Below are 144,179 nucleotides of genomic sequence, written 5' to 3'. Positions count from 1 at the left end.
GGGCCTTCAACATTTTCAAAGAACTATGACCTAAAAAATAGCATTAAAACATCGATCAAAATATTAGGAAACTTTAATCTGGAAAGGTTTAGTGTAACTGACTGTCAAGCATATTTGCCTCTGATTCATGCAATAGTTTGGCTCTTGAATACCTTATATTGAAGGCTTGAATCCCAGAATGGTGCTACTGGGAAGTAGCAAAACATTTAGGAGGTGAGGGACTAGTGGAAAGAAGTTAAGTCATTGTAGCATCCCCATGAAGGAGATACTTGGACCCTGACATTTTCCCGTTTTTCTTTTTCAATTCCCAGCAGCCATGAGTTGAACACACTTTTTCTGTCATGTGCTCTCACCATGATGAGCTGTGCTGATACAGGCCAGAAGCAATGAAGTCAAGCAACCATGGACTGAAACCATGGGCCAAAATAAACCTTTTCTTTTATCAGGTTGATTATCTCAGGCATTTAGGGCAACATTAGCAATCTAAAAAGCACAACTATATTTGTATAGCTGTGCAAATCATTTAATTTGGTCCTAGAGGACACTATGTGTTTACCAAATCATATTTTACAACAATGGTTTGTTTACATTTCATTTACCTACAAAATGAAAATTGCTGGCCTTAACCTGAGAAATGCAGATTCACCTAGGTATTTTAAGGTACTCTGAGATCATTGATGGAGAAACATGTACTTTTCTTTTCTTATTTCTTCCGCTTATTGAAACTCATAGACATTTCCTTGAGTTCTCACCCCCCCAATGAGTCTACAAAGTTTATGAGAAAGGCTATGTATAAAGCCCCCTTGAGGAATGATCAATACCTTCTCCTGCTTCCCCCAGGCTCTAGGTTTGGATGGGCAGAACCCTGGTGATAAACTTCAGTCCACAGGCTTTTAGCCAGAATTCCTCTGAATGAACTCATCAGGTGTTCAATGTGGATTCCTGATTTGCATAGGAGCATGATCTAGACTCTTTTAAGAGCCTTCTTATTGGTGTCCTACAAGGTCTGGCTCTTGATAAGGAGTTGGTCTGCATGCTCCCAGTTTGCTAAACAAAACCAAAACAATATTAAGGTTTCAACCACTTCTACACTATGGTGATGCAAGAATAGAAACTGGGCTGAATAGAGAACCAGACAATATTCCTTCTTCATCAGCTAAGATTCAGTGTTATGATGTTCTGACTTGTCAGGCTCTTTCCTTGAGTGCCGACCAAAACATGCACTTTGATAGACATTACACTGGTGGATGAAAGTCTGTTTCCATTAAAAAAAAACTAGAGCCAAGGCTTCTAAGGACATTTTTTATAATTCTCAAATCATTCTGGGTGATGACACCAAGAGACCAATAAGTGTATAGCTTCCTCAGTTAATAATTTCTAAGGCAAAATTTGCTTGAATTTACAAATTGTTGTAATTTCTCTTTCTTAGAAACCCACAGTGTTATCCCTTTTGTTATAGTTTGGGATATGCTATTTCTGGCTAGCCTGCTGATTGCCTCTTTCCTTGCTGCCAGAAAACTTCTGGTACTGCTCTGGCATTCCATGCATGGACTGCTGCCTCCTCTGATTCTTGCTACCCTCCTTCTGTCCTGCCTTCTTCTTCATCTCCCCAGAAGTGATTGATCATTGACCTGTCCTGGAGTTTCCAAGGTAGTTTTAGAGTCTGACTACTATGACAGAAAGCTACCAACCATAAAGATAAAAAGGTGATAAACAGCTAAGTAAGTGTTCCCAAATACAAGCCACCTGCCTAAGTACAACCATGTTGCCTGAAGGTAGAAAAAAAGGAAATTGCTCTAATGATTTTGTGAGTTAAGCATTTGCATTAGATGTAGAAACACTTTTGACATTTCCTTCCCCTCCAAGAATATTAAGTAAATGGGCCCAAAGACATTTTTGTGTTTTGTTTACACAAAAAATGAGCATGCTCGTTTATTTCCAAATGTGTTGAGTATAACATTTATACATTGTGAAAAGGTTATATCAGTTCATACTATTCCCTGATTTGAAAATGAAACTTTTACATTGCATAATTTTTAACCTAACTGCACATCTTGAATTATTTCTAGCATTATTTCTTCAATCAACTTACTTCTGATAATTTTGATAATGATATTTTTAGTGTTTATGAGCCTCCTCCAGAGAATTGTTTCCTAATTAGGGTAATTCAGACCCTAAAAAACACTCCTTCTAGGGTTTAGATGAAAGTAAATCATATACATCTAGCACCTGCTTATTCTGAAACATTTTAAAATAAAACACTACACAGACAACACAACATATTCTGACAACATCAGATAATTAAATTTAAATTCTGGAACAGTAGCTATTTGAAGTTTAAAAACTTTAGTGTCACCATAGGCACCTTCAGGTTATTCTCAGATCAGTAACTATTACCGACTATTATTGAAGTATGAGTGATTATCAGTTTTAGCTCATTTATAAACAGTATTTATTCTACTTCAAAGAGATAAATGGACAAACTTTGTTCCTTAAATTGAAATTATAAAAATTCATTAAAAACAAAATGATATTTCTAGGGAGGACTTAATAATGAACAATGGTTTTGATAATAAAAATAACAATGGTAATGGACAATTACCAGATCATCTATGTTCTTATTGGTGGTATATCTTAATAAGTAAGGTACAGAATATAATGCAAGAGTATAATGCCTTACAAAACACATACCTTTTAATAATTAACTCTTGCCTACTCTATCCTTCTGGAAGTACCATTTTGTCCTGTTTTCTAGGACCTCATACTCTCCTGGTTTTTCTTTTAGATTTCTGGCTACTACTGTCGAATCTTCACTATGATTACGTATTGTCAATTGTCTGGGTTCTTTCTAACCAGAGACCTCTTCACTCATTGACTATTTTATCCATTTTTGAGTGTTCTGTTGCCTTTACACAACTGCCAAATCAAGTTCCCATCACAATATAGGACTGACTACCATGCTCTATTCGTCTTATTACTGAATCCAAGCAACTCAAGCCCAACATGTCCCAAAGCAACCACTCCTGTGCTTGCATTTGCAGTGATTAAAGCACTGAGATAGGAAATATATTTAATTATTTCCCCTCTTTCATCCACCCCAACAAAAATTTCTAAAACCTACTTGTTTTAATTCCTGAACATCATGATGTAAGTACCCATTCTCTCCCTCCTTTTTTCTCAAAGATTCCCTTGTATTCCAGGCAACCATCTTCTCTCCGCAAACTTTCCACACTGTCCTCTTAAGTGAGCTTCCTGCATCCAGTTTTACCTCTCAAAATTATAATCCTAGTAATCTCTCTAAAAGGGAATGTCCTTCTGTGGTCCCCATTCTTGAATTTTTTTTTAACCACCTAAGGATGCAGTCCTTAAACACAAGGCCCATGGGGATCTTACTGTGTCCAATTTCCCTAGCTCTGAGTATCATCCCTTCCTATTTTGTTCCCTAGTGCCCATCTGCAATGCTACTTTTATGTATGTTTTATCTCAGGGTTTTGCATATACTTGTTCCTATGAAACTGCTAACCACCCACAAGCCCCTTTATTCCTTCATCTGATTAATTTTTCAACTAGAGCTTAGACATTATTGCTTCTAGAAGCTTCGTTTATGTTTTAACAGAATCCTGTGCATCTATAGCAGAGGTTCTTATTATTTCATCACTGCAGAATATTACCTTCAAGAGAGACAGGAACCATATTCATGATGTTTATTATACTCTATTCCACCACAATGTCTTACATATGTGCCTTACATATAATATATATTTAAAATGTGCTATTGCGGTCAGGCAGATGGATGTAGGAGAAGAGTGGTAGGAGGCCAACTTGGACAAAGATAGTATGGGACCCTATCAGAGAAACAAATTAAAGCAAAATGACTGAGGGTGTGACTCAACTGGAAAAGTGCTTGCCTAGCATACTTGAGGCCCTGAGTTCAATACCCAGTACCACAAAAATAAATTATCTTAATTAAATGTCCTTTTTGAGTTGAATGGTTTAAGAATAACTTTATAAAACCTGCCACATGCTTGATAATAGTGGTCAGAATTATACAGAACATATAATAGCAACAAAAGATAGTTCTGTCTAAATAAGACTAAATTTACAAGTAAATGATAAATATAATACTACTCAATGTAAAGTATGTGCTAAGTAGGGTACTCAATTTTTATAGTCTTAATAAATCTTCACACTGACACATTAAATGTGAAAGTATATTTTTATTGCATTAAAAAGACAATGAAGCACTAACCTACTTGAAACACACAAGAATTGTTCTTTACATACATCTACAACACACTCTAATGCATGATTTTTATTTAAAAATACTGAAATATGTGTGAAGAAGAGAAAGCAGCCCAGGAAATTTTTTAATTTGAAAGAAAAATTTTCAAGGAAATCTCAGTTTCCAAAATTTTAAGTTATCCATTTGAGTACTGGAAAATATATTGCAAAGGAGGGAACCAAACTTCAGAGAACATAAATTCAATAGCTAAAGTAGTGAGAATTAAAAAATTCCTCAAGTTTTGTTTACCTCAGGTGATACTGATGAGGTTGTCTCTCAGTCTCTATGGTGTAGAAATTACATATTTGCTCTAAAATAAACAGAGCTCACATTTATTGTATGTACTGAGGGAAATGGATGACCTCAAAATCTTAGTAATAAAGTTAAAAATGGTAGTGAATACAGCATACATGATAAAACTAGATAAAGTATTTTTCCATTTTATGTTTACTTATTGTATTGCATTCAAGCACTAATTGCAGACACCTGTTGATGCTAATCGTCTCACAGAGAAGCTAAGAATACTTGAATTAATCTGCTATGGAGTATGACAAATGTCATAGGAGGGGTAAGGGTGAAACTAATTTAGAGTGCACTGGATTACTTCTGCTTTTAGGACATCTGTGGATCAGGGCTCATGAGCAGGACCTTTATGAATGGGTGAACAGGTCGGGTAGAGATTATGAAAAAGTTATATTAGAAAATAGTGAACACTTGAGCAAAGGAAAAGGAATAAAAATGGTAAAATAGGGATGGAGATGAAAAAAACAAACAGTTCAGCTGATTTGGAGCATAAAATGATTGAAAAGTAATAATAAAGAATGTTTGGAAATACACACAGATCAAGACAATCATTCTCCTGATGGAGGGGATAAATTCAACTATGGTGTATGCTAAGAACTTTTGTAAACCTTTCAATGTACCCCCAGTACAATAATAAAAAAGAAATTCTTAAAAATCAAGACTAGAATTTAGAGGACCTAAAATAGCCTCATACATGCAGTTCTTTAATTCAGTAATATTAGCTGAAATTTGAGTCTTACAAAGAATATGAATGCCATACTTGTGTAAGTTCACTGGTAAGATCTGTCGGCTCTTCTAATGAAGATTAACATTTCTTTTACCAAATTTGGAAAGAACTTGGAATATTTTCATGACTTTTTATTAAAGTATGTAATTTCTTTTAGTTTTCATAATTAGTCTACAAGTACAGTGTCATTGTACTAACTTTATACATAACAAAAACGAAGATCCGAGAGACTAAACCTTTCAGTCACATTACAGCACATTAGTAAAGAAAAGGTTCAAACCACAGAATATTTTGACTTCAAAGTAAGCACAATTAACCCATTGTGACACTGAAAATGCAGTGAACTCAATCTCTGATCATTCTTGCATTAAAAGCCTGTCAGTTCTACTAACATGGACATAATCTTCCAGTCGGTTCTATCATCCGAATTTCCTTAGTAGAAACTTGGACAAAATTTCTCTCTTCCTTCTTATTCCCTGCATGTAGCATAGCTCTTTTCTATATTTATCAATATGAATTTCTCCAGACTTAAAACCTTATGTTATCCTCCTGGTTTCTAGTGAAAGTATTCAAAATGTTTAACAACTGGTATGACATGGCAACAAGTCAGAACATACCATAAAGTCATCAGGTTCAGTCATAAACAGGCTGCCCTGATAAACACCAGATGAAATAAATTTTTCGTCTCTCTCCCACTGAAACTGATAAACAACATTGGCTGCTACTGAAATTCCTAACTACATCTCTTGTTGTTAGCTACTGAATTGTTACATAAAATCTTGACACTAAAGGATTCATTAAGGGAGTCATAGAGAGAACTGTGACTTTGGAGTGGTCTAGGCTTTATGCTACCTCTTTGCACCTACACATTCTCAGAAATCTCACACTCTAAAAGGAGGGGTCACAATACCTGCTCTTCAGAGACTTATGAGGACAAGATCAATGTATGTCTAGGCTCTCACTGTGACTGACACAGAGCAGGAGAGATCCTGTACGCTATTGCAACTCCACATGGACCCTGCGTGCTTTCTCTTTTTTCTCTACAGCCTCTATTTCTCCATTGGACATTCTAAAGACAAAGTAAACAGATAAGCATTATAGTTTCTTAGTAATATTTTTATTAACCCTCTTCTAATTTCCATTCTCTGAACTTCACATTTGTTGCTTATTTTCATCGTGCTTTCCTATCTGAAACCAAAAGGAAAAAAATCTGGCCAGTGGTACAGGGCTCTTTATCTTATAAAATTAAACCTTTAGAGGGATTCTATTGAAAAACCTTTTCTTCTCATAACCTTAAATCCTTAAAGGATCACATCCAAAGGATTTGCTTTTATTTGTTTCATACTCTGTCATATCTATGACTTCAAATGATATCTCACTTTTCTCTATCTACATATGCCATGTTTACTTCTTTTATGACTCACACTTCTTTTTCTCTTTACTCATTATCTCAGCCTGAATATTTCATTAGAAGTATTTCTCCTCCCATTCCACATTTCCAAAGCTGTTATGTTTCCTACAAATCCTGCTGTTAACATCCTCCTATTACCAAAATCAAAAACCTGGAGGTTCTTCTATCTCTCACCACCTCTATCCTGTTAACCTTTTATTAATTCATTTACTTATTGAGAATATATATACAAACTTTCCTCTTCAGGTTTGTAAAAGCAAATTGAAAGTTATTGATAATTACTCCTGTTGCATTTTGAAGAATCCATGAATGGAAAAAAGGTTTAATGAAACAGTATTTCACTGAGAAAAAATCAGGGTCAGGGAACTAAGGTTTGGCTTGAATCATCAGAGGTTGGGTGAATTGGGAAAGCATCCAATGTTTTCTCTCCATACACTAAGCACTTCCCTACTGAACTTATTTTTATTGGACCCTCTCCTTTATGAAACACTCTGGATTTGTTATGGAAATACATCATAATTAAGTGGCTAAGAGAAAGGCTATATCTTCTATAAATACTTCTATAAATACAATACTGACTCTTAGAAGCGAGGTTTCCCAAACAACGCAAAGAAGTTGCTTTTTAATACAAAAGTGGAGAGTGGTAATTTACCCAAGGATAAGCCTTACTCTAAGAAAGAATATTTATTGGGATGAAAGAATTACTTCTCCATTTTTTGCATCTGAAAGAACATATTATTATCTTTCTAACTATTAAATATTAGCATAGATAGAGCTGAAACAACACCAAGGGAAGTTACAATGTGTGGGTTCCATTTTGAATCACTACTGATTTGTAAAGTGTTCTGTAACCTTCTTATTACTTTCTGGACTGTTATAAAAATAGCATGTTCAGTGTGTTCTCATTCCTAAGGATATTGGAGATGCTCAATGAGAGTGAAGGGAATAAAATGAGTGATGAGATGTTTACCATGCAAACCTCAGCTCCACAAATGATGCAGTACATCTTCTGTTCACTAATTCATATTTTATGAGACCTATTTTTAAATGCATGCCTCCTTCTCCATTGACTTTGATTATGCTCAAGGGAGTCTGCTGCACACAGAAAACATTTCTATTGACATTTCTAAATCAAACTAACTCATTTGATATAGTATGTCTAATTCATCCATATGTACTCTCTTAATATGAAGTAACAGTATTTTGATGTTAGTTTTCTACTCTTTCTTCTATTACATTTATGACATTATTTATGATTGATTGCTAGTGAAGGGCAGGTTACTGATGATCATAATTCCTAAAAGAACAAATAGTTCAAGGAATAGCATGCATGTTTAGATTAACACTAGACATCAAACTTTTCCACTTAGATCGATTCTTGCTGGCCAGAATTAATGATTTTTTACTCCATTTCTGGTAAAAAGAACTTTGATTTTCATTTTGAAACTGACACATCCCCTTTGCTTCATGAGTCAATCAGAGTGACTATTATTGGTTCAGAATAAGCACAGGATCCAACTTGGGCCTGAGTCCTACCATAGAAATTTGCTGCTTAATTTTAAGAAAAGCTTCCCTTTTTCTTGATGCTACTAAACTTCTAGAAAATAAGTTTCAATTTTATAAGACCATTGCATCTGAGAAAAAAACCTATGTAGGAAAACACAGAACCCAAGTACAGATAGATATTTCTGAAGTCTTTGCTGGGTTCCTAAATCTACCTGTGACTAAAGCTTATCTTAGTTACATGAGCTAACTATATTCTTTTTGCTTAACCTCATTTATGCTGGGTCTCCATCACTTAGTAACTCAAAAGAAATCCACTTTTCTTTACCACAGTAAATTGGTGTGGCCTTAAGTTTCTAGTACAGTTATTAGGGACTTCTGGGTAGAATTTACCTTTTGGAAAATTTTTACAAATTTTCTAGAACTGTTGATGCATATTTTCACTATAATTATCATACTTGAGCAATGTTCTTCTGGCTGTCTTTTGTCTATTGTTAGTATACTCTTGTACTGGACTCCCCTCTAGGGTCACTTCACCATTCTAGGAATACCTTGAGGAAGAATCCCTTTTTGCAATGAAACTGAAATTGGCTTTTTATATGGGTCAAGATGTACCTGCTTCTCTGTGGATATTCAATACTTCTTATTTAAAATAACTTCCTTAACTTATTCACTTTGTTATATACAAAGGAATGTGTGTTTTCTTCCTTTATGATGTGTTTCCATCTTTTCTGTCAGCAAACAGTAGGACAAATATTAAAATCTAGAAAATACTGAGTGACTCAAAATTGCTTTACAACATTTGTAAGACTTTGTCTGCCTTTCATTTACTCCACCAATAGGTAGTAATCCTAGGAGATTGCCAACTGAGAGATGAGAGCATATAGCCAACACTATAGATAATCAAAATGTTGGATAAGCTTTCTAGCTTCTTTCTGATAGGCTTCATAGTTACTTTTCCTACAGAAAATAATTAGCAGCTTCACCAGGAGGAAACTGCAGTTAAGAATGACTGTGATTTCTCTGTGTCTCTCTTTTCTCAGGGCTCTGACAATATGTAATCTTGATTGTTTTGTAGCTTAATTTCCAATTTTTGACTTCTTTACCATATAGCATTGTTTAAAATTGTTTGGCTTTTCTATATCATCATAACATCCTTCTTCCCAGATTTTTAGCTCCTTTCCATGTCATGAGTGAAGAAAAGCAAGATACCAAAATAACTTTTAGAGTAGATATCAGTGAAAGTAAAAACAGGAAAACAATAATGAATATCAACAAAGTCAAAAGATGGTTCTTTGAAAAGACCAATAAAATTGATTACCAAGAGTAACAAAGAAACAAGTTGAGAGAAGTTACAAATATCAACTATCAGAAATAAAAGAGAGGTAATCACTATCAGTTCATACTTCACACAACTCTCTGGTCACAAATTTCATAAATTAGATAAAAGTAACCAATTTACTGGAAGATCTGAACCACTACAAACTCACATGGGAAGTAATAAATTATCTGAGTATACTTATCTCTTAAATGGATTAAATAACAATTAGTCATCTTTTAAGAGAATTTATCATGCCCAAATGGTGTAACTTTGAATTCTATCAAGCTTTTAAATAAGAAAAAGGACACCTGTTCTCCACAATCTACTCCAGAAGATAGAAGAAGGAATGCTTGCTAACTCATTTAATGAGGTCACTATTACTCTAGTAACAAAATCAGAAAAAAAGGCTTCATAAGAAAAGAAAACTGAAGGCCAGTTTTCTTCATGAACATAGACAAAATGGTCTCAACAAAATTTTAGCAAGTCAAATCCAAAAATGAATAAAAATAACTGCAAAACATGACAATAAGATTTATTAAAAGTACACAAAATTAATTCAATGTGTGAAATTCAACCAGTGTACCTAACATATCAGTAGCCAAAGGGAAAAATATATTATTATACCATGTAATGAATGCAAGAAAAGCATTTTCCAATATCCAATACATATTCAAAATAAAAGCTCTTGACAAATTAGAATTATTGTGGAACTTCCTGAACTTGTTAAAGAACATCTTCAACAAGCTTACAACTAGGGTCTGGTTGAGTGGCTCAAGTGGTAGAGTGCCTGCCTAGCAAGCATGAGGCCCCAAGTTCATACCCCAATACTGCCAAAAAATTTTTTGAAAAACATACAACTGTTATACTTACTGGTGAGTAACTGAATTCTTTTCCTGTAAGGGCAGAAACAAAGCAAAGGAAGGATGTCAAACAAAGCAAAGAAGCAAGGAAAGACAGACAGAAAGAAGGGGGAGAAGGGAGAGAGCGGTGGAGAGATGGAGAAAGAGAGAAAGGAAGGAAGGAAGGAAGGAAGGAGAGAAGAAAGAAGAAAAGAAAAAAGAAAGGAAAACCATATAGGATGGACTAAATTGAGCTATTTCATTCCCAAGTTGTAATTATGTAGCTTTGTGGGAAACATAAAACTATATAAATGGTAAATATGACAGTGAACACTACTGTTTCCAGGGAGCAGCTGAACAAATGAAGCATGGTATTTTGTTGGAAGCAATGGAGCTATTCTGTGTGATGGTAGATACAAGGCCCCTAGAATTTTAGAGCATGGAGAGTTAACCTTAATTTTTGTAAGTGTTATAAGAATTAGTTAGAAGGCTGGGGGGTCCCATGAAGGAATTCAAATTGTGGTAAGAGAATTTTACTGAATTACAAATATAAGAAACAACCCCATTGAATCAGATGGAATAAAGGTGATCTACATAACTTCTAAAGTGAGTACGGTCTGTAAGACTATAAAGGCAAAAAAAATTGTACTTAAGCACAGTACATGAGGTGATAAAGTTAGTTTCCACAGGGGTACTTGTTAACAATTCTGATACACACACACACACACACACACACACACACACACACAAAAGAACAATTATGGTGGTTGGTGGGAGTTGTGTTTTTCACTGACATATAGTAATGTACAAGTACAGGAAGGAGGCTAGAATAATAATTTGTGTGATAGTAAATTAGAATTACATCTTTTTATCATAATATAGACACTGAAAGTTATATACAGATATATTTGTACACGTGTTTTATAAAAGTTGGTATTCACATATAATTACATTTTGTCAGCTGAAAAGGTGCACAAGTGATTATAATCTATAGCAATTAATGCACAAAGCACTCAGAAGTTCCATAAAAGAACCAAAGTTCCTTGGATGATTGACTTAGCCTAAGACTGAGGAAAGAGCCACCAAAACAGTGCATTACCCAAAACTAGAGCAATTTAAACAACAAAATTAAGTGATTTGTGTTATGAACCAAAGTATAAAATAAATACCTACAGGGTCACAATGACATAAGTAAATAAGTAAATAAATAGTTAAGGAGAAGAGTCAAAGCTCCTATGAAGAATTCCAAAATACTCCACCTTCAAAGAGAGAAGTATAACTGTATTGTGGCTGGGATGAGTGTGTGTAAGATGTATGTATATATGTATAAACATGTAAGTATATACACACATATATAACGTACATGTATGTGAATAGATATTTGTGTAACTTACACACATTATAACTTAGCACAGTGCTTGGCTCACAACAATTACTAAAAAACTGATAGTGGTTAGGGTAGGAGTCATAACTGAAAATGTAATCATTAATGTATTAATAATAATGATGAAGTGGAAGGGCACTACTAGAGCCACTATTGAAATCTGCTTGATAGTACCTCCCAAAGCTGAGTGTTTATATAACCTATGCCTCAGTTATCTGATACATGGGCATATATTCTCTGGTATACCTAAATATAAAGATATAATATCCAAAATAGGTAAATAGCTCATTAAATGGCACATATTAGAATGCTTATAATAATGCCAGCCTTAATAGCTAGTTTTAATAGCCCCAAATTATAAATATTCAAACATCCATGAACAGTAAGGTGGGAAAATTGTGATATGTTTGCAATTTATAGAATAGCATGCAATAATAAGAATGATAATCGACAAATACATGCAACATATGGATGGGTTTTACAAACATAATATCAAGTTAAAGAAGCTAAATACAAAGGAGAATATTCTATATGACTCCATTAACATAAAGAGAAAACAGAAAATACTTAATGCTAAAATCCAGAATTCTGATTACTCTTGAAGGCTGATGGGGTGGATAGTGAGTAAAAAAGTACATGGTGGGAGCTTCTGGGGCTCTTAGTCTGGGCACTGATTACAAGAGTGCATTCAGTTTTCAAAACCCTACAAATATGTACATTTTCACATAGGTATATTGCATTTCAAAAACTGTTAAAAGCGTATATTGACTATATTGTCGTGTGAAAGACATTGCATCTATGAAAGATGTTAGTAGGTAGCCATGGGAACCTGAACTACCCAAATTCTAAATCTGAGCTTCCACATTGACAGTGTGTACAAATTGTAAGGATTAAATAAAATCAAGATAATCACAATAGATAAAAGAACAAAATAATCAGTTTTGATTGTGACTACCTATTAATTGGTTTCAGATTGCTATATTGTCAATATCATCAATGTAGAGAAATTAGTGCTGAATTATTCATTTCTAATTACTTTCTGTATTCCTTGTTCAGAAAACGATTTTCTCAAGCTCAGTCATCCAGGGGGTCCTGTGTTTATGAACTCATGCCATATATCATGACTGCCAAGAGGATATAAAGTGAAATAGGATAAAATAAAATGTGCTTCCTCCTGGTGTCAAAGAATGCCAATACTATTTTGGGCAATGTGTCATGGTGAGAGGATTATCACTATAAAGATGATTCCTAAGATTGCCCCTGGAAAAAGGTTTAGGGTTTTCTCTTTTTTTTTAATTTTTGGCAGCTCAGGAGTCTCCAGCAGTGGGTCCTGTGGTGAGATGCCTAGGATACAATACAAATATCATCTATAAACTTCTATGACTGTACAAATAAAAGCAAAGAATGATGGGTTAAATATACACACAGGTTTGTTTTGTCAGTGAGAGTAAACATAAGTATCTGAAAGGTGTAAAAAGAATAAATTACTATAGTCATTTGGAAGAAATAGATCTATGAGTAGTAGAATATAAATTTTTTAAAGTACAATTTAGGTTAAACACCAGAAAGAAAAGCCTCTTGAGAGTAAGAACTATTCAACTATGGAATACTCATTTACAGAGGCAGTATGAATTCTATATCCAGACAATGTAAACAAAAGTAGGCTTAGCAGTCAGAGGGTGAGTTGCAAGGAATAAATCTTTACTGATAAGATGTTGGTTTAATTTAGCATTCAAAATATTAAAATTGATCTCATTTAAATATATGTTAAGAAATACTAAACTGAAGTAATTTTGGTTTGTTTATTTATTTAGTCCTTAGTTTGTTTTGTTACCAAATGTTTGTCCCTGAGCAGGTAAATAAAAAAGATAGATCTGTTTTAAGAAAGATGTTAATGGGTTCCTGTAGTGTCATTTAAACTAAAGTTATTTCAAAGGTTTTAATCAAAACACATGTTTTACTTTCTATTTTGAGTTGGTAAAATAGTGCATTGTACTTTGAAGATGGGTAATAAATATTTCTTAGGCAAATTATGAAAAGACTGAACTTAGAGAAAAATACACATAACCAAATTCACCTACTATTTAAGTAGGAAATTAACAAGTAATTATGCCATATCAAATCGAGTTTTCAAAAATACATGAGTTCCAACTTTTGTTAGAGTATTTAAATGCTACAATAAGTTTGATCCATCTACAACATATTATTGGTAGACTGGTTCTCCTTAATACCTACAAACAGATGCTTCCCAACTTTCCATGGGATTATATACCAAATCAACCTGTTGTAAGTTGCAAATGTTATAAATCAAAAATATAATTAATGTACCTAAATTATATATGTCATTGTTCAGCAACACCATGCACTGAAGAGGACTGGTTGTCCTCATGAGCATGTGACCTCCTGGGAGCTCTGGCTCACTGCCTCTACCCAACATCTTGCCAGAGTATCATGCTTACCATGTAGCGCTAGCATGAAAAGGTCAAAATTCAAAATATGGTTACTACTAGATGTGTGTCACTTTCACACTATCACAAAGTTGAAAAATCATAAGTTGAAACCATTATAAGACAGGGACCATCTGTATAAGAAAAAAATTGTTTTTTAATTCATTGCTTTGACTTAAATCACATTTCCAGGATTCTCAGCAAAAGTCTTTATGAGGACAGGAGAAGAGAGGGAGATAGTTTTCTTCCCATGGATTATTGAATAGTTCAATGCAATATGTTGGAAAATGATTTTTGCCTTGTTCTATCAAGGTTTACTTGGTGGTAACAGTGGGAGGGAGAGGGGGCAGAGAAAGGGTGTAGAAAGGTGAATAGTGTATACACATGCATGGAAATGCAAAATGATACTTGTTGAAACTATTCCAGGAATTGGTAGAAGGATGGAATAAAGGAGAGTGGGGGAGGGGGTGAATCCAAGTATGATATATTTGATACATTGTAAGAACATGTGTGAATGCCATAATGTTCTCTGACCCAGCAAAACAATTTAAAAAAATGTTTAGATGATCCTTTCAAGTTTGGCAAGAAATTATATTTGGATAATTGGTAATAATTTTAAATGGTTTCTACAAATGGTCATAAATTATAACAGTTAAGATTTTAAAAATTCTAATAGCTATTTATTTTCTGTAATTTACATATTTTTTCACTTTTCCCACTTTTATCAAGGTCAAATTGGCCAAAACAAGTTGTATATATTTAAGGTATACAAGGTTATGTTTCAATATATGTTTACATTATAAAATGATTACCCCAATTAAGATACTTAACATATTTATAATACCTTACATGGTTACAATTTTTGTGTGTGGTGAAAATACTTCAGATCGATTCTTAGTAAACTTCAGATATATGATGTAGCATTATTAATGATAGTGACCATGGTGTATGATAGATCACAACTCATTCAACTCACATAGATGAAACTTTGTTCTCTTAAACCAGTACCCTCTCATTTCCCAAATCCCTGGTCCCTGGCAAGTCAACTACCATTCTCTGTTTTTGTGAATGCAATTCTTTTAGCTTACACATACAAGTGAGATAATGTAGTATTTGCCTTTCTGTGTGTGACATTTCATTCAACATAATGACCTCCATGTTCAACCATGTTGTCATAAATGAAAGGATTTCTTTCTTTATATGACTGGATAATATTCATTATCCTCTAAGTGGATATAGCGAAGGAAAGATTCCCTTGCCCACCTCCCAGATGGCTCAGTATTCATTTCTTTTCTTCTGGTTGCATCACCTAGATCTTCACTTGGATTACATCACTTCTCCTTCACTCTCCATAAGCATGGTGTAGGGGCAAATAGCACTCCCACACCGTAAGAGCAGGCATCTGAACAGTGTATTCCACCTCTCTGGATGGGTAACATGAAGACACACACACAAGGTCACGTGCAAACAGATATTTTACATATGTCTTTCTGGTTTGGATGCCTTTTATTTCTTTGCCTTGTTAAATGCTCTAGCTAGGACTTCTGGTACAAGACTAAATAGAAATAGTCACAGAAATACCCTTGCCTCATACTGGATCTTGAAGGGAAAATGCTGTGGCTTGAATGATGGTTTCTCCTTGCAAATTTATGTTCACATTTAATCAGCGATGCACTAACATTGTGATCTTGGGGAGGTAATTGAGTTATAAGGGAATCTACCCTCATAGAGGGATTAATACCTTTATAGATTGAAGGGAGCACTCTCTTGCCCTTCTGTCCCTTCCACCAAGTGAGGACAGAGCATTGTTGAGAACACAACAATGAAACACCTTCTTGTAAGCTTAGAGCTGCTCTCACTAGACACCAATCATGGCACTGCCCTAATTAGGGTTTCCCTGTATTTCAAAAACACAAGAGATAAATGTCTATTGGTTATGAACTATCTAGTCTGTGGCATTTTGTTAAAGCAGCACAAAGAAGATTTTCATGTTTTCCCCCACAAAGTATGTTGCTAGGTATTGGATTTTCATATGCCTTTTATTGTGTCCAGTTGTTTCATCTATGCCTGTGTCATTGAAAATTTCAATTACTGATTGATTTTGAACTTTGTCAAATGTTTTTCTATATCTACTGAGATAATCACATTTTGGATTTTGGATTTTTTTCATCTTGTTAATGTGGTGTGATACAGAAAATTAAAATAGACATCCAGCCTCAAAAAATCCATGGGCACTTAAAGCAAGTTAGGTATTTCAATTAACCTTAACCTTGTTTAAATCACAAGCATAAGTAAAACATAACTGGGGATATATTCTTGAAAATGCTCACATTAAAAGAAAGAAACAAACTCAATCAGAAGTACACAACTTATAGTTATATAACTATGGTCTTTCCAGTGGGAAAGAAGAAATAAAATAACTTTATAACTACAAATATTGAGGCATTGTCTTTATTTTGTTTTGAATTCGTCCTATAAATGATTGACCTCTTTGAGCTGGATTAATCCAGATTCATTAGGACTCATGTAAACCCTTTAATATATTTGCTGTATTTTACTTTTCCTTTAAACAGGTATGTTACATTGATTGACTTGCATATGCTGAGCCATCCTTGAATCTCAGGGATAAATCCACTTGGTCATTGTTATAAACCAAGTGCTGTTGAATTCAGTTTGTTAGTATTTTATTGAGAATTTTTGCACCTGTGTTTATAATGGATATTGGCCTATATTTTCCCTTGTGGTATCTTTATCTGGTTTTGATTTCATGTGACAGTAGCTTCCTAAAATTATTTCACAAGTGTTCCCTATTCTACTTCATCAGAAGAGTTTAAGAACCATTTCTGTGAACTCTTTGAAAGTTAGATAGAATTCACCCATAAAGCCCTCTAATCTTAGATTTTTATTTGTTCAAAATTTTTCATTACTGATTTAACCTCCTTATTTGTTATTGGTCTATTAGACTTTCTATCTTCATTCAGTTTTGATATACTGCATGTTTCCAAAAAGTTCCCCATTTATACTATGATATTTATTTGTTGGTTTTGATATTGGGTACATATATCTTCCTACTGATTGACACTTTTAACATCATAGAATGATCTTCCTTATCTCTTTTTGTACATTTTTTAGCTTAACTCTATTTTGTTTGAAATAATTATAAATACCTCTGCTCTTTAAGTTACTATTTGCATTGAATCTTTCTCTTTCCCTTCACTTTCAGCCTATGTGTGTTCCTAAAGCTAAAGTGAGTCTCTTGTAAGCAGCATATTGTTGGATCTTAAAAAATTCATTCAGCAACTCCTTGTCTTTTGATTATAAAATTTAATCTCTATATATTTGGAGTAATTATTAATAGGTGAGGAGTCATTTAAATTTTTTTGTTTGTTCCCTTTCTTCCTCACTTGCTATCTTGTTTTTTGATATAATTTTGAGGGTTTTTATGGTAGTATGATTTTTAATTTTACTTCTAGTTCAGAACATGCCTTATTTAAAGATGTATAGTAGTCACTGTACATTTTACTTGACCTTGATTGTTCTTTCTTATACCATTAGACATTTTCACCCATCACAAAGAGAAAGTTAACTATCTTGAACAGAATCTGTTTCAACCAAAACCCCAACGTATTGTTTACGTAAATTTTTTAATAAACCTCTTAAACCTGTGAGATCTTACTTTATTTTTAAAACTAGGATAAGAGAACTTGCTCTGATTTCTATACTTTTTAATTATAATATTATTGTTGTACCAGGGGTACATTGTGACATTTACAAAATTTCTTATAATATATCACAGTTGAATTCATCCCCTTCATCATTCACCTTTATCTCTTCTCCCCTTAAGACAGTTATTTGGAGTTCTTGTCATGTATTTATAGGTCTCTGTTTCTTTGGGATTTGTTACTAGAGTTTTACTAGCTTCCTTTAGTGGTATCATGCTTGCCTGATTCTTCGTGATATGTGTTGATATTAGTGGTTTGAATGAGTAAACACTTCTCCTTGTCTTCATAGACTTATTTTGGGAGGTAACTTTCTCCTGTCAACTTCAAAGACTAATGGAATTGCTTCTGGGATAACAGTCAAATGGAGCTAGAGGGAGCTCTTGGGGCCACTTCCAGATCCATCATGTATTCTGCACATGATGGGCTTATTACCAGAAACAGAGATGGGTGAGCTTACACTGGTTCCTTAATAATCTGATATCACCTTGTTGAATGTGGCCCAAGGAAGGCAGAACTGGGACCACAGCAGAGTGTGGCTGAAGCCACATCACAGATTGCATTAGGATCTGAAGTTGGGTTTGAGGTCAGTAGTTACCAAAGGCACAGATAAGCATTTATCATCCCAGATCCGTTAGTTAGTTGAGCTAGTTGTAGGGCTCTGGCCAAATAGGGCTAGAACTGACAACAGAGATATGGGGCCATTTTTAGTCTATAGTTAGGACCACATTCAGTAATTCTGCCGATGGGGCACAGACCTGCCTTCTGAAAGTGGCCTTTCTCAATCTTGGGCTTTGCAACCTCCTGGATTTTGCAACTGGCTACCTGGATCCCAAACTCCCCAGAAAGAGACATTTTATGCTGATTGATGCCAGATCATTGCTTGTGGAAAGGGATACAAGGTGAGGATCTTCTACCATCTTCCTGATATCACTCTTCCTACAAATGTAATTTGACATTTCTTATGGTGATGTCTCCACATTTAAGTAATTTTTATACCAAGTGTTCCCTAATAATGATCTATAATTGAAAAACTTCTTGTAGCTATTTCACACAGAATGGAAAGGGCTAAGGGTCACAAAACTTTCCAGTAAATGTGAAGGCAGATATTCAATACTACCACTTAAAGCTGTGTCCTCCAGAAAATTCTGTCTGGCTACTACCCAGATTCCCACCCCTGACTCCATGGTATCTCAGTGATTCCTAGGTACCTACAGTTTTGTTTTTTTTTTCTCAAAGACACTTTCTCCACAGTGCATATTTACATATGGCTACTAAAATTGAGTCCCAGAAGATAGAACACCTCCTTTCCAATACTCAGAACCACTCACCATACCAGAAAGTACAGATGGTACTGAATACCCTATTGCCTGTAGTGACTGCTGACTGCATATCATAGTCAGAAGTATCTAGAAGTGGACATGGAAAAGGTAATGAGTTAGAGGAGGGTCTCCATTCACATTCTTTCCCATCCTGAAAACTACTCTAAAACTGAAGAGAACAAATATTTCCTGGCACATGAGTAAGACTTTTACAAAACTGCAAAGCAATTACACACCAAAACCAACTTCTGCTTAGGCAAATTTACAGGAGCTGCTTTTCCTAATTGTCTCCTGTTTTGTTCCTTGGCCTACTTTCATTTTCTCAATCCTGAACATTGAAGTTGATTGCTTTACTATTAAAATTCATCTCTCCACTTTATGATATTTTCAAGATGTACTTCTTACCAACTCCAGCACTACTTCTCTATGCCAAGATTTTATTTATAATTGTAGCACACTCCTATTGATTTATCTCTGTCGCATCTCTTGGTCAATTGCATCTACAACCAGCAGATTAACAGACTGAGGTTATAAAATATTAAATCATATTGTATTATTACTCATATCAAAGACTTCTAATCTATCCATTTAAAATTAAATAAGCATAACCATGATCCATTTGCCTTAAATAGTATATCCCTTGGCTATTTCTTCAATCTGATTTCCAACTAATTTCCCTCTAACTCACCAGGTATTCACCATTTTGGAAATACTCAATGCTCCTATCTGTTTTTTCCTAGATGTCTTCTTTTACCAGTTGTTCTGAGGTTCATTCATATACTTGGTCTTCCTGGTCATGTGTCACTTGTTAGAACTCTGTCTAAAATTCTCATATAGTACGCTCATGCCTTGATTTAATTTACTTTGTGATTTGAAATTATATCATAAAAGTATTTTATGTATTTGCCCTATCAGTTCCCCACAGACTGTATGTTACATCAAGGCAGATATTCAGCCTGATTTAAATGTTATTCTTTATGATTAGAATTATGTCCAGTACATAGTAAGCATTCCATAAATAATAGGTATTACTTGTGTTCAACATTATTGCATGAATCAGAGTTTCCCTGCACTCCACTCAGAAAGTTTTCAGTATCTAAATTTATATGTAGCAGCCCATTAAGATTTGATGTGTGGATGGAGGTAAACTAGAATAGTTCAGAAGAAAATTACTTTAATGAAACTTAATGTGCTAACAGGATATCGTATTGGCTGGACAGAAAAGGCTTTCTTTGAAATCTGCAGGAACTTTGTTTACTCAGATCTATAGTGTATGGTCTAACACGGTTGTGGCCGATCAGTGGAAGAATGAATATTTCATATTATTGGATTTTCCATATTTCCTAGTGAGTGATTTCCTAATCACTGTGTAAGGGCAGAAGAATACATATTCTTAAAATCTTTAACAATTTCTGAATCAAAACATCATTTTTAAACTTATAGTTTATCCTCTTAGTTTCTTCAACAAGGGATATTCAACATAATATAATTTTAATTTCCAAGCATGATCATTACTAATTAAATTTTAACATGATGTTTTCTGGAGGTATTGAGATTCATAGGCTTTTTCCCATCCACAATAAATAACTCCGATTGCTATTTTGTTTTAGCTCCTGTTTCTGTACCATGGCATTTTCTAATTTAAACTTAATACAAGTTTTTTTTGTTCATAAATTGAAAAATATGGAAAGTATAAAGATGAACGAATCCGTAATCACTACATAAAAAATTAATAGGATGACTATGTAGTTCCTTCTGGGGTTCTTTAATTCATGTTTTGAAAAAAAATTATGATTGCTTTTCTTATTTATATGATTTTAAAGTACAATTTCAAATTATATTCATAGCTAGATAACAGAATTTTAAAACATAGTTTAGTGTCTATAAATTATTGTATTTACCTTTCTTTATTTTACCATTAACCTTGAGCTGGAAAATAGGCTATTTTAAAATTTTTCCTAAGAATAATATTATTTTGAAAGTTCTTATATGTAAATAGTTATGGTCATCAATTCATATTTTATTAGAAAATGCAAAAGTTAATTTACTGAATAAAAGTATAAGCATTTCATGCTTTTAGTAAATGTTGCTAAATATATTATTAAATATTATGACAACTTATAATTTCTATAGAATTTATGAGAATAACTATTTTATTTCCTCCCAACGACACTGATGATCATTTTTAAATAAATATTGTCTGTGCTGGGGGCTAGTGGCTCATGCCTGTAATCTTAGCTCTTTGAGAGGCTGAGATTGGAAGGATTGCAGTTAAAGGCCATCCTGAGCAAATAGTTCGCAAGACTGGAGGTGTGGCTCAAGTGGGAGAGCCTCTGTTTTACAAACATGAAACACTGAATTCAAACCCCAGTCCAACAAAAATAAATAAATAAAGTCTGGTTAAATAGGAGAATTAAAGACTATCACACTTTTTACTTACTAATAAATGTAACAATTTTTACCAGGTTAACTAGCCATTTGTAACAATTGTTAGGGTATGAAAATTCCATGTTTATTACAATGTAAGCTTTTTCCATCTGGTTTTCTTTTTTTATTTTAAATAGCTACTTAGCTGTGAAAAATAAACCAATGTAATAAATGATTCATTTGTTTTTCCAAGTTACACTTTTCCTTTTTCATATCATCTTTAAATAATTCCATGGAAGCAAGGACAAGAATCACTTTGTTAATTTAATTTCTTTTAACAAGATATAAACAATGAATGAAATTGAAAGAAATAAAGACAAGACTTGGAAGTATAATATTGTATCTGCTTTACTTTGGATCTGGAATGTTCCCCGATTCTCACATTTTAAAGACTGGGCCCCCAGCAAGGTATTATTTGTAGGTAGTGGAAATTTTTACAGATAGATCCCATTTGGAGGACTTAGATCATTCAGAGTGAGCCCTCAAATGAGACCCTGGTACTCTCTCTTTTATTCATTCATTTCTGACCAAGAGGTGAGTGGTTTTGTTCACCCACATACTCTGTCATAACATCACCCCCATCCCAGACCCAAAAGCAATAGGGCTAGCCAGTCATGAACTGAGACTTCCAAACTGTAAGCCAAAATAAATTTTCCTCTTTTTATGTTGATTATCTTAGTTATTTTTTTTGTAGTGGTGGAAACATGCTTTTTCCTCAGGTTTGCATAAATTTTCTTTCTTTTTATTTTTCTCATACATTTCCTTAACAAATGCTCAATAATCATTTTGCAAGTGATTATCACCTTAAAATTCTCACCAGTAGGAGAATAGAGCACTGGCACAGTGTGATATGCATCTGAGACTCTCGAATACATTTGCTCAGCCCCTGATCAAATAGATAACTGACTGGTCAAGAGTCTCTTGGAATGAAATTTCTGATTATGGTAACAAATTATCTGTTAGAATAAGATAAATGAATAAAAATCTATTAATTCTTGTGCCTGTTTAGGAACTATTAAAATAAACATTTTAAGGGAAATTTTGGGAGCTGAAATGCTGAAATGTAGAGGACATGAAAAAAATAAAAATCCTGGAGTCGCAGGAGTCTAGAAATATAGAAACAGAAAACAAGGGACATAAATGAGCAGAGGCTTGTTAAAAATGCCTAAGACAATAAAAATGACATTTTTAGAAATGTTGACGAAGAACGAGGTCCCCTGCTTGGAGGCATACCACATAATTCCAGGACTAGTTAGTGCATGAGATGACAGAAAAGGGATCAGAAAGATCTCAACAGGAAAGAATAAAGGGTCAAAAATGGCAAGATGAAATTAGATAGTGATAAATGAATCAACCTGCCCTTAGGTTAAAAGAAAATCAACTGTATAAATACAAGATTGAAGGAACAGGACAGGTTGTAGAAAAAATACCCAAGGGTTTCCATTGATTACAAACTCAGTATGAATCAGAGGTTCAGAGCATGGCCTCAAATGACCACAACCACTATAGGGAACATTTACAGAAATGTAGAATTATAGAGACAATTAACCTTCACTAGCTGGTCATGACCAGAACACACTTATACTGTATTCAGTTACAAGTGCTTTTATTTTAGAGACAGGTCCAACTTAAGACTCACTAGTGCTAAGGGCCTGGAACATTGAATACAATCTTTTGAAGAGACTTGGAATTTCTCTGATAAATATTGGACCCAATACTAGGCATGAAAATGTTTAAATGATTGAATGATTTACTTCATAATAGAAACAGCTTTTAGCTTGCTCTGTGTTGTACCAGAGCATAGAATTGAAAGCACTGTATTTGGAATTCGCAAAAGTATATATGTTGGTTTATTATTTGCTTATTTTCTTAATGCAGTGTATTCTTGGTCACTGAAAGAACTGAGATACAAAAGATTTAGATATAGGAAAAAAAATCTAACTGGAAAGATTTTCCTAGTCCTTTCAATTCTACCATTGTATGCTAATCTACATCTACTTCTCATTTAGGTTAATATAACCTAATAACTTGATCTCATCAATTTCTTTCTCCTTAATTATGTAAATGTTTGCTCAGTTAATAAATACATAATGCAAATGATATTTAATATCATTAAATATTATTTAATATTATCTTAACACTGATTTTTTTAAAAGTGAACTGGGAGAATCAGAAAAGATGTGAAACCTGTTCCTTTCTGACTACAAGATTTGTGCAGAACATTTCTTCTCAAAGAGTATCAATAGCCACACATGTGAGTCTCAGTATAATAGGAAGGGAAGGTATTATTTTTCCTGTTAAATAGATTACTACAGTTCCCTGTAGTGCTTGTTCAGACCTTTCATGTCTTTGCTAGTTGTTTCCTACTTGATCTATCAATTGGGTATTAGTATCTGCAAATATGACTGCAGAATTTTTCATTTCTCTTTATAATTCTATCATTTTTTCTCCCATATTTGAAGTTCTGTTATTGAGAGTTTTTACATTTGCTAGAGTTCATGCTTTGTATTAGTGTTAGCCCATTAGTCCATATAATATTAGGTCAAAAGTGAGTGAGTTCAAACAACAACATTCATTCTGTTTCTCAAGATTAAGAACCTCAGTGCAGCTTAGATGGGTCTTACAGTCAAGGTTTGGGCTAGGTCTGTAGTCATCTCAACATTTGACTAGCCAATGTCTAAGCTTACTCATGTGAGCTTCATTGTCTTTCTTTGGTTGTTGGAATGGGGGTGTTAATTCCTCACTGGTTGGTGGTCTGAAGCCACCCTCAATTATGTGGGCCTCTCCAACATAGCAACATACTATACTAAAACATAAAAGCAGAGAAGGCAAGACAACTTTAAGAAGGATGTCAGAGTCTTTTGTAATCATAATCTTTTGTCACATTCTATTAGTTGAAAGTAAGTCACTATCTCTTGTCCACACTGAAGAAGAGAAGAGGGTATTACACAAGGATTTTAACTATAGGGGTAGGGACCACTGGACCTCAGAATCAAACTACTACCATCTACTTATTGAATTAACCTTTTAATCTTGTGATTATGTCCATGTCTATCTCTGGTAATGTTCAATACATTTAATGTGGTTATTAATACTGATGCATACTGGAATATCATTTTACTTATTCTTTTCTACTTATCTGTTGTGTCTGTTGTTTCTGTGTTTCTTCTTTCCTATCTTTTTACTTCAATTTTTAGTAGTTTTATAACTTCTCTAATTTTCACTGTTAGCTTTTTTGCTATATTTATTTTTATATCTTGACTTTTTCTTGGTTATCTCAGGAATTAATACTTAGATTTTTATCATCTATTTTTTTGTCAATTATGTACTCATTATATAAATATAAAAACCTCACAAACACACAGCAACATTTTTCCATCCTTTTAATGTTGTTTGTAATACTGAATATATTTACATAAATTATAAATCCCACAAGACAATGTTGGGATTTTTGCTTTAAATAGTTATATGGCTTATAAAGAAATTAAGAGAAAAAAGGCACAATGAAAACATAGTCTTTTTACATTAACACAGCTATTGACCACTTTTGATTCTTTTTTATTATAATTTTTAACATCTGCTGTCATTTCCTCAGTTTGAAGACCTTGTGATAGCTTGGCTAATGAACATAAATTCTCAATATAAGTATGTTAGTTGTATATAAACTTCTGGGTTGAATGTTTTTTCTCTAAACAATTTAAGTATGTCATTTAAATTTTTTCTCCTTTCCATGATTTCTAATAAGAACAATGCTTTCTACACACAATATTCTTCTCTTGCTGCTTTCAAAATGTAGTTTGTTTTTGAATTCTAGAAGCTTGACTTTGCCTTGTTGTGCCATCTTGTCATCATTATGTTTACTCTACTTGATTTTTATTTGGGATCTCAAAATTTGAATTTCTTTTACCTTATTTGTAACAATTTTGGCCATTATCATCTCAAATACTTTTTCTTTCTAATTTTCTCCCTCTGCCTTGTATATTCCAGTCATACTTGCATTTGACCATTTGGTATCATTTAATTAACAAGACCCTGAGGCTCACTTCATTATAAAATCTTTATCTTGCTTGTGACAGTTGTTAGTTTCTATTGGTGTGCCTTCAAATTAACTTATTCCTTCTTTTCCTTTGTCATGTCATCTCAGCTGTTAAGTACTTATAGTGTTTTCTTTTTAATTTTCAATATTGTATTTTTAATATCTATAATTCCAACTTGTTTCTTTTTTATTAATTTTATCCTCTGTCAAAACTTCCCATTTCTCCTCTGAAATATTCATTGGTTTAAAAATATCCTATTTCAATTCATTGAGGACAGTTACTGCCTTAAAATCTTTATCTGTTAGTTCTAATATCTAATTTATTTTATGGTCAGATTCTTGATCAATTTTCCTCTTTTGAGAATAGTCCTTACTAACTTGGTCTTGTAGGGCAATTTTTAATTATATCTAGATATAATGAATATTAAGTAGTGAAGATTCTTGGTTCTGTCATTTTTCTCTAATAAGCATAATTTCCATTGTTTGAGCCATAGTTTTCTTGGTTGAACTGGAATTGCAAACTGTATTTCTGTCATGAAAATTTTGGTCTCAGTTCATATTTTTGAACCTGTTTTACAGATGCAAGGATCTAGCAAAAATTAGGACTCAACTCTTGGCTTATTTTCTTCCAGGTGTTCCCTGCTCCTAGTGGCATTGATATTTTTTTCTGCATGTTTCTTGTTATCTGGCCCAGAAAAACTGCACATTTCTCCATGCTGTGCCCTGCCATGGCTCACTGCATTATACAGCCTGCACCTTGCCCCCGGCTGAAAGCTGTAGATGTGGGAACTACTTGTAGAGCTCCTCAGCTCTTCTTCAAGTAAGCATTCACTCAAAACCAGTTGTCACACCCTTAAACAGTTGCTGTCCACATTATGTCTGCCCGTTACAGTTTTTTCCTAAAGGAGAAGCAACTAGAAAGACATTAATTATCATATTCTGCAGAGGAACTCCCATTCTTTTACCTTAATCTATGACTTTATATTTAAACTACCCTTCCTACAGTCTTCTTGTCACTGTTTTTTAATTGGAGTAATCAGACCATTTAATGCATTATAATTATTGATAATGGTTTGTGATAGCTGTATCATCTGAATTTTAAAAATTTGTTCCCTTTCTCTTTTTTTTATTGTTATGCTGGATTGGAGTACAATGCAGCATTTACAAATATGGCAAATATATCATACTTGAATTCATGCCCTCCACCATTCTTCTTCCCCTCTCATCCTCCCCCACCACCAATTCCTGGAACAGTTTCAACTGGTATCATTTTCCCATTTACATACTTGTGTACCCAGTAACAATATATTAATGTTTACTGTTCATCTCTAGTTTTAGCTTATTGTCTAGTTTTTATTTATTTATTTATTCATTCAGTCACTCATTCTTTTTTCTGGTACTGGGGTTTGAAGTCCAGGCCTCATGCTTGCTAGGCAGGCATTCTATTACTTGAGCCATTCAGCCATCTTTGTTATGTGTTGGATATTTTCGAGATAGGATCTTGAGAACTATTAGCCTGGGGTTGACTTTGAACCATGATCTTCCTGATCTCTGCCTTCTGAGTAACTAGGATTATAGGTAAGAGTCACCAGTGCCCATCTTATTACATTGCTTTTAATCATTGTTGTATTCCAGCTGCTGTAGTTTAAGGCTTATGTCTTACAGGAGATATGGGAATAGGTAGAAAACCCAAAACATGAAAGCGTTTGATATCCCCACTCCAGAGTAACTAATACAGAAACCTTAAAGTGACAGAGTTTAACATGAGAAGGGGATCAGGAACCAGTGTAAAGATCAGTTAGAGATGAACCAACCTGGGTTCTAACACATTTATGAAAGCAATGCTAGGAATATTTCTGTATAGCTATCCTTAACTCGACTAGCAAAAACACTTTGTCTTCCTTATAATGTTTATGTCTTCTCTTCAACAAAATTAGAGATAAGGGCAAAACAGGTTCTGTCTGGAAGTGAGGGGGTAGGAGGGAAAGAGGGTGGGGGAGAGGGGCAAGGGAGAGAAATGTATGCACATGTGAATAAACGAATAATAAAAAATTAAAAAAGAAATCTAAAAGATATAAGGAATGTATACAATTGCAAAAACCACAAAACAAAACTGAAATAAACAAAGTACCTGAGTAGACATTTTCCCAAATTCATATAACCATTATGGAAAAGAGCATGGAAATTCTTCAAATTATTAAAAATAAAGCTACCATAAGATTGAGCAATTCCACTTCAGCATATGGAAACAACCTGAGTATTTGTTCATGGATAAAGAAAATGTGTTACTGGGCTAGCTGTTTGGGAGGTGGAGATCAGGAGGATCATGGTTCAAGATTAGCCCAGGCAAAAAGTTAGCAAGTCCTCATGTTAACCATTAAGCATGGTGGTACAGGCCTGTAATCCCAGCTATGTGGGAGGCATAGAGAGGAGGATCAGGGTCTAAGGCCAGTCCCAAGCAAAAACAGGAGACCCTATCTGAAAAATTATGTAAAGCAAACAAAGGCTGGGTGGAGTTTAAATGGAAGAGTGCCTGCCTACCCCACAAGGCACCGAGTTCAAACCCCAGTACAGCCAACAAAAAAAAGAAAGAAAAAAAAAGAAAAGAAAATGTGATATGGGTAGTGTGTCTGTGTGTAAAGCTATCTCTCATATGTATAAATGTGACAGATATATAAAAAATTTTACATACATATATAATTATTATTTGACCTTATAAAAGAAGAAAAATCCTACAATCTGAACAAGAATCTGCTTTGAAGATATTTTTGCTAAGTAAGCCAGATACAGAAATGCAAATGGTGTATGATCTCACAAAAGGCGACTCATAGGAGCTGGTATAGGGTTAGTTGTCAGGGATCTGGTAGAGGAAGAATGGAGGGAGGTTGGTGCAAGTTTTTGATCTTTTAGTTATAAGATAGCTAAGTCTTAGAGATCTGGTATACAATGTGATGACTGTAGTAAATAGTATATACTTGAAATTTGCGAGGATAATAATCTTAACTACATGGATATGTTAATTAGCTTGATTGTGGAAATCATTTCACAATATGTGTGTATATATATATGCATATACACATCATGTTGTATAGCTTGAAAAATCAATTTCTATTTGTCAATTGTATCCCTATAAATCTGAAAAATATTGTAATGGAAGATCTTTATAAAGTGTTGTACAATATTTTAAAAAAAGGCTATGTCTTTAAATTATCACAACTAATTTCAACTGCTGTAATACTACTGCAAACATAATGTGAAAATCCACAGCAGTCTATGTTCATTTTGTTTTTCTCCTTGACTATGCTGTTGTCATATATTTTAATTGGGCATATGTCATAAAGTTCAAAATATATTATTTTGTCTTGCAGTAACCAATTGTCTTTATAAGCTATCATAACTGAGAAAAAGTATTGCTTACAGCTATCTGCATATGAGCATTAATATTGCTCAGCATTTCTCTTTATAGATCTAAATTTCTTTTTGGTATATTGTAATTTGGCTTAAAGGATTTTTTTTAGTTTTATGAGTTTTTTTCCTTTATTATTGTGCTGGGTGGAGGTACACTGTGGCATTTGCATAGGTTCTTACAATGTATCAAATATATTATACATGAGTTCATCCCCTCTACATTCTCCTTTACCCTCCTCCCCTGCCAATTCCTGGAATAGTTTCAACAGGTATCATTTTTACATTTACATATATGTGTACACATTTCTGCACTATATTCACCTTTCTACCCCCTTTTCCATTACCTCCTCCGTCGCACTGATGCTACCCCTCTCCCATGGGCAGGACTTGTCCCACCTTTCTGTTCTATAATTTTGTAGAAGAAAAAAAGGAAAAGATAAAAAGAAAAACATGACATTTTAGCTTATCTGAGATAAAGGTAGCTACATAGGGAGTTTCCCTGTGATATTTCCATGTATACATGTATTATAACTCCAATTGGTTTATCTCCTCTAATTTTCTTCATTCTACCTTAGTCTCTTTCTTATGGTAGTTTCAGTCTCTTTAAGATTTCTATATTCAATCTTATATAGAGGGTATATTAACCATATTCAAGTTCTTAATTTCCCTACCTCTCGCATGCATGACCTATCCCTTGTGTGACCAGTGTTTCATAATATTGCTGCATTTGTATTAGGTCTATATTCCACATATGAGAGAGAACATGTGGTTTTTGACCTTCTGAGCCTGGCTAACTTCACTTAAGATGATGTTCTCCAGTTTCATCCATTTTACCTGCAAATGACAAAATTTCATTATTCTTTGGTGTCTGAGTAAAATTCCATTGTGTATAAATACCACATTTTCTTAATTTATTCATCAGTAGTGAGGCATCTTGGCTGCTTCCATAACTTCGCTATCGTGAATAGCGCTGAAATAAATATGGGTGTGCAGGAGCTTTTGTTGTAAGCTGACTCACAATCGTTCGAGTATATCTCTAGGAGTGTAATTGCTGGATCATATGGCAGGTCTATTTTTAGTTTTTTAAGGAGTCTCCATACTGTTTTCCATAGTGGTTGTACTAGCTTACATTCCCACCAGCAGTATGTGAGGGTTCCTTTTCTTCCTTCATCCTTGCCAACGTTTGTAGTCATTTGTGTTCTTGATGATAGCTGTTCTAACAGGAGTAAGGTGGAATCTTAATGTGGTTTTGATTTGCATTTCTTTAAGGCCAGGGATCATTTGCATGTCCTTTATGAGCACGTTTTCATGTGGTTTTTAATCCATTTGGACTTCTTCCTTTGAAAAGGCTCTGTTCAGATCATTTGCCACTGCCTAACTCATTTTATGAAACCAGTATTACATTCATCCCCAAAAAGGACAGGGACACTTCAAAAAAAAAAGAATTATAGGCCAATCTTCCTAAAGGATATTTTTAAACACAGTTTGTGGTAAAGATCTTGTCAGTAAATTTTCTCCCTTATTTTGGTATGAAAAATTCTGTTTCTCTTTTATCTTTTAGGATATTTTTGCTGGGTATATAATAATTTTAGATTAGAGGAGTTCATGTTTTTGTTTTTGGTTTGTTTTTAAATTTTATCACCTTAAAATGCCATTCAACTTGCTCTCTGGCTTGAAAAATGTTAGATGAGAAATGTGAAATTCTTGCCTTTGTTACTATCTACACAATGTGTCCCTTTTCCTCTCTCTGTTTTTAAGTTTTAATCCTTGTCACTGGATTCCAGCTATTTGATTGAGATGTGCCTTGGTATCTTACTTTTCTTTTGTTTTTTGGGGTTTTTTTGTTTTTGTTTTTGTTTTTGTTTTGCTATACTAGGGATTGAACTTAGGACCTTGCATTTGACAGGAAGGCACTCTATCACTTGAGCCATGGGCCAACTGAACTGACCTGCACTATGACACTCCTACTTATATTTCCCTTGTAGCTGGGAAAAACATATGCCTGATCTAACCTTGAACCAATACCCTCCTGCTCTCTACCTCCTGAGTCACCATGCCCAGCTAGGTGCAAACTTTTCTAATACTCTTGACAAGAGTACTGAAATAGCAAACAGATTTGTAGCTTTTTAAAACTGCTAAATGGGTTAAAACCAAGTTGTGGATTTTCTTTTTCTTTGTTGTACTACATTGGCCATTCAGTCAAGCACCTATAGTCAATATAAAAATTTAGTTTATAACAGATACTTTCATAGTAATTATGATGATGAAAACTAATCTTTTAAAGTTTAGGTGCTTTTTCCCATGTTTCTTACAGCACTATTCACAATAGCCAAGCTATTTAAACAGACAAAATGCCCCACTACCAATGAATGGTTTAAGAAAATGTGGAATTTATACACAATGGAATTTTATTCAGTCACAATGAAGAATGAAATTTTGTCATTTTCAGGTAAGTAGATGGAACTGTAGAACATCATCTTACATGAACTTAGCCAGACTCAGGCCAAAAATCACATGTTCTCCCGCATATGCAGATTACAGACCTAAAACAAATAGTATTGGTCACAGGTCACACTAAGAGGAGAGCATGCACGGGAGGGATAGAGCAAAGGGAAGGAAACCAAAAACTTGAATGTGGTTGATGTGCTCACTATGTAGGAACAATATATCTTAAATTCACAAAGGCCACTATGGAAAGGAGACTAGGAAGTACTGAAGAGGACTGGTAGAAATGAACCAATTTGTATTGGAATACATATATGCATGGAAACAACACGAGGAATCTCCCTGTATAGCTATCTTCATCTCAAACTAGCAAAAACACCATGTTTTTCTTATCTATTATGTTTTTTCTTCTGCAAAATTGGAGAACAGAAGGGTTGAACAGGTTTTGCCCAGAGGTGGGGTGGGAGGTTATGGGGTTGGGGGAGGATAGGGGCTGGGGGGTTGGGGGGTTGGAGGGTGGTGTTGTCACCAGGGGAGAGGGGAGGTAGTGCAAATAATATACACACATGTAAGTAAATGCAAAAAATGATACCTGTTGACACTGTTCCAGGAATTGAGGAAGGGGGGGATGAAAGAGAGCAGCAGAGGGGGTGAATTCAAGTATGATATATTTGATACATTGTAAGCACCTTTGTAAATACTCCAATGTACCCCCACCCAGCACAACAATAATAATACAAAGAAAAAGAAAATGAAAGAAGCCAGACACAAAGAGATTAAAAATAAATAAATAAATAAAATGTGGGTGCTTTTTAATAATAACCCTGTAGTAGTGACTGTGAAGATCATTTTGTCCATACACTTCATTAAATTAAGTCTGTTACTGTTATGTGAGGTAATTGACTTTAAAAAGGAAAGGTTTATTTTGTCTCATGGTTTTGGAGGTTCATGGCTGGTTGGACCCATTGTTTTCTGGCTTATGGTTAAGTAGTACATCATGGCCTTTAGTACATGACAGAGCAATCTGCTTACCTCATGGCAGCCAGTACGCAAAGGGTAAGAAGGAGAAAGAGATGGGGTCCACTAGCCCCTTCAAGGGCACCCTTCCCCCATGAACTAACTTCCTCCCACTAGGTCCCCCTTCTCAACAGCGCCACAGGCTGGGGACCAGCCTTCAATACCTGGGTCTTTGGGGGACACTATCTAAACCATAGCAAAAGGTATTTGACTCCAATTCCTGGATATTTGTTTATCCAGGTATTAAAATTTCTACAAATCTAATTTGGATAAAAAAGAACACAGAGAGCTCAGAACTCTTGAATACTTATTGGCAATATTTAGATCCTAAAAAAGAGAATTATAAAGAATTTTATTAGTTCAGGAGTTTTATAAGAATTATTTGAGACTATCCACAATTTCACTTGTGTCTTGTATAAGCCAGCAGATGGCAAGCTTGTGGTTGTTTTGCATTGTTCATATTAAAGATGTAGAAGTATTGAACCATGTCTCCATCGATCTCATGAATAACTTTTTAAAACATTTTTATTAGCAAGGGGTTTCATTGTGACATTTCCATATATGCTTAAAATATACCTTGGTTAAATTCGTCCAATCCATGATTTTCCTTCACTCCCCCTCATTCCCTTCTTAAAAGAATTTCAACAGGTTTCATTGTTCTATTTTCGTGCAAATATATAAAGTACATAGATCATAGTCACCCTCTTTCACCCTCTCCATTCACCCTCTGCCCTCCCACTAGTACCCACCTCCAAACAGGACCTATTTTACATTCCTGCCTTTCATGGTTTTTAGTGTATAGTCATTGTTAAAGGGGTTTCACCATGGTATTTCACACATGAATATAATTTACTTTAATACCTTAGCCTCCTCTATTACCCTTTATTTCCCTTCTCCCCCACATCCCCCCACCTCATGAGTAATACTTTTGATGTACCATGATATAAGAAAAATTAAATTCTTAAATTGTGGAACCACTGGAGTTTGAATAGCAATGTGCTTTATGTATTTTCTCTTGATTAATGATTTAATCCTATAATTCTTTCAAACAAAAAAATTTAAGGGATAATCATAATGACAATAATAATTTTGTCATTGTATCATTGCATGCAAAGCATACTTTGTGACCCAGAAAAGGTGATGTAAATTTCTTTTTTTAAAAAAATTCTGACATCATAGTCATGTTTTAAAACACAAAACATCAATTTTTTTCTATGATTAATATTATTTTTACTTACCCCTAAAACATTTTTGTTTAATTTTGATTCATCCATAGTTACTTATATGTAAAGGCAGATTTGACTTGTTCTATGTAAAATTTAATTTTCAAAATTTTTAGGTTCTATAAAAATGACCCAAAATTGTATGCACATATGAGTAAAAGAAATTTTAAAAAGTGCACACACACACACACACACACACACAAAAGATTCTGACATTGATAGTCATGTTTTAAAACACAAAACAGCAATTTTTTTCTATGACTAATATTATTTTTACTTACCCCTAAAATATTTTTGTTTTATTTTGATTCATCAGTAGTTTCTTATAAGTAAAGGCAGATTTAACTTGTTCTATGTAAAATTTAATTTTCAAAATTTTTTAATTTTACACCAATACCCCAGAATCAATCAATAATTGTTATAGTTAGCCTGTGATTAGGTTTTGAGATATTTAAGTAAGTTCACTTCCAGCCATCACATTTCTCAGAAATGAAAATTCAAACATTATTCATGATTTCATTTCTTTTTCTCCTTAAAACTCATGTATTGTTCTGTGTGCCCTACAAAAATTGAGTTGTGTTCCAATAAGTTTCTGTCCTTCCTACACAACCGCATTGATATACTTTGATAATTTCTACAATTGTTCCCTTCCAAAAGGGGCAGAATAAATTTGAATAAAAGAAAATCAGTGACTACATTCATACTAAATGTCAGGCAACATAGATATTTCATTATTTCTGTACATAAATTGGGTCATTTAGACGACTTCTACAATATTTAATTAAAAGAGCTATGCTCCATTTAAGCCATAAACTATTTGAGGGAGTCTAGCAATGGCCTACTTGATGGGGCACATTTGGAGAAGTGGAAAGGAAAGAGAATCCACTAATTGTCATCCAACATAATAATTAATAATGTCTGAGTTGTTCTTCAGATATTACAACAGCTGAAGACTCTTTAATATCTAATAATTTGTAATTCTTCTTCCCTTTTTTTTAATTTTTGAGGTAAAAAGAATCAAATTTAAAACTTGTAGCACAAATGTTATAAAGAAAAGAAATTATAGAAGGACAAGAAAGTAAAACAAGTCTTGTCCAGGGGTGGGTAACAGTGTGTGGGGGGGTAAATAGAAAGGGTAAAGGAGGATGAGTATGGTTGATATCTTTTGTATATGTGTATGAAAACTGAACAATGAAACCTGTTGAAATTGTTCTAAGAAGTGGGGAAGGAGGATGAGAGAGAATGATGAATAAGGTGAATGTAAATGTAACAATGAAACCACCTGCTCAACTAATACACACTAATTAAAATGTAAAAAGAAAAATTATAGTGTATATATATGAATTTAAAGTGTGCCCAAATCAAACTGTTTACAGTTGCAACTGGCACTTAGGCTGCAGAACTTAAGCTGCAGATCCCTCAGCTGTTGTGTTCTCAACACTGGGACCTTAAAAAAAGAAGCCTGTAGTCACACAGGCACCTGCTCTGCCTTGGTCTGCATGTATTCAGAGGTGAGAATGCTCCAGGCTTGTGCTGTTGTACCCTCATTCAATCTTCCTTTCCTCTGTTTTCCTTCTATCCATCTCTAACTGGAGAACCTGGCTGTTAAGGGAGATGGTCCACACCTCAAAACCTCTCCTAGCCACTCTCCTCTCCCAGATATCTTTGCTGGAACACCTTGAGATTTTCCATGAAGTAGAATCAAGGAAAGGAAAACAATTTAAGCATAGTAATTGCCAGACATCTAGATTTCCATATACATGAAAGACAACAGCACAAAAGTATCTAAGCCAAGCTGTAGCCCTTGACCGATGATTTGTACAAGGACAGACTGTCAGAAACAGTCATGCACTGAGTCAGACATTTTTTTTTTAAATCATGCCTGTTCCAGTGTGGTGCTTACCTGTATGTATCTCTTGAATTTGATAAGAATACAGGGTCCCAGCCACTCTGGGCAAACGTCTGGGCAAAGTAAGAATCTGAGGGCTGGAGAGGAGAGTGGCCACATCACCACAGAAGTGTGGCTTCAACCAACTGCTTCTTCCCCCTGGAATATGCAAGGTGACAGGTCGTGATGGCCGAGAGGATGCTCCTGATAAGCAGACCTGAGTCGAGCTCATGCAGACAGTGAGGGTCCTTCGGAGACCTACTGAAATGAAGAATCTGGCTTTTTTTTTAACCCCTGCGCGTGCTCCCTTTCTTGTCTTACCTCTCCCCCCACCCCGCGTGCACGTAGAAGAAAGTTTTGCACAGATCGAGTCCCTCGCTGACGTAGGCATCGCCTCCCCACCCGGCTGGATAGAAGCCCAGAAGGAAAGAGAGTGGGGGAGATGCGGAGGTAGGGGTCTCTTGGATTGCTGTGGTTGGGGACCCTGGGGCGGGGCGGATCAAGAGTATTGGTCCTAGACCCACAAATCCATCAAGCTTTTCCCTCCTCCGTCTACCTCCTAAATCCCAATGAGGTCATAGCAATGAGAGAGAATCAGATTAAAAGAGAGGGGGAGGAAGAGGACGACGACGAGGGAGAAAAAACCCAGACGGAAAGAGGCCATCAGACAAGGTCGCTTTTTCTGGCGACACAGCAACTGCGAGGAGCGTGGTGCTGAATATCATCCGCCCGCTCCGCCTGGGGACCGAGGGACTTCAGAAGCACTTTGCGTTACCACGAAAACAAAGGAGAGGAGGCAGGGGCAGAGACAGATTGAAGCTCGATACAGCCCCCCTGCTATCTCCGGGAAGCAGAGCGCCTCTCCTCCGCTGGTCGAGGAGAGAACCTCCCGGGTTCCCTGCGGAGGTCTGGGACGCGGCAGAACCTTGGACAGCGCCCCGCGAGTGCTGGCAGCTAGCTTCGCTGCTCCAGAAAGCCGGGCTTCTGATGCGCTGTGCCCTGGACTCCAACCGCCCAGCCCAGAAAGATCCGCCTACCATCCCGGTGTGAACGTGCCAAGGGGTGCAGCAGCTCTTTCGCCTCTGGCCAAGCCAGGGAAGAAGGTCTCCAGTTCTGGAAATTCAGTCCCTGTGGATAATGTTTCGCTGGTGAAGAAAGAAAAGTTTTGGGATCTGGTAGGGGGTGGAAGGGGTAAGGAGGATTGTGGAAGAAAGAAGGTGGATGGTTGGCTTTCCTCTCTGATCTGGAAGGAATGATGACCCAGGAAGGATGTGCACCAGCGGTCAGATTATTGGGAGCCTCTTGGTGCTCTCTGTGCTGGAGATAGGGCTGGGGGTGTCCAGCGTGGCCGTGGGGGCGGTCAGCTTCAGCCTGGCCCTCCGAGAGCACAAGCCGCAGCTCGGAGACTCGTCCCCGGTATGGAGCGGGGTGTGTGTACGTTGAGCCATTTCACTCTCTCTTTACCTCTTTACGGTGATGGTCAGTGTGCGTGCGTTAGTCACTCTCTCCCTGGGAAACTAAATCATAATTCTCCTCTGGCTTGCATGGAGGTTGGCAAGCTATGCTTTTTTGTATTGGCCTTTTATTTACTCTGGGCTTTTCCCCCTCTTACCTGGGCTTAAAAGCAAATTAAATGGTTTTGTTTAAACTTGAGGGGAGGAGATTCCATCTCCACTGGCTGATTCTGCAAAAGGCTGCCCAGTGTTAATGAGGGGTCACACCTACCAAGAAGGGAAGACTCACTTAGACTTTTGCTAGGAAAATGAAAATGAGTGTTACATTTTTTTTTTTTTTTTTTTTTTACTGGAACAAGCAAGGATAGTTATTCACATGTCTTTGGGCAACAGTGCCCAAGGCACAGCAAAGGCAACACCAATTGGACAAAAATGAAATTGTTGTGTGTGAAAGGACTAAGTGGGTGAATATCATCCCAGAAGGCACAGCTCTTAATTTCCCCTTGCTAGCTTCCTGATTCTTCATCTATAAAAACTCTTTTGTAAGTTTCAGGCAATAAGTAAAACAATGATTTTTTTTTTTTTAAGTAACAACTCTAATTGGAGAATAGCTCACTTTAAAGAGTACCTAACTGCTCAGGAAAAAATGTCATAATTTTCTTTGGGTCAGGTAGCAGACCCAACAAGCTTCATGTTTAGTTGTTTAGGACAAATCTCAAAAAGAGCATAAGAGATCTTTCCCTTCCATCAAGGATCAATAAAATAAGTACTGTTCCTATGGTGGCCCAGATTGTCAAAATAGTGCTCTCTCACTCTCTCTTGCTCTCCTCTCTCTCCCCTCAAGTTAAATAGCTTCTATGTCCTTCTGGGTCTGCAGCTTGCTTCTGTTTTTCTAGATAATTTATTAGTAGGCTGTTCTGTCACCACTAGATAATCCATAGTCTACTTAGCAATCTTGGTTTCATTACCTCAGCTGTAAGTCACTAAGCAAAAGTGATCTTTTAGGAGTTCAAGAAAAATCATTCCAAAGTAAGTCATTTTTGAGAGATATTCTGGCATGCTCAACACTGATAAAATTGTGTTTTGCATAATTGATTTTTATGTTTTCTTTTTCTAGCTCAGATAAATGTTTTAAAATGCAGAACTTAAAAAGAAAAATAGTGCTCAATTCAAACAGTGAATTCCCCCAAGAATCCTTGCTCTGAATTCAATAAGTTACTATCAACTTCCAAATAAGCATCTTGTTCTTTATTATCTAATTTTTGTCAATGCATATATTGAATTTGAGTCTGAAAGGATACAAGGCAAATATTTAATCTGATAACTCTATATTTTATATATGGCTATAAAGATTTTGAGAGTTGTGGTTATTGTTATTATATAAGCAAAAATAAGACTTTACAACTTCTATTGGACAGCTGTCAAAGTGAGATGCCAACATGTAGAGAAAGGGGGAGAAAAATGTGATTTTTCTTGTGGCTTAAGAAAAAGAGTTATGCCCCTCCTTAAATTCAAGAAATGAAATAAATAAACATAAGCTGTCTCTAAATAACATTCAAGTATCCAGTTTATCTTCAAAAACTTAAAGACTGATTTGATTAGCTTGGTATCACATGAAAAATGATTAAATGATTTGTTTCTTCTCAAACCACATTAATATTATTTATCTAGATGAGTCAACATATGTACACATACAAAAATTAAAGTTTTGAATCAGCTCAAGGAAAAAAGTATATCATATTGATATACTCGTTATTACAAAAAAAATTCCTATTTTTAACTGGTTATTTACAGTGAGCAAAATTCATCTAGGTTCCTGGAAGAATAGTTTTGAATTTAATTTCTTACTCTAGTAAAATCAAACAACACACTTGACTGACTGAATGAGTTTGAAACTACAATGTCCAAACAGTTGCTCACTTTTACAAAGCCAGGATAAAAAAATCAAATTTGTGAAGAAATAAATATCCAGTTGGGATCAGTGTGTTTTTCAATGTATAGGCTAAGTAAATTATTAAAATTGATTTTGGTATGTCCTTTGTGATACTGTCTGAACTATCTTTTGATTCCTTTGCTGATATATTCATGTAATATTATTCATATTCATATGCATTGAGATCTTAGCATGTGAAAGGCATTTTGCTATTTACTACAGAGGCTATAAAAGATGATTCAGAGCACTGTCTTTGCTAGTATAGAAAACAAGATGGCACATCACTAATTTTCCGATCGAAATGTGTTAGAGTGTGGCCCTAGAGAGATCAGAGGCAAAAAAAAGAGAGAAAAGTTGGTATGGTCAATGAACTATCTATGATTTGGTTTTTACTCCTGATCTTGAGAGCTTATTGGACTGAGAATCAATGTATCATAGTGCTAATTCATCACAAGGGAAGATCTGAAGTCAGATTATCTGGTTGCAAATCACAGATTTATCTCTTCCTATCTGGGTGACTAACCAAAGTTTCCTCATCCATAAAATAGGGTGTTATAAGACACAAATTTGATAATGCTCTTATAATGATGATGGCATGTAGCAAGCACTAACTAAAGAGCACCTAGGACTAGATGCTGGAGTTTCAGTGGAGGGCATGAGAAGGAAGAGCCTTGTAGGTAGTATGGGTGAAGGCAAAGAAGTGGGATTGGGTGGGCTGTGTTTCAGGAGGAACAGGCTTTCTTGCTTTTCTAGGGCTTAGGTGTATGAGAGGCATATAAGAACAGAAAGAAGGATTGAGACCAGATCATAAGATGCTGTGTGCCAGTGTAAGGTAATAGATTTTGTAATATTTAATAATAATAATAACAATAATTTTTACTTCCCAAGGAATCTCTGTGATGATGCAGAGGGAATCTGGGAAGAAAAAAATTAATCTCTGAGGCAATTTATGAATTAAAAATCTTTATTATTTATGAATACCAAATGGGATCTTACAATAACTAACCTGTAAAAGTACACATAGTTTATAATCAGACCAAGTTTTTATTAGTGTCATGGAGCTTTTTTCAAAACAATATCATTATTACAAGATTTCTGAATTAAACTTAAAATTCGATGGAAGTAAAAGCTGCACTATAGAGGATTATTTTTATATAGAGAGACTCTGAAATCATAAGCTTTTTATCTAGGACAAATGTACTAAAGGTTTGAGGCAACTAGTTTGATTATTTAACCTCAAATATGCAAATACACCCTTTAAAAAGTGTATTAAAATGAGGTAGCATTGAGATAAAGGGTTTAAAATTAATAACATGGGTGATTATATAGATTATTTCCAGTAACTCTTTCATAATTGGGCAACACACTTCCTATGATCCAGTCTTAAATATGTGAACCATTAGAAAATTGTTTAACTATAATTTCATAAAGAAAAAAGATGTGTCTGTAGCATTTTTGTTTTTTCCTGATTTTTTTTAAATTGCTGTTATAGTCACTTATAGTGAAACCACGAAAATCAGAAAGCACAACTATTAGAAGGCAATGAATTAACCATTGAGTAAGCTGCTTTGGAAAGACACAAGTCATGTGAAATATAATCCATGTGTAAGATTTATTGAAAGGAACTTAATAGGCAGGGTTGTGTTTCCAAGTTGCTGCATGAAAATCACTCTTCACTGTCACCAGTGCATCATTTCCAATGGGAATGGACTAGATTCACTGAAATTCAGATTCAAGCATCCCTGAAAATCTTAGATTGGTGCTCTAGAAGGTTGGCAATTGAAAATCTAGAAATTCAGGTGGCGATGTTAAGAATGGAGTCTAATGCTGAGTTGTATTTATTACAGCATTCTCCATCTATACCTGATAAGCATCTGAAAGTTTAATTTCTAAAAAGAACTCTTCTAAGCCTACTTCTCCCACATGAAACCAAAGGCAGTCTTGAAATATTTTAGACTTTCCTTATCCAAACCATTTAATGTTTGAGTGATCTTAATGCTTCTTTTTCTGGAACATACTTAATATGTATATCATAACTTTATCTGCTTAATAAATCTAATGCTTTCCTTGGGGTGAAATTTATAGCATAATAACACACATACCTGTTCTGTAGACTCCCGATTCACCATGGCAACAATTCAGCCAATTTTAATACCTTGTTGAAATTTACCTCTATGCATTCTGATCCATGGCATAGCAGCACAAATGAGGTACTATATATAAATGATAGGTTATCCAAAGTACTAATTTAAATCTATTAAATTTATTTAATGAAAAACAAGCAAGGCGATAAAAATTTAAAACCTCAGTTACTTCAAATGTACATAATTTGAAGCTAAGAATGTTTCTGTCCAGATAATATGTCATTTTTCTCAAGGTCAAAATGCATAACATAAGGAATCCATGTTTTGAACCAAGAGAAGTAAATGATCCCTCTATCCTCAGGAAAAATTTCAAATGTACATTTACATACCATTTTAAAGTTAATTTTAATTATAAAATAATACATGAAGATATTTTTTAAATTGTATTTTGAAGAAAACTGAAGTCCTTTCCTTGCCACCTTATCAAAATTAGTCACCATTATCTAATGTCAGAGACATTTTTCCATGCATAAATATTTTTGCTTGGGGAATAGAGTCCAATTGCAACCAGGTTTCTGGATACAAATAAGGGCTATTCATGAATCTTGAAGAGTGCAGGTACAATCTCTTATATGCCTCATGTTGTCATTCTCAAATGCTACTGCTTATCTACCAGGGTTAGGCAATTTGATAAGTCATGCAAGGCAGTATAGTTATTATTTAAGGAATGGCATCATGTATTAAAAGAGGCATAAATATATGTCCATTTCTGATGCTAATTAGTAGTGGCATTATGGGAGAAAAATGTTAGCTTTATCATTATCTGATAAGTTTTTCTTAGTCTAAATTCTGTCCCTGTGTAAGTAGTATCTGTTGGAATTTCAATCCAACATTGGAATTATGATTCTTGTCCAAAGGGACAACTTATTTTGAAGTCTTTGTCCAGAAACGTTAGTGGATAGGTGATAATATTTCCATCAGTTACCCATGTGTTGACAGTTTGTTTGATAGAAACGATGTGATCAAAATTGAATTTCTTAATTTGGATGTTTTACCTAAAATATTTGAGGTGGCTCTTTGGGCTTAATTATTGGCAGTTCATCTGATGTGTACTTCCAATATAGCTAAGCAGTTTACATTTTTTGTACATTTTCTTAGTCCTCATATAACATTTAACTCTATTGGTAGATGGGAGGCATGCCCCATCCACTCAACCCTAAATATCTGTCTTCTACCTCAGTAGAAACTGCAATCAATTTTGGTGTGAGGACATGTGTACAAACTCGCCGCTACACACACACACACACACACACACACACACACACACGTTTAATGTCTGAATGGTGTTAGGTAAGAAACATCACTTATATATCTAATTTTATTTCACTACTGCATTAAAAATCACACACACACACACATTAAGTATCCCTTTTCTGAAGTACATGGGGCCAGAAATATTTCAGTTTTCAAGTTTTCTCGGATTTTGAAATAGTTGTATATACACAATGACCTATCTTGGACATGGCACCCAAGTCAAGACATGATATTTATGTTTCATATGAACCATATTCACATTATCTGAAGGTAATTTCATACACTATTTTAAGCGCACCTGCCTTTTAACTATAACCTATACCAAGAGGTCAGTCAGATGTGAAATTTTCCTCTTATTGTGTCATGTCAGCACTCAAAAAGCCTTAATGTTTGGAGCATCACAGATTCAAATTTCCAGATTATGCATGCTCATCTTAGGGGTGGTTTGTACATATACAAACATACATTTTCCTTTTTAATTCAAATGTCATTTCTATGCCTAAATAACTAGGCTCAAGGTTAGTCAAAATATTTGGCTTTTTTGTTTGACAAACAGTGAAATTGCCTGGTGACAACTCTACAGTTACATGTTTCAACATGCCAGATAGATGACACCCAGATAATTAAGTAACAGTATGTGGAGACTTTCATTGAACATATTTTCTGGAAAAGAAAGAAAGAGAGAGAAGAGGAAACATGCAACTAGTTTCCTCTGTGATGTACAAAATTGTGCAGTCCTCATAATTATGGATCTAATCTATGCATACTTGATTCAAATTGAATGATAATCAGATTGGTTTCAGACAGTATAAGTGTGGTAGTGGATAAGTTATGCTTGTCCACTGAGTCACAGTCTCCTTATCTGAGAAGGGGTGAACCCTAGTATCTATTTGTGGAGTTGTGGTGAATCTCAGAAGGCAATACTTAAACTGTTGATACTGAGCCTGGAACAGAGCAGGTGCTCAGTGAATGCTAGTGGCTGCCTTCCCTCTGTTGCACTCCAGCTTCGGTGACTGCCTGAGTCCTAGAGTCTACTGGTGTTACTCTGACTCTTAGCATTTCCCCAACACCATTAATTAACCTTTGTTTGAATCATTCATTTCTGGTTCATGCGTGATATGGGTCTAGTTAGGTTTCAATATTTTTTGTTGTTGGTTTGGTACTGCTGGTATTTGGAATAGGGCCTCACACTTGATAAGCAAGCACTGTACACTTGAGCCACACACCCAGCCCTTTTTTCTTTCTTTCCTTTTTTCAGGTCAGGTCTCAGATTTTTGCCAGAGGCTAGCCTAGACTACAGAACTCCTACCTAAGGCTTCCCATATAGTTGGCACACACAACCATATTCAGCACATTGGTTGAGATGGAGTCTTGCTAACTTTGTCCAGGCTGCCCTCAAACCTCAATTCCCCCCATCCCCACCTCTCACCTAATTATCTTTTTCCTTTAATTTCGGTATGGATATTAGTACCTGCAAAAGTACAGCAAAATATCTACATTAGATAGGTCATGTAAATATTTAGCATAGAACTAAATGAAGAAACAACTTGCTATAAAAAATCTTTCCTTTTGCTTATTTTTGGGAGTAGGTGAGAGAAATCAAAACTATCATAAAGACATTCAGTAATAGAAACAAGTAGACAATTATATATACATTAGGCAAGTCTAACAGTGGGGATATGTTATCTGCTATTTGTGTTATTAAACAAAGTTCTCAAAAATATTTAGAACTATTTAAATACTTCTCAGGAAGTCAAAACAAGAGTACAAATTAGTATCCCTACTAAAGATACTTATTATTTTTGGACATTTGTGAGGATTTGCTTTTATTACCCAAGTGTAGCTTCAAGGAATGTTTATTGTATCTTGTATTACTTACAGATGCATCAAGTATATATGTAATATACACTTGTAAATCTCTTCTACTTATTTTATTTTATTTTTTTGGCAGTACTGGGGCTTGAACTCAAGGCCTTATACTTACTAGGTAGGCATTCTTCCATATGAGCCAAATATGTAAACCTCAACAATGACTATTACAACCTTAATTAGTGCCCATGATTTTTTGAGAAGCAATTCTAAGTTCCATTAGTAAGAGCTATTGTTAAATATTAGACAAAAATGTGTGATAAATGAAAAAAGAAAGTATTAATGATTAAGTGAATAAATTTGGGAGGTCGGTATCTTGCAGAAATATTAGATATAGGTTATTATTATTGTTAACTAATATCCAGAAACTAGTATATATGTTATTATTTCTAAATGTAATAACTTTGTTAAGTAGTATTTTATAAGTTCAAGAAAGGAAGGAACTTACCTAGAATTTAACCAGTGTAATTAAATCAGCTGAGACAGTACTAAAACCCAACAGCTTTATTTCAAAGGCTGTAGTGTTTGCATTGCATTGCTTGGAACTTTGGAAGTTTTCATGAAAAAGTGTTTCATTGAGACTTGGCCTCATTATTTGCTCTCCCACACCAGAATTTATGAGTCAGGTAGTATGGCATAAGGCCAGGTCCTGATCATTTTTTTAATCTATTTTTCAGAAGACATTGTGCAATCAGACAATAAGCACAACCCACATGTTAACAGAATTGTCTTAACATATAGGAAGTAAATTTTTCCTACCCTTAAAATTTAACCCTTAGTTTAAAGAATATAATTAGATTACTCATCTCAAGTGATTCTTAAATATTATGATACCAAGTCATAGAGGTGAAGATAAATCTAAACAAGGTTCAAAATAACAAATTACTGGGAGAGGTCAAAAATTACTTCCTCATGGAGGGGGAGCTTCATCTGGACTTCGGGATCAGGCAAGTTTCCAGCAAGCAGAGGAAACAAACTGTGTTCAGCAAAGCTATTAGCATGTGTAAAGGACACGAAAGGAACAATAAAATGGAGTGTTTGGGGACACTAAGGAGATCAGCCTTGTTAGAGCAGACACATGTTGATGTGAAGCTTTGAAAGGGCCCATAAGAGTGACAAGATTAGTCTGCAATTGATTCTCAGTAGGGCTGGAGCACCCTACTAGGTAGAGTTGGATGATCACAAGGTCAGGCAGTGCATTCAGGCATCACTGTTCAATCTTAAAGTGATCACCAGCCCTTGGTACCACCAGCCCTTGATACCACGATGTACATCCTGGATCATAAAAAGACTTGAGGCAAGTCTTGTGATTTGAGGGAAGTGGAAACATACATCACAAATCTAATCACATTTTTTAGCCTTTTTCCTGTTGATGGTGGATTAATAAGCTCCTAAATTCCTTGTGTTCAATTATTCTCACAGCTGCCTGGCATATAAAAGGAAACACTTGTACATTGAATTGAAAGTATCAGCATAACATAGAGGAAAGACAATCAGCTTGGGAACTATTAAAATCTGACTTCAAAGTATAGCTTTAGCATTTTCTAGTTGTTTAAACTTGAGTGGCTTACATTATCTCACCGAGCAATCAGCTAACTCATCTGCAAAATAGCAATGCTACTCATCTCAAACTTATCTTAAATTTGCAGGTAATTAGTCAGGCAAAATATTCAAGAAATATTTGATATTCACTAACAATATCTGACCCAAAACAGTGATTGCATTCCTTTGCCATTTTTTTTTGTCACATCCATATTCTCTGTGTGGTTTCTGTGTACTAAGGACATATTTTACCTTTATACATTTCTGAAGAGGACATTATTGTAAGACTATTCATGAAATTGACCTTGGACTTGATCAAGACTTTCTAACACTAGCTTATATATCCTCCCTTAGAAAGTGTGTTATCTTGCTAACTAATTTTGGATACTGGTAATGGTTGTGATTTAGGGTGCATTGACTCCAGGAACAATTATTTTAGGTGAATGCTGGGATACAGATGTATACTTTCTGTTTGTTCTACCAAATAGAGATATGAGTTTGAATTTTTTCGGGTTTTTTTGGCAGGTGGTTATAATTATTAGTTTTTCTTCCTCTCTTATCAATTTTTTCCTACATAAATTATTCTGAGAAGTTAAAAATCATGATAACTATATTAATATCATTGGCAGCTTATGTTTATAATATACTACATTGTCTAAGAATTTCAACTGCTTTCATTATACCATTTATCTCATCAAACAAATTACTTAATGGATGACACTCTAATAGATTTAGAATATAGTGACTTAAGATTGGAAAGTGAAATCAGTAGCAAGAGTAGGATAAAAATTTAAATCACAAAAAGAAAGGAACATGCAGGGCTGGGATGTAGCTCGGTGGTACAGCGCTTGCCTAGCATGCGTGAGGCCCTGGGTTCGATCCCAGCACCAAAAAAGAAAAGACAAAAAAAAAAAAAAAACCTCTCCCCAAGAAAGGAACATGTATGGGTATTGGCATGCACACCTTGTTGCAGGGTAGGGAGAAAGATAGAAATTCCTAGGAAGAAGGTAATACTTGTCAATGATATGTACTATTTGCTGCAGTTAGACTGCTAGCACCTGGATTAGGGGACAAAGTCATAATGTGACCCTTGTGAAGCTGTGGCTTATTTCCATCACTGAGGAGCTTTCAGAAAACTGCCACACATATTGGATGGACATTCATGTGTTGTGCTGGTGATTCTTGGGAAAAGCATTTCTATTCCCTAGCTTGGGTCACTAGCTATTTTCAACTCTGTAAGAGTAGGTCTCAAGTCAGAGACCTTTTTTATTTCCCCATCAATAAATCTATCATCTATATTTTCAACTCTGTTACAGTCTCCACCTGTATTAAGTTGTGATCATTTTATTTGAAATTTGATCTAATGTATTACAGTAACTAAATTAATTTCACTCATAGTTGGTGAAGGAGTCTTAAATGCAAAAATCATAAAAATTAGGACAACCTACATTTAATACTTAAGTTACATATGTAATTATATTTTTTAAGTTGTTATGAATTACAAAACACAGTGGTGTTATATAATATCTATAAAAAGGTTAAGCTACCTTAATGAATAACATGCTATTGACAGCATTATCTATACTTGATGTTCACTATTGAGCACTTTCTTCAGAAGAAATTGTTACATAAATTTAATTATAAAATGTGTTCACCTATTAGAATTGACTAAGGTAATACAAATTAAAAGCAAAATCAAAAGATAAACTTTTCTAATTTTGCTGCTATAAATATGAGATGAAAAAAATGATATGGGTTTTGTTTTGTTTTGTTGTAAGAACTAACATGAATGGTCACTGTGAGATTTATTTGAATAATTGACATTTTAAAATGTTGCAAATTTGAAGTCCTTCTCATGAAAACTTCTTAAGTTTATAATTTTCCTTGCTACTTTTGGACCAGAAACAGCGCTAAAATCAAAAGGGCTTATTTATTTGGCATGCTCAAAATACTCAATAGATTGGTTTAAAAAAAAGAAAAGAAAAACCATTGCAAAACAAAATTGGAACAGAACAGAGTACATTACGCATTACAAACAAGATGGCATTTCATGAATACTAAGGCAGAGATGTGAAGACCTGGCCTTCTGACAATCCAAGGTCATGTGTGCTCTGCACTAAAGGATTTGGGTGCTAGGCCAGTGGGAAGTTTCTGAGATTTTTTTGAACTTGAGTTTATTTAGAAGTGCTTGTCATGCCTATTAACTACATGCTATGTCTGATGATTTCTTCAGGAATTCATTATAGGGCTAATCTTTCATTCAGTTACTTTGTAGTGTCTGAAAAGTTTTCTCTCAGTTCCTGCTACACATCCTCATTTAACCATTATGAGGCTGTTGTTTCCATCTCTCCTTTTTATGTTTGCTGTAGTTACTTCTTATGGCACCTGGTCCTCTAAAGCACAAAGATGGTCTGGAAACTAATTGAGGCCAGCTTATCACATCAACAAATCTGTCACACATTGTATCCTCTTGCTATTTTGTTTTTTCAATGCAGTTAATATATTTATGAGAGGTCATGGCTCTACTAATAAAGATATAGATTTATCCTTTTCCAGTTGAACTGATTATGAAATTTTCTAAAGTAGAAGACACATGGTATATGAAACTGTCAGTGCATCATTCTGTGGTAGAAAAGAAGAAATTAGTTTAAGCTTTAGGGGGAAAAAAGAACACTGCATAATTAGCAAGGTTTTCCATGGACTAAGAAAAGAAAGGAGTATAAATAGGAAAGCAGAAAAGTGGCTTCTTTAAAAGATGAACACTGTTAAAAACGCAGTGGAATTGGGAGAGGGGAAAGCCAAGACCATGGAGGAGGTCTACAAATCTAACAAAGACCAAAAGCCCAAGGAAGTGAGGTGTGAGACAGCACAGCTCAGGGTCTGGGCCCCTGAGTGGTTAGGTTTACAGAGATGGGGCCAAGTTGAAGTTGATGACCTTGTGAGCCTACAGGCAGCAGCAGGTTGGGTTGACAATCCATGGAGGGAGCAGTGAGCAGAGCGTGGAAGGAGAACTCTGTCGAAGCCAGGAGGGGTGGCCTACTCTCCTCATTCTCACAATTCAGCTGCCCACTCCTCATGTCACCTTTCTATCAGAGTTAGCCAATAAACATTGATTCCAGAGCCTCCAGATCCTATGTTCTGAGTTAGGACCCAAGGATCTGGTGGTGAATTCAGTAAGTGTGATCTCTGAACTTCTGAAGCTTCATTTAAAAAGGAATATGGATAATGAGTAAATAGTAACAATGCATGACTTAAAATGATAGACTGTGCCACATTGAAGGGGGAGAGATATAGGTTTTTGGAGACAATGAAAGAATTTTATTAGCAATGGGGGAATCAAGAAAAGAATATTTAGGGAAGCAGTATTTCCTGAAGGATGATAAGGCAGTCCTCGACAAAGAGGGATAACAGCATTGTTGCAAACTGGGAAATAGACAAGATCACGAGACTCAAGATTCTGAGTTCAGTGTGTTTCAGAAACTGACTGAACACCAGAATAGTTGGGGTAGGGAGGAGGAGGAAGAAGGCACTGGGTGAAGCGGAGAGACAAACAGAGATAAAAATCACTTAAGTCTTTCTACACATGCTGCCAATCTGATTTCACCCTATTTTTAAAAATTATTTTCATTTTTAGAGACAAGATCTCTCTATGTTGCCCAGGCTGACCTCAAATTCACTGTGTAGATCAGGCTGGCCTTTAACTCTTAGTTCTCCTGTCTCAGTCTCACTAGTGCTGAGAATACAGGAGCACTAACTACCATACCTGGCCCGATTTCACCCCAGTTTTTAAGAGGAAACAAGAAAAGCCTTTAAGCAGGAAAGGTGCAAAATTTTATTTGCATTAAAAGAAGCTCATTCTTGGCTGCAATTTGGAAAACATACTGGAGTCAAACTAAGTAAGAAGCCACAAGTCTATGCAGGAGGCTAGGACATATGATACAATAGTTACTTAAGGTAGTAAAAAGAGGAGGCACACATAATTAAGATGTAGAGTGGCAAGACTTTGTGTTTGATCATATGCCATCATGGGAAGTATAAAGAATGATTCTTACATTTCAAGATTGAATTATAGAGAGAATGGAGTTTCCATTTATTCTTTAGAAAGGTAGATGAATTAAAAAAGAGGAAAAACTCGTGTGTGTGTGTGTGTGTGTGTGTGTGTGTTCAGAAAAGATCAAGAATTCTGTTAAGTGGGAGGTGTCTGTAAGAAGTAAAAATGGAGAGATCCTACACTGTTAGCTGGGTCTAGAGTTCAGAAGAAACAGTTGTGCTGGAAATCCAATATAGGGGTAAATGCAAGTTATCTAAAGCTGTATGACTGCTTGAAACAACCAAGACAAAGCCTTTCAATGCTATAATATTCACAGGCTTGAGAGAAAAGACACTGAGAAGTTGTGGCCAGAAAAATATGTTGAGGACCAAAACAGTGTAGTGTCAGAAAAGCCCAAAACAGAGGCCTTCTCTGTAAGATGAGAACTGCAATGTGGTGGTCATGGTTTACTTAGCAGAGGTATTTGAAGCAAAGCAATAGGAAGATAGACCAGTCTCAAGTATGCTGAAGGGAGAATGGGAAACAGGGTGTGGAAATATGGGAACAGAAATATGTAGAGAGAGAAAGTCTTTAAATAGGTAAACAGTCATTGGATTTAGTTTTCATCTTTGTTTACTATTTTAAAAAAAGAAAGCATGGTGAATATAAGTGCAAGCATAGCACATTTAAAGGCAAATGAAGACACAAGTCTTGGATGCCTTCTGCTTTTATGTTTTGTTTTTGTTTTTGTTTTTATCTAGTCTGAGATCTTAGCAGTCACTTGCTGGGGTTAAGGAAGGATAGGATTCTGATTTGAGGTACACAGAAAATGACATTTATTATTTTCTCTCCCTGATGGGTAGGAATTATAATTAAGTCATACAACATAAGCTGAATAGAGACTTAGAAATAATTTATTCTAAATTCACCATTTTACAGATAAGTAAGCTAAAGTCTATGAAATTAGCATTGTGGCTACTTTAGAATGCGAACAAGAGTCCTACTCACCTAATTCTTGGTCTAACACTGTTTACACAGTAGCCTCAATATAGTAAGTATCCTCAAATAAACTTGCACCCAAAAGGGAAATTCTAGCTACTGCCCCAAACTGGATGGAAATCATCCCAAATTGTTGGCACATCTGAATGATGATGGAAACATAATAAGATTTTTAACAGGGTCTTTCATCTGGCTGGAAGTTAAAAGAAATAGCTTTCTACAGAGATTTTGGCATGACCTCTACAGTGCTTTTCCAGACCAAGAAGAAAATGGAAGCTAATTTTTAGAAGGTAGCTAATATCTTCAAACCCACAAGAGCCATTGATCAATTTATATAAGTAAATGAATTGCTTTAAAAATGTTTTAAAAACAGATTCCAATGCTCATTTATCAAGCTATGAACATTTAAAGAAGTTGGACTGGGAATGCAAAAGTCCTGTAGCTCTGTAGCTATGAATATTTGCTGTCTATTTTCTTTCTACTTTTCTTTTTCTTTTCTTTTTTTTTTATTGTGGGTTCTGAACTCAGGGCCTTGGACTTGGTAGGTAGGCTCTCTATCACATGAGTCATATCCCCAGTCCATTTTGCTTTCAGTTATTTTTCAGATAGGGTCTTGCATTTTTGGCCAGGTCTACCTTGGACCACATCCTCTTACCTCCACCTTCTGTGTAGCTGGGATTACAGCTGTGTTACCATGCCTGGCTTATTTGTTGAGGTGGGATCTTGCTAACGTTTTGCCCTGGCTGGCCTCAAACTGCAATTCTCCCAAACTCTACCTCCCAAGTTGCTGAGTATACAGGCATAAGCCTCCGTGCCCAGCTATTTTCTTTTTAATTAAAATATATAGAAATGAAAATTAACAGGTTTAATATATGATTTGCCTGAAGTGCTTAGGAACAAATGTGCATGCACATATTATGCTTTCATCCAGTTTTAAAAATTAGCTAAATATTCTATAAAGATAAATACCTGTTAATGGTATCACATTTAAAAAGGTGTTCTTTTCTATGAATTTTTTTCATCATGGATATAACTAGGTTCTTATTATTGATAGGGTAAGCTGAATTTTCTAATATAACATTAAAAATTAAAATATTATTATGAAAGATAAGCATAACTCACCATCTTTATGTGCCAATTACTTACAGTTAAAGCCAAGGTTTTTCCTAAGGAAAAAGCAATACTACTTTGACTCAGTATCTTGTGAATGTGTTTTCAGCTCCAGTCAAGGTTCATCATCAACCATGTTAGGTCCTCAGACCTTCAGGATGGTCTCTCCAAAGAAGAAAAAAAGAACTTATAAAAGAGTAATATGGAGACTGGTCATGGTGGCTTATGCCTGTAATCTCAACTACTTGAGAGGCTGAGATCAGGAGGATGGCAGTCTAAGATTAGCCAGGCAAAAAGTTCACAAGACCCAATGTCAACCAATGGCTGGGTATGGTGGTGTGCACTTGTCGTCCCAGCTGTGTGGGAAACATAAACAGGAGGATAGCAGTCTAAGACAGCCCAGGCAAAATGGGAGACCCTATCTCCAAATTAACCAAAACCTAGCAAAAGGGCTGGTGGAGTGGCCCATGTGGTAGATCAAATGAGCTTAGAGGGTCTGTACTAAAGTGCAGAATTGTTTCCCAATAGTACATGGCCACAGCTAGTGGGTTGGCAAGCTCTTCACTCATGATTGTAGAAAACAATTCCATTAAAAGCAGTACTTTACTAACAGTGCATTTCAAAGTCTTCTCATATTTTACTGCAAGATTCCAACTTATTTGTACAGGATTCCTATCTGTATTCTACTAGTTATAGTTGCAATTATAATATTGACATAATCTTAAATTCTGATCATTTTTCTCCCTCTTTCTTTGCTTTTCTAAGTATTTATTACTTTCACGGGACTGATAATAATCAAGGCAGTTTTGGTAAAACAAAGTTTCATGATATACAGGACCCTAGAGCTTCCCAATGAATCAATTTGACAATTATTAGGCTAACCTCACACAGGGCACTTTGCTGTGAATCTGAAGACAAATAATATGCTGCACTCTGGAACCAAGTTGGCGGGGAAAACATATCTGCATACAAAAAGCAGATGTTAAGCACCTGAATTCTTCTCAGTGGATTACACCTCCTATTTCCAGTGATTCCATGAGGTATTCACTCTTATGTATTTAGTTAACCAGAAAAGTGTGGGAAAATAATTTAAGTAAAATTCTCAAAGGCACACAGTTGGAAAATGGCAGAGCTATGATTCAAACCCATTCAGTTTAACTATAGTGTAGTCACTCTTAATCACTAAACTAAGTTAATTCCTACTAAGTACAAATATAGTTCAACACGGAATGAAGCACATGCAAATCTTGTGGATGCACAAAGAAAAGTGGAGAGAGGTAGGTGAATTCATGAAGATGTGTAAGTCTGGAAAAATGAAGCTGGGAGAACTGAATCAGAGAAGATGAGGAACAGGCACATCAGGCTGGTGGAGGCAGGGCCAGCTTGAGAATGGCAAAGAGATTATTGGTCTCATCACAGAAGGCACGGAGCCTGGAGAAGCAGGCTTGACCTAACTGTGAGGAACTGGGGGACTATCTGATGGGATCTGAATTAGTTGTTTTTTTTTTCAGAAAGGAACAGGTACTAAAAGTGTTTTAAAAGTTTTGAGGATATGAGTGACTAAAGTCAACTTAATTTAGGAATAATCACACAAGCAGCAGCTAGAACAAAGAAGGTATGCTCATGTTTAGTATTAAAATTAAGGGTCATTATGGAGGGAAGACCAGTGGGAATGGCAATGAAAAAGACTTCTGTCTTATGAAGACAGATTCAACAAGACTCAATGGAAGGCAGGCTGTGAAAAACAAAGGAGGAAGAGTTTCAGAAACTGAGGCTACCTTTCTGCCTGAGTTGTAGAGAATGAACGAGTATATCAAGATCAGAAAACAAATGTGGAGTCATGTTTGAGAGGGGCAAGAAAACAAATTCAATTTTTACAAGTCGTGCCTCTTTGCTTCATTTATTCATGAAATATCCATGCATGAATTATGCATTAAACATTCTTCAATGCTTCATTGTATTATTATTCAATAAAGAATGATAATATAAGATCACTGCATTTTCCAGACATTTATATTCTATAGTGGATAGATAAACATGAAACAAATAATTGCGCAAGTAAACATTTAATTACAATGCTACAAGGAAGGGGGAATGAGGATTCCACAAAAGTTTAAAATGGAATTCAGTTTAAAAAGCTAATGAGGTCTTCCATGAAGAGGCAGACAGCTGAGTCATGAACAGAAGTTATCCAGGTAGAAAAGAATAGGAATATTTTAGGAAAAGAAAACAGCATACACCAATTCTAGAGGTGGGAAAATTTTGATGAATTTAAAGAAGCCAAGGGAGAGGTCAATGAAGGCTGAGCTAGAAAAGAAGAAAAACCATGAAATGTTTTGTAAACCACATAAACATTTGGGATGACATTGGAAGATTTTTAAACAAAAAAGTAACAAAATTCAGAGAAAAGTAGATTTGATGAAAGGAAGGATGGAAAGAACAATTTAAAACTTTCTGCTATAACATTTATGAGAGATAATAGTGACTGGGAAAACAATTGAAGCAACAGAGGTGGAAAGATGCAGATATATTTCAGAAATATTCTGGAGACAATAAGGACAATGGTGTGTCGGTGACTGAATATGCTATAGGAGGGTCTGAGAGAGATATTAATAAGGAATTGCAGATGTGCTAGACAGACTAGGTGACTGTGCTTCAGAAATAAAGTATATTGAAGAAGGAGAGTGTTTCCAGGGGAAGGATGACTGCGAATAGGACACCTAGTATAAAGTACTCTTGTGAGGCATCTCAACGATTCTTCTAGTTGGCTTTATTCTTGGTTTCCACATTGTTTCCATGATGTTCTGGTGTCATGCCATCACAGTGACAAGGGCCAGTAGAAAAGAGTCTACTTCCCTGACTGATGAAACAAAATTTCTACAATTTATTCTTTGCCTCTGATTGATCTTACTTGTGTCATGTGGTCATATCTGAGGCAATTACTGAGATTGGGGGTAAAATATCCTAATTCATTAAGAATTTGGTTCCCAGGGCTGTGGGAGATGAGAAGCGCATGACTAATTGTAAAGGATGAATGTTTCATCCGTGGAAAAGTGAAGCATAATTGTCAGGAAATGGGTCAATAAATGTTAGCCGCAAACCAGCAGCTTTCTACTACTATAGCGAGTGACTGATACTTCAAAGTGGATAAAAGGAAATGTAAAAATGTACAATTTGAAATACATAGTCATTGTTGTGGAGAAGAAGTCTGTTTCTGAGTTCAGAGAAAGGTCAGTGCACAATATGTGGAAAGGAAAATTGTTGAGAGAGAGCAGACTGCACTGAGTGAGCAAAAGAGAACTCCTACTTTAGGAACACCTGCTTGAAGGATGAGTAGGGGAAAGGACCTAGTGATGGGGAATAAGGAGTGATAGGAAGAAAAGCAGGAGGCTAATCAGAAGAGTGTTTCAAAAACAAGGGAGTGGTCAGTATAATCTTTGGGCAATTTCAGTGAAATATGAGAATTAAAACTATCACTTTATTTATTCAGCAAATAACTGTTGAGAACCTGCTGGTTGTTAAGCACTGTAACCTTAACATTTCAGTAAATGCCTGCTCTAAGCCAGGGACCAAGCTAAGTATTTCAAGTGGGCTGCTGGTAGTGGTTATGATGAATAAAAATGCTTTCCTCTATAAAGAATTTAAGGTCTACAAATACAGATAATAAACATAAATAATGTAAGTCAAAAATGTAATAAGGCCTTTAAAGAGGTAGTATGAGAATTCAGAAAAGTAGATGGCATCCTGTCTATCAGAGAATTTAAGATAGGCCTTGAATAACAGGAAAAGATAAAAATAAAATTTCCAAGTCAAGAATGAAATAGGCTAAAAAGAATTTCGACAGTAGTAAAAGGGATAGTCATAGGGAAGGATTGAGTAGAAACAGAATCAAGACTTGTTTTGTGAGTTTTTGAAGCTGAAAATATCCCTGCTGGATCTTTTTCATTGACTGTCTTACATCTGGCTGCTCACACAATGAATTGCAAAATGATTGTAGGCTGAGCTAAAAATAGACGAAGCTGTCACGATGACCAACATCCTGTGTCATTCTCTAGTCTCTTGGAGCACAGACACATTTTAGACATGGCGTTTGCTTTGAAATATCATATTCAGAGGCAAGAATTATTGGCGACATGTAGAAAACTTCGCCTGCATCATGTAGATATTAATACATTTGGTTTTCTAGAAGGCCTTCTACTTGCAAGCTTTAAAGTCTTGCTAATTGTAGCTCAGCATATCAGGGTCAGAGATTGAAGAAAATAATGGTGTTAAAATCCTGGAGTATATGTTGATGTGATATACAAAAATTCACTTCCATAGAAGAGTAAATAATAGCATTTTAAAGCATACATTCACAGAGGTTTAATATAAGGCAAGATTCTACATAAATAGGGAAAATATGCAGAGAATGGATAAAACATCTCATAATTCTGTCAGGAATTCAGATACTGCTCTGTATCAGTGTCTAAATTTTAATAATTATTATTAAGCAGCTCTGCTTATTTATGGTTTATTAGGTATTGGAATTATACCTCAAACATTGTAAGCATTGTTTTAATTCTTTTAACACAACTGTATAATAAGTATTAGCATAATTGGAGCAACATATTCATTTTACATATGTGGAAGTTGAGATTCAGAGAGTTTAAGCAACTGCTGTCCTACTAGTATGTGATAGGGCTAAATTTAAAACTCATGTCTGCCTAACTTCAAAGAATGTGCTTCTTTTTGCAATACTGGGATTTTGAACTCAGGGCCTATACCTTGAGCCACTCCACCAGCCCCTTGTTGTGATGATTTTTTTTGAGATAGGGTCTCACTAACTATTTGCCTGGGCTGGCTTCCAATCAACATGATCTCTGCCCCCTGAGTAGCTAGGATTACAGGTGTGGGTCACCATGGCCAGCAAGATGTACTCTTAACCACTGTGTGTGCTCTGTCCATTTCTTTTCACCTCTGGTTCTAAAGAGCAATGGTGGTTTTATATTCCAGACTTTCATGAACAGCACCCTTCAACTAACATTTTCCAGAGTGAAAAGTGTTCTGGATCCTCAGTATGCCTCTTCTAGTGCTTCAGAGACTAACAGCACTGAATGAAAAGCTATTATAAACACCATTCTCCAACCTGTAAGCTCATTTTGCTAGCTGATGCATAGTCACCATGCTATCTATCTTGTCAGAGGACAGGGATAATTTTCCCTTCCAACCTTTTGGTTTCCTCCTCATACTTCAGATAGTTTACCAGGAAAACCATGCCAACCTACTCTTTCTAATTCTATACTTAAAAAAATAATAACTATAATGTCTTTTTTCTCCATTCAGCTATTCTTCTTATGTTTCCCCCTAGAAATGAGGAGAAAACCTTGAATTGCATTACATTTTTAATGATTCAGTTTAGTTTAGGTCAAATATTACAATTACTCCTTCCAGACATCTTTGGAAGCAAAACACTGCTCAAGGAAATGAGCACTAGGAAATTGAAATCTTTAAAAAAGGTATTTAAAAGGTATAATACATGATTGAGCCCCCTTCAGAGATTCTAAAGCTATATTTTTGATAAAAATTGTATGAGACTCACTCTATTTCTGGGAGGATGATGTTATTTTATTGAGTTCTGTAAAGAACAGGAATGCCTGTAGAGGAAAAGAATAGGATAATTGACAGTGTCTGCTTATAGGCTTCTAAACATTATAGACATCATATATTTTAATATGTTCTGTTAGGTAGTAGAAAATAGCCTGGAATAGACAGAGAACACCAGAAAGTCACTACTTAAAAGTACTACTTAAAAGTATCCACAGCCCCAAAGCAACATTCTACCAGTTTAAAACTGATTTGTATGAAGAAGTTCTTCTCACATACAAATATCCATCAGGAGGATACACAACAGACACAATGATTATTGAAAACATCAACTATATGGAAATTTGCTAGAAAGAATTCCTTTCCTGATCAAAAGAAGAAAAACTGTTAATTTATTGATTTGCTTTCTAGGCAATACCATTGTTGACACTTTTAAGAATGTTTTACACTCAGCAAATAATAATTGTGTGTATTTACAGGATATAAGGTGATCTTTTGATATGTATTTCCATTGTAAATGATTAAATCAAGCTAAATAACATATGCATTGCCTCACATACTAATTCTTTGTGGTGAGAATGTTTAAAATCTCAGCCTCCCAAGTGCTAGGATTGCAGAAGTACACCAGGATTTCCAACACATATGCACAATAAAATTTATTTGAAAAAAAAAAGAAAAGAAAACAGAACTCTAGGATATTTAGCACAGCTCTGGTTTATTGCCTAGGATTGTTGATATGCATATAGTGCAAGATGATGATGTTTTCCCTGTATGGATACTAATTTTGTTTGTGCAAATTCCACCCAAGTTATAGGTGGGACTTTGAGTGGATGTCCTTTGGGAATTATACGATTTAAATCAAATGCAGCATTTACATGATGCAAATGAACTTAATGCTAGTGAAAGAAATACTTTGATTAGCCCTTTCCATATCACACTTTATAAGTGGGTCCTCTTCTTCTTTTAAGAAAGATTGATTCTGCTGGCTTATTTTCCATCTTCTTACTATACATTAAATCTTCTAAGTGTGAAAACAATATACCATGACCTGAAGGATGTTATCAGAACAAATTTCTGGAAATATTAAATTAAGTGTCCTTTTTTTTTATATGTTTAGTATAAAGAATTGGGAAAATACAAGAGAGCAAAAGTGACATTGAAATTGCCAATGACACCACCACTAGGAGACAATCATTGTTTACATTATGGTATATTCCCTTAGCTTCATAAGTATGAAAATAATAACTTTGCATTATTAAAAAAATTGCATAAGTCATTTTGACAAATTGAAAATAGTCTTTTAAAATTCATTTTGACTGACATAAAAATATAAAAATTATACACACTACTGGGTTACCATGTGAGATTAGATTCATGAGTATGTTGTATGTTGTTTAAACCAGGTTAAACATATCTCTCTTCAAATGTTTATCATTCTTTGTAAGAAAAATCATTTCTTCCAGCTTTTTGAAGCACATGGCACATAATTTCTGTGCATAGTAAGTAACCCTACTGTGCAATAGAACTGTGTAATATTTTCTTATTCCTTCCTCACTGTAACTTATTGCTATGAAATAGTCCATCACGTTTACCAAACCATCAACTCTCAACTTCCATGAAATCAACATTTTTATATTCCACATATGAGTGAGATTATATGTGATATCTGTCTGTGTGCCTGGCTTATTTCACTTAACACAATTATCTGCGTTTCCATCCATGTTCTTGTAAGTAACAGAGTTTTATTCTTTTTATGACTAAATAGTAGATCGTTGTGTATGCATACCACATTTTCTCTATCCATTCATCAGCTGATAGATATTTAGGTTGTTTTCATCTCTTCGGTGTTGTAAATAGTACATGGGAGTACAGATACAACTTCAACCTGCTGATTTTATTTCCTTCATATATGTACCCAGCAGTGGAATTGCTCCCTTAATCATGCCTAAGTGATTTCCTTCAGTAGTGCATTTTGATTATTTGCTTACTGGTTTTAGTTTGTTGTAGATTTTTGCCTTTCTTTTGATTATAACAAGCTATTTGGAAATGATAGTAACATAAAATGATTGTAAAGGTTAAAAAAAGAGAAAACAAAATATACCAATAAAAACTTGATACAGCCCATTCCTCTTTACATTTTAAATTTTTCATGTTCCATTTACATTTTTTATATTGACTACTTAAAATATTACTATAGTATATTTTAGCCATAATCTTCTTACTAACAATATGAGTGATTTATGTACTATGCTTACAATATTAACACATCCTAAATTTGTATAATTTAACATTATACAAATTACTTATTAATGTCTCTTTCTTTCAGTTTGAAGAACCCCCCTTTAGCATTTCTTATAAGTCAAGTATGATCTCAGCTTTTGTTTGGGAATGTCTTTATATGCCTCCTCTATTTCTAAAGGATAGCTTTGCTGGGTACAATATTCTTGTTTGGCAGATTTTTGTTTGTTTCTGTGTATGTTTAGTGTGTGTGTGTGTGTGTGTGTGTGGTAGTGGTGGTGGTTGTGGTGGTGGTTTTGAGATGGGATTCTGCTTTACCGTCTTGCTTCATCCTCCCAAGTCGTGTTGTCTCTTTTTTTACCTTCAGTACTGAGAAAATTTCATGCCTCTTTCTCCTGACCTGTAAGGTTTCTGCTGAGAAGTTTGCTGTCAAGTTAATTGAGACACCTTTATTTAGTATTTATTTCTTTTCTTTTGTAGCCTTGAGAACTTTCTCTTTATTGTTCACACTTGACAGCTGAATGGCAAGATGTCTTGGGGTGGACTTGGTTGCATTAAATCTGAATCATGACCTTTGACCATCCTATATCTGGATATTTGTATCCTCATCTAGGTTTGGGAAGTTTTCTGTTATTATCTGTCTGATAAGCTTTCTATTCCTTTGCCATTGTCAAGTTCCTCTTGCACTCCAATAGCCTATTTCCTCTTTTATTGTTGCTTCAAAGCTTCCATAAGATTTCTTCACTCCTCTCTTTTTTCTTCTTTATTCCCTCTGGTTGCATATTTTCAAATAGCCTGTTTTCAAGCTCACTAATTCTTTCATGTTTGACCTATTCTGCTGTCGGTGACTTCTATCATGTTTTTAGTTCAACTTAATATATTTTTCAACTCAAGAACTTATGTTTGTTTTTTAAAAAACTACTACTACCTCTCTGTTAAGTTTCTCTGTCAGAATATTGAATCATTTTTCTGTGTTCTTTTGAAGGTAATTGAGCTTCCTTAAAAAAACTATTTTAAATTCTTGATTCAAGAGTTCACCTGTACTGGTCACTGTATCTTCAGTTTCTGGCACCTTATTTTGACTATTAGAAGAGGTTCCCCAAAAGTTTTTCATGTTTGCTGTTGTGCTATGTCTTCTGGGCAATGAAGAATTAGGTATTGCTAATATGTTTTTAAGCCTGTCAGTTCAGAAAACATAAAGTGCTTATAGCTTCTTCTACTGTTTCAGCACTAGACTATGCAAACCAAGCCCAGGTTTGCCCCAAATCTGTAGTTTACGTGCTGTTGCAAAACGGGAGATGGTCTGTCTCTACGAGCCTATCACCTGTCTGTATTTGGGCACTACAGGATTTTGTCTGGCTCTGGAAAGAATCACCATGGAGGTATAAGCCCCAGGTTCCTATGCCACACCTGTGGTTGCCAATTCTGCAATGCTGTGTCACACCTTGAACCCACAGTCCAATGATACCAGCACAGCACTTGCAGAGGAACAAAGCCTATACTATTATGGGTTGCCTTCTTTTGAGGGTCTTGTGCCCTGAGACTATTAGACTTAATAATAAGCGATGCTGGCAGGATAGAAGTCCAATATACTGGAACTGTGTGTCTTCATGGGGCACTGAGGCTGCTCCAGTTCTAAAGGCTCTGTCCATGGGCACTGGGCTGAGAACAGACACCATTAAGAACTGTACAGTATTTAAGTTTCACAAACCTGACACTGAGTTTCACAGCAATGTCCTCTCCTTACCACCCTGTTGTATCCCCAGCAAATGGAGTCTTTTCACAAAGTTGGGGTAGAGATTAAGGCAATCTCTTAGCTATTAAGGTTGATACTAAGCTGAATCATATCTGAGTCTCATAGCTGCAAGGACATGCGTAATTTCAAGAGGCCAGCACTGCAGCTGTCAATGATGTAGGCCAGAACATGAGGCCATCCCACCAGGGAAGATGTCTCTGGTTCCGGAGTAGGTCTAGAGGCTCTCTCTGTGAACTCTAAGTGTTTGGTTATTTCCTAGTGTTATGTCTTACCACAATGGACCTGATGCTGAGCTCCAAGGCAAAATTCTGTGTTAGCTTTACCTGTTCCTCAGAAGGTAATCTTGCTCCCACTTCTGCTGCCTGCGGTTGGGGGGAGGGGTAAGTAGATGCTGTCACTTAGCTGCCTGGCTAATGGAGGTACAATGGTTCAGTTGGTGGTACAGGCCTGGGGGCAGGGGTTTGGGGTCTCTGTCCAACACTAGGTGTCACAGTGGTAGGCCTGGAACTAGGTTATAAGTCTAAATCTTGGACTTAATTTCTCCTTTCTCTACCAGGTGGAAAGTATCTCTTTCCACACCGCCAGGAGTTAGGAAAGGAGTGATGCAGGCAACTCTTCCCTTCCTACCTTCTTCAATACATCTTCTCTCATTACTACTATAGTCAGGCACTGTGGTCTGTAGCCTGGCTTCCATAGCTGTTATGAACATAGCACAGTGAAGGAACAGCTGTTCAAATTGGTGTCTCTATGGAGAGACAATCACTGGAGAGTCTTGCACGCTTTCTTGCTTCTCCTCTGAAAAGTGTCTTATAAACATTTCATTGTGACCAAACATATTCTAAGAATACATAATGGTCAGAACTAAATTTTAGTAATTCTTTAGTCAGCTGCTTTTAGACGGTTCCATATGATTATTTAAGATAAATGTTATTTATAGTAGACAGATAAATGTTACCTATTCCTACCTTCCTCACTTCATTTTAGTAGGCTACTCCAACTTTCTGTCTATCTTTAAAGCTAAATAATATATGTTTTTTATAAACTCATTTCTTCTACTTATCTCTACATCAAAGAGTTGAACACCCTGAGGGTTTTTATATCCCCTTTTGAACTTGAAAAATTAGAATTCTTTTTTAACTGTATCTTCTTTTAGACAAGGTAATACCATCATCCCAAACCAGCATGAGAGTTTGTATATGCTTCAAGTCGAAATTCTGGACTTAAATCCTACCTCAGCTATTTAGTAGCTAAACACATTGTCTATTTTGCACAAAAAGAATCCCTTAAACTTTTCTAAACCTGTTTCTCCTTGTGTAAAATGGCCTGCTTATGAGGGTTGAGATAATATGTTTGAAGTTCCTTGCTTAGTGTAAACCCATAATAATAATTTAATGTTTGATGATTACAAATTGCCTCCTGATTCTAGTTTCAGAAGACCACATTTCTTCCAAGATACACTATCCTTCTGTTTTGGTCAGCCATACCATGACTATCTAAATCAATAGGGTCGAGTGAGGGAACTTTTCTGTTGCCATTATGTATGGTGTTTGTCATAAAGGGAAGTCTAACTTATGAAAGAAAAGAGGATACTGCTGAGCAATGTCCAAAATAATGTGGAAATAAATGTATAACACAAAAAGGTTTATTAATTGAAAATTCTTTTTTAAAAAGCCATTCCCAGCTAGAAGATCAATTTTTAGTTGGAAATTGGGAAACAGTCCTACAAATTAGTTGATAGCTACTGCCACCAAGTGGCAGCAAAATACTTCAGGGAATAAAGTCCAACAGCCTTTAGAGGAAAAGCTCCCTCATCACACTCTGGACCCAGATTTACTCAACCACTTCCCTGTCATTACTACCGTGATATGACCTTCATAAAATGAAAAATATCTTTGGTTTCTATAACCACAGTATCAACATATTAGCCTGTCAAAAGATGAAGCTCTGGCAAGGGTGTACTCAAGCGGTAGACTGCCTGCCTAAAAGCATGAGGCCCTAAATTCAAACCTTATTCTATTGCAAAAATAAATAAAACAAAAAGGTGAAACTTATGGGTTTATTTCAGTCTCTTCACCAAGAGTTTCTTCCAATACAAAAAGAAAAGACTACATAATTGCAGAGACTGCCAAGAAAGGTGAAGTAAAGCCGGGATCAGGAAGTCCTTCATTAGTTCTGCCTTTAGAATTCTAAAGGCTGGTGTTCACACACCAACTCTGACTGATCTAGAGTGAGAACAAAACAACTTATATGAGGATTAGATTCCTCAGCTGAAATATGGGGAAAAACTTAGATGATGTGTGCACAAGATTTAGCCCAGAGCCTGGTAAGTACTCAGTAAATACTAACCCACTCTGTTTTATTATTCTGACTTTGCACTGAATTACCCTCTCCTAAACCTAAATAAGAATTTATTTTCAATACAATTATTAATAAATACATCAACCCAACCCTAACAAGGTACAAGCAAAAAGGTAAACTCTCTATAACAGCAATCGTAGCAAACCATGACCGTAATGTTTAATGATTTCCCAAATTCCAGACAGAGAAATGCAGTTTGAAGACAGAAATGAAGAAATTCTCTAAGTTCTAAATCTAGATCAAGCAGTCATGACACCTTCTTGCTAAGGTTCTGGGCAAGGCAATTAAATCTACTTTTAGCTCTCCTAACTCACACAGGGTTACAAAGAATATGAATCAATGTTTGTAGGAAGTGGCTGAAAATATAAAATCCATATGTGGATGCCAAATATAATTTCATACAATCAAAACTATAAAGTCATCTTTTATTAACCTTAAATATCAAGAAAGGTAAATGCAGTGTGGTTATTTCTTCAGATATGTTATTAAACTTAAAATATTCCTTGAGATTCTATAGAAAGCAGTCTCAGTTAACTAGTACCTCTGTACATTCATAAATTGGTTTGACCCATTTATGCTCATAATGATAAAAAGCCCAGGATACAGAAGAAGCCATCAGAGATGGATCACACAGTGCCACATGTTTGTTATTGAACTCCAATTCTTTGGAAATTGAGCATGTGGCAAATTGCTATCAACTAGAATATCAGTATATTTTATAGAATTCTACTTCAGAATTATTGCAGCCATTGACCAGCAGCTATTTACCCTCTCCACAAACCTGTCCTCTTAAACAAACCTAATTTATGTTATCAAGGAGCCCAAGCCACTTTGTGGACAGGTTATTCATTTAAAAAATTCATGGTAATGGACTGAAATCTCTGTACATGTAACTCCTCTGCATGTCTGATTGATTCTTTGAGATCCAGAAACAATAAGCTACATTTTACACTATCCCATTTCCTGGATAGGTCAAAGAACAGAATTTTGGATCATAGTAACTTCAACCTATAAAGACAGCACATAAATGTACCTGTTCTGCACAGAGTATCTTTCAGCAATTATGCAATCTCATGCACAGGTAGTTTTATGTTTTCAGTACTTTAAAATAAACAAAATACAGATCCTCTGAGTTACTTGGTTTAAAAGACATCTGAGTAAAAATCAGAATGAAATACAAAAGAATCATTCTTTTGATAAAATAAACCAGAGAATACACTAAAGGATGATTTCAATTGAGAGTGGATGACCCAGAAGTGGCCTCTGCCCCTTTATCTCCTACAGTTTGATGTCTTCTTCTAATCCTCAGTACTGGATGCCTCAGAAAGGATATAGAATGGAGCAGGCCTGCATATTAGAGAAGTTATGCACCAGGGAAGACACACATCATATAAGTTCTTGTTAATTTGCCTTTTACATCCCCTTTTTTTCTAGTCATGTTCCTTTGAAAATATCAGTTTATTTTAGTTCTATTAAGGGATAAATGGAAAGGGGTTTATTGTATGTTAAGTTTTACCCATAATTGGGCAAGAAATTCATAAGGAAGTCTGAAGTAGTAGATATGAGGAAAAAAAATATTAGACTAGAAATTGTGGCACACATCTCTAATCCCAGTTATTTGGGAAGCAGAGATGGAGAAGATCATAGTTCAAGGCTAACACAGGTAAAATGTTAACAAGTCTCCATCTCATGCCCATAAACTGGGCATGGTGGCCTGACACTTTAATCTCAGGTATGAGGAAGTTGTAGGTAGGAGGACTCATGATCAAGATCCAAGACTGGCCTTGGGCAAAAACACAACACTCTACAAAAAAAATAACTAAAGTAAAAAAGGAATGGAGATATGGCTTAAATGGTAGAGCACCTGCCTAGCAAGTGCAAGGCCCTGAGTTCAAGCCCCAGTACCTCAAAAAAAAAAAAAAACTTTCAGGGGAAGTTTAACACAAATGAGATAGGCATAATTGTAGAGCTTCCCTTTACACCAGAGAATGTCCTTCAGAAACTTTTAGCTGAGAACGTTTTATGATTTATCTATTAATGAGAAAGTTTTTTGACAAAATATTTTAGAAGTAACATGAAATGAAAGAATACTCAATAAGTGATGACTTGGGAATTATAAGCTTCAGTTTTCATAAAAAAATTCTGCCACTGGCTTGCTGTGTGATATTTTGGCATCTTAATTTCTCTATTCACAAAATAAAAATATCAAAGAGTTCTTTTTCAGTTTCCCTAAAAATGTTGAGAAAGAGCCCACATAATAAGTGTTGCAAGCTTTAAAAAAAAAATCAACTACAGAAACTGAATTATTCCAATAGAATACTCAAGAAATTCTTTCCTTTTGCCCAAAAATTTGAATGTGGTTGATGTGCTCAACTGTATAGGAATGAATATAGTAATCTTAAACTGGCAGAGGCCACTATAGGAAGGTGACTAGGGACTCTCTTTATCTCAAACTAACTAGCAAAAACACCATGTTTTTCTTATTATCTTTTATGTTTTCTCTTCTTCAAAATCAGAGAACAGGAGGGCAGAACAGGTTCTGCCAGGAGGCAGAAATGGGGAGCGGGGATGTGGCAGGGAAAGGGGTAGGAGGATGAAATGGTGCAAATAATGTATACACATATATGTAAATGCAAAAATGATACCTGTTAAAACTGTTCCAGGGATTCAGGGAGGTAGAATGAAAGAGAGCAGTGAGGGAAGGGATTCAAGTATGATGTATTTGATACATCATAAAAACCTTTGCAAATACTCCAATGTACACCCACCCAGCACAATAATAAAATAAATAAATAAATAAATATTCAAACACCTAAAAAAAGAAATTATTTCCTTTTGAGATCCTTTAACAGGAATCAAAGTAAAAGTACTGAATGATGAGGGCAAAGGTCCATTTATAAGGCATCTTATAACTTTTCTTCCAATGAGACTAATAACAATTAAGACAAAGACAACTGATGGAGAGTAGGGTGTTTTGTATTTTCCCCAAAGCCCATAACCCAAGTGTTTTTTATGACCCAGTTTCTTTCTTTTTGCCACATTATTATTTCTTTCTGTAACCTTTGTGGGCTTTTAAGTAAAAGCACACCTTAACTCCAGGATATAGAGTTAGAAAACTTACAAGATTTAACATTTTTGCCTTTTTATGAGCCCACACCTACTGTCTGGCTCTATTGAGAGTATAAGCTATTTCTGATTCACTGTAGTGTCATCTTACAGTATTACAAAGACTTGCAAGTGTAAAGTCCTCTATGCAACTTCACTGGCATGATAAAATTGTTGAGTCATGAAGAAGTTAACTAGCAAAAGACCTTAAGAAAGTTCAAGATGATTTTATGATGTTCCCCTTCATCCAGAGGAAGCTAAAAGCTATCACATTAATAACATAAATCAATGAGACTCAGAAATCACCATTCAGAGCTATTCTTAAACAATTCAGAAACTCAGCATCTTCCTTGGGTCCTTGAGTTCATAAATCATCTGCGCTGTTCTTGTACTTCAATTACAATGCTCCCTTCCAGAACCCAGTTCTTAAAAACCTTACTCTCCTGATTCATTTCCCAGAATCTACTAGTTTTAACAGCCTGACTCATGTTCTCATAAGATCATACTTTAGACTTTTTTAGGTAATGAGAAATTTATAATATCTTGGAGAAATTTATTATCACTTTCCAATTTATTAATTCTCTAATAGTCCCTTCCTTTTGTGATGTAATTTTCAAGTCTCCCCACTGACCTTGTGAAGGTTTTAAAGCTCTCTGGCAATCAAATTGAACAAGATACTGGAAACATGACATGCATGTTTGTGTCCTTTTAAACCAGTTTGAAGTTATCTAGATAGATATGTAGAGAGAGGAGACACTTTCCTTTCTGGAAATGTCAAGTAAGTTATAAATAGTAATCTGCAACTCATTGGTTTCCCATGGAGTTTGGAAATACCTCGTTCTGATGTACTTTCCAATCCCTTAGTTTTGGTAATCCAATTTTGTATCCTTGTGAGCTATGGTATAAATATATTCATGAAGTAAATTATAATGCTATGCCTGATCCAAACTATGCATTATAAAATTGAAACAAGCAGAGAAAAGGGAAAGTAAAATTCTTCCTTGTGTTTATTTTAGAGCACTCCAGACTCCCTTAAAAGGGAGAGAAAAAGTAGGGACAGAAAAAGTTGGGTAAGAAAGCTTCCAGTTTATTAATACCCCTTAAAGAAGCAATTCTTTCATTTCTTATAGAGTCTATGGAATACTGATAGTCTCACCTTCCCTTCAAAAAAGTGTCCTTATCCCTAGAAATGATTCATCATCATGAGAAACAGAGAGGCAAAAAGAACTTTGCCTCTGATGGGAGAAATCAGTCTGTCAAAGACAAACCACATAAAATTTGCCATGCAAAGGCATAAAATGTCTAAATAGGGCCTAGAGAAAGTAGCATTAACTTCCTCCCTTTGGGGTTAATGGAGGTAAGAATAAAGGGGCAATTGACTCCTGGTAGAGTATTTTGTAAACTGGCGAAACACCTGAAAATGGAGAGATGCATGTGCTCTGTGAAGAGTAAAACTTTCAGAAAGGGGGACATTAGTTCATCATTTAACAGAGAGAGGCTATGTGAGCTAACACTAGACATCTATCACTGCTCCTTTCTGGTCACCCTCCAGGACTACTCCTCTCTTATCAACTTCCCTATATGACCTGCTTCTGGTAGGGCCAGCCCATCTAAGCCAAAATAGACAATTAAATCAGTGCTCAGAATCTACAGCTAAAGTGCTCTCACTACAGGGAGCATGATAGTTACCTTGGGGTTGATCCAAGATGCAGATTCTTAGGCTTCACCCACCAAAATTTGATTTAATAGGGAAACATAAATCTGCATTTGTAACAAGAATTCCCATGTCATTCTGATAAAAATTGTCTGTAGAAGTCATTCTTTGAAAACAATTCTTGCCAATGCTTCATAACTCAGGTCATTTGGGCAAAAGTAGGTCAAATTGTCAAAACAGCTCAATTAAGATGTGTGAAGACTACCCTTGGGGAAGAAACAGACAAAGCATGGACAGCTTTTATACACTGCCTAAAATCTCAACAGTATGGAGCAAAATCTTGCCCTTTATGAATACATATTTGGATGGGATTGCTATATAAGAAAGAGATATCTTCCCTTTGAGTGAGAGCTCATAAAACATTTCAAACTGGGTTCATAAATTCAAGATTATTTTTAATGTAACAGAATCCCTAAGGTTTGATGAAGTTATTCTTAGGGGATCCTACACTCTCTGTAAGTGAGCCCCAAAATAGGAAAATGATTGAACTAATTTTAAAATGTATTCTGATATTTTAATGTCCTGAAGCTTTTTCTGATATTTTTTAATTTTAAAATTATTTGATCTTGACTGAGTGAAAATGTTTTTTCTTAGAAATAAGTTTTGCAATGGGACTGAGATAGGGTATGTATCAGGTTTAGAGGGGGAAAGAAAAGAAAAGAGGGGATTGAACTACAATGTCTCAGAGTAGTGTGCCAGGTGTAAGTAGGAATGGCATTTAGATGAGAGTACTGAGGCATTCACCAACTTGTCAGTTTCATCAAAGGGGAAAGGCTATTTTGTGTCTATTTTTAAGCTAAATCTGGTTTTCTAAGAGAAAACACACTATAGTACTAAAATACACAGTCATAGGTAATTTTCCTGAATTATTTTCTATCTCACATAAGAGTACAATCTTTTCTAGTTTTAGAAATCACTTTTCCCCCCTAAAATAAGAACTGTGTGCCACTCATAACTCAGTGCCAAGGTAAAATCCTTTCAGTGGTGTTGGTCTAGAATCGTCTCCGTATGGTGGCATCTCAAGGGCATCTAAGGGTGGAGTAGGGACTTTCTAAAACCCACAAAATTACGATACTTAAGGTGCCAACCTCATCCAAATTATTTTCAAATGCTGTCATTGAGAAGAGAATTACTCACCTGACCAATTAGGAGTGTTTCTGAAAAAGAAGAAGTAAATATTATTCAGTAAAAAGATACAATGCACCCAGTTGGTATGTTTTAGAATTGGTTGAAAATGATTAATAAATGCCTTTCCCCATTCATACTATAAATCATGCATCCTCCTAATTCATTCATTCACTTTGAAGTTATACTATGTCACTTAGAAATTTTGTTCCAAAGGCATAGATTTGTAGGAGAAGCTCTCACAGAAATGGATGTAACAAACAGATGATCTATCACCCGAACAATACCAGCAATGATAAATTTTAAAAAGTGCATTGAATTCCATCTCTGCATATGAAGGTTCATAAGAACTCGCTCCCTGATTCATCTTCCTCAGGAACCTGCCCAGCATGAAGGAAAAATCTTTTCAACCCATTGCTTTTCCCTAGGGAGTTGGGAGACTATCAAAATATTTTGCAAGATATAAACTTTATTTCAGCTGCTATTATGAATGTGTGGAACTACAAAATCTTTTCTACATAAAGATGAAATATGTTGGTCACAGAAGGTGTAGATGCTCCTACTTTAAAATGTAGTGGTTTATCAATTCTCCATGACAGGCTTTATTTATTTCAAGAAGAACTGAGCTGAATTCTTGCAAGCTACTCTTTGGTATTTTGTGGTTTGTATCTGAAAGGTCTGACCCTAACAGGCTCTGGACACATTTTACTTCAGTTTGCAAAACCAACCTGGTGCATAGGTAGGCAAAATAATGACCTCAGTGTTGTGATTGAAGATGCACTAGAGGAGCTCTGTGATACCTCAAATATAGGCTACAGTATAGGGGAGTTTCATTGGTGTTTTTGAACTACCCACAGAGAGTATGAAACTGAGTCATTCACTAGCCAGGAGGAATCTTGATGGACTATTTTCCTAATGCCTACATAATCATTTTGACTTGAGCAAAGAAGAGGTTGCTTATTTAACTTTCTGAATAGGCAACACCTACCTGTGGCTCAAAAATAAATAAAAGAAATATTTAATGAAAAATCTTTCCCCTCATCAGGTTGCAGTCAGTCCTTTCACCCAGGTAACCACAGCCATTTGTTTCCCATTCATTTCTTTTAGAATTACTTCATGTCTGTTTTAGCAAATTTTGCATTCTTATAGTTTTATTCATAAATTAAATATTTAGTCCATGGGCTATTACCCTAATGTGGTGTAAATCATAGATCTAATTTCATTTTTTCCAGATGGATACTCAGATGCTATTTATGAAATAGCTGTCTTTTCATAATTACCTAGAAAAGTCATTTTATTATGTTTAACTTCAGATACATTTTGTCTGTTTCTAGATTTAATTATTACTCTGTTCAGTTTTACTATTCATATGCAAATGTAATTCTGTTTTAATTATTGAGGTTTTAAAATATGTTCTGATATCTGGTGGTAACACTAAATAACTTCATAACTCACCCTCAAAGTTTTCCTTTGGTATTTCTTCTGAAAAATACGTATTCATATGAATTTTAGAATCATCTTTCTAATAAAATAATAGCTCTTTTTGTGTTTTATTGAATTATGTTAAGTTAATAAATTAAAACTATTAGCATACATTTAAAGTTAAACCTTTCTAGCCACGAACATCATTTTAGTCTGTTCAAGCTGCTATGACAAAATAGCTTTTACTAGGTAGGTATAGACAACAGAAATGTATTGCTCACAGGTCTGGAGGCTGAAGTCCAAGATCAAGTCACCGTCAGATTTAGGGTCCGGTGAGGACTCACTTTCTGTTTCAAACATAGTGCATTCTAGTGTGTCATATGACTGGAGATATGAACAAGCTCTCTAAGACCACTTTTAGAAGACCCTAATCTCATTCACAAATGTACCATAAAATAGCAATCATATTTCTCATTTGTACAAACCTATTATCTCCTTTGTTCATGTTTTTAGTTTTCTCCTTAATTGTTTCACATCTGGATTATAAAACTTATTTTTTAGTAATGCTATCCTTTTGTATTAAAAATAGAATTTCTCTAATTATAGCTTCCAATGGGATGTCACTTGTGTACATCAATATTATTAATTTCCATATATTAGTTTTTGCTTGCTACCTTACTAAATTCCCTCTTTTATTATAGTGAATTTAGGAACTGTTTCTCTTGCAAATTTTATGAATTAAACATGTTGTATGAAACAATGATAGGTTGTTTCCATCTTTCCAATTTTAACAGCTTTAATTTGTTTCTGATGTCTAATTGTTGCTTAGCAGCTCCATTCCAATGTTTAACACAAATGGTGATGATGGACATCCTTACCATTTTTTCATATCATATCAAGGATACCTATGACCAGCATGACGTATCACTGTTGGTATTGACCTTGGTCACCTGACTAAGGTAGTGTTCTATTGACTCTCTACCTTAAATTTACCCTTTCTTCTCTTTTTCATATGCCACTCTTTGGAAGGAAAAATTATATATGGACCACTCCTAGTGAGAGAGAGTTCTGCTTTACCTCAAGAGTGAAGTATTTACGTAAATTATTTGAAATTTTTCTGCATAAGAGATTTTTCTCTTTTCCCCATTTATTGACTTATGTAATCTTTTATTTTTATTTGTATGACCACATGGATATTTATTATACATGGTGGGCATTAAACCAATACTTATTTATTTTATTGCTCAAATTATTCCAAACTTTGGCCATTGGGAGCTCTTTCTGTTGGTTCCTTTGTTCATTTGACAAACGTCAATCAATGTATGCTTTTTTTTCTTGATTGATGGACAACCTAATTACTTTCTGGTACTATACTGTGCTCCAAACTCATTTTGTATATTTCCCTCCCTAGTCACTTTTCGAGGGGCAAATTATTTCTTTTACTGGAGAATGATATTAGAAACCAAGATATGGGTCGCAGTTCCGCTCATTGCTCCTGGGGTTTCTTCTTCTAGGTCCTGTTAGCAGACAGAGTGAGATACATATGAGTATATATGAATGTGTATGCTGACATAGCTAAAATATTTATTTATGCAACCATCTCTATCTATATTAAGCTTGAAATTGATTAAAACTGACATCTTCAATTCTAATTCCTGGCCACGTAAATTATTATAGCCTCTTCCCCATGCTTACCTGTAAACTCTTACCCCAACAGTAAAGAAATCTGGCTTCCAATACCCAACATACGTTTATTTCATTGTTCAATTTCAGTATACTTGTATAGCTTTGGCAGAATTGTTAACCAGCAATCCCTTTAGAAAACAATTTTGTCAAATATTGTGCCTACATACAGGTTTTGGGGTGTTTTTTTTGTCTTTAGCTTTATAGAGTATTTATTTCCGGAGTGGTTCAGGTCGGCATCTTTCCCTGACCCTCTTCAGTGAAATCATCTCATAAATTTGTAGTAGTTACATTTCTATCCTGGGATTCCTTTCATGCCCTAGATGACTTTTTCATTTTTCCAAATTTACAAAAATCTTAAAGATTTTGGTACTGTGAAGTTTTAACTAAGGCACAATTATGTGCCTTAGTTAACTATCCACAATTATAATATTATACAATGTAATTTTGCTGCCTTAAAAATAATCTTATTCTGCTGGGTCTTGAGGGGGTAGGGGGGAGAGGGAGGGGGCGGAGTGGGTGGTAAGGGAGGGGGTGGGGGCAGGGGGGAGAAATGAACCAAGCCTTGTATGCACATATGAATAATAAAAGAAAAAAAAAATCTCATTCTTCACCTATCATTTCCCTCTATTGCTCCTCAAATGCTAACAGCTATTTAGTTTTTGTTATCTCTATTGTTTCCTTCTTCATGATGCCATATAATTGGAATCATTCTGTTTGCATTCTTCACAGACTAGCTTTTTCATTTATTAATGTGCATTTAAATTTTATTCATGTCCTTGAGTAATTTGATATCACAGTTCTTTCTTATCACTGAATGCTCTTGCAATTATGTGGTTGTACCATAGTTTACTCATTCACTCATTGAAGGATAATTCCATTGCTTTGAGTTTTTCTCAATGATAAATAAAGCCATATAACAGTTCAAAGTAGATGTATAAGTACCTAAAAGTACAATCAGGACATATGGAAAGACTATGTTTGTCTTTGTTTTCTAAAACAACTGTGTCCTTTTCCATTTTTACAAGCAACAAATGAAAGTTCCTGTTGTTCTACACCACCAGTAATCAGAATCATCAGGTTTGCTTTTCACATTGTAGCCATTCTAATAGATGTGCATTGGTGTTTCATTGCTGTTTAAATTTAAATATAAATTTCTTTTTCATTTTATGTTACTTTTTAATTAGCAATATGAGGGGGTTTTATTCTGATAGCTCCATAAATGCATATAGTGTGCTTTGAACAAGTGTATTCCCTCCCTTATATTCTTTTATCCCCTTCTCTTCTCTCCCATTTTTCAAACATTGTTTGCTGGGTTTCATTATGCTATCTTCAAGTAGTTGTGTGTGTGTGTGTGTGTGTGTGTGTGTGTGTGTGTGTGTGTGTTCTTTGATTTTCTTCACCCCTCAAATCCTTTTTTCCTCCTCTCCCTTCCCACTGATCCTTACCCAGACAGTCCCCCTTCTACATTCATGTCCCATTATTACATCATTTGCAGGAAAATGGATGGAACTGGAGATCATTATGTTGAAGGAAATAAGTCAAGCTCTAAAATATAAATACCACATAGTCACTCATTTGTAGAATCTAGACCTAAAATGCTTATGACAATAATAATAGTAAATTTAAATTTCTTAGTGACAAATACTTTCATGTGTTTACTTGCTACACGTATCTTCTTTCCTCAGGTGTATGTTCAGTTCTTTTGCCCTTATTTTAATTTTGTTGCTTTCTTATTGTTCAACTTGCTTAATTTGATCTGTTTCCTTTCAGTATTTTCTACAATGATTTGCATAGATGACTGTCCTATACCCATTCCTCAATTTTCTATATAAAATTAGTCATATTCTGAATATAGTGTATCATGGTCAATTCCAGATCCAGTTAACTAAAGCAAACTACAGAAAATTTGTAGAAAGTTTAGAGAAGATCAGAGACTTGGGAAAATATCTCTTAGCAATGAAGAAAGGCACTGAACAGAATAAAATTCAAGGATGACTAAATAATGATCTCCATTTCTAAAAGCAATTTGAGCCAAAACAGCTCTGACTCTTTGACCTTATGTTATAAACATACACTTAGCATTTCTCTCTTGAAGAGCACTTTATTTGGCTCTCATGTTTGTCCATATCTTCCTGAGAATAATGAAGAACATGACTTAATACAACAGAAATTCATTCTCTCACAGTTCCTGAGACTAAATGTCTAAAATGGATCTGCAGGGCTGCATTCCTTCCATGGGCTCTGGGGAGAATCCATTTTCTTGTCTTCTCTAGTTTACAGAGGCCTCCTACACCCATTGCTTCATGGGTCCCTTCGTTTTCCTTCCCAGTCATCTGTGTAGCACCTTCAAACCTCATTCTCTTTGTCTCTTTGTTTGTTTTGTTTTGTTTTGTTGTGGTATTGAGGTTTGAGCCTACACCTTGAGCCCTATGGAAGTCCTTTCATGTGATGGGTTTTTTTTTTTTTTTTTTTTTTGAGGTAGGGTCTCTCAAACTATTTGCCTGGGCTGTCTTCAAACTGCAATCCTCCTGGTCTCTGCCAGGTGTGAGCCACCAGCGCCCAGCTGCTTCTTTGTTTTAACATTACATAGCCTCTGTCTCTTTTGACCTTGCTTTCCCCTTAAAGACCCTTGGGATTACTTTTAGGGTGTCATCTCTCCACAATAATCTCCCCATCTCAAAATCCTTAATGTAATCACATTTTCCTTATTTTGCCATATGTAATATTCACAAATTTTTGGGATTAGAACATGAATATCTTTGAAGGGCTATAATTTAGTTCAGCCTTTTCTTTTTCTTTTCAAATTGTGCATTTTATCTTAAAATTTTCTTTCAGGCTATTTTTGTGGGAGGTGGCGTTATTTTAGTGAAGAATTAAATTTTGTTGTAGCCATGATTATCTTTGGTGCATTGTAGTCTTCAAATTGGAATGTGGTTGCCTTGTGCTCTGTTAGTAACTCAAGTGCTAGGTTTGTTTTTTTTTTTTCAGCATTAGTGTCCCATCTTCAGCTTGAGTCCCTGCTTGCTTCTACCACAGAGTGCTCTCATCCCATGCCCTTTCTATCTCTCCATGGTAGATGACTAGCACTCATTACTCCCATGTGCTAGGCTCATGGTGAAGAGCAGGTAGAGTACAGGAAAAAGGTCCCATCTTGTTGTAGGCCAATCTCAGAGTAGGAAGGCCTTGTGTACCTGGTGTCAGGGGTGGTATTTTCTCAGTATTCTGTACCTTCCTTCATGTGACAGCCAAATTCTGCCTTGTGTCTGTGGTTGGTCTTGAGTAGAAGGCGCCTGCCTCTTCTCCAAGGTTGATGAACCTCATTTATTATAGGCAGAAGATGTTATAGTATAGACAGAGGATGTTAATTTAAGCGAGATGAGTTCCTGCCTCTCCTCCTATGTAAAGAATTTTTTCTTCTAATTAAAGTAACCATGTACGTTTGCATTTGCCCTGGAAATGAAAAGCTTTGCTATCTCTCTGGGGGTGCTTCAGGCTAATTACTTCTTAAAGAGAAAAGCTAAGGAAGGAGCAATATTTTCCACACACCTCTATATGTACACACACACACACACACACACACACACACACACACACAATTTGTGTGACCACCAGTGTTTCTTTCTCCATGCTCTGTAACAGGTGACACAATTTGTCTCAACCTTCCAGACTTTCCTTAACGAGGCCTGCCCCTCTGAATTGTTGTACTCATTGCCCTGGAAACTCGATTCTCAAATGGTGTCTAGAAAAGTTATCATTCTGCAGTGTATCAACATTTTCTTATTGCAAGTATATAAATGACCCTTTATACCCTAAAGAAAAAGCAGAAATCTCTATGGAAATTTCATAAAGAAAATCTGCTTAAAACAGAGAATGTTAGTTCCATAATAGCCCTGTATCATCCAGTAAATCGCAACCTTAAGCAATCTATTGAATGTAATCTAAATGGGAACCAAATGAATTCCACTTAAAGGACTAATTAATTTTATTTCATAGTGTAGCACTTAATGCCTTATAGTTGGATTGGCTGTATAGATATTGCTTCATAAATAAGAGCAAAACAAATTACCCTTTCTGGACTCGAAAAGTTCATCTTCCTAGAAACTAAATTATATCTTTACATTATATATGTGAAATTATATCTCTCATCCAGGCTATGCATATACACACATACACGGAATCCACCATCAGGTTCACTTTCTTTTAGATAATTTGTTTTTTACTTGCTTAATGATTTCCATGATGAGAGTAAGTTTTATGCAGCCCGAATAGAGGTAAGTTGAACAAGAAAGTACTTAGAAATATTGTAGTAAATTCCCCTCTAAAGGAAGATACATCTAATTTTAGACTATAACACAATGACTAATTTTCCAAAGACTTTATCTCAACAAAATTTAACAATGGAAAGGGCAAAGAGAGCAGTTGTAGGTGATGTTCACTGAATGCCTCTGGTTGGATTTCCAATTATAATGTACACTATGTGCATTAAAAAATATTTTTGAAAAGCATTTCCATCATATTACTAGAAACAAATTTACTTGGGTTCACAAACCTTAAATTATCTGCCTATTTGCTATTTTCATGTGTGACCATTAGCAAGTCACTAAACTTGCCTGGACCTGCAGTTCCCCAGGTCTGCATGTGTAGACTATGAAGGCTAACTAAATTGATCACCATTCAGAGTCCCTCCCAGTACTACAACTTGGGGTAAGTGAAGTTGGTCAATGGAAACTAAAGTTGACTTGCTACGCTAGGGGAGGGGTCCTTTTCTCTTCTCTATAAAGTATAATGGCTAAACTTAAGCAAAGATCTCTTACGTTCTCCTAAGAAATTCCATGATTTTATATACTTCCTATTACTTTTTTTCCCCCCTCAGATTACAGGTTCCCTCTAAGGAATGTGGATTTTTGTATACTCTAACAAAGTAACTATTAGAGCTTTTTTACACTCCAGATTTATGAGAGAATGGGAAAATATCACTTAATTTCCCTTCTGCTCTGCCTTTGCCTCCCTATCCCTGACCTCTCATTTCTTAGCTTCAAGTGGGACAACAGAAAATAACAATTTCATTGTCCCTAGGTGTTCCAATCGAGTGACTAGGATGGAGAACTCTGCTTATATTCCTGAGGTTCTTTGAGCGTCATTGAAATAAATAACAATTACATTTATAGACTTCAAGAGACATCCAAGGAACACAAAACCACAGTGCTTTCAAATTATTTCAAAAATGAATTCTGGGTGAATGGACTTTCACATGGAATAATGGAAAAGTTGGGAATAATGTAAGGAGAAGGACATGATTGGGTTTTGATCTGAAGCTTGAAGCTCTGAGGGGTACCTAATTGATCCAAACAGGAATTGCTTGAACATAGCCTTGAAATATGTGAGATGGAATCAGTAGGAAGCGTCTACAAGAAGACAAGGTTATTCATACCTTGGGCACAGAGGGTGGTGAGAAAAGGTCATTGGGAAAGACCTTTATGAGACTTCTAAAAATTATACAAGTATTAAAATTTTATAGTTCTGATTTTCTGGCTTCTCATGATTTTGTAATACTAAAATATTTTGTAAGATCTATTGATATAACATGTTATTTTTATAATATAAAACCAATTTGCTTTTTTGCCTTTGAGAATTATATTTTTTACTATCAAAATCATAAATTTCTTTATTAATATTATAAATATTTTTTATTTTGTTCTATGAGTTTGGTTCTATATTTAGTAAATCCTTTCTACTCTAACATTATACAAATATTTAAATTTGAGGTCTCCCAATGAATTTACAAATTATCACACATTTAGATATTCAAACTTGTTCAAGTTGAGGTTAACAAATTATCTTAATTTCCTCTAACAGTATACAAATATTTAAATTTGAGGTCTCCTAATGAATTTACAAATTATTACACATTTAGATATTCAAACTTGTTCAAGTTGAGGTTAACAAATTATCTTAATTTCATTGATCTTTTCCCACTAATTTGAAAGACCATCAAAACCGTATACCAAATTCTTAAGTGTGCTGCATCCCTTGACCTGTTTTGCTTTACTACTGCCTGGTTTACAGTCATTTTACACCATTAGAGAGAAAGTTACTTGGCAAAGACATCCTGGCCCTTATTCTTCAGCAAATGCTATTGGTGCTTCTCACATGCATGTCATTTCAGGTCGTCCTTAGACTATTTGATATATATCTTAAAACACCCATCCAGGTATGACACAGTTTAAACCAATTATATTATTAGCTCCAGTTGAAAATTGCAAACATTTTTTATAAAATTATTTTGGAAACAAGTTTTCTAAGGAAATGTGAAAGCCATTAGTGGATGTATTTCTTACTAATGAATTAATTATTTTACTTATATAGTTAGGCCAAGTCAGAAGTATGTATGAATTTGCACTCAAGTGGTCTTAAATATTTTTATACAAATGAAACTACCATTTTATAAAATCAGAATGTCTGTATCATGGGTGGATGATTTGATGTAGCTGCTTTTGCAAAGCAATTATGTTACCAGTTTTCTTGTTTCCATGACATTATATGCTATCAAGAAGTTCATAACAAAAAGTTGAGTTCTTTCAATATATTCACAAGGTGGTCCTTCTGGTCCAATGAGATAGACATTGTAACCATTTGAGAGGTATGGATAATGTATCTATAGAGAAATATCTCACTCACTGTCTGATGCCTTATTTTTCTATTTGTTCTAGATTCCCAGATTATAGTATAAACTATTGAGTTCTAGTTGTTTGGTGTGAATGAATGTATCACATCACTTTTCTCCCTAAGAAGGTAGAAAGGGATAAGAAGGCAGTGAAAGGAAATAGGAAGAACTGAACTCTAAATTCATTTACTTTGTAATTTCTCAAAGGTTAAACTGATTCAAGTTTTGATTAATTTCCTTTCCAGCTTTTGGTGGGAATTTAAAATGTTGAAGCTTCACTGGAGCAAATGTCAAAAATGAGTTATTACAAGCCAAAATCTAGGGGTTTTCTTATCTTTAAATATGGAATAATTGTTCTTCTTTTTTCTTTGCAGTTTCTTCTTTGTGGCATATGTGGAATATTGTGCGCCAAAAAAAAATCAGGACTTGTTGTAAGTTTTTGCCTTGTTTGTACTGTGCATTGAAGTGTTTCAAATATAAGGATTCAAAAATGGAAATGATGACTAGCAAACTTTCATGTACTGAAAGATCTTAATTTAGGATGAAAAAGAGACTGGCAAATAAGTACTGGATTTCTTGTTTCAAATAAAACCATACAGAGTATTAGAGACTATGACAAAACACCAACACAAAAAAGCTTTGATATGCTCTTTACATTAATATGCAAACTTTAATATCTGCTGTGGATGACAGTCTCTCCAGCTTTCCACTTAGAGCCTCTTAGGCAATCACCCGAATCCTTCAGTGAGCTGAAAAAAAGGTAAAGGAAATTGAACTGGCTAAATAAGGAACAGGGCCTAAGGATTACTGGCTTTCTTTGACTGTGAAGCTAATTTTGCAAAGCGCCAAGACAGCTGTGTTGCTATGGTTATAGTTAATTCTTAAAAATTTATTTTATTTTATTCTATTACTCTGAATGCACACGTAACTGCTTTCAGATGTTTTACAGTACTGTCATGGCATTATGGGGTAGGCAGCATATTCCCAGTTAGTGCTGATTCTGGCTGGAGGAGAACCCTGCATGCTGAGGTTGGACTCCCTTCTGCCTTCATGACATTTTATGAGCGTTTAGAAAGTAGGAAAAGGCATGATTTATTTTATGGAGTACTAAAGGAGAGATCATAAGCTTTTACAAATTGCTAAAAATCAGTACTACACAAGGACCTTCGGAAATGGCTTTTGAGCCTAAAGAGACCTTTTCAAGAAGAGGCAAGCTATTTAGCATGGTGGGATACAGAAGGAGGAGGATAGCAATCATTTTCATTTTACCCCATTTTCTAATCATGCTCCTCACCCACCCACATGGATTGAATCCCTATCCCTTGCACTTACCAGGCAAATGCTCTACCATTTGAGCCATACCCTCCAGTTCTTTTGTTTTTGAGACCCCAGATGACCATCTTCCTGTCTCTGCCTCCTGAATTGCTGAGATTACAGACTTATGCCACAATGCCTGGCATAATCAGGCCTTTATGATAGCATCTATGGTGACTGAAAGGATAGAATATTCACCGAATAGACACGTGAAATATAATTTTCAATAATTATATAAAAGGAAAAAGGAAACATTTGGGATAAAATTGTTTGGAGGGGTATTTGTAATTGTTATCCATGATACTATTGTTCTTTAGATGTGGCCTTCATTCTTTCTACATCTTTCCTCTACCAAGACTCATTATAACTATGTAGGAAAAACTTATTGGGAGAAGAAAGGAAGGAAGGGAGAGAAGGAAGGAAAGATAGGAAGGGAGAGAGAGAAGGAAGAAAAGAAATGTAGGGAGGGAGGGAGGAAGCAAAGGAAGGAAGGGAAGGAAAGAAGTGAGGGAGGAAGGAAGGGAAGGAAGAGTGGTAAGAAAAATTAAGGAAAATAGGGAGGGAGGAAGGCAGGGAGGTAAGGAGGAAGAAAGAAAGGGAGGAAGGAAAGGGAGAGAGAAGAAAGAAGAAAAGATGGGAGGAGAAAGGAAGGGAGGAAGGAAAGAAAGGAGGGAGGAAGGGACAGAAGGAAGGAAGAGAGGGAGGGAAAAAAGGACAGATGGGAAGGAAGGAAGGATTCTTTTTTAAAAAAAAGGAACTAGTGTTGATTTTTATCTTTGTTGTTCTCTTACAAATTATAAAAGAAAAATCATAACATCTGAACTTTTTTAGAAACTACCAGCCACAAGGTGGATGCATTTACTATTAGAAAGGTACTTCCTCCTCCTATACTTTCTGAAGATCCCATAGATGTTATTTAGCCTCAAGGATTTTTCTACCCTTATATCAAATTTTTGGCACAAACAATGTATACAGGTGTAAGTAAATGTAAAACTAATAAAAGGAGAAAAGAAAAAAAAAGAAAACCCCTCAAAAAAATCTCTATTCTAAGTGTCTCTTCAGTCTAGACTCCCCTGCTTAGTGATATTTGAAAATAGTATATGGCTATGAGCTTGGACATAAATTTTAATATTTTAATTTTTAGGTGACAATATTTTGTCAATACATGTTATTGAATTGTCATGCTATTAAAGAATTATTAAGAATAATATGTAGAGATATGGGCTTTCCTGTGATAATAAATTAAATGTGTCACCTACTTTTAAAATTAACAGTAATCTGTTATTTGAAGACTAAGATACCTTTCCTTATTTTCTAAGAATGAGTACACACTAACATATATACTCAAGAAACTGAATAGCAACTGAATATCATTTAAAAAGAACTTTAAGTGGTTGATTTTACTTGAAATTGTGAGTTACAAGCTGCCATTTGGTGGGATGATTCTATCATTTGGTAGCCAATTTTCAGTATTATATTTAATCAAGTATAACAAGATTGTCCTCCTCCACCAGTGAGTTTTTATTCCTGAGAATAAGTACTCTGAGAGAGAAACAGTAAGGAATGATGAATTAAGTTGGAGAAATGAAGCAAACTACTGTACTTATTATTTCTGCCCATTCATCTTTTTCATTGTGTTATTTTGCCTGTCTATGTCAGACCCTCTGCTGGGAGCTGTGTGCACTTAGCTGAGATGGTATTTCTCAAGGAAGCCTCCAAAACCTCTGATTGGGCTACATTTCATTTTCCCTACTCCCAGGGCAATCCATTCAGCTTTCTCTTTTAATATTTATCATGCCATATTGATACATTGTATCTTCTCCTTCACAAGATCTCAATAAACTGAAGGGGAATAATTATAACCTATTCTTTGCAATATTAGCAGCTGCCTCAGTTAGGGCCAGCATGTGCTAAGCGCTCAATAAACTTGAGCTCAAATAAGCTTGCAAAATTCAACTGTCGACAACAAGTAATACCTGTTAATGTAAAAATAAATGCTAAAGTAAATGATAAAGCTGTGTACCTGGGGAATTATAACAAAGGAGGTAATCAATTAAATCCAGGAAGGCTTTCTGAAAAGGTAGAATTTGAGTTATGCCTTCCTTCTTGGAGTCCAAAGAAAAAGCAAAATTAATTCCAAGAAGCCAAAAATATTCTTGAGGTGGGAATGAGAAAGTTATATTAATGGACAAGGTTGGGAATGGGGTATAGCTTAGTGGGAGAAAGCTTGCCTAGTATCCAGAAGGCACTGGGTTTCATCTCCAGCAACCAGAGGGCAAATTGGATCTATATTCCTGAGAAGAATGGAAATAAGTTTGGCTAATTAAATTAGTACTACTATGGAATCCACAGGATAATTTTTTAAAATAAAATGAAAGTCTTAAAGTCCTTAACATAGCCCATTAATTTTTTTAAATATTTACAAAACATTTACTACATAGAGCATATTATACTTGGTTCTGCTGGGATCATACTTAGGTTGAACAAAGCCTCCTCAATCTATGAATTCCAACCCAGGTCAATCTAATAGTAAGATCAAAAACAAACCCATCTTCTGTGTTTCTTCAGTACAAACAAGCATTTTTGGAAGACCTTTGGTGTATATCCATTGTGGTGCCACAGAGTAACAAAAGATTTGTAAGATACAAGGTCAGTTCATAGGCAGTCCCTAACCTACCTATCTAGGAAATAGATATACAATAAAACACTCACTGAATGAAAGAAAAAAGATTTAAGTGAATTTCCTAAATTCACATATATAGAAAGTTATAAATATTTGTCTAGAAGTCCAATGCGCTATCCATTGTGCAACAGAGCCAGGTAGTTATAAATATTTGAAGGTAGGTTGAACTAATCACAATTCAAGATATTTAGATAATTTTAGAGGATTGACATAGTAAAACTGGATATATGTCAGAAAATCTGGGTTCTGTTCTTAAATATGAATGTTAACTGATCACCATTCATTTTTCCAAATGCACATTAGTATCTCTCTCAGAGGACAATTGGGGAGCTAACTGAGATGATGTCTGTTTCAGTTCCTAGAAGAGTACCACACATCAGACATTAAATAAATACTTAAATCTAGCTAAAAGATTAATTTTGTTTACTTCAGCGTTCTCAGAAGAGATACCCTTGGCTTCAATTTCTTTGGTGGTATTGAACTCAGGGCCTTACCCTTGCTAAACAAGCACTGTACCACTTGGAGCCATATCTCCAGCTTTTCTTGCTTTTAGTTATTTTTCAGTATTTTTCAGATAGGATCTTGCTGCTTTTCGCCTGGGCTAGCCTTGCACAATAAGCCTCCTGTCTCTGCCTCCCAACAAGTAGCTAGGATTACAGGTATAAGCCACCACACCAGGCCTTGGCTTCAATTTCTGAAACACTATGGACTAGTCTCTCTCCAGTGAGTCCAACTGAGTAGAATCTCCCCTGACAGGTGAACCCCTGAACTCCTTGAAGTGCAAAGAGCACCTTCTGCTTACTGTAGTTTAACCATCATTTGATGTGTATCAGCATTGATCAATGGGTTCTGAGAGTCCTTGCCAACTCACTTTAACACTCCCTTTCTTCTTCTTGCCAGATGATCCTCTTTTCAGCCTGCTGTATCTGTGGACTTATTGGGGGCATCCTCAATTTTCAGTTCCTTCGGGCAGTCACAAAGAAGACCTCGTCTCTATATCCTCTGCATCTTGCCTCCATGTCCCTGGCATGCATTGGGATTGGGGGCTGCACCCTGTCCTCCTGGCTCACCTGTCGACTAGCCAGTTATGAACAGAGGAGGATGTTCTCAGAAAGGGAGCATTCCCTGCATCACTCTCATGAGATGGCTGAGAAAGTGAGTTTTGTTCCCTTGCCTCCTGCTGCTGTCATGTTACGAAGACCGCACTCTAGGTGAAACAACTTGTAAGCTTGGGTGACAAGTTGAGGGACCAGATTTTATAAGTTTGTCCCTATTGGGTTAAGAGTGGAAAGTTTTCAGTCATTTTTTTCTCTGCAATTCATGGGTACACCTAATTTCAACATAATTTTGTGGCCTCTCTATTCAAAAACACAGTCCCTAAAATAGCATTTCATAAAATATTGAGTACCTTATAAATATGGATTTTTATGTATTATACTGAGGAAAAACACATAAACTAAAAACAGTCTCCACTCAATAATGCCAGCTTTAGAAATCACATGAATTCCCTTTTCTAGCTTATCCCTTGTGCCTGTAAGTAGATGCATTTGATTATGTAAATTAGATCTTCAAGCATAAAAGGAGCTTTTTAATGAGACAACAAAAACTCTTCTATCGGTGAAGATTTTACAATTCTTATCAAGCTGCATTTAATTCTCATCTAAACTTCATGTATATTAGGATAGCTCTGCCTATATTTTAAACAATGTTCCTTGCATAATTGTTTCATGAAACCTATTAAAAGAGAAAGTTGGATTAATTTCATAAAAAGACCAAGAATATAGAGAACTGTGTTTCTACTAAATTTTGGGCACATTTATTAATAAATATTGGATCTATTGAGAAAAGATAAACATCTATAAAACAAAGAAAGTGGCCAAATTATATTTTGTTGCATATCATAGAAGTAAAATTATATAAGCACAGAGTAAAAGAAATAATAGCAAGAGTTATTGGGTATTTCTTTATGTTACTTTGAGATAAAAAGTACCTATTTTGTATTTTATATGTTTTCACTTTGTCTATAATCTATATATAAAGAAAGGATATTCTCTTAAATTATCTCAAGAAAGTAATTTTAAATAGACCTAACTATGCATGACCTTCAGAAAAAAAATAATATCAAGGCTGATAACTTAAAGAATTAGGTCATAAAAATAGATGATCATATATATTTGAATAGTGGTTTTTGTGCTCTATTTTTATTATAGTTTGATTTAGCTCTTGTGTATATGTTTGTGCAATATTTATTGTATAATTGTTATATTTATATTAGAGATTGAGGGCTATTGAAATAACCGACTTGCCCAGCTGCCCGGTGGTGCCCCCGACACCAGAGTTACCTACAAGGTACGCTGACTTATAGGGAGTTACCATGTTGTAATGTCGCTGCAGGAAGCACTACCTCTTTTAGGAAGCCATGATGTCAGCAGATCAGTCTGGACTGATGCTGTGATGTTGTTCCTCAAAGTATCACTTTCATAAGGGCTACTTTGAGGAGATGACATAAACCTACATGGCAGAGTCTTGCAGCTTGAAAGTTGGTTGAGTATTTAAAATACTCAGCCTGCCTATAAGCATCCAAACACATTTCTGCTTGGATGACTCATAATTCCTTTTATTCTTTGCTACATTATGATTCTAACTTAATATCATCATTCACACACAAGAGTTTTACTTTTAATAATAGATAAGTCTGTATAAAAACAAACTGTGTATCTCCATCATGCCAAAATTGCATGAACAAATAGTCAAAGTTTTATACTTATATAGTAAAAATTCTGTAGGGAAAGTTTCTTCTAGCAAAATTATCTGATATGATACATCAGCAACTTATTTCCCATATTTCCAGTTGCTGAAAACATAGTCAAAGAGCTTGGTTTGTTTAAATAGCATAACTGGAAATACAGACAGTCATATCGATACTATGGACCATTTTCAGGAACGATGTCCAGTTGCAAATATTCGCATTTGGTCCTGCCCAAATTTAGAGTATAATCTTCTTGTGAAGAAGGACATGCCTATTTGCAAATAAACTAATATGATTCATCCATTTTAAAACCAATTTCTACTATTATTTCCTATTAGTAGTTTTATTGTGTCCATGTTGGTGTTCATTTAGTTAAGAAAATACTTTGATTTGAATTTTAAAGAACAGCTTTCTTTAAATTCTGCAATAAAATATTTATACTTTATTATTTAAACATTTTTAAGGAACAGTTCTTTGGGGAAATGAAGAGGTGCTTAAGATTCTTATTTCTGTTAATCCTTTAAGAAGTTTTCTTTTTCTTTAGCAGAATGAATAGGAAAAGATGTTTTGAGTACATTTTGTTGATGATTATTTCAGGAGGATGATTTCTATTTATGTTACCATCAATAGTGAGTTCTTAAATGAAGCCTCAAATCAGTTTTCCTAACTGTAAACTTAATGCCAGTCTGGTAATTCCAATATATTTTCATGCCTGCTTTCACCATTTTCAACTCTCTAGAGTTGGAGCCTAGAGACTCCATATAGAAACAAGATAGAAATGGATGGGAATAAGATAATTGGGAAAATAATTTCTACCTGAAATATTTCTACTGCTCTTTTGCAAATAGGCTTGTTCAAGTGTGGAAAAACATTGTCAATCTTAGATCATTATGCTGACAAATTTATAATATGGTACACTAACCATGATAAATGTGAATGGGCCTCATACCTTATTACCTTTTATTATGTAAGAAGGATTTTAATATTTAATAAAATATATTAATATAAAGCACTATTTTTTCATCAGTTAATGTTTTCTATAATTGCAAGTAGAATTTTTATATTAGCTTATTCTTTGCATCTATATATTTATTGCCTTCATAAGTACTTTTCCTAGTTAACTTCTTTGTAGCTGGTTCCTTAAAGCATTTTAAGAGATTTCCCTGTTTTCCTTTTTACTATGTAAGTGATAGTGTCACTAAAAACAAGCTTTCCAGCCAGGCACGATGTCTCACATTACAATCCCAGCACTCAGGAGGTTGAGGCAGGAGGATCTTGAGTTTTGAGACCAACCTGGACTATATGGTGAGAGCCTGTCTCAAAAAACCAAATCTTTCTTACTGGAATTCTCTAGTGATCCATGGTTACAAATGAGCAATGACCCCATGTGGCCTTTTCCAGTCAAAAGGCCACATACTTTTCTGTAGAATCAAGATAACCTGTGGAATGTGTTGGCCTTTTGGTGACATGCATTGGCAAAACTTGGGCACTTAACCATTTTCTCTCTAGGTGAGGTTCTTCCAAAATACAGTTGAGGGAAGAAAAGGGAAACTCAGGGAAGTGGAGAGAGAATGAATTGATTTTGTGAGTAGAAGGCTTTGGTCTAAGATTGTCACTTCAGCATTTTCATGTGCTATTAGATGCCATGAAATTTCATTTTTTTCTAACTCAGCAACAGTATTAATCCTTGTCCTTTCCCCTAAAAATGTCTTTGTATGGCTTGAAACTTCACTTGTGCAAAATTAATAATCAAAACAATGTCTTACTCTGAAAATGAATTTAATTAATTTGTGATATTTTTCTAACAGGAAATGACAGACAACATCAGCAATGGAGGACCACAATTGATATTTAATGGAAGAGTATAACAATGTTTGAAACAACTGAACATGTTTTAGGATGTTCATGAGACAAGCAAATACCAAAGGACTAAGAGATAATATTAAAACAGTTCTTGCATTTGCTTTTATCTCTCCTGAGCATCCACTAAAATTATTCTTCCACAATTTTTCCTCACTTTAGTCTCCAGCTTTTTCTATGAGAAGAAACACTTTCTGGAAATGCCTAGTTTATTCATTTTAACAGACTTATCAGATTGTTCTAAAGAAGACTTTTCAGGAAATAAAAGAAATAAAACTAATATAAGATTCATGTTCTATGAAACACTATTTGACTAGCATGAGTATTAGATTTGTAATTACACATTTCATATGAGTAATTTAAAAGTTCAGATATCAAGAAATGACAATAATTTATTGATGTCTTTGTTTTGAAAGACAGATGGCTTCAAGAATGTCACAATGCAAAACCTCAGCAATGCCTTGTTATAAAAACATTGTAATTATTTTCAATTTGTGAATTAATTATATTTCATAATTTATTTGTATATTGCAAAAATCTAAAACATATCAAAGATTTTTTAGAGAGAATACTAATCTGTATGATATTTTTGCATTTTTGCACAAGAGTTGTAAGTGATTATCATGTAAGAAAAACAAACATGTTTTGATGCTACTGTGAAGAATGATCTGCATGCTCATAAATGACCCAAGAATATCGTACAGATGTACATATATATATATACTGTAAATACAGAAAACATATACAGCATATATTTATAGCTACATGAATGTAAGTAGATAGTAGAAAAGAAATTGCAATGTTGTAAAGGTATTCCAACAGAGATGGGAAGGCAATAGCTCAAAGCTTTTCTATTCTCACAAACTCACACATTTAATTTCTGAGACACTTGTCTACTTTTCATCTTTTTATGGTATCTATTGTGTGTAAAGCATCATCGCTGCTGATATTTATGGCGCTGAGTGACCTGACTAGTGTAATATAAAAATAGATCGCTTAGTTACTTGGATATTTTACTATGATTGTGGTATTTCTGTAATAGCATTTATTAAGATTTATTTATGAACATAACTTCAAATCATATACTTCCATATTTATAAATAAAAACATTATGACTTATGATTACTCATGATATGTATATTCAGGAAAGATGATATATCCCCCAAATGAAGTGACAATTAGCTTTGCTATTACTTAGGTGTTTTCTTTTCTTTTCTTTTATAATTAAAATGAAATAATATACACAGACCATGTTTGGGAAACTATTATCCAAAGAATATGAAAAATTATCTGTAGAAGAAAGTAAAAGGATAAGCTAACATTCATATAGCTAGATTCAATCTTTTTTCTTCCATAATGGAATGTTAAATAGCAAACAATATGTATATGTAAGAAAATAGCATGGCCCTATAAAATATCCATGAGGATATAACCTCTGACAACAAAGAAACCTAATATTTTTAAACATATGACTTTCACTGTATCGTATATTTTTGCTACTCCCCGAAGCTAGTAATTTTTCAAGTCATTTTTATGAGTTACTTGCTGAACCAGTTAAATTAAAATCTTTGATATTCATTATGAGAATATGTTATAATTTATAAGCAAGATGTGAATCTTAAATGTGCTAACAAAATAACAGCAAGTTGAGTTAATGGCAATATGAAGCTTTTAGCTTCACAGAAACAAGATCATCATTTAACATATTTAAATTGACTTCTTAAAAAATTCTGGCTAAATAAAAATAACTGAACTCTGATTGTTGGGTATAGTTTCTGAAGTCTCCCAACTCATTTGGAATACTTCATTCTCTAGTATATTACAGATGCTGTGCATAAATTCCACCTCAAGTAGTGAATAAATATCATCACTATCACATCACTATTCACAAGCAGGCTTTATATTTGCCACTAAAAATCTAAACTATAAAATACAAAATTTTTGTGTGTGTAAAATTCTACCAAATTAATGCAAGGAAGTAGTTTTGTTTTGTTTTGTTTACTGAAAAAATAAGCCACCAACTGTAATTTTTGGTGGCATTTTCCTTTAGACATGTTTGTACAATGAAGAATTATAATACATCAGTAAGATACTTTAATGCCTTTTGAGTCGATGAAATCACACATTAAAAGTAGGCATATCACTGCTTTAACATAGAGTTTAAAAGAGATGCAATTATCCAAATAGTCCACACTGTATGTTTAATCAAGTATAGGTATATCTTTAAATATAATTATTTTACCCAGTGTTTTCAGGGCTCAATTTAGAGTGATTTGTTTGGGATTTATAGTGATTCTTGAGATTAGTGGGGAGAGTGAAGAAGACATTATTCAAGTAATTGAAAATTTAATTTTGATGACACATTGACTATGAACTAGAATTTTTTAATTGACTACATTAGAGTTTTGGTATGAACCTCCTTTTGGGGGAAAAGTAATGTGATACTAAATTAGAAAAAAAAATATATGAAACTGATGTGGTATGCTTTAGAGAATAACTACACAGAGGTGGAGTTATTACAAGCTTAAAAGAACAAAAGTAGACTCTCCTTGGAAATTTTAAAACATATCTGTGTGTACATGTATGTGTACACACACACGATAGCTTTGAATTAGAATGTGGTTATGACTATGTAATAAAATGGTGTGCTTTGAAGTTACGTGTGGTATTGGCTTTCTTTTTATTATTACACAAAAATGTTTCCCCCTCCCATAAATAAATGTGCTACTCTGTGATTGGTGGGCATCAATTTCAGAGTGAATAAAGAGGAAGAGATAGTCACAGCTAGACCATATGGAATTAAGAAAAGATATTATTTGAGATATGTAAGACTAGAATGTGTTCAAGTAAAGAGAGGAAGTGGTTGATGATACAGAACAAAACGATTATAATAACAAAGTAACGTACCTCGGGCAGCAAAAGGAAATAAGATACCGATCATAGAGGACAGGATTAAATATAGGTGAGATTTGAGATTGCAGATCTCACAAAGGAAACAACAATATTTAAAGAATTAAATGGCCCACATGACTTTATCAAACTAGTTGCTATTGGCTGGCATTTGGGGAGGATAATGACTCATCATGGAAAACTGTCCTATGAATTTCATGCTGTTTAGCATTTCTATTCCCCCCCCCCCCGCCCCCGACACACAAAATGCTTTAGGACATTCAGTCATTCTAACAACTAAAAATGTCCTAACAAATTTTTATTTGTTTCTTTGGTTGGAAAATATTATCCAATTTAGAACCACCAAGGAATACCCTTGAACATGATCCAGAGGAGCCAATATTAATGCTGCCTACAAGTGTAGATCTGAATTGCTCAAGGTCATAAACTGAGTGATCTAAGGTGTTATGGTTTGCACTGTAAATGTCCCCCAAAGGCTTATGCACTGCAGGCTTAGTCCCCAGCTGAAGGTGCTATTGGGAGGTTGCAGAACCTTTAGGAAGCAACCTACTGGAAGGAAGTTAGGTCACTGAGGTCATGCCCTTGAAGGGAATGTTAAGGTTCTGACCCCTCCCTCTTCCTCTTTGCTTTTTGACACCATGAGATGAACAGCTGCCTCCACAATACACTCACCTTTACACTGTACTGCCTTACCAAAGGCCCAGAGCCAACCAACCATGTATTAAAATCACTAAAGGAGTGACCTAAAATAAATATTTCTCCATCTCAGTTATTTTGTCACAGTGATAGAAGACTGATTAGCACATAAGATTTCCCTACATTATCTAATATGGTAGCCACCTATGACTATTTAAATTTAAATTATAAATGAATTAAAACAAAATTAAATACTACACTTCTTCATCAAACTAGTCACATTTCAAGTGCTGAATAGCCACATAAGGACAATAGTTATAGAATGTTTTTCCCTTATCTCAGAAAGTCCTATTGGACAGCAGTGGTCAAAAGAGGAACTGCCTACTTTCCCTCACTCCTTCCACAGGGCAATCATCACCAAATTAAAAATTGTCAAGAGAGTTGCTAAATACTTTGTGAAATCTGAAAATCGATAGAGCAGTTAAATCCATGGACTGAGCAAAAATAATAAAAATTAATAAAAGTATCAATAGACCAGTAAACTTTAAGGACTTGCTTCAGAGATTTCACATTTTAAAAGTTGTGCTCACAAAAAAGATTCCACTAAATATTTTATATTTGACAGGAAAAATGAGATGTGCAACTCCTATTTTTAAAGAAATCTGCTTTACCTACAGCCATGTGTCTAAGCATAATTCTGCATTTCTTGTGCTTGGAAAGGTGAGAATAACAGCCTGCCACCTTCCACTTTATTCTCTGACTTAGCTCAAAAAAGCATGTCTTAAAACCTTATGTCTAAAACTATATTTTGAGAGATTTTCAGAAACTTAGAGAGAGCATCTTAAGTACCGTTTGGGTAGAACACTGTTTCCAAATAAAATTTCAGAACTTGGCATCATTTCACTCTTTTCTTCTTTCAGTCATTTTTTTTCTGGAACCATATGTAATATTTCTTACTCGAAGTTTGTGACAGCCAAGAAATTCAATTATTCTGAATCCATAAATCACAAGTTGTCAGTTACTCACAGCAAAGGAAACCAATTCAGATTGGATTACTAGTAAAATTACACAAAACAATTTTTATTAAATCCCTTTGCCAGGAAAGTTAGGCACTGAATACAAGAGTCTTTACTAGGAATGCATTTTACCAAAAAAAAGATATTGTTAAAAAGTCAAGCTATAAATCTAAAAACATTATTTTATCATTGTAACAGTTTGATATTCTCTGTGATGGCAATAATGGCGCCAATAGGTTTCAGTTCTTACTGTACCCTTAAGCTTCTGTTTTCCAGGGTCACGGTCCTGCCTCAAGTCTAGCTTGAATTCTCCTGCTGCCTCAACCTCTAATCAGCATGAACCATAAGATACTAACCAATCAGATCATGCTGAGTCTCACTAAGGGGTATTTAAGCCCCTGCCCCTCTCTCGCTCTCTCTTGGCTCTCTCCCTCTCCCACCTGGCAATAAAGAATCTCTTGGCCAGATCACTCCTCTCTACGTGATCACTTTTGGAGCCTACGTTTCCAACATTTTGGTGCCATGACTCGGATGGGGGCTCCCCACTAATCCTGGTGGGACCCCCATTCCAACTCATCCCATGACCACCCTGAGGACGTGACTGGCCAGGACTCATCTTCCCGATTGCCCTGCTTGCATCCAACACTGGACATTCTTTGGTGAGTCCATGTACCCTTCTCAGGCTCCCTTTGCTGTCTCTCCCTTTGGTGTCTCCAGGCTTTCAACACTTCCCGTTTGGCTATCTCTGGGTGGCTCAGGCGGTAGAGGGATTCCCTTCCTTGTCGGGCTTGGATCCATTTTCTTGTGGGTCTCAGAGACCCGTCGTCAAAAAGCCTGGGCCCAGGTGACCCATAGCCCTCGGCCCATTGGCAGCCTTGCAAACCACCTGAACTCAGTGACTACTGATTCTCGTGTTTTTGCATTCTCTCAGATATTTGTGCTGCACGGGGATGCTCCACAGTACATAATATCCTCCTATCCCATTCTGGGACTGGGTCCCTCATAATGGGTGCCTCTACGTCTTCTCTGCCATCTGACTCCCCATTGAAATGCCTCCTCAAAAATTTAGACACCTTGGGTTTGACCCCAGACATAAAACCAAAAAATTTAATCCACTTTTGCACTCAAATCTGGCCCACTTATCCTTTAGACAACCAAAATCACTGGCCCCTTTTCAGGTTTTTAGATCCCAACCTTTTACAGGACCTATATAATTATAATTACTGTGAGCGATTGGGACGATGGGGAGAGATTCCATTATATCCAAGCCTTTTCATACCTCTGTCTAAATCCAGCTCTCTGCACCACTTGCCAGCCAAAACATGTGCTTCTTGCTCTCAAACCCTCCCTCTGTACTTTCTGTTCCCCTGCCCAGATTCTATCAGCCTGTAAACCAGTTTCTAAATCAGCCAATTCCTCTCCCAAACCTCTTCCTTTCCCATGTAAACAGACTTCTTGCACTGCTTACCATACCTATCTCCTCCTATCTTCCTGAAAAACTTTCCCCGCCATGGAATTAAGCAAGCCACTCCTTGCCAATTCTGGCCTCAAGGTGGTTCCAGCTCTGGGAGAGCTCATGCTCCCTTCTTGTGGGCTGAGACAAAGCCCCGGATTTATTCGGGTATGCTTCATGCTACATTTGTGGAGTCCTATTTGATTATGGCATCTGATGACTGCTTCTCTTCCCCCCTTCCCCAGCTAATGTCCCTTTTTCCTGAGACAGTGACTAGAGAGTGGAGGTTTCATTTTTCCTGAAAGCCTGCCAGTACCAATCAATGGGAGCAACATAGAGACACAGGTGATGGCTAATCCCTTAAGCATGTGCCATGCCTTCAAGCTCTGCCTTCCCCTCCCTTACCTAAGATGTCAGCTCACCTTTTCTTCCTCCTCCACGGTCTCACCACATGTCCTCTGTCTCTGTCTGCCTTCCCCTCCCTGGGCTTAATGGGACCCTGCCTCCCATGAAAAACTTGTAACATGGTACCTTATGACTTAAGATATTCCAACTAGTTTGCCAGGCCTCTCAGTCTAAAGTAACTTTAAGTCAGCTGCTTTACAAAAGCACTTACAAAAACCTGCAGCTGCCACGCTTAGGCTCTAACTCCACCCCCACAAGGAAAGGAGGGAAAGCAACAGGTGCAACTGTGCACAGGATGCCGGCTTCTGGACACAGCAAAAACACCTGCCATAGCTAAAAAATTCCATAGAGAAGACCCAGTATATCCTTGGGCCACCAGCCACACATGGTGATGGCTATGGCCCACCGCCACTTCCCCTAGAATAAACGTGCACAGAGTACACAGGAAGGGGGAGGGGGGAGGGGCTGCAGGATCAGGCCTAGGCTGTCAGGGTCATTTGTCCCAGATGTGTGTGTGGAGGGAGTGGCGCCTTGCACAAGTCCTGCTCCTAGCCCCACCTCACACTTCAGGGCATCAGACCCTTGTAAGTCAATTGTTAGCTCAAGGTTGTAGTTCCAGAAATAACTACATAGACATTACTGTGGTCACTAAACTTCTCATTTAGAATTTTCTATACTTTTGGCCTCAGCATAAAATTTTCCCTCCAAATATTAACACTAGTTGTCCCGTATGGCACTGTTATTGTCCTGAAATGCCCTCTGAATGCCCTTCTCTAACTTTACACATGATTTCTTTGTTAAAAAGGTAGCCTTTATTAAAGAGGCTGCATGCTGTTAGCTAAAAGACAGGATCCTAACGTTTTGTTCTTTCTAGATGGGACCTGCATCTTCCAGTGTTCTGGCTGGTAGATGTTGGAAGCTTTGTACTGAGGCCTGGCCTCAGTATGCCTTGGGTGACCAAGAGAAGTGGCCTTCACAGAGTTCCTTAAATTATAATACCATACTCCAATTAGACCTTTTCTATAAAAGTAAAAGTGAACTGAGTTCCCCTATACAAATTTCTACCCTCTAAGCTACCCCAATACTCAGAATCTCTAATGAGTGCTTCCCTCTCCAACAGGCAATGGTAGGAAAAGAGCAAATCGTATGTCCCCTCACAGTTATCAGATCTAAGGGAAATTTAAAAACATCTAAACAGCTGTACTCATGCCCAGACAAATACATTCAAGCCTTTATCTCTGTGATCCAAATCGTTCAACTGACATGAAAGGATATTATGCTTCTACTAGACCAGACCCTTATCTCATTAGAAAAGCAATGGGTTTGGGCCCAGGCCACTCAGGTTGGAAATGATTATATGGCTCAAGCAGTAGAGTGCAGCTTTACAAGCATAAAGTCCTGAGTTCAAGCCTAATACAGCCAAAGTAAAAATAATAATAATATTTGGGGCTGAGGAAGTAGCTCAGTGGGAGAATGTCTGCTCAGCATGTGCAAAGCCCTGGGTTCAATTCCCCAGCATTACTAATAAATAAATAAATAAATAAATAAATAAATAAAATGGTAAAGAAGGTAAGTGGCATTAATGTCACTTCAGCCATCTCATAGTAGAAAAACATAATTTAACATAGACCAGATCCCTCATTCTTCAAGTGTGGAAACTGAGGCCCAGAACAGTTCAGAGACTTGCTCTCCAGGGTGTCAGGTATCAACATAAAATAACAACATTACTTTACAGCAACAACTTAAAAAAAAATCCTCTTACCTTTCTACATCATCTTAAGGACACTATCAGAAAGCATACCATGGTGGACTCAGAGTCACAGGTGAGAGAGGTTCTCCTCAAAGATAAATTTCTAACAGTCAGCCCCAGATATTCGTAAAAACTCAGACTGTGGCTGAAGGGAAAAGTCATTGAACCAAGTAATACAGCTAGCCATGTCTGTATTTATGGCTATGTCTGTATGTCCGGGACCTTACTAACAGGAGAGAAAAAGATAAGTGACACCATGGCCTCATTGCTGCTCTCAGAGAGGGCCCCACCTGACTGGGGCCTGTATCCTGAACTTGCCACCATGGTGCACAGGAGGGGCACTTCTGCAGAGAATGCTTAAGGGGGGGCAGCCTGGGAGACAGCCCTGCCCCCAACTGGGACCCTGCCCTCTGCAAGGGTAACCACTGGAGGTCTAAGTGTCCCTGTCAGCAGATGGAAGACGAGGTGCCACCTCCTATAGATTGATGGGTCTCAGCCTCATGTCCACACTCCACTTCTTGGCATCAATGTTAAGAAGCCATAATGGCAGAAAAACAAAAGGCCATTTTCCTCCTAGACAGTGGAGTCCGTCTCTCTGTTTTACCTTTATCTCCCGGTCCCTGGTCCAATGACAAAAGTTATCATTCGGGGCAAATCTGGCCAGCCCCTAGAACGCTAGTTTACCTGGCTTTTGGCTTGCTCTTGGGGAGACCTCCTCTTCTGTCACTCTTTCCCCATAGCACCTGAAACTCCAGTGTCCCTGCTGGGATGGGATTTACTATCTCAATTAAAAGCTCAAATTCTCCAGGAATTTGAGGGCCAGGATGACGGCCCTCCCTATTCAAATAAAACTCAAAAATCCCTCACAGTTTCCACACCTAAAACAATATCCCCTCAAGCCTGAGGGATGATGAAGCCTTATGCCTAGTCCTAAAAACAACAAGGGCTACTAATTAGTTGCTCCAGCCCCTACAATAAACTTAAAATTCTTATAAAAGTTAATTTTAAAATACAAGTTACAAAGTAAACAACTGGAAAGGATATAGATAGGTAATAAATGTATTTTTGGGGAAGTTAAAGGAAAAAGGAATGGTTTTTTGGATGAGAAGGGATTTTGGAAAGAAGGGTTTGTCCTAAAGATTGTTTCAAATAGAAAGGATAAGGACAAACCATCAAGGGGTTTAGTATGTTGTATGAAGGTCTGAGTAAATTTCAAAAGTATATAATAAAGCCTTGGTGTGTGATAAAGTTAAAGTTGAGTATAATCTAAGAGTTGCCTAAAAGATTTTTAGGGTCATGTCAAACTAAAATAAAATTCTCTATGTCTATGAAATAACAAGGTTATCTTAATATTGTTCTGCTCTGAGTAACATCCACAAAAAACCATTACAGAGAAAGATTTTATCAAAGAAATTCTTTGTATTTTCTGCTGATCTTGTCAAGCTTTAAGTACTACTAAATCAGAGTTCATTTACATTTGCTTATGTGTCTTAAATGACCACCTTGTAACAGTGTTATCTGAATATAGTACAAACATTTAAAAGGTTAAAAGTGTCAATTTATATAAAAGAATGAGCTAAAGCTCTCTTTTATCCAAGAGTGTTACATTTAAATCCTGACAACCCCTGCCTCCCACAGGTCACCTACCTAGGCGTGGCCTTAAAGGGACAGACTCACTCTCTGAGACATAAATGCATCAACCCAATCTTCCATTTTCCTCTCCCCATACCATAAGACAGCTTACAGCTTTCCTGGCAGTTATAGGATTTTGCAGACTTTAGATCCCTAGGTATGTAGTACCTGAACAGACACCTTTTTATGCTCCTCCTAATATTCCTACTTAGGTCTTAGATAATGTATGGTCACCCATTTCTCTCTCTGTAGTTGGAGGACTCTTGAAATTGTCTAGGGAACAACATTGCACAGTGGTTCTTCTGGCCAATGCCCATCCTAATGTCTACCTTTCTTCTTGCTCTCCTATTCTTAAGCTTCCTCCCTTGTGTCATACTGCATGTCTGTTATTGCTAATCAAAAATTTAACCAGTTGTACCTCCAGGGATACCAACCTCTCCAAATGTGAGGATAGTTGGCTGATACCCACCATGCAGAGGTCGGAAGATCGGCTCGAGACTCTTTATGACCTGTGGCTGCAAGGGACCTTCATCAACTTCAGGGAAGAAGAAATCTTCATTTTTGGAGCCTGGGTGTACACCATCATGAGGCTCAGCACCCCAACATTGTTTGCCAACTAACCCTCCTTTCTCCTACACCACCCCTTGCCAGCTCGAAGAAGTCAGAGCAAACACAACGCCCCCCTTCCTTAACAAACAAAAAAGGGAGGAATGTTGGCAATAATGGCACCAATAGGTCTCAGTTCTTACTGCACCCTTAAGCTTCTGTTTTCCAGGGTCACAGTACTGCCTCAAGTCTAGCTTGAATCCTCCTTCTGCCCCAACCTCCAATCAGCATAAACCATAAGATCCTAACCAATCAGATCATGCTGAGTCTCACTGAGGGGTATTTAAGCCCCTGCCCTCTTGGCTCTCTCCCTCTCCCACCTAGCAATAAAGAATCTCTTGGCCAGATCACTCCTCTCCACGTGGTCACTTTTGGAGCCTACATTTCCAACACTCTGTATCAACTAATTATAGTGAAAAGAGACTTCTTCATTTTAGGCAGATAGCTTTGATGTAGTTGGAATTCCTAAAGGACTGGGAGTTTTGTTTCTGGCACATAAACTAAAGACTGTGATTTTAAAAGATTTCTTCATTAATAACCAAGAGCTTTACTTCTTTAGTCCCACAATACTTTGCAAGTCCTTCCCTAAAGCAAAAATGTATTATGTTATGAAAATTGCCCAAAAGATTCTAAACTTAAAAGTTCACAAGAAACCCTCAAATCTTGTCAAAGTTGCACCAAGTCTTTACTAACCACAAAGAATCAGGACTATGATTATTCCTTATTATTAACTCATCAGGGTGTTGGTCCTCTCCTCCTCACTGCAACAGTCGTTCTCAAACATATTCCATAACACTCTGAGGGAAAACTGAAAGAAATAACTTGTGCCTTCCAAGGTTGCTGCCCAGGGAAGGAAAGCTACAGATTAATTTGTGGGTGATTCTACTAGCCAACACTGCCCCTCACTCTGGATCATAACTCATACCAGGAATGAGAAAACACTCAGATTGATATAATGACTTTAAAGGCCCTGTTTAGCTAGCTCTCTAGATGTCCACTGTCCTCATAAGTATTCAAAAAGTCTTTTGAGATCCAGTCTTTTCTGTCTTCAAAACACATTACTATTAGTAAAATAAAGTAAAGATTCCACATTCCCTAAATAAAACAAATTGGTGGAGAGAATGTCATGTTTCTAAATCACAATGTAGGGATTTTAACCTTTCTTTCAGCAAAAAGAATTGTTATGCAGCCTGGGCTACATAGTGAGACACTATCTCAAACAAAACAAAATTTAAAAAGCACCATATCTAAACTTCATTTTTATCTGCTTTTTACCCTCAAACTTTCCACATCACATATCTTTGGAAATATTTAACGTCAAGGACCTTTGATTTATACCCACATAGATTCTGCAGCCAGCAGGTGGTTTATTAAACGACAGCTTTAAATCATCTATAAGAAATAAAAAAAGAAATGGTTTCCTATTTTTATTCTGCAGTAAGCTGAAGACAGATGGAAGTGAAAGAGATTTCCACAGACACTCTTGCAAGTATCATGGCTAATTTTATTAGCCAGATCCCTTAGATTTGAAAATGTTAAAAGAAGGGTGTTGAAACTTAGTTGTGGTAAAGGTTGATGGGAGAGGAAATAGGGCCTTGGAAAAAATACTGACCCTAGTTTTCATAAAAGGACAGTAAATTATATAAAGATAGCATTCTACCTTTCCAAAGTAGCCATACTCTTGGAAGTTACTTCATTATCCCTTTCTAATCAATGTTCACAGTTACATGTGTGCACACTTATGCACTCACTTTTACACACCCTCAAATTAATTTTATTATTTAAACCAATCATTCTTCACTAGCATATTTTACCCAGAAGGCTATGTAGCTGTCTTCTTGGCCTTCCTGGTAATGATTTATAGATACCTACTTGCATCCTCAGGTAGTAGGAGCCAAAAAATTGTTATGACTTTATTTAGTTCTGTATTTTAAAGTTCAGGTTTAAACTTCTTCTCTCTCTTTCTCTGCCTCTCTTGCTCCATGTGTATGTGTGTTTTGCTGTTATTATTACTGTTAGGTCCCTGGCATTCTTGGGGCAGGTGGAAGCTCCCGAGGCTAGCACTGAAACCAGACCCCCTGATTTATAACCACTTGTTTCTCCTGCCTGATTGTTTCTGGGCTTGCAAAACAACTCAGGAACTTCCAGTTACTCAACTAGCCAGGCATGTCGACCTGTTCCATCTGGTGGTCACAAATAATCAGAGACAGACTCTCTCTCCCTCCCCCATGGCTTGGCCCCTCCTATAAAGCCCACTACCCATTCTCAGCCAAGCCACTGCACTATGAACCTGAAATAGTGACAGTCCTGCAGTCTGGTTCCCAATAAATCTTTCTTTTCCACACATGGCATGGTCTTTATTTGGCAGTACCTTACAATTACACTCATAAGGACCTAATGTGATTTACAAATAATCCATTTATTATAGTGTAAAACTGTATTTATACATTATAGACAAGGATGAAGATTGCCTTTGGACTGAGAAAGTTGAGTACACATTGTCTCTTCAAGGGTATGGGTACTTCAGGTGTTCTTTCAAAAATTCTGTTCTAATAAAAAATAATAGACATTCAGAAAATTGAGACAGTCATGTTTAGGATAAAATTGTGGATGGATGGATAAATAATGTGTACACCTTTTCTTATTTATAAATGAAAATGTAGCTAGATCATATTTGTTTTGTAAAACACTTGTATGTCTTTTTTCAGTGCTAGAAGAATTATAGGAGGTTTGGCTATGCCTAGGGAAGAATGGAACACAAATTGTTAATATAGATAAGAATAACCATATTTTATCAAGAGAATTATTTTTTCTTCCTGATGATTGTTCTATTTCCTGGAAAAATTATATTTTGAGTTAGTTATGATTTGTTTCATTAGTTAAGTCATAACTTCAAAAATGACCATAATGCTATCCTTTGCAATATAATCCAAGGGGAACACAGACTAAAGAATTTTAGGCACCAGACCCAAACTCCTGGGATTCCATCTGTCAGATCTGGCCACTTACCCCATAGGTCAAATAAGGAGACATTATGAAGGGCAGAGAAAGATTTATTACATGGCCCAGGTCATGCCATAGGAAGAGGCAAAGTAAGCACCCATCATCAGCCACATTCAGGGCACAGACATTGAATGCTAGCTCTAAATAGACAAAGAATTAGAGCAGGGAGTGAAAGGTTTGCATAGTTAAACAGTCCCAATCACAGGTGTGTGTCGTTGGTCAGATTTGGTTTGGTGGGGCCTGATTGACTGTTATTTCAGCCCTTGTTCTTCCTGTTGGGTCTGGAGAACTAAGGCAGATGAGTGAGTTTCCCATCCTCCCCTGGAGAGCAATAGCATTCCTACATCCTGAGGAGTTAGAGGTCTGCATTCCTGCATCCTAAAGAAGAGATACAGAGTCTGATAGATCTGCCACAAGGCTGATGAGCAAAATGCTCTCAAGATTGTTTCCCCTCCCCCAATAAAGGGCAAACCAAAGCCCTTGAATCCATGGCCAATGAGAAAAACCCACCTAACCCAGAGTTAAAAAGTCCATAAAAAACCCCAGCCTTCACCTGAGCAGCGAGCTACTGGGCTTCCAGGCTGGGCTCTGCTGCACTTCTCTAGCTGTAGCCTTTCCTTTCTCTCTAATAAATCCTACTTTATATACTGGCTTTGGCTCATCATTCAGTTGCCTCACGAGCCAGTTCTCTGGTCTGTGAAGGCAAGGACCCTCTACACCAGCACGTAACATTTCAAGGATCTGGAGAAATTGTCATCTCTGTCATCACTTGAGGGAAGCAATCATGTTCCTATGAGAGGATTACTCTTGCTCCTGGGTTCAGCCTCATCGTTATAGGTAATTGTCCTCATTTTGGAGGTTGCTTTGGGGTAGTTTAACTGCAAGAATAAGTACTGGAGTAGGAGGATGGGCCACCCTTCTCTCATATTACCAAAAATTATCCCAAGACCTTTCTGACTGCCTGATAGAAATTTCAAAAAACATGGTCACACCTCAGTGTCAAATAGACTCTCTGGAAGTTGTCATTCTTCAAAACAGAAAAGGATTAAATATTCTTTCTCCTTTCTTATTGTTGTGCTGGGTGGGGGTACACTGTGGCATATACAAAGGTTCTTACAATGTATCTACTATATCATACTTGAATTCACCCCTTCCACCATTCTCCTTTATACTCTCCTCCCCCAATTCCTGGAGTAGTTTCAATAGGTATCATTTTTGCATTTAAATACATGTGTGCACATTTTTGCACCACATTCACTCTTCTACTCCCTTTCCCTGCCATACTCCCCCACCCTCCTCCCACTGGTATCAACACCCCCCCCACAACTACCCCCCCCCAAGGACCTGTTCTTCCCTCCTGTTCTCCCATTTTGCGGAAGAGAAAAGATAAAAAGAAAAACATGACATTTTTGCTAGTTTGAGATAAAGATAGCTACACAGGGAGTTTCCTTGTGATATTTCCATCCATATATGTGTTATACCCCCAATTGATTTATCTCCTCTAATTATCTACATTCGACCTTAGTCTCTGTCTTATGATGGTTTCAGCTGGTTTAAGATTTCTATATTCATTCTTGTATAGAGAGTACATATTCTGACAGCTTAAAAAAAAAGTGCGCTTTGTCTTTTTCTAGAAGAGTTGTTTATGTGTAAACCATCTGGTCTGGTCAGAGGCAGCAAAAAAGTTAGTTAAAAGAGCTTTCCACATCCAAAACCAATTTGAATCCTGGGAATCACGGTTTAAGGTCTGGAATTGGGCATCCTGGCTTTGCCTCTGGAGAGCCCCTTCTGATGCTTCTGTTGGTGCTGATGTTCAGGCCTTGCCTGCTGAACTTGTGTGCCTGATTTATCTCTTCCAGAATCAAGAGCTTTCAGAGTCAAGTCTTGATGCAACAGGGCTATCAATCTCTGCAAATAGACTAGATTCCCATGAGCAACCTTGATCTTACTGGGCAAAGATTCAGACAGCAGGAGCCATCTGCTGACCAAATCAGTCCCAAAGAAAAGAGAAGGAGAGATAATTTCCCTGACAGGTCAGGTCTGCAGCGCCATGCTAGTCTCAAATCAGAGACAGAAGATGGAGACCTCCACTGTCTCAGTGAACCTAAAAAAGATTTTTCAGGATATTGTCCCTTAGGGGGAAGATGAAGCAGGGTAGGGATAGAGAAAGAACCCTCCATGGGATTTCACCCTCCTCAGCAAAAGATCACACCATACTGAAATTTCTCTTTGTCCCATCCTCAGTAGTAAATCCCTTTTCAATTGTGAACTCCTCTGCAGATGTAAGTTCTCCTGAAGACAAGAACTTCTCTTCCCTGGTTCAGACCTGAAGATGGCACCTGCCCAGTAAAGAGAAATCTGTTCTGCATTTGACCTCTCAGGTAAAGCCCTCTACTTAAGACTTTATGGGTATTGGTTGCATCTCATATACAGTTACAGACTTGGGAATCAACAGCAACTTATGGCAGAATAATAACAAGGCTTTGTCAATCCAATCTGTCAATTACTCTAGCCCCTTCTCCAATGATTGCACTGATCTTCCCCTCCATTTGCCCTGACAATTTATAAAATTGCCCTTTCAACAGAGACAGGTGCTTCTACGCCACCTGGCAAGGGCTCACCACTCTTTCTTTTGTGGTGCCTAGACTTTTCCTTTCAATAAAATTCTACTATGGCTTTGCAATCTGTGTCTCTGTCCAATTCTCTGTTTGGGTGATGCAAGCGCCTGAGATTTTCTAGATCAGGGTCTTCCGAAGACCACCCATCCAGTAACAGTTTAATTCCCTTGTCATAAAGATGTTTTCTATCAGTCCTGTCTTTCCTTGATTACAAGGTGGCTGCAAGGGAGAATAGCTTAGAGCAAAGGACAGTAGGTACAGAATGAAAACAGAGACATCAAGCTTTTCTACTATTTATAGTTAATTCAGGGACCCAAGTAAGGAGTCAGTACTTTTCATCAAAAGCAGCTTTTAAGCACCTTTTATATTATCTGTACAAAATTTGTGGAAATTTAGTGATGAAATTCTACCTTCCTGAATTGTGGACATTATATACTGTTTTATGTACATTGTTTAGCAAACTTTATGGTGTTTGCATACTAAATCAAATGAAATAGATCATCAGTTACCTACTTAATTATCACTGCATTTGCATCAATTATAGCTGAATCAGAATGATCATTTCAGAGCCTCTACTCTCATGGCTGAGGGGTTCCCTTGGCTTCTCAGTTTCCATACAAAATCACAGGTACTTGACATCCACACTTGAAAAGCATTCCAAGGCATCTCACAACCAGGAGTTCACAAGATGGAAGTTTTAGCAAGGACTTATTTTAGTACAGTAGAATAAAATAGGAAGAGATGGGGGGAAAGGGGAGAAACATTTCCTATATCCCATGCAGGAAATGGGAGATGGTGGTTCTTATCTGTGGCCTTTACACTTTCTGAACTGGGATAATACATGTGGTCATGTCTTCTTGTAGTCCCTAATCATTAGACAAAGTTTCTTGGTGGTTAAGATGGATGCTGCTTATTATTTGAAAACAAGGAGATGGATCTAGGCCTACCCAAAATACAGGAACAATTGGTGAGTTTTTTTTTTTTTTTTGTCTCTCTATCCATTTAAAGAGACTTGCAGCTTCTTAACATCTCAAAGTGGAAGGCAGATACAAGCAGTCCCTTTATGTCCTCTTGTTCTTGTAACTTAAGATAGAAAAGGAGGTGGTGGGAGGATACTAGCTGCTCTGGGTTTTTTATTTTATTGTTTTGTAGTTTCTGTTTCCTAATGTCAGGTTTTCACCCTTTTAACATTTATTAATTTTAATTTCTCTGTCTCCTCATCTATATATCTTGCCTTACTACCTTGTTTTTCAGGTCTCTTTAAAGTCACAGGTTCTCAAGCTTCAGAAGGTATTATAATCATTTGCTGGGCAAACAGGTTGCTGGGCTGTCCATCACAAGATGGAATGACCTGGGGAGGGCCTGGGAATTTTCATTTCTCACCAGAAGCGCCCACCTGGTATTTATTCTGCAGGTCTGAAAACCTGATTCGAGGTTCACCAATAAAACAATGCTATTAGAGGAATTGGGTTTTATTATAGATAGATTCATTTCAGTTCTTTAATTTATATATTTTTCCAGCATGAGCTATAGCTTGCAAAGTGTAAAATCTGTTATATTTAATAAAATATAAAATAATGTTGAGTGGTTACTTTTTCCCTCATTGTCTATAGGCACAGCATACATCAATTAGCGTCAGCAATCTACCAAAGAAGTAGGTAGAGCTTTCAGAGTTGAAAATTGTTCCTAAATTGCTTTTTGAAAAATTATATATAAAACAAGCTATCAATAAATAAGTGCCATGATTTTTGCCATTTCTATGGTACATTAGGCTAAAGCAAAACACTACAAATTTGAAGCTTATGCTTGCCATCTGCTGATGTATTTTTGAATTACAAGTCTTAGGTCTGCACCCACTGAGAGTTTGTTGATGTATATTGTGTTCAGACATTGTCATTGTTTCTTTATTTCCAAAATCCATTAAGCAAATTTTAAACATGTATTTTCCCTAATGAACTTTTTTTTCAAAATTCATTGACATACTCAAAGAAAACTATTCCTTTAACTAATCACATTTATTTCAAGTAACTAATTGGTATTGAAATTATTTTAATTCTTCCTACTGACAATGATATCATAAATTTGTACCTCAGAATATATACATAAGCATATCTAGTGTGAACTTTATAAATAAATATTTTAAGGGGATAGCATGCCAAAATGGTTGTTTTAAGCTGAATCAAATGTTCATGTATATCCTTCATTTAAAATTACAATACAGTGAGAGGGATCTGAAATTAATCAAGCAAGAGCATTAAAGCAAAAAAATTCCAGAGAACAGAAACCAAAGCCTATTCCAGTTTTTATTCATACTCTTACATACATATTAACCTTATGATCTGGTTCTATCTTATTGTTCAAGAAGGTTATATGCTCCTGGTCAAGTTCAACTTCACAGACTTAATCATGCTTCATCAAGCATATCATATCAAAGAAACATATTATTGAGCATTTAATATGGGGCAGGCACTGTCACTACACTGTCATTGTCTTGTTAAATCCCCACTACTTCACCGCATCATACCTCTAAACTAAAGATTAGGAAGTTGAAGTGTGAAAACAGTAAACAAGTTGTCCAGATGATACCTTGAACGGAATTTGCATGGGCATGACCTAATTCTAATATGGCTCCTACAAGTCATGTTGCCTGTGTTGTTTTCTGCAAGACCACCAGCACTTATGCTTTGACTAAAACCAGTGCTGGGTTGATACCTTCCCAAGCTTGTTAAAATGCTAATATTTACTAGTTTAATCTGATTTGCACACTAACATTATAAAACAGAGTCTAAAACTTAGCCATCTATTTTCCTGTCACATTTTTTTCGTTTATCAGATTTGATCATATATACAGGAAAAGTGAGAATCTTTAGTGATTCAAAGCACAAGTTGTGGAATAAGTCATGCCTTGGTTAGAGTCTTTGATCGATTAATAGCTGTGTGTCCATGGAAGAGCCATTTATTCCTTCATTCAAGAAATACATGAGAGGACGTGGGCATGTGATAGAATTGCCTCCATTGTTGGGCTGACAGTTTAGTATTTCCTAGATCTAATCTCCCACTCTATTAGTATATGTAATAATTGTGATAAACTCATAAATATTCTGGCTTGATGACTTACACAGGCACACAGCACAGTGCCTAGTAGGTTTGTAATAAATTTAACCATGATGGTGATGATAATGGTGGTCTTTATGATATTGATGTTTGTTATGGTTTCTTTTTTAAGTGTTCCCCTAGGGCCAGGGGAACTGGCTTGGTTGCCAGTTTGTGATGCTATTAGGATCTGGCTGACCTTTAGCAGGAAGAGCCTAGTAGAAGGAAGTTAGGTCACTGATCAGCAGGGATGTACCTTTGAGCAGTATTAAACCTCAGTCCACCTGCTTCCCAAGTGAGCAACTTTGCTCCTACCTGCACTTCCTTTCCTGATGTTTTGCTCTGCTTCAAACCCCAAAACAAAGAGTCAATGACAATGGACTGAAACTTTTAAAACTATGACCTAAATAAATCTTTCCTCTTTGAAAGTTAATTGTCTCAGGTATTTTATCACTGTTATGAAAAGTTGACCATTGTAACAATCATCACTCACTCCAGTAATTAGATAAAATTATCAAAATATGGGTGACAAAACCTTTTCAAACAGTATTGCTTTCCATCTATGGTTGTGGGGACATATTTAGGAACTTCTAATGCACACCTAGTGTTTGGCAAAAGCAATATCTGAGACTCACTTAGGCAAGGGACAAAGCATATGATACCAGAAGCCTTCTATATTGGATTGACATCATATAAAATTGCAGAGTCTAGGCAAGAGGTCATATATTTTTTGTACCCACTAATCTATAAGTTTAATCAATGGCTATTATATAAGCCACTAAATCTGGGAATAGTTTGTTATGCCACATAAGCCAACTAAAACAGTAGCATTTTTTATTTGGAATACCCTTTATACAAAATCCTCATATGGAAACTGTTATGTAGAGTTTTTAAAATCCCATCTAATTCCATTTCTTTATAAAACTCAACTCTAATAATTTCAGATTTTTTCAAATTAAACAAGCAAACATCTATGCTTATGGACACATTGAGTTACCAAACTACTTCATGGTCATATTAGTTAGACTTTTTGTCACTGTGATAACATACAACTTATGGAATGAATTTGGCTCATGGCTTCAGAGGTTTTGATTCATGGTCTACTGGCTCTGCTATTACTGGGCATGGTGAGGGAGAATATCATGGCTGAAGGACATGAAGAGCAAAACTGCTTATCTCATGGTGGCCAGGAAGCAAAGAGGGAGTAATAGGAAGGCACCAGGGGCAAAATTACTTTCAAAGGCATGCCCTCATTGATCTACTTCCTTTAACTAGGCCCTACCTTCCATAGTTCCACCACCTTTCAATAGTCTATTTGAATTTTGAATCCATCCATGGATTAAACCATTGATTAGGTCAGAGACTTCACGATCTAATCAACTCTGGAAATGTTTACAAACATACCCAAAGGTGTACTTTACACCATTCTATCAAGTCAACAATTAAGATTAACCATCACAATGGTACATCATATTTAATATTTGTTCAAATTCATTTACTGACTTCAGATAAGTTTTTATTTTTGTTGTAGCTGAAGTACCTAGTTTGGTGTTTTACTAAGTTGGTTTTTGGACAAATTGTTTTCATTCAAGTCACGTGCAGCCAAATGTAGATCCATCTTCACTGTGAGGTGTTATCAGCTACCTGGAGAAGTTTGAACTAATGGTCTGGAATGTTTTCTCAGCATTAGGGGTTTTTTAAGCTCCTCAGTTGAGGTCAAAGTTCTGCTAAGGATGAGAACACTAAACACAGGAGTCCTGCACAGGAATATTATAGGACTTTGTAATAAAAGGTAAAAGTTACTATGTTTCCCATTTATGTACTTAAAATGTCTGCCACTAGATTTTTATATCAGTTCCTTCCATTTATGTCTTGTGCTGAATTTCCCATCAGTTAAAGAATACAAAAGAAAATGCTTTGCGTCAATCTTATTTGAATCTCTTATCTTTTGAAAAGAGGGCAGGGTATTAGTATCCCTACATTACAAATAAGAAAAGAGGTTTGAAGAGGTTTCTGCAGTACTTGGAGGGGGTGGATTCACACTACTCCTTGCTATACATTTCTCTTGATACTTATTCAGAATCACTTTGGCTAAATGTTTATGTTTAGACCCCACGGCCACTCCCATGTGAACCCTTCTATCACTCCTGATTTCTTTTATTCATTCATACAATATCCATGCATTCATTTAGGGTGCAAGGTTTGCTTTTGGGAGGAGGAGATTGAATCTATGGGGCTGCAGTAGTTAACAAAACAGATTATCATGATCTTCCTCCTAGTAAGATTGGAGTCTAGTGAAGAACAGGCAAGCAAGTAGCCAATTAACAGAAAATTGACATAAAACAAGTGCGTGATGGTGGTGACAAATATAGATGGGGAACTACTCAATCCTTACAGGGAAACAGGGGTAGTAAGGTAGTAATCTCTGAAGAAGATAATGTGAAATTTAAACTAAAAGCTGACAGGAATAGATTTTACCCTTTTGAGAGAAAGTACCTTATTCCCTAGTAGAACAGCACAAGAGGAGAGGGAGGGAAGGGAGAGAGAGAGAGAGAGAGAGAGAGAGATGTGCCAGCTTTCACTGAAAGTGGATCAGTGAATATGGGCAGAGAGTAGCAGATAATGCCAAAATAGGGGAGTGTGATAAATGTTGAAGAAAGTAGCTATAGGGGTAGATCATAAAATGGCAACTTATTAACCATATTAAGAAATTTGGATAATCCTGGGGGAAATGGGGTGCTTAAACAGGGCACAGCATGATCATATTTGTGTTTCAGAGATCAGGTTGCTTCAGAGTGTCCTCCTGACCATTAAGCTGGCCTTCCGGAGGCAGGAAAGGACTCTTGTAGTTTTGGTAACCAGGACAGGTGTCCAAATGGAGCTATATTTCCACAGGCCTTTGGACTACTTTGATGTTTAAGAAAAAGCCCTAAGGATGACAGCTGGGCTGAGCCATTTGGAAAGCAGTGGTACGTCTCCCTAATTTAGCTTTTCTAAATGAGAAAAAAAGCCAGAGTGGGGAGAAATGGTGGACAGGTGTTCAGATGTTGCATTTGAGGCATGTGGGCTGCCACACAGGATTGGGTTCACTGCATAAAACATACTCCATAAATATTTGTTTCATTATTGTACAGTCCAAATGCTACCAGACCATGTTGCTACTGGAAATGATCAAAGTGGGCACCCGCATTAATCCGCTTACTAAATCCAAGGAGGACGTATGTGAAGATACACGTTTTACCAGCGCGAAAAGAAAGTAAAAGCAGCTGATCGGATTTGGCGCATGCTTAGTAGGCACCACTAGCTCTGCACTTGGTCCTCCGAGAGCTAAAAAGCAGTTGCCCCCTACTGGTCAGATCTGCAAAATGCAAAGAATGGAGTTAAAATTCCTAGGGGCGGGGCAGCCAGTGGATGACGTAGAAATTCGGCGTCAGATGCCAGGCACTTATGCTTGCGTCAGTGGTGTGCGCCAAGGAAAATCTAACAAGCCGCATGGCTGCTGGTTGGTCGGAGTCGCCGCAGCCAAAGGCTGCCTCTGAGGGGCCGGTGGTAGGACCTGCCGGTGTCCTGCCTTGCCTGGAGCTTCCGACTTATGCTGCTGCTTGTGCGCTGGTGAATAGCCGCTACTCCTGCCTTGTGGCTGGGCCGCACCGAAGGCACATTGCCCTATCGCCCCGCTACCTTAACCGGAAACGCACGGGTATTCGAGAGCAGCTAGATGCCGAGCTCCTGCGCTATTCCGAGAGGTACCAGCCTCTGTGCCTTTCTCTATCCGAGTGGGCAACGCCAGAACGAAGCCCGTACTCCTTCTTTTGGGCACGGGAGGGGGCAGCGGATGTACATCCTAAAAGCGTAGCAGGAAAGGGGAGCATGGGAAGAAGTCGTGCTGATCACCGGGAGCTCAGCCCCCCGGTGTTCTAGTCATCCGGCGCAGCAAGGCCAGTACTGCCCGGGTCGAGATCGCCCAAGATTGCTCCAGGTGTGCAGACCTGGTTCCGAGACCCACCCAGTAAGCGGGGTTTTGCTTGGGCAGTAAGCCTTTCATTTAGCTCCTTTTGGATGTTTTCTCATTTGACAATGAAAATTTGGCATTCACTACTCAAGTACATCCTCTCCTTCCATAGGCGATTGCACGTAAACATTTGTAAACCGTTTCGTTGTAAAACATGGGTCTCTTTTGTTACTTGTTTTGGCCCTGGTAATTTCCCGGCTTCTCTTTTGGATCTTATCGGGCATGAGGGAAATACCATTTGCTATGTTTTGTTTTTAGGAACAGAAAATTTATTCAGTGTTACTGGTAAGCCTGTTGTTTGGGGAAGATTAAAAACCTGGTGTATTTAAATTAAAATGCTCAAAAGTAACTGAAAACTCAGAATTAGAAAGGGAAGAGATGTGTCTTAATAGCTCTAAAATACTTTGATGCAAAAGAGGAGTTCTAAAAGAGGTGAAAGGATTCCCCAAGGATCCAGTAATTTCATGAGCTTCAGAAATTGTAAGAATTTCCTGTGTGAATTTCGTAGGGCAAATTGTCCCAAGCTGTGACCCCTTACTTCCTCAAAAATCTCGGACATCCCTTACCAACAATCAGGGTCCTGATGGGAGCTAGGCTCAGTGGTAGAGCATTTGCGTAGCACGCCTGGAGCTCTGGGTTCAATCCTTAGTGTTGGAAAAAATCAAGCATGTTGTCTAGAATATGCTTCCTGTAAGTACCAACACGGACTTTTATGTCTGTATTATATACTAGGGACTTGGGCTATAAATACATAAAGATGCTCGTTTCAAGGAGCTTTAAGCTTTAGTGGAGATATAATTGTAAGCCAAATAAACCCAGTGAGGTGTTAAAATTTCACAGTAAGAGAAAGGGTGGTGAAGTGGAGCTTGTAACCTTTGAAAAGAGCTGGATAGGAGGGTACTTGAAGATAGCAGCATTAAAGGCAAAGAGAGTGGCATAAACAAATGGGCAGTAGATGTGAACTAGTCCGCTTTTTAGAGACCTGTAAGTACTATAGACTGGAGTAAGGTTTATGTCAGGGGTAAGGCATTGAGTACCGTTGGATTGGAAAGCAGAGTGTCAGAGTTGGGTAGGAAATGACTAAGGATGGCCCTTATGTTCCGCTCTTTCTACCTTTAATAGTTTCTTTTCTTTGTTAGGCACAGTTAGTGCATCACCCTCTTATCCTACAATTCTGAGACATGGCACACTCTTGAGAACAGCAGTACATATCTAATCCCTTGGACAAAGCCAGGTTTGCAGTTTAAGGAATGGTTTAGAACTATATGATATTTTAAATAAGATGAGACAAAGGTATAATTAATAAATTGTTATAATTGTCTACTAATAATTATTAGAGGATAGATTTGAGACTTAAGCATATACAAGGTGGCCATAAAATATGGAAATATGGGCAGCTATGTTACTACTCTCTATAACCAGTTATTTCCTCACTTGACAGGCTGGGAGCTAGTCACTCACAGTTGTCTAGGAGGGGCCATATTCAGACTGATCAAATGATCATTTCTGTAGCAGAATTAGACAGTGGCTGTATAGAGCAGGCTGTACTCTGAAAGATTTGGACACCTCTCTTCCTTCTCACTTGTGAGATCTACAACAGCCTGTTTATCCGGTGAGATTAGGAATGCTCTAATGAGGACAAAACATTGAACATTTTGGGGATGACTATGTTGATATGTTTATTTTTTAAAAAGTTAGATTCTGTGTCCAGCTATTTATAAACAGGTTTGTCCCCTTATTCAGAAGGATAACTTTTGTGAATTTCTTTCTTCCCTGCTTTGACATTATTTGTGACAAACATGAGTAGTGCTACAAATTCCCAAGTGCCTCTTAAGGATCCAGCAATGCTTTCTTCACTTGAGAATCACTCTCCAATAATAGAAAGAAGACTTTGGTTACAGTAAACAAGGTCTTAATGGGTTTTTTGGTCAGTTTTGGCAGTTACTTTTTAATCTCTCCTCTCCTTTATACTTTCAGTGTCTCTAGGGTTGTCTTAGTGATGATTCCTGCTTAGGAAAACCACATACAGAAAGACCTCAAAAAGAGTACTTTCCTAGTTTACAATTTTTGTCATGTGGTAATTATTTCAGTTCCTTCCCTGTGGTTTTGGCTATTTTACTAAAATAAAATGTATTAGGGATAAATTTCCTCCTCTTACTCTGTGAATCATGCTAGAAATTTAATGGAGTACAACACAAAAATATTTTCTGTCGGTGGCCTTAGAATTGTGCATGGAATCAAAACATATATACAGATTCAATAAAATTAGATTAAGAGCAGTGATAAATTTTTACATGCAGTTGAGGGTGATTTTACCTTTTCCTTGGGAGGCAGGGAAGTTTTCCCCAGCAAGTAGTATGATGAGTATGATGGTAAAGCTATGAGGTCCTTTTCTTTTTTAGTTAATAGTTGACATTTTGAAATAATGCTTGCTAATTCTGATACTGAAACTTGTAGACTAAAGTGAGTTCTCAAATGATATAGTTGTATTTCTTAACATTTCCATTTAGTAGCAACAGTTGCTGTTCAGGCTTTTTCTATATTCTCTGTATTGATTTTTTAATATCCAGGGGCTTCAGCTTTAACCCTAGTGTTTCCCTTGCTACAACACATTCACTGTCCACATGCTATCAATGCAGAATTCAGTAATGGTGGATAATGTCAGAATTACATATGTCATACAGAGATTGACATTTCCTTGCCAACACCCATTATTTTTCCTTCTAGCATGACTGTGATTCAAATAGGTAACACATAAGGAGGAAGAGCCAGTTTGTTGCTGGTGCATAATTGGACATTTGGTTTCTGAGACAATATCTTGAATAATCATTTAACATAGCCAACGCAATAGAACCTTTTTGTGAATTGAAACTTCTGGAGTTACTTATCCTAGTTCATAAGACTTGGTATATGCTGTTCTGTTTTCGCCATGGGTGATACACTTTTTGGACTCTTACAATATCTAATCAGTATTATTATTTACAAGACAATGAAAGATTTTTTTTTTAAACAGCCTTTTAGGTGTCCCAATTGCATATGACAACATCAAAGTTGTGGGTGAACTGGGAGATATTTATGATGATCAAGGACACATTCATCTTAACATTGAAGCAGATTTTGTTATTTTCTGCCCTGAACCAGGGCAAAAACTTATGGTATGTATATCACTTTTCTTAGCTTTCTTTACATAATTATGTATTTGGAAAATTTTAAGACTACATATTCCTTGGTAATCAAATATTATGGGTAAATAAAGAAGATAATTTATAAATAGCTATAAATACATTGTATGCATGTATGGAATGGTTATGTTTTAGAGTTATGAGTCTTACAAACTGTTTGCCCTGACTGGCCTCAAACTGCCATCCTCCCAGTCTCAGCCTCCCAAGTAACTAGGATTGTAGGGGTGAGCCATTGGCCTGGCCTTGTTTTTAATTTTTTGGTAATACTGGGGTTTGAATTCAGGACTTTGTGCTTAGTAGGTCGGAGCTCTACCACTTGAACCACACCCCCAGCCCTTTTTACTTTAGTTATCTTTCACATAGGGTATTGTGTGTATGTGTAAATGCGTCAGTACTGCAGTCCTCTGTTTATGCTTCCTGTGTAGCTGGGATGACAGGCATTTGCCAACATGCCCAGCTTTTATTGGTCAGGAAGGCTGGCTTCAAACCATAATCTTTCCAATCTCTACCTGTTGTAGCTCGGATTCCAGGTGTGAACCACTGCACCTGGCTTATTGTATTTTTTTTAACATATTTTAATTGTACATATTAATGAGATTCACTGTGATTTCTGTACATGCATACAGTGTGTATTGACTATATCCATCCTCCTTTCTCCCACTTGTGCTCTATATGAATTTTAGGATTGTTCTTTCTAGTTCTGTGAAGACTGTCATTGGTATTTTGATAGGTATTGCATTGAACCTATAGATTGTTTTGTGTTGTATGGCCATTTTAGCAATATTAATTCTTCTGGTCTGTGGACATGGGATGTCTTCATTTTTTCCTGTCTTAAGTTTCTTTTGTTAGTGCTTTTTTGTTTTTATTGTACAGGACTTTCATTTCCTTAACTTTTTTATTCCTAGGTATTTTATTTTTTGTGTGGTTATTGTGAATAGGATTTCATGACTCCTCAGCAAATTCATTTTTCATGTATAGAAGAGCTACTGATACACGTTTTCTATATATTGAGTCATATTATCTACATACCATGATAATTTGACTTCCCTTCTTTCCTATTTGTATGCCCTTTATTTCTTCTGAAGTTTAGTTGCTCTGACTGAAATTTAGTACTATATTGTATAAGACACTCCTGTCTTGTTCCTAATCTTTGAGGAAATGTTTTCCATTTTTCTACATCCAATATGATGTTGACTGTGGGTTTGTCATTTATAGTTGTTACTAGGCTAAGATGGGACCCATCTATTTGTAGTTAGTTCAGTGCATTTATGGAGAAAATGTTGAGTTTTACCAAATACTTTTTCTTAATTAGTTTATTTTTTGTAGTGCTGGGATTTGAATTCAGGGCCTCATGCTTGCTAGGCAGATGCTCCTACTTGAGCCACCCCACTAGCCCACCAAATACTTTTTTTGCATTATTGAAATGTCCATATGATTTTTATCCTTTTATTTCTGTGATGCATTACATTTTTTGATTTGCATATGTCATTACCAGTCTTAATCCTTGTAATAAAACCAGCTTGATCATGTGTGTGATCGTTTTGATAAACTTAAATTCAGTTTTCAATTATTTTATTAAGAATTTTTTTTCTGTTTTTATCAGGGCAATTGGTCTGTAGTTCTTTTCGTTGTTTCCTTGTCAAGTTTTGGTAACGAGGTAATGTTGGCATCATAGAATGATTTTGGAAGGGTGCCCTTCCTTTCAATTCTTTTGAATAGTTTGAGAAGCATTGGTATTAGCTCTTCTTTAAAAGTTTGGTAAAATTTAACAGTGAAGCCATTCAGTCCTGGGCTTTTCTGTTGGAGACATTTTATTACTGATCCAATTTCAGTACCTGTTACTAGTGTATTCACATTTTTTATGTCCTCTTGGTTCAATTTTTGTAGGTCATATGTGTCCAGAAATTTGTGTATTTCTTCTAGATGTTCCAATTTGTAGGTATTAGGTTTTCCAAAATAATATCTAGTGATCTTTAGAATTTATTTGGATGTTCTCTCTGTCTCTCTTTCTCTCTCCCTTTCTCCTTCCCTCCCCCTTCTCTCCCCACCCACCCCAGTCTCTCATTCCCTCTAAGTGTAGCTAAGGTTTTGTCATTTTTATCTTTTCAAGGAGCCAATTCTTTCTCCATTAGTTTTTTGTATTGTTCTTTTACATTTTATTTTACTTATTTTTGCTCTAGCTTTATTATTTGCTTCTAATTTCAGGTTTATTTTTTTCTCTTCTTAGACCTTGAGATTACAAACATCGTTAGGTTGTTTATTTGAAATCTTTCTATATTTTTGATGTGGGCACTCATTGTTACATACTTCCCTCTTAGTACTACGTTTTCTGTATCCCACAGGTTTTGATATTTTGTGTTTCCATTTTCTTTAGTTTCAAGGAATTTTTAAATTTCCCTCTGATTTTGTCAATGACCCATTATTCACTGAAAATACTGTCTCCTTGTATTTATATAATTTCTAAAGTTTCTCATTGATTCTAGTTTCATTCCATTGAGATCAGAAAAAATATAGGAGATGATTTCAATTCATTTGAATTTGTTAAGATGTGACTTACGGCCTAATACATGAACTTTTCTAGAGAAAGTTCTGTTCACTAATGAAAAGAATGTGTATTCTCTAGTTGATGGATGGAATGTCCCATAAATGTCTTTTAAGTCCATTTGGACTATAGTGTAGTGTAACTCTTATTCTTTGTTGATTCTTTGATTTAGATGATCTATTCGTTGATGACAGTAGAGCACTGAAATTCCCTGCTACAGGTGTTCTGTGCCCTTAACTAACTTCTTTTCCTTTTGGGTATGCCAGTGATACAGATATTAGATTGTTTGATAGTGTTCAAAAAATCCTAAATGCTCCCTTCATTCTGTCTGTCTGTCTGTCTATCTATCTGTCTATCTGGGTGTAAATCTATGTTTTATTTTTATGCTGAATGTGATATTTCAAAAGACCTGTCTTTAAATTCCAATATTCTTTGGATACTTGATCTAGTCTGGTATCGAAGCTTTCATCTGAATTGGACTTATTGAGCTTTTCATTTCCAAGATTTGTATTTTCAAAATATCCTTTTGATATATTTCACATTTATATCCTCCTTGTCTCCCTAATTTCAGTTAAGTGATTGTCTGCTACATTCTCTTGGGTTTCATTGAGGCTTTTTTTTTTTTAAATCATTCTTTTGAATTCCTTATCAGGCAGTTTATCCGTTTTGATACTTTTGGAATCTCTTATAGTTAATGATCATTATTTTGTTTTCCTTTATTATGTTCCCCTATTGAGATTTGTACATGTGTTGAATGGGATAGCTCTACCACTTTTATCAGATAGCCTCCTTAGTAATAAATATGCAGCTTTCTCCTGAAGATAGTTTGGGGATATCAGTTTGTTAGTGTTAACTTTATTTCCAGCTCTGCACTATATTGATCTTCCTATAGCTTCTTTGGCTATAATTAATGAGTTAGGCACAGTACATACTTGTAAGGGTTGATGAAACCCACTTTATTCTGCAGGTCTCTCAAGATGAGGACACCAGCACTTTAGATAGGTGTGATGTAGATGGCACTTGTATTTAGTGGACTCTGTTTGGCTACTCCTACAATGGAGTTGTGGCCTCTGTCAGGCAATGGTTGGGGGTTTTCTTAGGCACTGTTGATACTGATTTACTTTTAGGAGTCTCTGGCATAGTGTGCTCCAGTAGAGTTGAGGGGCCTGAAGCGCCTATCTTATGACAAAACAGTGGTATGGGCCTAGGTGCTTTACTGGGAGAGGTGAGAGCAGGAATTACAGCAGCCCTTTAGTGGTGTGCACACTCAGTCCTGTTAGCAGTGTGTGATCAAATAAGGTGCAAGGTGACTTGTGGTAGAAACCCACATAGGTATGGTGACAACAAGAGTTGTGACGTTCTCTGGTGCTACTGTGAGTGTTCTGCCTAGGCAGGGGACCTCAAGACCTCTCCTAGCCATGCATGCATGGGGACAGGGTTTCCACTCAGCACAGCTATGTGTACTGCCCACTAGAGATCCAGCAGGAATGGGTCAGGGACAAAATTCCTCTCAGCTGTAGTGCCCATAGGAGAGAAAGAAGGTGGAATGAGGCCATTAACAGAAAGGTTTCTCTGTGCTACCTGGGTATGAGCCACAGCCAGAGCCCTGACATTGCTAAGGACTACCCTAGCACAGAGTTCTTTTCCTACTTAGTGGCAACTGGGCAGTGCAACTTGGAGTCAGATGGGTTAACTGCTGGAGCTATAACATTGCTCAAGATCATCCCAGCATGCCCCTGTGGGCCAAGGGAACAGTGGAACCAAAGATCTTTTCCCATCTTGTTAGTAATAGGCGCTCCAGAGAAACCCTAGAGAGAGGAGTAGCGGGAGCCACATGGGTGGCTGACTTCAGGCCTGGTACCAGCACAAATCCACATGTAACTGCTCACATGCCTGGTTTCACAGGGCAGGCTCCCTGACGCCTCCCCCGCCACCCCTCCACCACCGTTTTCTGAGGGTGGTATCTTGCAGTGCAGCACACTCAGCTGTTTGGTGTCAGTAACTCTACTGAACCAAGTTTGGCTTATGAGGCAGTGACCTCCTGAGCCAGAATATCTGTAGGGTCCCACAGATGGGAATGTGTGGGGATTTCTGACTTCTGTAGCTCTCAGTCTCAAGTTGACTGCTTGGGTTTTGCTGGAAGGTGATGTGAATTCCTTTTCCAAAGCCAGACTACTGTGCAGATTTCAGGTGACTTTAGTATACTGCAAGCCTTTGAGTGTGGTGAAACTTTCCAGTTTCAGAATCGCCAGTATCCATACACTGATAGAGTTTGCTGAGACTCTCTAGGGAGAGCTATACACATTGCAAATATTTTCTCCCATTCTGTAAATCATCTCTGCACATTGTTGAGTGTTTCCTTTGATCTGTAAAAGTTTAATATTATGTAATCCCATATGTCTGTTTTTGCTTTGACTTCTTGTGCATTTATGGTCTTGTCTAAAATATCCTTGCCCTTCCCATATCCTGAAGTAGGCCCTGTTTTCTTCCAGTCACTTTATATTTTCAGGTCTTACATTTAAGTCTTTAATACATTTTGAGTTCATCTTTGTAACTGGTGAAAGAATAGGGGTCTGGCTTCATTCTTCTGCATGTTGATAACCAGGTTTCCCATTTACTGAAAATATTGTCTTTTCTCCTGTGTGTGTTCTTAGAATCTTCATCATGGATTTACTTCTAAACTCTGTATTCTGTTTCACTGCTCTATGAATTTGTTTTTATATATGGTGTTTGATTTCTACAGCTTTTTTTTATGTTTTAAAGTCATGTTGCATAATGCAACCTACTTTGTTCTTTTTGTTCAATATGGCTTTGGCTATTTGGAGACTTTTGGTTCTTCATATATTTTAGAATTGTTTTTTCTAGTTCTATGAAGAATGCCATTGATACTTTGATAAGAGTTGCATTGACTCTGTCCATCTCTTTGGATAGTAGGGACATTTAAATAATACTGATCCTTATGATCAATGAACACAGGATGTCTTTCCAACTTTTAGTGCCCTCTTCTGTTTTTTTCATCAGTTTTTTTATAATTTTCGCTGTAGGTCTTTCATCTCTTGGTTAAATTTATTCCTATATGTGTATTTTTTTGGTAGCTATTAGACATGAGATTGCTTTCTTGATTTCTGTTTCAGGCAATTCACTGTTGGCATATGCTAATGCTACTGATTTTGTACTCTGCAACTATTCTAGTGGGTTTTTGGTATAGTGTTTTGGATTTCTATATATAAGATCATGCCATCTGCAAACAGTGACTTCTTTCCAGTTTGGATGGCCTTTATTTCTTTTTCTTGCCTACTTCTTCCAGCACTATATTGAATTAAAGTGGTAAAAGTGCATCCTTATCCTGTTGCAGATCTTCATCGTTTTCCCTTTCAATGTAATGTTAGGTGTTGGCTTATTGTAAGTGGCCTATATTATGTGAAGGCACATTCTCTTGTATGCCTAATTGATTCAGCATTTTTATCATGATGGGATGTTAAATTTTATCACGTCTTTCTTCATCGAGTGTGCATATGGTTTTTGTCTTTCTGTTAATAAGGTGTATCATGTTTATTGATTTGTATGTATTAAACTATTCTTGCATTGGTCACTGTAAATAATTTTTGTGGTATGCTGTTGGATTCAGTTTGCTAATATTTTGTTGGGCATTTTTGCATTTATGTTCATGAAGGATATTGGCCTACAGTTTTCGCTTTCTTTTGTATCCTCATTCGGTTTTGGTATCAGGGTAATGCTGACTTTATAGAATTTGTTGGAAGAATTCCTTTCTCTTACTTTTTTGGGACACCTTAAAGGGGATTGTATTAGTTGTTTTGTAAATGGTAGGATTCAGTAGTAAGGCCAAATTGGGCTTTTCTTTGATGGGAGGCTATTTATTACTGAGTTAATCTTGTTACTTGTGATTGGTCTGATCTGGTTTTCTTCCTGATTCAGTCATGGGATGGTATATGTGTCTAGGAATTTGTCCATTTCTTCTAGATTATCAAATTTGTTGGCATATGGTTGTTTGTAGTAATTTCTAATGATCTTTTGTGTTTCTGTGAGATGAATTATAGTTTCCCTTTTCTTCTCTGATCTTATTTGAATTTTCTCTCTTCTTTCTCTAGCTAAGGATTTTTTTTTAATTGATTTATCTTTCTGAAGAACCAGCTCTTTAGGGGGAGAAAAAAAGAACCAGCTCTTTGTCATTGATTTTTTATATTGTGTTCTTAGTCTCCATGTCATTTATTTCTGCTCTGATATTATTTCTTTTCTTCTAAGTGTGGGTTTAGTTTGTCCTCATTTTTGTAGTTCCTTGAAATATAGTGATAGGTTGTTTATCCGAGATATTTCTAAACCTTTTTGATGTGAGCGTTGATTACTGTAAACTTCCTTCCTAATACATATGGGTTGATATAGTGTGTCTCTGTTTTCATTTGTTTTAAGATTTTTTTTAATGTTTTTGTTGATTTTTTTTCCCTCAATCCATTGGTTGTTCAAAAGTAAGCTTTTTAATTTCTATTTTTGTGTAGTTTCCAAAGTTTTTCATTATTATTAATTTGTTTTTCATTGTTATTGATTTTCATTGTTACTATTTTATTGCATTGTGGTCAGAAAACATGCTTGATATGATGTCAGTGTTTTTAATTCACTGAGTCATTTGATTCATCCTCAGATATTCCATGGGCTACTCAGAAATATATGTATTTGGCAGTGATTGGCTGTAATGTTCTTTTGATGTCAGTTTTACTGTTTCCTTGTTGATTTTCTGTCTTAGATGATCTGCTCATTGTTGCAAGTGGGGTGTTAAAGTTCCCAGCTGTTACTGAGCTGAGTCTATTTCCATTTATGTATACTTGCTTTATGTATTTGGGTACTCTGATATTGGGTGCATGCATGTATATTTAAATTTGTTACTACCTTTTGTTGACTTTACCTCTTTGTCATTATATAATGACCTTCTTTGTCTCTGTTTACTGCTTCTGATTCAAAGATTTTTGGTTTTGTTTTTTGAAATCCAATGTTATTGGATTTCTGCTTCCTTCGGGCTTCCATTTGAATGGAATATTTTATGCCATCCCTTCACTTTTACTGTATATGAGTTCTTAGAGGTGAAGTATCTTGTAAGTAACACATGGTTGGGTCTTGTGGTTTTTTTTTTTTTTTTTTTTTGTGGTTTTGTTTCATTTTGTTGTCTCCATGTAGTACTGGGAATTGAATTGAGGGCCTTGCACATGCTAATCAAGTGCTCTACCATTTAGCTACATCGCTAAGCCTGGGTCTTGTTTTTTGTTTTGTTTTATTCATTTATAGTCACTGTCTTTTAGTTGGAGAATTCAATCCATTTATACAAGGTAGGTAGGTAAGCAAGTTCTTACTATAGCGTAATGGCCATATATAATGTAACTTGTTATCTACTTTTATTGTAGTTTCATTCTCCTTCTCTTATGTCTTCCTTGGTGATTAAGTGATCTATTCTAGTAGTGTGTTTTGATTCCTTGCTTATGATTGTTTTGTCTATTATAGACTTTTTTTTGGCACTACCACCAAAAAAATAAGTTATTTTGTGGTTTGTTTGTTTCTTTCTTTCTTTTTTTTGCTTTCCTGTGCCCCTTAATAAGCTATTTTGAATGATAATAACTTAACATGACTGAAAGGAGAACAAAAACAAACAAAACAAAATATCAGAGAACTTTCCAATTGCATTCCATTAATCCCCACATTTTGAATTTTTGATATCCCATTTTATTTTACATCTTTCTACATTGCCTATCACTTAACTTATTAATATAGTCATTCACATATTGATGCAGTTATTATTTTTCAGTTTTTTAGTCTTTATATTAAAGATAGGAATTGTTACCACACTTAAGGTATCAGAGCATTGTGAATTTGTTCATATAATTACTTTTACCAGTAAGTGTTGTATATTCCTGTTTTCTTGTTGTTCATTAATGAATCTTTCATATGAAGAATTCTCTTTAGCCTTTCTTTTAGACCAAGTCTGGTGGAGATATAGTCTCTCTGCTTTTGGTTAGATAAATCTTTATCCCTCCTTCATTTCTAAAGCATATCTTCGTTGGGTGCGGTATTCTTGGTTGATGGGTTTTTTTCCCTTTAGTGCTAGGAAAATCTCATGCTACTTTCTCCTGGCTCAGAAAGTTTCTGCTAAGATGACAAATTGGCATACCCCTCTCTGTTGTTTCTCTTCTGTTGTAGCCTTGAGAATCTTTGCTTTATCTTTTACCTATGACAGCTTGATTATAAGATGATTTGGAGGTAGACTTGGTTTAGTTAAATTTGACTGGAGACCTTTGACTTTTTTGGACCTAAATATTTGTACCTTTTTCTAGATTTGTAAAGTTTTCTGTTAGTATTTTTTTTTTTTTGAATGAGCTTCCCCCCGCATTGGCATTCTCAAGTCCTTGTAACCCAAGAACGTGGATATATATTCTTTTATGTCCCAAAGTTTATGTAAGCTTTCTTCATTCATTTTTCTCCTCCAGTTGTAGTTTAAATAGCCTGCCTTCCAACTTAGTAATTCTTTCTTCTGTTTGATCTATTCTGTTGATGCTTTCTAGCATGTTTTTAATTTTGCCGCATGTATTTTTCAGCTCAAGAATTTTCGTTTGTTTTTTAATTGCTTCCATCTCTTTGTTAAGTTTCTCTTTGAGTATTGAAACTTTTCTCTGTGTTTTCTTCAAGCTTATTGAGTTTTCTTTAAACAGCTGTTTTAAATTCTCTATGCATTCCCTTATACTGATTACTGCCTTGTCAGTTTCTGGCATTGTGTTTTGAGTACTAGCTGAAAGCTCTTGATGCTTGTTGTTATGTGCCATCATCTGGGCATTGAAGGATCAGGTGTTTGTTCCATTCTCCTAATCTAGCTTTGTTTGTGCCTATCTTTCCAGAATTATAAACAGGTTGCTTTCCAGAATTATAAACAGTGAGCCTGTGGTCACCTCTACTGCTTTAGCACTAAACAACAGCCAGGTTCAGATTTGCCAAGAGTCTGCTGTTGGTGTGCTGTCAGTTTCAGTACAAAGGGGCAGTTCAAGTCTAGGTTTGTCTCAAGTACTTTGTTGGTATATTGCTCAGAAGGAAACGAGAATACCTAGAAAAAATAGTCTGTCTCCACTGCCAGCCTATCCCTGAAGTCAGGGTAGACCCTGATGCCTCATCAACAGTAACAGGCCTATAGTCAGACACTGCAGGATTCTGCCTAGCTCTGGGAAGTTTCACTACGGGTGGACCAGCCCCGGGGTCCTGTGTCATACTTTGAAGCCACCAAAGCTGCCAAGTTATGTAGCACTCTGAGCCCATATCCCACCAAGACCAATTAGGACCAAAGACTGCACTTTTTTGGGCTACCTATTGCTGAAGTGTGACACAAGATCTTTGTAACCAGCTAACTGTAATATAAGTCAGTTAGACTGAGGTTGCATGTCATCCCCTGTCTCTGGAGCTATTTAGAGGCTCTGTCCACAGGGAGTCCTGGGGATGGGGTTGGTAGGATCTGCCCATTAGGATGTGCCTAGTGTTAAGTTTCATCAGACCAATGCCAAATTCCAGGGCCAAGTTTTGTCTTTATTATCTTCTCTTATCCTTAGCAAATGGAGTCATGTACTACACTATGCTATACCATACTGTGCTGCCTGAGATTGGGGTAGTGTTGGTCAAGGCAGACCCTTGGCCACTTGGACCACTGCTAAGCTGGGTCATGCTTGAGTCTTACAACCACAAGGAGTTGCATAGCCTCAGTGTACTGTGGCCCATGCAGCAGCCAGTGGTGATGCAGGCCCACTGGGGCATATATCTACCTGGAAAAGGAGTCAGTTTGAGAGCTTTGTCTGTGAACACTGGCCTAGCAATAACTGCTGCCCTAGGTTAGCAATGGGTGGCAGAGGCACTGGTACAAAACTGAGTCACACCTGAGTCTCATAGCATAAATACCTGCATAGTCTCAGGGGGAAGCAGATGTTCCCTAGGCCCACTCTGAGCCTAGAATCCAGGCAGCCAAAACTTGAGTGTGTTCCACCAGTGTCATGTTTGGTCTACAGGCTTTGTGAACTCTGGACTGTGTATGGGGTGTTCAGTTTCTACCGAGAGCTTGGTTTCACTGTGGCAGGGCCAGTACTGAGCTCCTCATTGTTTTCTGGCCTTGCTCCTCAGTGAGTGCAGTCCTGCTTTCTGCTCTGCCACTTGAGGTTGAAGGAGAAATAAGTCTCTTTGCCCAGGGTAGTTCACCTGGCAGTAGGGGTTTTGGGGGTTTGCCCAGTGTTGGGCTTCACTGTGGCAGGCCTGACAAGTCTGAAGCCTGGACTTAATTCTTAACTGTTTCTCCTTTTCGAAGGGAGAGACACCTTTCTCTTTGCTGGGCTGCTTGGAGTTGGGGAAAGGGTAACTCCAGCATCTTTCTATTTCTTACCATCTTCAATACATCTTCATTTTGTTATACTAAGAGTAGGCAAGGCAGGATGATCTCACACTTGATTACCTTAGCTCTTGTTCTTGTAGTCTGCTGTGTGAATAGCTGTTCCACTTGGTATGCCTTAGGGAGAAATTATCAGAGGCTCTTCTCAGCTGCCATCCTGCTCTGCTCCACATTAAAGACCATAATTTATAGTAGAGTACAGTCTTTATTGTGTATGTTTCCTAGGTTTTTGCAACTATAGAATGGCATCTCCAGTATAATACAGAATAGTTTCACTGCCCTAGAAATTCGCTATGCCCCACATGTTATTCCCTTTACCCTCCCACTTATCTCTGGCAACTACTGATCTTTTCACTGTCTTCATTACTTTGCCTTTTCCAGAATGTCAACTAGTTGGAATCATGAAGGATATATCCATTAAAAATTGACTTCTTCATTTTGATTTATTAGCTCATTTCCTTGTATTGCCAAATAATATTCCATTCTATGAATGTACCATAGTTTATCTAGACCATATAGAAACTAGCAGTGGGGACACCAGACTGACAGATAAGGAGGTTTTATTCTGTCACATGTGTAAAAGGGTTGCTAATATTAAATAATATTGTGAATGTCAACATTATTTATAATTCTGAGTTTTATGGAAAGTTAGTTTTAATAGTTTTCTGATTTAACCAAGAAGCCAAGCTCAAGATTTACATATAAAGGGTAAACTATCTTCTAATAGTTAAATTGAATCATTAAAGAATGCATTTTTAAGTTTTGAAATTCAGTCTGCTTATAGATATGTAATGTGTATTCCAGTTACAAAAAGCATATGCCTCCTGCCTTGAGGTCCTTTTCATTTATAGGTCATATCACAAAGAATTTCTGCTTGGTTTCAGTGTGGGAATCCTGCAGTGGGAGCTAATGTTTTCTGTTTGAGGAAGGGCTGGCCTAGTTGATTAGTTATTGCTTATCCAGTTAAACAGTTGACATGCAATTATTTAATACAGTTTGAGCTTTCTAAAACCTCTAGTGCCCTATAGTTACGCTTTGGTATGACTTGGTAAGTTGTAATTGCGGCTAACTTTTTCTGTATTAAATTATACAATTAATTTAATGTTTTCTCTTTTGAAGATCAGTTTGAAGCTTATTAAGTTTGATTCATCTTTTAACTCTTTGGATCTCTTCTTGATGTTTTAACTCTTTGGATCTCTTCTTGATGTTGTGTTCTTTCTTCTTTACAGGGTACAGTCAATAAAGTGTCGTCTAGCCATATTGGCTGTTTAGTACACAGGTGTTTTAATGCCTCCATCCCTATACCTGAGCAGATGTCAGCTGAGCAGTGGCAAAACCTGGACATAAATGTGGGTGATGAACTAGAATTTGAAGTATTTCGTTTAGACTCAGATGCTGCTGGAGTATTCTGCATTCGAGGAAAACTAAATATTACTAGGTTAGTCTGTCAAAAAACTCCATTGCTTTGCTATATACCAGATTTTTTATTTTTTTTAAGATCAGATGTCTCTGGTAATAATGCTGGGTTTAATGGTCGATGGCCAAAGTTTTCTGAATCAAACCAAAATTTAGAAACTGTGTTTTGACTTCTAGAGAAGTCAGATTCTTTGGAGACAAAGAATTTAACATTTAATATTAAATTACATTGCCTTTAACATCAAATAGCCCCTACACATTTCGGTGGGCTGAGGGATAAGCAGATAGAATATTTGAAATTTCTGCCATATATTCTACCTACAATCATGTAGTAAATCTTAGCATATTAACATATTGACATGATTTTATTATCTTATTTTGTTTTTTTATTTTTTGCCTATCACTGTTAATTGTTTTTAACTGTTAATTTACAGTTTACAATCCAAGTGCTGTAAGGTTTCTGAAGAAGTAGCAGAAATCAGCACAGAGAAAGCTGTTGGAAAAATTTCAAAGAAAAAGAAGAAAGATGTGGAAGCATATGAAGTGGATGGTGGTGCCACAGAAGTAGCAGATTTTGCTGATGCCGCTCCAAAGGAAGAGGCGGTCCTACAGATTAGTGATAATGTGACAAGTCTCTGGGAGGAAGAGCCAAAGAAGAAGAAGAAGAAGAAAAAGCACCAGGAAGAGCAGGACCCCGTTTTCCAAGGCAGTGACTCTAGTGGTTATCAAAGTGACCGTAAAAAAAAAAAAAAGAAAAGAAAATATAGTGAAGAGGCTGAACTGACCCCAGTTCTGGAATACTCACCTAAGAAGAAGAGAAAAAGTAGCAGTCTATAGTGCATTTTAAATGAGATTCATTTGTTAAAATACTGACAGATGAATAAATGTTTTGAATGATACAGAATTCTTATTTATACTAGTGATTGCAAAAATAATGAACACTTGATTGGAAGTTGGGGGATTTTTATACTAAAATCACAAAACAGTATAAATTAATTTGGGTAATACCAGTATTATTAAAGTGCCATTTTGCTGCACAGTTTAAAATGGTAAAAAACTGGTCTTTTTATTCTTGATGCTTGCATTCTTCCAGATGTTACACTCTGTAAATTCATTTTTACACTCCCAAGATTTGTAAATGGAGCTGGAGGCATAGCTCAAGTGGTGGAACACCTGCCTAGGAAGCATGAGGTTCTGAGTTCAAATCCTAATGTTATTCAGATCATTAAATAAGTTATGTTAAATAAGAATGCTCTTGTTTTTTCTAGTAATAGGCTTGCCTTTAGTTATTAGATGCTGTTTGTTTTATTTTGCTTTTTAAAAATCTCAATACATTTACCAGTTTTAAGTTTTGCTTAATCACAGCTACTACAGTATTTCTCTTGTTTAATTAAAATCTGTTGCCAAAGGAGCTTCTGAAGCCTCCAGAGCTCTTAAATCAAATTTTGATTGTGTGATGGGAAACAGTAGTCACTGTTACTCTTACCTTCCAGGTGTATGTGTGCATGTGTGTGAGTGTGTGTGTTCTTTACTTCTGAGAGGTTGATGGAAAGGCCTATTACTTGTTCATTTGTCTCAGCCATTCTGATTTTGTTGTGTATTGTGCAAGAGAATATGGTCAGGGCAAACTAAATGTGATTCTCCATGTCAAACATTTCTTTGCTGTTTATTGAGTACCAGATGGAGTGTTCGTATCAGTCTAATGTTTGGTAATGAGAAATTCTGCCAATGGTACATCTTGGTCTAATTTATGAGATATAAAATATGGAGAGTTCAGAACACTTGCTCAAGCAGATGTGCCAGACAGTGGAAAGGTGCAAGCAGTGTCGTTCATTACAATGGATATTCAGGTGAGTGTGGAGTCCCTGAAATGGGACCAGACCAATTTGAGATGTTATCAATATAAAATACACACCATACTTGGAAGATCTACAATAAAAATGGTGTTAACTATTTCAATTTTTATATGAGTGAAATTAGAGATTTTGGTTTACTGAACTAAAGAAAATACTAATCTCATCCTGTTTATTTAATTTCAAGGTTTCTAATTTAGTAATGGGAACATGTGACCTCATCAGAATACTCCTGACTTGTCTTGCATGTATTCTTTAAGTTTTGATAATACAGTGATCTCATTGTTTCTGTTGTCTTTTGAATGCTTTGATCTATGGTTTATTTAGAAATATACATTGTTAAAATTTCTAAGAGGTTCTGTTTTAATTGTTATTTTTATATGTTTGTTTTTAGCTGTATTATGCATTGTAGTCTTCAAAAATAACCTTGATTTCTCTGTTTAGAAATTGAGATTTTTCTTTGGTGCCTTATTTTAAAAAGTTTTTTAGGCACTTCTAAAAAAGAATATCTTATTTAGAATATACAAAGCATTGCTTTAAAATAGATTTTATATACTACTCACCAGGAGGAAAGTTATAATATTTATGAACTCTTGATGTGACCTTTTTTGTCATTTCTCATGGAAATTTTGTGGATAATTCAACAAATGTTCAACTCAGTATACCATTGGCTCCCCTTATTAACAGCAAAGACAATAAGGTGTTTGATCTAAACTCTTTTCTCTTACTGCTTTGGTATCAGTAATTAACTAAAATGTTGTTTTCTACTTTCAAATAAATATTTGGCACACAGGACCATATTAAAGCTAGTTGCTTTTTCTCACACATTAGAACATTAAACTTGTTTTGACTTACTCACATTCATTTGATATTTTGTCCTAGATGTATTTGAAAAATTTTAGTAAGGCAGAAATTTAGTATTAGAAAATTAAACTGAAGAAGAATAGAAGCACAATCAAACGTAAATCTGCAACCAGAATTTTAGTAGCCAATATACTGCCTTCTGTATTGTCTTCATTTTTTCTACATTCATTGGATATAATTAGAAAATGCTCTGGTTCTTAATGACAAATGAAATACCTTGCCAATTATTGCCTTTGTAAGAAGCTGGAAATAAAAGGTAAATGACCCATCAAAGAAGATATTATTATTTATTTTATTTTATTTTAATTGTTTATACATTTACCCATATGCGTATACATTGTTTGGGCCATCTGTCCCCCTTCACCCCCTTGCTTGCAAGCAGAACCTGTTCTGCCCTCTTCTCCAATTTTGTTGAAGAGAAAACATAAGAGATAATAAGAAAGACATAGCATTTTTGCTAGCTTCAGATAAAGGTGGGTATACAGAGAGATTCTTAGCATTGCTTCCATGCACATGTGTGTTACAGCCTGAATTGGTTTATCTCTACCAGACCTCTTCGCTACTTCCTGATCACCTTCCCATAGTGGCCTCTGTCAGTTTATTGTTACTAACTAAATTCGCTCCTCTACAGCAGGCACATCAAGAACTTTCAAGTTTTAGGTTTCCTTCCCTTTCTTTATTCCTCCTATATTCATTCTCCCCTTAGTGTATGACCCATGTCCAATAATATTAGTGCATTTGTTTTTACTATAATCCACATAAGAGGGAAAACACAATTTTTGGCATTTTGAGCCTGGCTAACTTCACTCAAAATGATGTTCTCCAGTTCCATCCTTTTATTTGCCAGTGATAAGATTTTATTCTTCTTCACGGCTGAGTAAAATTCCATTGTGTATAAATACCACATTTTCTTAATCCATTGGTGAGTGGTGGGGCATCTTGACTGTTTCCATAACTTGGCTATTGTGAATAGTGCTGCAATAAACATGGGTGTGTGGGTGCCTTTGGAATAACCTGAGTTGCATTCCTGTGGGTATATCCCTAGAAGTTTTATTGCTGGGTCATATGGCAGATCTTGGTTTAGTTTTTCAAGAAGCCCCCATATTGTTTACCTAAGTGGTTGTACTAGTGTACATTCCCACCAGCAGTGTATGAGAGTTCCTTTTTCCCCACATCTTCGCCAACATTTGTTGGTGGTATTCTTGATGATAGCTATTCTAACAGGAGTGAGATGGAATCTTAGTGTGGTTTTGATTTGCATTTCCTTTACAGTCAGGGATTTTTTTTTTTAATGTGCTTTTTGGCCATTTGGATTTCTGTTTAGTTCAGTTACCCACTTCTTTGTTGGCTCATTGATTTTTGGGGGAGTTTAGTTTTTTGAGCTCCCTGTATATTCTGGTTATCAGTCCTTTATGTGAGGTATAGCCAGCAAATATTTTCTTCCACTCTAGATGGTCTCTTCAGTTTAGAGACCGTTTCTTTTGTTGTGCAAAATCTATTTATTTTCATGTAGTCCCATTTGTCCATTCTTTCTCTTAGTTACTGGGCTGCTGGAGTTCTATTGAGGAAGTCCTTGCCTATACCTATTGCTGCCAGAGTATTCCCTGCTCTTTTCTATAATAACTTCAGAGTTTCAGGTCTGATATTAAGGTCCTTGATCCATTTTGAGTTGATACTAGTACAGGGTAATAAACATGGATCTAGTTTCAGTTTTCTGCAGGCAGATAACCACTTTTCTCAGCAACATTTGTTGAAGAGGCTGTCTTTTTGCCATTGTATATTTTTGGCTCCTTTGTCAAAAATAAGGTGGGCATAGCTGTGTGGATTCATATCTGGGTCTTCTATTCTGTTCCACTAGTCTCCCTATCTGTTTTTGTGCCAGTACCATGCTGTTTTTAGTGCTATGGCTCTGTAATGTAGTTTGAACTTGGGTTTTGTGATACATCAAGCATTGCTCTTTTTGCCTAGTACTGACTTGGCTATTCGCGGTCTCTTGTGTTTCCAAATGAATTTTAGGATAGATTTTTCAATCTCTGTGATGAATGTCATTGGGATTTTGATGGGAATTACATTGAACATGTAGATTGCTTTTGGTAGTATAGCCATTTTTACTGTGTTGATTCTACCAATCCATGAGTACGGAATATTTTTCCACCTTCTGTAGTCTATCTCAATCTCTTGCTTCAGAGGTTTGTAGTTCTCCTTGTTCAGGTCATTCACATCCTTTGTTGAGTTTACTCCTAGGTATTTGTAAATGGAATTGTTTTCATATATTCTTTCTCAATTTGTTCATTGTTGGTGTATACAAAGGCTACTGATTTTTGTAAGCTGATTTTTTTACCCTGCTAGATTGCTGAAGCTGTTTATGATATTTTGGAGTTTTAGGGTAGAATTTTTTGAGTCTTTGTGGTATAGGATCATGTCATCTGCAAGTAGGGATACTTTGACAGTTTTTCTACCTAATTGTATTCCTTTCATTACTTCTTCTTACCTTATTGCTCTGGCTATGAATTCCAGGACTGTGTTGAATAGGAGTGGGGATAGTGGGCACCCTTGTCTCATTCCTGATTTTAGGGGAAATGGTTTCAGTTTTTCTCCATTAAATATGATATTGGCTCTAGGTTTGTCATATGTAGCCTTTACTATGTTGAGGTACATTCCTTCTATTCCTAGTTTACTTAAGGCTTTTATCATGAAGTGATGTTGAATCTTATCAAAAGCTTTTTCTGCATCTATTGAGATAATCAAGTGGTTTTGTCTATACTTCCATTACTATGCTGTATTACATTTATTGATTTGCATATGTTGAACCAACCCTGCATTCCTGGGATGAATCCAACTTGATCATAGTGAATAATCTTTTTGATAATGTTGGATTCAGTTCACAGATTTTATTGAGGATTTTGGCATTGATGTTCATTAAGGAGATTGGCCAATAGTTCTCCATTTGGATGTATTCCTTCCCTTTCTTTTTTCATGGAAAAGTTTAAGGAGAGTTGGTATTTGTTGTTCTTTAAAGGTCTGGTAGAATTCAACAGAGAATCTATCATGTCCTGGACTTTTCTTTTCTGGGAGTCTCTTTATTGCTGCTTCAGTTTCATTTCTTGTTATAGATTTGTTTAGGTGGTTAATATCATCTTGGTTGAGCTTTGGATGGTCATAAGTATCCAGAAATTGTCCCTTTCTTCAAGATTTTCCAATTTATTTGAATAGAGTTTCTCAAAGTAGTCTCTGATGATTCCCTGAATTTCATTGGTGTTTGTTGTTATCTCCCATTTTGCATTTCTGATTTTATTGATTTGGGTCTTTCCTCATTTTAGTCAAATTTGCCAGGGATTTGTCAAACTTATTTATTTTCTCAAAGAACCAGCTTTTTGTTTGATTGATTCTTTGTTTTTGTTTTGTTTTGTTTTGGTCTCTATTTCATTTATTTAGGCCCTTGATTTTTTTATTTCTCTACTATTTGATTTGGGTTTTGCTTGTTCTTGGTTTTGTAGGAGTTTGAGTTGTAGCTTAGATCATTTATTTGAGATCTTTCTGTCCTTTTAATATATGCACTCATGGCTGTAAACTTTCCTCTTAGGACTGCCTTTGCTGTGTCCAAAGTTTCTGGTTGGTGGTGTTTTCATTTTCATTAATTTCCTCTTTTACTTAATCTATGACCCACTGATCATTGAGGAATGTGTTGTTCAGCTTCCTATTATTTGCATATTTTCTGCTGTTGTTTTAGTTGTTGGATTCTAGTTTTAATGCATTGTGTTCAGATAGAATGCAGGGGATTATTTCTATTTTCTTATATTTGCTAAGGCTTGCTTTGTGCCCTAAGATACCAATTTTGGAGAAAGTTCCATGGCTGCCGAGAAGAATGTATAGTGCAGATGTTGGATGAAATATTCTGTAGACATCAGCTAGTTCCATTTGATCTATGGTGTGATTTAGTTCTAGAATTTCTTTATTGATTTTTTGTTTGGATTGCCTATCTATCTATTGATGATAGGGGTCTATTAAAGTCCACCACCATCAGTTGGAGTCTACTTGTTCTTTTAAATCCTTTAGTGTATGTTTGATGAAATTGGGTGCACAGATCTTGGGTCCATGTAGGTTGATAATTGTTATTTCCTTTTGGTGTATTTCCCCTTTTATTAGTATGGAGTGTTCTTCTTTATCTCATTTGGTCAATGTAAGTTTGAAATCTACTTTGTCACATATAATTATTGCTACTCCTGCCTTTTTTGAGGGGGCTGTTGGCTTCTTCTAGCCTTTCATCCTAAGCAAGTGTTTGTTTCTGTCAATGAGAGGTAAACAACAGATTGTTGGCATTCAGTGTTAATATTGATAGGTATGTGGTGATTCCTGCTATTGAGTTGTTTTTATTGCTTATGGGTTTCATTGTGTGCAGCTGAATCAGTGTTACTCTCTGATTCCGTATCTTTTCTTGACTTGTGGTTTGATACTTCCCATCCTCTTGTTTTGTTTGTTTTCATCTTCCATTTGCAGAATTCCTTGGAGAATCTTTTGTAGTGGTGGCCTGGTGGTCATATATTGTTTTATTTTCTGCTTATCATGGCAGATTTTTATTGCTCCATCTATTTTGAATGATAGTTTGCTGGGTAGAGTATCCTGGGGTTGAAGTTATTTTCATTCAGTGCCTGAGATACCTCACTGCACGCACTTCTTGCTTTTAAGGTTTCTGTTGAGAAATCTGTGATTTTGATGGGTTTACCTTATATGTTATTTGTTTTTTCTGTCTTACAGCCTTCAGTGTCCTTTATTCTCTGTGCTTGTTGTTTTAATGATAATATGCCATGGGAGGTTCTATTTTGGTCATGTCTGTTTGGTGTCCTGGAGGCTTCCTGTAACTGAATGGACAAAACTTTCTCAAGAGTTGGGAAATTTTCTGTTACTATTTTATTGAATATATTATGACTCCCTTTTGCTTGGACCTCTTCTCCTTCTTCAATACCCATGATTCTTGGGTTTGGTCTTCTGATGGAGTTGGTGAGTTCTTGCATATTCTTTTCACAGCTCTTGAGTTTTTTGACTTAACATTTCTTCAGTTTTTCCTTTAATTTCTATTTTATGTTTGTGTTCTGAGATTCTGTCTTCTACTTGTTCTAGTCTGCTGGAGTGGCCTTCCACTGTGTCTTGTGTTTCTGTTTGATTCTTTTTTTCTGAAGTTTTCCATTTCTTGTCACTTCTTTAATTTTTCTTTTTACTTTCATCTTTAATTCATTTATCTCTATAGTGTCCTCTGTTTCACTTTGTTGTTTATTTAGAGCACCTCTGAGTTCATTTATTTGTTTCTGTGTCTTCTCATGTTCTTTATTTTTGGTGTCTTGAAATTTCTTGTGTTTATCATGTACATTTTGGTTAACCACATATAGTAGCTACTCCATGAAATTCTCAGTGATTTCTTGCAAGATTTCTTCTCTTAGAGTGTTTTGTGGGCATCTCTTGGTTCCTTAGTGTCATTTATCATTGTTTTGCTGGGGTTAGGAACTGGGTATCCATTTTCTTCATTTCCCTCTGAGTCTTGAATTGACTTATTTTTTGAGTAGAGTGGTTTTCATCCCCTCTTCTTCCCATCGCTGTAACTGTGTTCTTGATAGGATAGTTGGTTGTTTTGGTCGCCTATTTTCTTTCCCTTGATTTAATTTTGTGTTTTGCCTGTCTTGTTTGTTAGGTTGGTGTGCTGTTTCTATCCCTGGCCTGGAGGAGTAATTTAGCAATAACTAATTCACATGTTCAATGCCCAACCAGTTGTTTATATATTATATACAAGACCCCTTGGTTGTATTATCTATAAACAGTGGGAGTTTGGGGAGGCTAATGTTTGTTAGGCTAGCTATAGAAATTTGTGAAATTGGTTAGGGTGGCACTAAAAGAGGAGGTGGGAAGTGGGGTGGGGAGCCGGGGAAGTGATGTGGAGGCTGCTGGGTGTTGTGGCCCTTGTGTGTGTTTGGGTGCATTTCTGTTGTAGTGTAGGGTGCTTGTGTCAGGGATTGGAGGGGGTTGGGGTTGTGTAAAGTTGGTACAGTAGGTTGGTCAGCACATGATGCGTGTGTAGGATGGTGGGGTAGTTTGGTGACTGGTTGGAGGAGGTGAAGGCAGGGGAAGACAGTGGATGAGAAGGGGTAAAAGTAGTTGGGAAGGAGAGCAATGGATTGTACAGAAGAAGGAGGGAGAGTGAATGGAGTGAGATATGGATAAGAAGGTAGTGATGGTGAAATTGATAGTACAGAAAGAAAAAAAGAAAATAGGAATAAAAATTAAAAACCCACAGTAATATAATAAAACAGGAAGAAAAAAAAAACAGTAAAAGAGACAGCAGGTTCAGGAACAATAGAATTTCAGTCTTAGTTTAAGTTCTGGAGATATTCCTCCAGTGTCCAGTCCTGGTATTGGTATTGGCATATAAGCAGAAGTTGTGACGTCATCTCACCAGGTGATTGGCTTGTGAGTAGTGTTTTGTTCTGTCTACCTGTTTGATTGAAATTGTGTGGTAAGGTAGGTTTGCCAGATCATGCAGGATGGAAGAAGCTATTGTTTTCTCCTGCTAACAGCTGTGTTATCCTTCAGGTATAGCTGTTTGTTCAGCTTCTCCCACAGTGAGGTGAGCAGTTTGGTTTTGAATGTTGCCCTCTGGTTCAGGAGATCAGCTTTGAGATCCACTACCTGCCCTGCTTTGTCAGTGGCTTATCTCTGTGTTTGTTCACTGAGAATTTAGTTATTTGCTCTGCCCCCTTTCTCTGGGGCAAGTTCAGTGTTCTGCCCACCCTCTCCACTGTCTGTGTTTGATTACAGTTCGCTGTTTGTTTTTCCTTTTTGCAGGTCAGTTAGGTTTTGGATGCTGTTCTCTGGCTCAGGAGATCAACTCTGTGATCCACTACTTGCCCTGCTTCAAGGAGTGGCTTATCACCTGCTGGCTCTCAGCCTTCACTGCCTTTCCTGTGTTTATTTACTGAGAGCTTAGCACTGAGTTTAGCTCCTTGCCCCGCCCCCTTTCTCCTGTGCAAGTTGTATTCCACCCCCCACCCCCACCCCTGTCTGTTTGATTATAGTTTGCTGTTTGTCTTTCAGTTTTGTTGGGGGGAGGGGTGGAATCAGTCTGCCCAGGGTTTATGTTCCTGGGGGTGGATAGGGGAGTACCTCATGGTGCTTGGTGATCACTTGTTAGTTCTCTCGATTGATGTGCAGGCAGGTTAGGAGCTGGCAGTGGTGGTTGGGAGAAATGGTGCCAACTTTTCTTAGTGCAGCATGTGTGGGAAGGCTTTCCACAGGCTAGAGGTTCAGTATGTTGTAGAGGTTGATTCTGGTTGATGCTGTACTTCTGCTTGATGGAGGAGGGAGGAGAGAAGCAGAAAGGAAACAGAAAAAAGGAGAGAGAAATTGCTGTGGGGAAGGAGGGTTTCCCTGGGGTGGCAGAAATTTATGAGATAAGGAACAAGAAAGGAAAGGTCTACATAAATTTGTCTGATACATGAAAGATTTCCTGTTACTCTACATCCCACATTTTGTTACAGACAATGAAAGAAGATTTTATAGGTATCAAAAACACCCTATTCATGTAACTTATGAGTGTATATTTAAGAAAGCCTAAAAGAATAGTCATTCTCCAAATGAATGATGAAGCAAAAGCATTTCAGTGCTCAATGTCCTAACTTGTTCATCCTCAAGTTTTCATTTTTAAAAGTTTTCCCCTCAGTGGTACTGGGTCTAAACTCAGGATCTTGGCATGCTGGGCAATAGCTGTACCAATTGAGCTATATGCCTCCAGCCCTTTTTGATTTTTTAAATTATTTTTCTTTTAGAGAGTCTGGCACATTTTGCCCAGACCAGCATTAGATCACCATCCTTCCACCTGCATCTGCCTTTCACACAACTGGAATTAACAGCTGTGTGTCACCCTGCCTGGTATTTGGTTGAGATGGGGATCTTGCTGTTTGCTCAGTTTGCCTCGAATTCTTCATTATTTTTAACTTTGCATGTTAAGTAACATTGATTTATCCCCATGGATTTATTTTAAATAAAGTTATTTATTTATTTTTATTTGAGTAAAGCAGGAGAGTTTATTGAGAGAGAAAAGTAGCAAAATATAGAGCTTTCAGAGCTGGGAATGGTCCCAAGAGAGGGTGCTATAAACTGTGTTTCTTTATCTATAAAATGAGAACATTAACTTGGGAGTCAGACAATCTAAAACTTCCTTCCAATTACAAAATCCTAAGTGTCACTGATACTATTGTTATAGGTATTGATATGTTATAGGTAGCATAAGCTTAAAATTTCATTTCACTTACTTTGCATCAAGAACTGAAGAGTATGAATTTTACCACACTTATAAGCTAACAAGTTAGTCTGCCACAGTTTTGTGGATGCTAACATAAGAGATAGGATTCCTAGGTAAGAGACAAGGAATTTTTATTACTCGCTATACATCAAACAGTATAATCTTCATGTTTATGCCAGTTGTCCTTGATCCCCAAGTCCTATAGGACAGCATAGAAAGCCTCAGGTAGATACCATGCATAAAGTGAGTTTTTGGCACAGCTAAGAAACTTAAGCTTAAGGAACATTTTGTTATCTTTCTACGACTGTAATAAATGCTTGAGATAAATCAGTTTAAAAAAGAAGAAAGGGACTGGGCTTGGTGGCAGGCCCCTGTAATACCAGAACCTGGGAGGTTGAGGCAAGAGGATTGTGACTTTGAGGCTAGCTTGCACTGCATAGCTACATAGGCCAATATGGGCCTATGCATATGATATCCTCTTTAAAAAGGGGTTGGGGGGGATAGGAAAGGTTTATTCTGGTTCAGTTTTGGCAGTTTCAGCCATGGTTGCTTGGGCCATTGTTTTTGTGCTTTTTGCAGGTTAGTACATCATGCTATCAGTGTGTGGAGGCAGTTGATCACATCGTGCCAGATGGGAAGAGAGGATGAGTGAGGTTCCAATACTTCCTTCAAGGGTAGGTAATCCCCATTGACCTCTCCTCCCACCAGCCCCATTTCTTACAGGTTTCATCATCCAATATTGCCATATTCTGGTGACCAAGGCTTTGATATATGGGCCTTTGGGGGACACATAACCAAAATGTAGCAAACCCCTATTATTTATAAAAGACAAACCATACCTGCTGTTGTAGTTTAGATATGAAATGTCTCTCCTCTCCCCCAATGGCTCAGTGTGGAAGGCTTGCTTTCCAGCTGGTGAATTCAATCATTGAGAGGTGATTGGATCCTGAGGGCTCTGATCTAAATATTGGATTAATCCCTTTTTGATTAATAATTTGATGACATTATTGCAAGGTAGTGGAAATTTTAAACAGGGAATAATTGGAGGCACTAGGTTACTGAGGGAATGAATGCTTTTAAAGGATGGATCTTATTCCGTGCCCTTTCCTATGTGCTTCCTTGAAGTGAGTACTTTGTTCATTGTGCTCTTCTACATGATCTGCCTCACCATGGCTCAGAAACTGGAGCCAGGTACCATTTGCTGAAGCTGAGAAATCCTTCCTCCTTTAAATTTTTTGTCAGATATTTTGTCACAGCTATGAAAACTAACACCAGCCCAAGTTTTGCCCCATGGGAAGGTATCTTTATTGCACTGAACAATAAACAAACCTAGCTTGTTGGACTCTACTGTGGAAGAAGGCACTACTGTCTGGAACAAAAGCTGTTAGTGTCTCAGTTCACAGAATGTGCAGAAATAATGTTCAACATCAGCTCATCTCAATATCTAAATCATTCAAACACAAATATCACTACAGATTGTTAGGATTTATTCAAATATAATACGTTAATATGTAATCCATTTCAACTTTAATATCAAATGATTCACTAATGATTTTTTATGGGCCTTTTATTGGAAAACTTCCCTTCAAGTTGCTGATTAGTGTAGTTTCCTCCTATGTTAAGATATATGTCCAGGCTTTCTATAAACCTTTCTTCTACATGGATTCACCAGAGGGCCATGAAATCACTGGGCACAGTCTTGGGTCTTCATGTAACTCTGTCCCATAAACCATGGGTCCTGAAATAACCAAGCAAATAAACAAATCGCAGGGGAAGGGATGAAAGCACTAATTTTGATCCTGTAAGAAAATAGTTTGTGTTCTTGCTTCATTCAAGTGAGGGTTGAAGAATATGTCTCACAGATCTTCAAAACAGGCACCTTAATTAGCTTACCTGCTGCCCTCAAATCCACATTCCCATCAAGGCCACACGTCCTTACTTCTGCTCCCAGCCAGTGTTAGTACACAGTCTGTTAAGAATGTCACAAATGTGATTATCAGGTAGTTAATGTTCACACTGTCATTTTCTAAATAGAGGAATTTTGGGCTACAAAAAAAAATCTTTTTGAAAAATAATAGGTCATGTTCTGGGTTATGCAGTTGTAACTCAATTTTGGTCACCAGGATTGCCAAATTATGCAGATCAGTTAACCTTTAATGGTAGAGACTTATAGACAGCTGACTATGCCACCTTCCTCACAAAATGGGCAAGATTTTGTAGGGCAAAAATCTGGAAGTAACTGAGACATTACTTTCATAAACAAAATTCTCAAAGAACCTAAATAACTTCACCCAATAGTAAACTTTACATTAGTCTTAAAAATCAAAGCCAATAAAAGCAGATAAAACTTGTGTATGGGTGGTGGAAGGAATAAGCAATATTTTAAATCATTAATCAGTCAACAATTGGATTAGTAAATGATATCAGAAATATTGTAAGCTTTCTGAACTGAAAGGTGAGTTATTTTGTAAGATAAAATTATGTTTATATTTTTATTTACCCTCATGCTATATTAAGGCACTATAAGACAATTGTTTTGTATTGTCCAATATTTTGTTTATTTGGTGTCTGAATTTATGAAATAATGAATAGGGAAAGAGATTTTGATGAACATTTTTGGTAGTCATTTCTCTATGTATGTTTTCTCTTTTTTTTTTTTTTTGGTAGCATTGGGGTTTGAACTCAGGACCTCATGGTTGCTAGACAGGCATTCTAACCACTTGAGCCACTCCACCAACCCTTTTTTTTTTTTTTTTTAATGGGTTTTTTTGAGAGACGGTTTTGAGAAATTTTTTCCTGTGGCTGTCTTTGAACCACATTCTCCTAATTTCTGCCTCCTGAGTAGTTAGGATTACAGGTATGAGCCACCGGTGCCCAGCTCTGTATATTTTTTCTAATGTAAGCTATGTCCAGTATGATAAGAAAAAGATCTTAAAAACTTTCAAAGGATTTTATAATTAAAAGTGAAAGCCACTCTATCATAAAAAATACAATGCTGTGTATCAAAGATACAGCTCCAACTGACAAATTGAAAGTTCTTTTTAAGAAGAGAAATGATTAAAGACCAGAGAGTTTTAAGCAAGATAAAAATAATTTAATAACCCAATAATAGGGCTAGTTATTGTTAAGTGGATGATACAGTAATCACTAAAATAACTTGAACATGTAAAAATTAAGGCAGAAGTAAAATGAATTTTAATAGCTTAAAATTGAGCAGAAGTTATATGGAATATTAAAGACATAATGATAAATTTAATTGGATTGAAGTCACTTTCCATAAGAAATTATTGTATCTGTATGAAGACAAGTGTACTTTTATTCTTTGTAAGATCTGAAATAAAGCTAGTATAATATATAATTTTGTTCTGTTAAAAACTGGGGAACAAGTCCTAATAGCTTGGTTTTTCTGTGAATAGAATGAAGCTATGAAAATGGATGTTTGCTGGGGTCCTACTAAAGATATTAGTGTGTAGAGATGAAAGAATAACAATAAGAACATTTAATGTTTTATGTTTCCAATTGGGAAATGTTCTTGTCCTTATTGTTCTTGTTTCTGTTTCTGTCTCTCTCTCCTCTCTGCCCTCTCCTCCCCTCAGACTGTTTGTTCACCTCTCCTTATTTTCTCATATTCTTCCACTGATACTCTTTGTTTTTAAATTATGTCAACTTCTTCTACACATTTCTCTTCCCCCAGATTTCCTCTACTTATCTTTCTTTCTTGAATCTTTTTAATATTGGAAATAATCATTCCTATTGTATTAGCTTTCTATCTCTATGACCAAATGCCTGAGAAAAATCATCTTAAAGGAACAAGTATTTATTTTGACTCAGTTTCAGAGATTCCAGTCCATGGTCACCTGAATTTTTTGCTTTTGGGCTGTGTCAAGGCAGAATATCATGGCAGGAATATGTGGTGGAGGAAGCCTGATCAGATCATGGCAACTAGGAAGCAAAATGCAAGGACAATATGGTGCCAGAGTTCCAGTATCTCTTTCAAGGGCACACCCCTAGTGACCTGACTTAAGCCCCACTTCCTAAAGTTCCCACCACTTTACCACAGGCTAATAGCCAAGCCTTTGTCATATTAGCCTTTTGGGACATTTAAGATTCAAATACTAAAATGCTATACTCTATCCTCAAAGACTCAAGTCTGTCTCACAATGCAAAATGCATTCAGTCCAAGAGTCTGCAAAGTCTTAACAGTTTTGGCTTTGCTCAAATGTTTAAGTTCAAAGTCTCCTCCGAGACTCAAGGCAAACTCTTGACTGGTAGGCTTTTTTACAAAATTTAAAAAGCACATTTCATACTTCCAAGATATAACCAGGGAAAATATTCCTATTGCAAACAAGAGGAGTATGAGACTAACTGGTAGGAATCTGAACAAAGCAAGACCAAGACCTAGCAGGCAAAATATTAAATTCTGTAGCTCCATGTCTGGCATCTGGTGACACTTGGTGGTGGGATCTAGGTCCCCAAAGTTTTGGGCAGCCTCACTCCTTGACTTTTCCGGCTTCAGCCTACATGGCCTCTCTCTGGGCTAGTTCTGTTCACTGCCTGTGGCCTCTCTAGAGGGGTCTTCCTGGTATCTCCTTACTCTCACAGCTTCATGTATCCCTGTCATGAGTGTCTTGGAGGGATTCTAACTATAACACCCACTGCCTTTGAAATCTCAGTGGAGCCTCCTTGGTCCTGTAACTCTTGCATTCAATATGCCTGCATTAGTCATATTTCTGTGACTGTGACAAAATACCTGAGAAAAATAAATTTAAAGGAGGAAAGCTTTCTTTTGACTCAGGGTTTCAGAGATTTCAGTCTGTGGTTGCTCCGGCTTATTGTTTAGGGCCTGTGGCAAGGCATGATATGGAAGAGAGGTATCTCAGAAGCAAAAAGACAGGAAGGAGTGAGGGCAATGGTTCCCATTTACTCTTCAAAGTCATGTCCCAAGTGACCTATTTCTCCAATTAAGTCTTACCTAGTAGTTTGCTCCACCACACAATTGTGCCATTTGCTGGGGACCACACTTCACCACATGAGCCTTTGAGGAACATCTAAAATCCAAACCATAACAATGCCTACAAAACCAGCATTACAAAGATCTGCTTCCTAAGCTGTACTGGGGCCTGCTTTGACTTTGACCATTGCATCCTTCTAGTGCCTGGTCTGCTGAAACACAGGGAAAGATATTCCAAGGAAACCATTCACTTGGCAGCCATGAGCTTCATTAAGGTGTTTTCTTCTCAAACAAAAAGTCTTTGAGCCTGGCATTGGGGGCATCTTGCTGATTCCTGAGATGCCCCAAGTCATCTTTCCTCTTGTCCTGATGCAAAGTACATGGCTTCCTTTAATGGCACCAGTCCCTTAACTGAATATAGAAATTTAAGCTGGTAGTATTTCTCGCTGAACACTAAGTACTTCAGTCTTCCTTTTTCTTCCTTCCATAGTTTCTGATAAATTCACTGTAACTATAATCATTGTTTCTCTGTAGGTAGGGAATACTCATCAAATACATTAACACTTGTATTTATGAGTTTTAAAAATTCTTTTGATTATAAAGTTTCTCATAATTTAAGTAGATTTGTGAGATCTTTTCTCCAGCCTCTTTCAGAATTTTGTTTTGTCTTTGGCTTTCTGCAGTTTGAACATGATATGCCTCTAAGTAGATTTTCTGTTATGTATTTGGTTTTGTACTCTGTGTTTCTTGAGACTGTGATTTGATATATCTCATTCATTTTTACTATTTTATTTTTTTTAACTTCACATACACTACAGCAGTAATAGGCAGTTTCATCAGTGTGCAAACACCATAGAGTATACTTCTACAAACTAGGATAAGAAGTCAATAGTTGATATAATTTTATAGGACCCCCATTGTACATGTGGTCTGTCTCTTACCAAAATATATGGTGCATGATGGTATTTCTCTGCTTATTTTTTTTCTTATTTTTCTGGTACTCCAGTTATATATATATATATATATATATATATATATATATATATATTACAACTTACGATACTGTACCACAAGCTCTTGGTTGTTTTCATCTGTTATGTATTTTCATTCCTCTTTTCTTGTATTGAAATGTTCTATTGACTTATCTTTAAACTCATGTTATTTTTGAATATGTTGAATCTACCCATCAGTGCATTGAAAGCATTCTTAATTTCTAACAGTTTTTGTTTTTAGCATTTAA

General features: G+C 36.2%; 2 protein-coding genes across 8 annotated transcripts; both read left to right on the top strand.

Annotated features, from left to right (window-relative positions):
* The first annotated feature begins 35,750 nt into the window (after positions 1-35,750).
* Tmem196 (transmembrane protein 196) lies at positions 35,751-90,949 on the top strand. 7 transcript variants are annotated; one of them, XM_074065125.1, is made up of 5 exons: positions 35,767-36,152; positions 80,063-80,119; positions 84,586-84,840; positions 85,961-86,034; positions 88,243-90,949. In XM_074065125.1, exons 3-5 carry the CDS (start codon positions 84,586-84,588, stop codon positions 88,247-88,249), a joined length of 336 nt encoding a protein of 111 aa, XP_073921226.1. In that variant the 5' UTR covers positions 35,767-36,152; positions 80,063-80,119; the 3' UTR covers positions 88,250-90,949. The 7 variants fall into 7 exon arrangements, 6 of the variants coding, with proteins under 6 accessions (XP_073921226.1, XP_073921227.1, XP_073921224.1 ...); XM_074065126.1 differs by lacking the exon at positions 35,767-36,152 and adding an exon at positions 36,874-36,893; XM_074065123.1 differs by lacking the exon at positions 35,767-36,152 and adding an exon at positions 36,962-37,118.
* A 19,930-nt stretch (positions 90,950-110,879) lies between these two features.
* Polr1f (RNA polymerase I subunit F) lies at positions 110,880-129,977 on the top strand. Its single transcript, XM_020158877.2, has 4 exons — positions 110,880-111,162; positions 114,442-114,583; positions 126,798-127,006; positions 127,419-129,977. Exons 1-4 carry the CDS (start codon positions 110,909-110,911, stop codon positions 127,819-127,821), a joined length of 1,008 nt encoding a protein of 335 aa, XP_020014466.1. The 5' UTR covers positions 110,880-110,908; the 3' UTR covers positions 127,822-129,977.
* Positions 129,978-144,179: the final 14,202 nt, after the last annotated feature.

The sequence above is a fragment of the Castor canadensis genome, chromosome 2, assembly GCF_047511655.1.
Source record: "Castor canadensis chromosome 2, mCasCan1.hap1v2, whole genome shotgun sequence".
Taxonomy (NCBI): domain Eukaryota; kingdom Metazoa; phylum Chordata; class Mammalia; order Rodentia; family Castoridae; genus Castor; species Castor canadensis.
Note: the sequence above shows the minus strand (reverse complement) of the source record. Positions and strands in the feature narration are given on the sequence as shown.

Bases quoted from the DNA above. Each gene is read 5' to 3' on its own strand.
- Tmem196 (XM_074065122.1), top strand. From the start codon at position 36,972: ATGTGCACCAGCGGTCAGATTATTGGGAGCCTCTTGGTGCTCTCTGTG. The intron at 80,120-84,585 runs GTAAGTTTTTGC...TCTTCTTGCCAG, and splicing joins AAAAAAAATCAGGACTTGTT to ATGATCCTCTTTTCAGCCTG. The intron at 84,841-85,960 runs GTGAGTTTTGTT...TATTTATATTAG, and splicing joins CTCATGAGATGGCTGAGAAA to AGATTGAGGGCTATTGAAAT.
- Polr1f (XM_020158877.2), top strand. From the start codon at position 110,909: ATGGCTGCTGGTTGGTCGGAGTCGCCGCAGCCAAAGGCTGCCTCTGAG. The intron at 114,584-126,797 runs GTATGTATATCA...TCTTCTTTACAG, and splicing joins AACCAGGGCAAAAACTTATG to GGTACAGTCAATAAAGTGTC. The intron at 127,007-127,418 runs GTTAGTCTGTCA...GTTAATTTACAG, and splicing joins GGAAAACTAAATATTACTAG to TTTACAATCCAAGTGCTGTA.